Consider the following 134,196-nt stretch of genomic DNA (forward strand, 5'->3'; position numbering starts at 1 on the left):
GTTCTGGTTTCTGTTATCCTGGCCTTTTCCTTTCCTCTTTGGAGGTGTCCTGTCAGTTCTCAGAACCTTTCTTTTTTTAAAAAAAACACCGTCTCCTTTCACATCTGGTCTCAGCCTTACCTCTGATCTCAGATCTGCTAATCTGTCACATGTTTGACACTGACCAGGTATCCACAATGAAAGCTGATGTGTCTACTGTTCCCCCCAACTCCACTCCTGATGCCTGGGCATCATGGGGAAAGAAGGAATTGGCCAAGGGTCCTATAGTATCTGGTCTGACTGGATTTTTTTTTTCCAGGAAAGTGAGAAGGGAGGTTAAGACCTGGGGGATTTTGTGGAACAGTGGACTGGGCTTTGAAGGGAGGAGACCTGGGTCTGCTGTTAACTCACCACGTGACTTTGGGCAAGGACAGAAGTACCTACCTCAGATGGTCGTTTTGAGGGTCAGTGATACGACGTGTATTATAAGGAGTTTGGGTTTTTTTTAATAACATCTTTATTGGAGTATAATTGCTTTACAATGGTGTGGTAGTTCCTGCTTTATAACAAAGTGAATCAGCTATACATATACATATATCCCCGTATCTCTTCCCTCTTGCCTCTCCCTCCCACCCTCCCTATCCTACCCCTCTAGGTGGTCACAAAGCACCCAGCTGGTCTCCCTGTGCTATGCGGCTGCTTCCCACTAGCTATCTATTTTACGTTTGGTAGTGTATATATGTCCATGCCACTCTCTCGCTTCGTCCCAGCTTACCCTTCCCCCTCCCTGTGTCCTCAAGTCCATTCTCTAGTAGGTCTGCATCTTTATTCCCGTCTTTTCTTCAAGAACCTTGAAGAAAAGTTTCTTCATGACCTTTTTTTTTTAATTCCATATATATGTGTTAGCATATGGTATTTGTTTTTCTCTTTCTGACTTACTTCACTCTGTATGACAGACTCTAGGTCCATCCACCTCACTACAAATGACTCAATTTTGTTTCTTTTTGTGGCTGAGTAATATTCCATTGTATATATGTGCCACATCTTCCTTATCTATTCATCTGTCGATGGACACTTAGGTTGCTTCCATGTCCTGGCTATTGTAAATATATAAAGAGTTTTTTGTCAAGTTTTCAGGGCTGTGTCAGGCACCGCTGGGTGGGAAGGAGCTGTTTTGAAGGCAGGACACTTAGGATATTTAGAAAATTAAACAGTACTTTAGAAAAGTCTTAAGATCTTAGAACTTGGAAGGAACTTAGAGCATCTATAGAGCCAAATCCAGCATCTGTATATGGAGAAATGCGGGCCCAGAGAGTTTAAGTGACGTCCAAAGTCACCCTGCAGATCTAGGTGTCCTGCTTGCCTCTAGGCAAGAGCTCTTTCCTGCGTACCAAGGCCCTCTGCCCACCTCCCCGTGGCAGGTTATGGTGGGAGGGCCTTGCTAGGCTAGATGTGCTGGAATCCCTTTTCAAGTCTTGTTGGAGACAAGTAATGAGGAGCTTGGAGGGCTTGAGGTAGCATGGACTAAAACCCAGGAGGGGTTGTGAGGGCCTGCTTATGCCAGGAGAACTACCAGAGGCAGCAGGCAGGGGTCGGCTCTGCTTTGGGGAGCTGAGGTTTCAGGAAACCTCAGGAATCCAGATTCTCATCCCTGAGACCCACTCAGGACTACCTCAGAGGACAAGGCTAGGAAATCTGCTTGAAGTGATGGAGGCAGCCAGGGGTGCTTATGTGATCAGGCCTTGTCAATCAGCTTCAGTAAGCTCCTCATGGATACACTCTCCAAACTGGCTCAAGGATAGGCACATAGCTCACATAGTTGGTCCAGATTCGACCCCAGGATTTCAGGATTTTTACTAGAAATCTGGTGTGGTGCAATACAGAGAACTGTCCAACAGTGATCCCAGGAGCTTACCCTGGGCTGCCTGCACCCAGTGAGGGCTGCGCTTGGAGCCAGATTCCCTCAGGTCTGCTGGCTTCCTCTCCCTGGCTGGAGGAGTTACAACCTCCGAGGGGTCCCAAAAGACCCCAGGTGCTGGGCAGTGGGCTTTTCCTGACAACTCCATAAATAGTTGGTACCTACATTCACACTGCTAAGTACCCTGAGAGTCTGATTGCCCCCATTCACAGTTCTTCTCATACTTGCCTTATTACAAGGGAGAGAAACAGAAGTAGCCGGGAACATACACCCACGGTATGTCCAACAGAATGCCCTGCCTCAGCATGTCTCTTTGTGGGGAACTTGCTGGCTCTTCTAACTGCTGGCTTGTACGGATCCCCACTAACCCAGTGGTTCTTAAACCTGAGTGTGTCAGGACCACCTGGAGGGCTTGTTAAAATACAGATGGCTGGGCTCACCCCCAGAGCTTCTGATTCAGTAGGCCTGAGATGGGGCCCTATAATTTGCATTTCTTTTCTTTTTTTTTTTTTAGCATGGTATGTGGGCCTCTCACTGTTGTGGCCTCTCCCGTTGCGGAGCACAGGCTCCGGACGCGCAGGCCCAGCGGCCATGGCTCACGGGCCCAGCCGCTCCGCAGCACGTGGGATCCTCCCAGACCGGGGCACAAACCCATGTCCCCTGCATCGGCAGGCAGACTGTCAACCACTGCGCCACCAGGGAAGCCCCTGATTTGCATTTCTAACAAGTTCCCTTGCGACCCCTCCCACCCAGTGCCCGTTGCACAGCAGGTGGCAACTGTAAAAGAGACCCACCTGTCCTGAAAATGGAGAAAAGGCGCTCTCTTCAGTAGGGCTCCCAGGCTTGGCAGGAATGTGAGCCTAGAGCTGCTTCTTTGCCCCCATGAGGGGAAGCCTGCCTGAGGGTGACACCAACATAGAATTGAGAGACAGAGTGACACATTCCAGAGGACCTGAATCTAGCCATGCTTTATGCTAACTAGATCTACCCACTGGACGGTTTAGTGCTGTGACAACAACAAAGTTCCCTTTTTTTCCTTTAGCCCATTTGAACAGGGTTGCCGTCTCTGGCAATTTCAAGTGTCCTGCTGAGGTGGAGAAGACAGAAATGACACCAGGAGAGAAAATGGGAGAAAACCTTGGGGCTGAGGCTCCTGCAAGGTGTCAGCTCTAGGCAGACAGAATCTCCTTTGCCTGGCTTTCAGTGGCCTGGTGGTTAGGGGCGTAGGCTTTGGAATGAAGTGGGCTGGGTGTGAATCCCAGCGCTGAGGTGTGAGGTCCAGGCACAATACCTAGTCTCTCTGAGCCCCAAGTTCCCTTATTTACTATAATTCTTACCTCAAGAAGCAAATTTGGGAGCTTGGGTATCATCCTGGCATGAAGTAGCTGCTCGATCAATAGACATTATTAGTATGATATGATAAATGCAGATCGCACAGGCCTCAATCAATAGACATTATTAGTATGATATTATGATAGTTACAAATCACACAGGCCTCAGGCTGTTAGCAGCAGCCCTGGGTCCCTGGCAAAAGGCAGGCAACAACCTCAGAGGCATCCTGGGGAGAGGGGGAGCATCTCAGGACCCTCCAGGGGCTCTGCAGTCATCTCAGAGCCAGTGCAGGGGGCTCCATGATTCTGGTTTGGGTGAAATTACTGAGGATTACTTGAGGTGCTCCAGTACAGTTGGGCCTTCCTGGGTAGGGGGCGTGGGGAGGTTCTGTTAGACAAAGATCAATTAATTTCAAGATCATTTAAGACTGGGAAACCAAGGCTGCTTTGGGATTTTAAAGGGGTAGCCCTTGGCTGATCACTGAATTCAATGTCCCCTTCCCCTTATCAAATAACCCTCTTTCCCAGCTCCTCAGGGGCTGCACTGCCCTCCCTTCCCCCCCAGGCCCCTTCTCTACTTTTCTTTTGCAACCTCTGACATGTACACATTATGCAGAATTCCAGATGTTGATAGACATTGGGATAAATAATGAGAGAAAAAAAGAAAAAAATTGCAAAAAACTAAACTTTTCCCCAAAGTCATAAGGCTCTAGTTTTTGATTTGGGGAGGAATCAGCTCACTCAATGGCTTGTAAATGTGATCTTATAAAATTAGGTAATTTAGGAAGGTTTTTATCATTATCATCATTATATTAAGTTTTCTTTAGTAGTCATGATTTTATTATTGCTCTGGTAGTCTATGCAGCCACTGGGTCCAGGAATTCCAAAGAGAAGCTCTGAAAGATGTGAAAATCTTCAAGAGTCAAAGGAATGAAGCTATTTGCTGGGCTCCACAGATAACAAGAAGGCACGATCATCATCGTCATCACCATCATCATCATCACCATTAGGTGGTGCCACCTCCCAGATTCTACAACTCCCATAGCCAGCTGGGAGAGCTGACAATAGCTACTGTCTCTCTGCAAGCCATCAGTATAAAACTCTTTTCTGGAGTGAACATAAACATTTGACGATTTTACTGAGAAAACAGAAGACATTCCTGCCCTACCCCCAGTCCCACAACACACACCCCCTTTTCCTCACAATAAATATACTTCGTGCATGGAAGAAGAAAGGGAGGAACACGTTTATTCTGACTAATCTGAAGTTCACAGATGGTTTGGCTAATTCAGTTAAAATTAAATTCTTTTCTTTACCTATCCTGTCCCCTTCACACATGGGAATTGGTTTTTGGAGTTAAATTCCTTTATAAAGTTCCTATTGTATGACTGGGAGTAATTTCTTGACAGTGGGTGAAGATGCTACATCTGTAGTTGTTCAAACAGGTGGAGGCACTTAGAGTAAGGATCCAAAGATTGCCAATTAGGTTGGCCTGTGGTCCACAAGCCAGGAAGGGATTTGAGGCCCTGAGGATCTGCTACCCCTCAGGGTAGTGGTTTTTTGTTTTTTGTTTTTTGTTTTTGCGGTACGCGGGCCTCTCACTGTTGCGGCCTCTCCCGTTGCGGAGCACAGGCTCCAGACGCACAGGCTCAGCGGCCATGGCTCACGGGCCCAGCCGCTCCACGGCATGTGGGATCCTCCCGGACCGGGGCACGAACCCGTGTCCCCTGCATCAGCAGGCGGACTCTCAACCACTGTGCCACCAGGGAAGTCCAGGGTAGTGGTTTTTGAAGTATATTGCTTCTGTAGAACCATAAGCTTCAACTTCTACTTTGAAAAACTTGGAAGCCATTTAAAAGTAATAAAAACATTCATGTTTAAATGTGCTAGGCACCAAATTTTAACACGTTGGAGACCACCTGGACTAGATTTTGAAATAAACCTCTTGCTGTTTCTGTTTAACAGGAGACTGTTCTGAGGTCACAGGGTGAGCTGTTAAAACCTTTTTGTAACAACTTCTCTGTGTGAATTAGACCTTTTTCGGTACTGTGCAACCAAAACAAAAGATGGAAACAAACTGGTTGCTGAGGCTGATATGGGAGGGCAACCGTTAATCTCTAATCTCTGATTTCAAATTTTTGTGTGCTACATTACAACCTTATAGTAACTTAAAACTGTTTTAATGTGTATTATATAATGGGGCTCCCCCTTAAGAATTCAACTGAGGAAAGGGTACCTCTCCTAAAAGAAAAAAAGAAAACCATTGCTTCAGATTATGTTGCAGAATTTCTGGTGCCAAAAGTGTCCTCAGAATAAATCCAGAGACCAGCTGTCTCATAGTGGCCAGTTGTGGATTTTGCCCTCCAGTAACTGTATCTTTGGTTTTTTTTAACTGGAAAATTACCTCTCCCACATTTTGAACAGACTTTGTGGGACTGTCTCTCAAGATGGGCCACCCTTTCCTGGGTACCACTTCAGGTCAATCAGATTCCCTCTCTTGGGAATTTGAATTATGAATGGTCCCATGCAAGAACTGAAGTGGTTGGAGGTGACATCCCATAGCTTTGCCCTGAAAACGCTGTCTGTTGGTTTCTTTGGCCTGGTTCCTTTCACATCCCTCAGGGACCTATCCTTTCTGAGGCCTGTTGTATGGCTTTTCCTTCGATTCTTTGAGGTCTCCAGACCTCTCCAGTAGACTACCGCCCCCCTTTATTTGTTTCTTAGGCTAGCCATAATCGTTTCTGTTGTTTGCAACCAAAACATTCTGACTGATTTACTCCGAATTTTGCAAATGGGGAAATGGTAGTAGCATCAAGAGGTCAGTGACTTCTTCAAGGCCACACTGTGAGAACTTTGGCACAAGTGTAAGGCCATGCTCTACAGGAAGAAATGATCCTAAATCAATATCCACAAAAGTAGAACAAATATATCTAGGACAGAATTCACCTATGCACTTCGTGTGTATATGGGGCAGGGGGGAGAGAAATATGAATAATGGTGTGGGAAATAGGGTGTGTGTGTCCCAGATCTTCACAACTCTGAGTCACAGATGTATTTCAATTCTGGTCACTCAGGCAGGATTTTGCAGAGACCCAGAACCATTCTCTCAGGACCCTAAGGCTTGAGGAGGAATTCTGAAAAGGTGGATGAATCTTAGGCTCTCAAGCTGAAGGGGAACTTGGGCAGATAAATACCTAACCAGGGATCTGAGTCAACAGAAGTAAGAACTGAGAGTCTGAGGGAACAGACCAAACATGCTAACAATGGTTCTAACCTTTAACAAGGGCTGGTGGTCATGGTCCACTGGACCATGAGCTCTGTAAGGAGAGGATTGGACTTGTTCACCACAGTTTTCACAGCACCTGGCACAATGCCTGGCACCTAGTACGTGCTCAATACACATTTGCTGAATGAGTGAATGGGTTGGGCTTCCATGCGGTTGTCTGGACTCAGCAGCCTAGTGGTTTTGTCACTAATGGACTGGGTCTTTGGCTTTGCATCTCTGGCCTCACTCATAGGGGGCCAAATGGTGCCTGGTAGGTGAGCAATGTCTGGAAAACACAGGAGCAGCGGCTGCAGTATATTCCCAGTATTCTAATTACTGATGACATTTACTCAGCAGCAGCTGTGGTACAAGGAACAAAAGGTTATTGCCCTGTGGGCATGCAGCCAAAATGACAGAAAACAAAAACAAGCAACTGGTAGCTTTTCTCTGTCTCTGTGTGTATGTTGCTTGTTGTGTTAAGGTATAAGAAGCAACACTAGGGCTTCCCTGGTGGCGCAGTGGTTGAGAATCCGCCTGCTGATGCAGGGGACACGGGTTCGTGCCCCGGTCCAGGAAGATCCCACATGCCGCGGAGCGGCTGGGCCCATGAGCCATGGCCGCTGAGCATGCGCGTCCAGAGCCTGTGCTCTGCAACGGGAGAGGCCACAACAGTGAGAGGCCTGCGTACAAAAAAAAAAAAAAAAAGAAGCAACACTATTTCAGATTTATAACAAGAACAGCAAGAGTGATTATATCCCATTTTACAGACAAGTAAATAGAAGCCCAGAGAAACACAGACTTTCCCAATGTGCAGAGTCGTGTCCCCAGCCTAGCCTGGAGCACCCATCTTTTTGTGTGTGTGCTCTGCCTAGGTGGCTCGAGCTCTGTCCAGTCCAGGGTCTGATGTTTGCCTCCTCCATTCCATACTGGTTATGTCACTGCAGACACAACAAGGGTCTCCAGTTGAGAAAGGTCCTTGGAAAGGAGGGAGTTTTAAAACATTTGAAAGAGGGAAGATTGTAAGTTGACAAGTGCGTCAGGGGAGGTGGCCTCATCTGTGCTGACCCCGGAGCCCCAATGTCCTCACCTCCAAGGACCGAGATACATGGTGGTTACCAGGGCTGAGGCAACTGCTCCACATTATTCTGTCACATAGCCTCTTTCTAGACTCTTTCTCGTGTACAGACAGGCCTTGTTATTATTATTTTTTAAAGAATTATCTTCTTACATCACCATCGTTTGCAGTTTCTTCTTTCTTGCTCATAGTGATTCCTTGGGGAAGAGCTCCAGCTCTGGGAGACGCTGACAGGTGAAACCTCAGCTTTTCTACTGGCAGGGATGCCCTCAGCCAAGCAGGGCAAGTAGGTGATGTCATTTAGAACCCTTTCCTCTCAAGGTGCTGGGAGTTTTCATGTGACTGTGCCCACACTGTGTTCCTACCTTTACCACCTCTCTCCCCAAAACAGCACCTCCCAGGGTCCTTCCAGAGATAAAATGCTGCATTTCAGTTTCCCACAGACTCAGAATCTTTAAGGATAGAATCTCAGGCAACAGTTTGGGACACTAGGAGACAGGCCCCTGATAATCCAGGACAAAAGTTGCTGCCTACTCACCACGCCCAGGCCCACTGCCTCCTTCCTGGCTGACAGAGCCGGGGCAGGGAGTGAGGAAGGATTCCTGAACACCTGTTTCCTACTTGGGAGAGCCCAAACTCTAGGCTTTCAGAATTAAAAATGGCTGGGGACCAATGATCAGTGTTCATTTAGCCTGGGAGTGGGAAAACTCAATCAGATTCTCTTTCTAGGGCATTTGAATTATGAATGGTCCCATGCAAGAACTGAAGCTGTTGGAGGTGACTTATCCCATAGTCTTGCCCTGAAAACATTGCCCATTGTTTTCTTTGACCTGGCTCCTTTCACATCCCTCAGAGTCCTATACTTTCTGAGCCTTGTTGTATAGCTTTTCCTTTGATTCTTTGAGGTCCTCAGACCTGTCCAGTAGACTACCGCCCTCCTTTATTTGTCTCTTAGGCTAGCCATTTTGGGGGAGGCTCCTAAGCCTCTAGGGTCCTCAGGCCAGAGCAATGCCCAGTCACAATCAGCCACCCCAGTTTGTATCCACAGACCTCTTAGGACAGACAGCCCAGTGAGACTGTGTATGGAGTTGTAGCCTTTCTTGTTTTGGGGGGGCTGAGGGGAGCTCCTTAGAAGGGGGAAAGAGTGAAACACTGAAAGGCAGTTCCTTAATGGTTCCTTTCTGCCTCCCTGGTTTTGGAGGCAGCTTCAGGTGTTCCCAGGTTTAAAGGAAGGGGGCAGCATTGTCTCTGGCGGCCACACCCAGAGATAGGCTTACCAGGAGGGCAGCCTCAGGGCCAGGTAACCATGTTTCCCCAGGCCCAGGAGAGAGCAAGTGCGCAGCCCGCGGAACTTCTGCGGTGAAGGGGACTCGGCGAAGGGAAAAGGATCTTTCGGGTTCTTTAAAGAAACAGCCACACACCTTTCATTAGCCTACATATATTTGGATTTTAGCCCAGCCCAAGCCAAGTCTCCTTGAAGCCCCGCCTCCTGAAAGATCCGCCCCAACGTAAGTAGCCACGCCCACTCCCTGTTCTAGGAAGCCACACCTACTAGAGATCGCCCGCCCCAGAAGGGCCCGTCCGGGGAGCCCCGCCCCTGGAAGCCCCGCCCCACCCCGCCCACCGCCCAGAGGCGCGCTCAGCAGGTGGGGTTGAGTACGCGGCAGGAACAGGCGCTGCGGAAGAAGCGGCACTGGCAGAAGGCGCACGGGTCGCAGCAGGCGGGCGCCGGCGGCTTGCAGCTGTCGCGGGTGGCCACGCAGGGGCCAGACGGCGGGGGCCGGGGCCGTGCCACCTTCTTCATCGAAGCCTTTTTCTGCGGGGAAACGCCGGGGCTGCCCGAGCAGTCCACGTCCACCCCACTCGTCCTCACCTCTGCCTGGGGACTCCTTGGACTATGGAGGCCCCTGACCAGACATCCCCACCTGCTGCCCACCGCCCGCTCGACCAATGCCCACAGGGCACCCCAGCGGGTCCCCGCCTGCTCCCCCAACAATGCCCCACTTCATCAAAACTTAACTGGCTCCGGCCTGGCCTCTTCTCTCCCTAGGGCATCCCACTCAGCTCCACCGTTTTTAACTACCGTCTCTGTTGTCTTCCCCTTCCAGTGTAGCCACAATCCCTGTCAGTTTTGCCTTCACAATAGATCTGGAGTCTACCCACTGCTTCACTACCGCTGCTACCCTGGGCTAGGCCCCTGTCTGCTGCTCTTGCCCCCTTACAGTCCAACCTCCAGTGCACAAAAGGGACCTCTCAGAAGACCTATGATGGCATCACACTCGGGCTTAAAGCACACCCTCCTCCCCGTTACTTTGGTCCTTGAGGCCCTCTGTGGTTTGGCCCGCCCACCTCTCCCACCGGTCTTTACCACACTGCCTTCTGTGCACCGAACACAAGAAATGAGTTCCTACTGCAGGAGCTTTGAGTTTGCTATTCCCTTTTCTGGGGACATTCTTTGCTGTGCTGTCCAATATAGGCAGCCACCAGTCAGCCATATGTGGCTGCTGAGTACCTGAAATGTGTCTAGTGCAACTGAGGAACTGAGTTTTCAAAAAACAAGGTTTTATTTTCATTTTACTTATTTTTAGGGTTATTTTCTATTTATGTCAAGTGATACTGGTTTTCTATCATGGTTGTATAGGTTTTTAAATAACTCTATAACCATGATAGGAAAGTTTTAAAATTAAAGTTTTAATTTTAAACATATATTAAATAGGTGAAACTCAGATATGGTAAAAGTTGTGGAAATGGTTCTGAAATGACTGAGGTTTGGGAAACATTGCATTTATCCAAAAGAATGAGTGATGGTGAAATTCCAGGCAGGGTGTGAGCTAGTATAGGAAGATGATTTTTAGCAGGTAAGCTATTTTGTTCAGTGAATCTTAGCTTTCTGGGCCTCAGCTCCTGGGTGTCTGGTTCAGGGCTTGAGGCCAGGAAGTTGTGGTAGCTTTCAGTTTCTTGTGGGCATGTAGGCCTGGGAAATCTTTTATTTAGTTCCTAGCCAGAGCTTGGGGATCCTCTCCCTTTAAGTCCAGTCCCACCCCAACAATGTGAGCTCCCAGGCCTACCTTGGAAGATCTTTTCTTTTTTTCCGCTTCTTTTCTGCTGATCTTTTGGGATTTCTTGTTCTGTGCTTCAAAGAGAGAAGGAGCAAAGCCAGTCTCTGAGGGCCCTGAGCTGCAATGAAGTGGGAGGAGCAGAGGGGGCTCCAGGAAGCCCCAGGGTAGGGGAGAGGATGAAGGGTTGACTGGATAGATCACATCTTGGGACTTAGGCCAGCAGGTTCTTGTTAGCCTGGCTGCAGACCTGGAGCCAGAGACTGAGAGCAAAGAGTCCTCTGAGGGAAAGCAAAGGCGGCCCTGGAAAATGGACTCAATGTCTTGTACATGGATGGACTTGTTTTTCCTGTATCCCTACTTTCCATTTCTCAGAGCTTTGGAGCCAGGCATACCTGATTTGAATCCTGACTCTGCGATATAACAGCTTTGTGGCCTTGAGCAACCTCTTAATATCCCTAAGACTCAGTTTTCTCATCTGCAAGCAGGATACTGTAATTCCTACCTTGAAGAGTTGTCTTGAGGATAAATGAGGTATATTTATAAAGCAGAAAGTCTGACACATCGAAGGTGATCAATGAATGTTAATGTGCCCCAGTCCCTTCCCTGATACATCTAGAATATCGTCTTTGAAGTGAGAGACAAGTCAGCAAGGAATATTCGTTTTGAGCTTAGGTTCTGGAGTTAAACACCTGGGTTTGAATTCTGGCTCTGCCAATTAAGAACTGTGTGTTAGTTACTTAACTTTTCTAAGACTTAATTTACTTAGCTGTGAAATAAAATAGGAATAAAAATAATACTCACTTCACAGTGCCTAGCACAAAATAAGTATATATGTTATTATTATTATTGTCAGATGAAGTCGAACCAGGAGATCTCCATGCCAGGCTCTAATGCCCCTGATATTTTCTCCTAAGCAGTCATTTTCAATTCTCAACCCTGGCATGAAAGGACTAGTTCATCCCAGACTTGGTTATATTCTGCAGCATTTCCTAAAATTTTTACCATTGATAGGAGTTCCGTGACTCATTAAGTTTCAGGAATGGTAAGTTAAACCAAATTCACCAATTGTCATGACTTTAGGTTTCTCAGAGCCTCTAACATGCTAAGCTGCATATTCGATTGGTGGCAGGCAGGGCTTTCCAAAACCAAATGAGTTAAGGGGCACTTTATTCCTCCAGGATTGTTTTGAGGAATAAGCATGAAGGAGCTCTGACCTATGGCAGTGGATCCTGGTATCAGCTTGGGGAGTGTGTTTGACATCCTGCAGTTCTCTTGGGCCAGAGCCTGGAGGCTGGGCCCCAGGCCAGGCTACCTACCCACAATAGAGACAGAAGGGAAATCCAACAGGTTCATGGAAGAGTTGCTCCTCAGGCTCCTTTCATCTCTGGGCTTTTCCTCAGGTGCCAGGTGGCTGTAGGCAGTGAGGAAGCACAGGCAGACCAGCAGGGTAGCCAGGAGGAGGCGGGTGACATCCATTCCGGGAGGCCTGAGTCGGACAGAGAAGGCAGGCAGGTGGGCCAGGGGTCCTGGCAAATGGATTTGCCCCCCTGCTTTCTTTGGGCTGGTGCTCTGACCCCATTCCATACCCCAATGTCCCAGGGGAGCTGGAGGACCAGCAAGGCTTAGGACAGGGAAGGGGAACTGATGAAGGAAGAAGAGAGAAAAGGAGAGATGGGAGAGGAAGAAAGAAAGACAAGAAAGGGAGGGAGGGACTTCCCTGGGGGTGCAGTGGTTAAGAACCTGCCTGCCAATGCAGGGGACATGGGTTCGAGCCCTGGTCCGGGAACATCCCACGTGCTGTGGAGCAACTAAGCCCGTGAGCCACAACTACTGAGCCCGCGAGCCATGACTACTGAAGCCCGCACGCCTAGAACCCGTGCTCTGCAACAAGAGAAGCCACCACAACGAGAAGGCTGCGCACAGCAATGAAGAGTAGCTCCCACTCGCCCTAACTAGAGAAAGCCCTTGCGCAGCAATGAAGACCCAACGCAGCCATAGATAAATAAATAAATAAATAAATAAAATTATTTTTTTTTAAAAAAGGGAGGGAGATTGAAGTAAGGAGAAAAGGAATGCATTGCAATTGGTCTCTGCCTTCCAGAGGGTGGGGTGCTGGGGTTTTTTAAGTCAGTGGCCCCAGGAGACCCTAGGCTTGGGCAGAGTTGTTGAAAGTTCCCCAGTAACGCCTCACAGTGGCAGAGGTCTTACTGAAGTGCAGAGAATAAGGCTCATGAGTTAAGACTGAATGAGACGGTGTAGGGATAAATGGCTTTTTTGGACAAGTGTGTAAGTCATTGCATATGCTATATTCCAACATCCAGAGGAAATAAATGCAGATATGGTTTGTGTCAGGAGGATAGGATGGACCTGTTCAAATAGGCTAACTATATTTATTGATTTATTGCTAGCTGTACTTTGATGAACCAGACAAATCCCAGAGTGGATTTCTTCCCATGAATGTCTAGGTTTGGCTTAGTGAGGACTCACAGCTTCAACAGCATCTTCATCTTCTCTGAGTGTGGAATCCGTACTCCTCACTCACCCTGTGAGTGTCCTTTCTGGTCTGGGAAAAAGCTGAGACTGCTTTCCCAAGGTTCTCTGGCCCTGCCATAAGGCATAGTGGGTGAGAAGAGAATAAAACAATCTGCTCGTGCTGGTCCTGCCCATTCCTGGGCTCAGCCTGGCAATTTCTAGCCTATTCCTCCCAGCCCTCAGATTGCTTAGAGTAAAATTTTCTCCATTTCTGTTACATTCTAGGAGAAGGAGGACCCAAATAGCCAGCCCCCAACCTCATTCTAAACTTCTTAAAGGTAGAGGGGACAGTACCTTCCTTTTGAAGTTCATCCTCTACCTCTCTCAGCCCTAACTCCATTTCTTCTGATTCCTTCAGATCCTTTCATCAATGGGCATTTATTTGCCTATCATGAACTGGCCACCAATTTTCTTTCTCAAAGCCTGGTAGTGAGACAACAGAATGAGCACTGGGCTTGGAGTCAGGACCTCTGAGTTCTTGTCTTGGCTTAAGCATTAGTAAATGCGTGACTTTGGACAATTCTATTCTTTTTTTTTTTAATGGACTCTAATTTTCTTTTTGGTAAAATGAGGGCAGTGGGCTAGGTGAGTGGTTTGCATTCACTTAGCAGGGGAGCTCTTTCTTCAAATAAACAATGACTTGAAGAATCCCAATCTATAAAACAGAAAGAGGCAATACAGAGGTTTTTCAAGCAGCTCACATCTTTTTTGTGTGGTGGGACAATACATCTCCTCAGGCCCTAGAGCCCAAAACATTTTTTGAGGCCCTAAGTTTCCCAGCTCCATGCAGTTCAATCTCTGAGGTTTCTAGTCCCTATCAGCAATAGTTAACCCAAACAAACCTTTATCAGGAAAGTCTGGGGACTGAGGCATAGTAGTTTGCTCCATTCTCTGCTTCTCAGAACTTTGTACTGTTCTCTGTCAAATCCTTTATCACATTGTTTATGTGTTTGTCTCTCCCACTTGATAAAAAAAGGTCATGTTTTACTCATTTCTATGACCATGAACCTGGCACAGTGACCAGCCCCAAGCAGTAACTTGGACCTCTCTTCCTAGCAGGACTCCCTCTCTCTCTCTCTAATGATGCTGCTGGGCTCTCAGCTTGGAGAGCAATTTCTCCTTCTCTCTTGTTCCCCACACCCAGTCAATCAGTCATTAAGTTCTAGTGATTTTCACTCCCCCCAATTCTCACAACCCTCCCTCCCTTTCCATTCCTTCTGTCCGTGCAGCCTAGTTCCTCCCACTTGGTCTTCCATAAGAGCATCCTCACTGGCTTCCTTGACTCTAGAACATATAACCAGACTAAGCTTCCTTTTAAATAAAGCCCCATTTCCTTTCATTCATTCATACATACATACATTCATTCATCTAGTTAAAAAATATTTGTTAAGTACCAACTATGAACCAGTGCTATGCTAGATTCTTGGGTAAAAATAGTGATCAAGGGGCTTCCCTGGTGGCGCAGTGGTTGAGAGTCCGCCTGCCGATGCAGGGGACATGAGTTCGTGCCCCGGTCTGGGAGAATCCCACATGCCGCGGAGCGGCTGGGCCCGTAAGCCATGGCCGCTGAGCCTGCGCGTCCGGAGCCTGTGCTCCGCAACGGGAGAGGCCACAACAGTGAGAGGCCCGCGTACCGCAAAAAAAAAAAAAAAAAAAAAATAGTGATCAAGATACACAATGATGCCTGTCCTTACAGAGCTTACATTCTATCAGGGATGACTGACAAGTTAAATAAGTTATTCTAATAAAGCTTGTGCTATGGGAGACCTCAACTAGTGCATGGACTAGGGAAGGTCTCTTGAAGCGTGTTGTATTGAAGCTGAAAACAGAGGGCTGATTTGGACTTATCCGTGTTGAAGAGGAGAGTGGAGGTGGTGATGGCAGTGTTGCAGACACGGAGAACCATATACATGGAGATCCAAAGGCAAGAGAGGATGGTGCATTTGAGGAACTAGAAAAGATCAGTAAGGCCGGCAAATAAACATAACAGGAGATGGAAGCAGGGGCCAGATCATGATGGGACTTGTAAACCATGGTAAGGAGTTTGAACAATATCTTAAGGTCGATGGAAAATGAATGAAAAGTTTTGAATAGGGGGAGGGACTTGTTCAGATTTGCATTGTAGAAAGATCCCTCTGACTGGGGTGTGGAGATGGAGGGGACAAGACAGAAAGGAAGGAAAACCAATTAAGAGGCTGCTGCTGGTTCCAAGCATTCTATTACTCTGCAGGTGTTACCCTGACTACCAAATGAAATACATAATCCATAGCCTCAAAAAGGCACCAGAGCCCTCCCAACCTGCCTTCCACATTCCTTTCCAGCTTTATCTTTTCCTATAGGAAGTATATATCCTAGCCAAGCTTGGCTACTACCTGGTCCCCATACAAAGCTCGTCCTTTACCACTTCTTAAGCCTGACCACTTCTGACCTAAGTACGGTACTTAGCTTGTTATACAAGCATTTATTTACTTACCACTGAGGCTGAATCTGTAGCCGTTAGTGACTGCAGTATTCGTTTGCCCTTTCCATATTTCGTGTAGCATTTGTACAGTCTTCAAGCTAAAAATGGTTTTCACATTTGTAAAGTGTTCTATTAAAAAAAAAAACCCAACAGAGACCCTATGTGGTCCACAAAGCATAAAATATTTACTTTCTGGCCTTTCACAGAAAAAGTCTGCTGACCCTGTCTAGATTGTGAGAAGCGTAAGGGACTGTTAGGCAAGCAAGCACGTCACGTCTGCTCTCTCAATATCTACTAACTCATTGAAGTAATTAACTGCTTCTTTGGGTAAAGGTATTGATGATCCTTTTTTTTTTTTTTTTTTTTGCAGTACGCAGGCCTCTCACTGCTGTGGCCTCTCCCGTTGCGGAGCACAGGCTCCGGACGCCATTGCTCACGGGCCCAGCCGCTCTGCGGCATGTGGGATCTTCCCAGACCGGGGCACGAACCTGTGTCCCCTGCATCGGCAGGCGGACCCTCAACCACTGCGCCACCAGGGAAGCCCCTGATGATCCTTATTAAAAGACCAATGTGACTTGGGCAAGTTAACTTGTGCCATTACTAACCAATAATACTTGTCATTAATTTATCAGGTTTCAGATTCGCTTTAGGACAGGGCTGGGTCCTAATGAGAAAAGAGTTAGGATTGGTAAGTTTTGATTATTAGAGGCAGAGGGAAAATATCCATTCTGAGTAGTTATCATAATGTTTTGAAACTTTCTATTACACCATGCTGCCTAGAATTCATAAAGATGCAGTGCAATAACCCTTGGAATACAAATAAGAAATATAATCATTGGAAATCGCAAGATAATATTTTGATTAGTTACATAAAATTAAATGTGTATTTTAAGATTTTATTTTGTATCCCCAATCTCTTCCAAAAGCGATTTTTAAAAAAACTTTGTTCTTGGGCTTCCCTGGTGGCACAGTGGTTGAGAGTCCGCCTGCCGATGCAGGGGACACGGGTTCGTGCCCCGGTCCGAGAAGATCCCACATGCCGCGGAGCAGCTGCGCCCGTGAGCCATGGCCACTGAGCCTGCACGTCCGAAGCCTGTGCTCCGCAACGGGAGAGGCCATGGCAGTGAGAGGCCTGCGTACCGCAAAAAAAAAAAAAAAAAAAAAAAAAAAACTTTGTTCTTGTATTTAATTAATTAATTTATTTTTGGGCTGCGTCCCGTCTTAGTTGCGGCACGCAGGATCTTCGTTGAGGCACGCGGGCTTCTCTCTAGCTGTGGATTGCAGGTTTTCTCTTTCATTGTGGTGGGCGGGTTCCAGAGTGCGTGGACTCCATGGTTTGGGACACTCAGGCTCTCTCCTTGAGGCGCATGGGCTTAGGTGCCCTGTGGCATGTGGGATCTTATTTCCCCGACCAGGGATTGAACCCACGTCCCCTGCATTGGAAGGCGGATTCTTCACCACTGGACCAACAGGGAAGTCCCAAGAGACTTTTTTTTTCAAGCAGCAGAGCTCTGGTATCAATGGGTATTAATTAGAAGGACAAATCAGAAATAAATTCAACTTGAAAAGAGAAAAAAAGAAAAGAAAGGAAAGAAGAGATATGGTGGAATGGGTTGGGGAGAAGCTCTGATTAAGGAAAGTCACAAAAGTCATGTCATTGATTGAGAGGCATTATATGCAGTTATTCTATTTCTTTGGGTTTTCCTTATCACGAGTGATATAAAACCAACCAAAAAACATGCTGGGAGTTCCTGCAAAGAAGTGAAAGGGTAATTGGGAAATGTGAGTTAGAAAAGGAGTGGCTGGAGTTTGGGGGGGATGAACTGAGACCCAAAGTTCACATTCATCACTTCCTCTGAACACCTGATAATGCAGGAATTATCACCACCACAGCAAACAGCAGGCTTAATATAAATAGTAGCCACTGCACAATGGGCAGGGAGGAGATGTCACTAGGTAACATCTCTAGACTAATTAAGGACATAGTGAATTACAGGGCTTAATTATCATTGTTTAGTTTTTAAATTAAATTAAATTTATTTTTTAAACAGCATGTTCTTTATTAGTTATTCATTTTATATATATTAGTGTATAAATACACCCCCACCACCACTGTCCCCCCTTGGTGTCCATACATTTGTTCTCTACATCTGTGTCTCTATTTCTGCCATGCAAACCGGTTCATCTGTACCATTTTTCTGGGTTCCACATATATGCGTTCATATATGATATTTGTTTTTCTCTTTCTGACTTACTTCACTCTGTATGACAGACTCTAGATCCATCCACGTCTCTACAAATGACCAATTTCATTCCTTTTTATGGCTGAGTAACATTCCATTGTATATATGTACCACATCTTCTTTATCCATTCCTCTGTCGATGGGCATTTAGGTTGCTTCCATGACCTGGCTATTGTAAATAGTGCTGCAATGAACATTGGGGTGCATGTGTCTTTTTGAATTATGGTTTTCTCTGGGTATGTGCCCAGTAGTGGGATTGCTGGGTCATATGGTAATTCTATTTTTAGTTTTTTAAGGAATCTCCATACTGTTCTCCATAGTGGCTGTATCAATTTACATTCCCACCTACAGTGCAGGAGGGTTCCCTTTTCTCCACACCCTCTCCAGCATTTGTTGTTTGTAGATTTTCTGATGATGGCCATTCTAACTGGTGTGAGGTGATACCTCATTGTAGTTTTGATTTGCATTTCTCTAATAATTAGTGATGTTGAGCAGCTTTTCATGTGCCTCTTGGCCATCTGTATGTCTTCTTTGGAGAAATATCTATTTAGTTATGCCCATTTTTTGATTGGGTTGTTTTCTTTTTAATATTGAGCTGCATGAGCTGTTTATATATTTTGGTGATTAATCCTTTGTCCGTTGATTCATTTGGAAATATTTTCTCCCATTCTGAGGGTTGTCTTTTCGTCCTGTTCGTAGTTTCCTTTGCTTTGCAAAAGCTTTTAAGTTTCATTAGGTCCCATTTGTTTATTTTTGTTTTTATTTCCATTACTCTAGGAGGTGGATCAAAAAAGATCTTGCTGTGATTTATGTCAGAAAGTGTTCTTCCTACGTTTTCCTCTAAGAGTTTTATAGTGTCCAGTCTTATATTTAGGTCTCTAATCCATTTTGAGTTTATTTTTGTGTATGGTGTTAAGGAGTGTTCTAATTTCATTGTTTTACATGTAGCTGTCCAGTTCTCCCATCACCACATATTGAAGAGACTATCTTTTCTCCATTGTATATCCTTGCCTCCTTTGTCATAGATCAGCTGACCATAGGTGCGTGGGTTTGTCTCTGGGCTTTCTGTCCTGTTCCACTGATCTGTATTTCTGTTTTTGTGCCAATACCACATTGTTTTGATTACTGTAGCTTTGTAATATAGTCTGAAGTCAGGCAGGCTGATTTATCCAGCTCCTTTTTTTCCCCTCAAGACTGCTTTGGCTATTCGGGGTCTTTTGTGTCTCCATACAAATTTTAAGATTTTTAGTTCTAGATCTGTAAAAAATGCCACAGGTAATTTGATAGGGATTGCATTGAATCTGTAGATTGCTTTGGGTAGTATAGTCATTTTCACAATATTGATTCTTCCAATCCAAGAACATGGTATATCTCTCCATCTATTTGTGTCATCTTTGATTTCTTTCCTCAGTGTCTTATAGTTTTCTGAGTACAGGTCTTTTGTCTCCCTAGGTAGGTTTATTTCTAGCTAGTTTATTCTTTTTGTTGCAGTGGTAAATGGGAGTGTTTCCTTAATTTCTCTTTCAGATTTTTCATCATTAGTGTATAGGAATTCAAGAGATGTCTGTGCATTAATTTTGTACCAAATTCATTGATTAGCTCTAGTAGTTTTCTGGTGGCATTTTTAGGATTCTCTATGTATAGTATCATGTCATCTGCAAACAGTGACAGTTTTACTTCTTCTTTTCCAATTTGTATTCTTTTATTTCTTATTCTTCTCTGATTGCCGTGGCTAGGACTTCCAAAACTATATTGAATAATAGTGGTGAGAGTGGACATCCTTGTCTTGTTCCTGATTTTAGAGGAAATGCTTTCAGTGATTCACCATTGAGAATGATGCTTGCTGTGGCTTTGTTGTATATGGCCTTTATTATGTTGAGGTAGGTTCCCTCTATGCCCACTTTCTGGAGAGTTTTTATCATAAATGGGTGTTGAATTTTGTCAAAAGCTTCTTCTGCATCTATTGAGATGATCATATGGTTTTTATTCTTCAATTTGTTAATATGGTGTATCACATTGATTGATTTGCATATATTGAAGAATACTTGCATCCCTGGGATAAATCCCACTTGATCATGGTGTATGATCCTTTTAAAGTATTGTTGGATTCTATTTGCTAGTATTTTGTTGAGGATTTTTGCATCTATATTCATCAGTGATATTGGTCTGTAATTTTCTTTTTTTGTAGTATCTTTGTCTGGTTTTGGTATCAGGGTGATGGTGGCCTCATAGAAGGAGTTTGGGAGTGTTTCTTCGTCTGCAATTTTTTGGAAGAGTTTGAGAAGGATGGGTGTTAACTCTTCTCTAAATGTTTGATAGAATTCAACTGTGAAACCATCTGGTCCTGGACTTTTGTTTGTTGGAAGATTTTTAATCACAGTTTCAATTTCAGTCTTGGAAGCTTATACCTTTCTAGAATTTGTCCATTTCTTCCAGGTTGTCCATTTTATTGGCATAGAGTTGCTTGTAGTCGTCTCTTAGGATGCTTTGTATTTCTGCAGTGTTTGTTGTAACTTCTCCTTTTTCATTTCTAATTTTATTTATTTGAGTCCTCTCCCTCTTTTTCTTGACAAGTCTGGCTAATGGTTTATCAATTTCGTTTATCTTCTCAAAGAACCAGCTTTCAGTTTTATTGATCTTTGCTATTGTTTTCTTTGCTTCTATTTCATTTATTTCTGCTCTGATCTTTATGATTTCTTTCCTTCTACTAACTTTGGGTTTTGTTTGCTCTTCTTTCTCTATTTCCTTTCGGTATAGGGTTAGATTGTTCATTTGAGATTTTTCTTGTTTATTGAGGTAGGCTTGTATTGCTATAAACTTCCCTCTTGTAACTGCTTTTGCTGAATCCCATGGGTTTTGGATTGTCGTGCTTTCATTGTAATTTGTCTCTAGGTATTTTTTGATTTCCTCTTTGATTTCTTCAGTGATCTCTTGGTCATTTAGTAACGTATTGTTTAGCCTCCATGTGTTTGTGTTTTTTACATTTTTTCCCCTGTAATTGATTCTAGTCTCATAGCATTGTGGTCAGAAAAATGCTTGATATGATTTCAATTTTCTTAAATTTACTGAGGCTTGATTTGTGACCCAAGAGGTGATCTATCCTGGAGAATGTTCCCTGTGCACTTGAGAAGAAAGTGTAATCTGCTGTTTTTGGATGGAATGTCCCATAAATATCAATTAAATCTATCTCGTGTATTGTGTCATTTAAAGCTGGTGTTTCCTTATTAATTTTCTGTTTGGATGATCTGTCCATCGGTGTAAGTGAGGTGTTAAAATTCCCCACTATTATTGTGTTACTGTCGATTTCCTCTTTTATAGGTGTTAGCAGTTGCCTTATGTATCGAGGTGCTCCTATGTTGGGTGCATATATATTTATAATTGTTTTATCTTCTTCTTGGATTGACCCCTTGATCGTTATGTAGTGTCCTTCCTTGTCTCTTGTAACAGTCTTTATTTTAAAGTCTATTTTATCTGATATGAGTATTGCTACTCCAGCTTTCTTTTGATTTCCATTTGCATGGAATATCTTTTTCCATCCCCTCATTTTCAGTCTGTATGTGTCCTTAGGTCTGAAGTGGGTCTCTTGTAGACAGCATATATATGGGTCTTGTTTTTGTATCCATTCAGTGAGCCTGTGTCTTTTGGTTGGAGCATTTAATCCATTCACATTTAAGGTAATTATTGATATGTATATTCCTATTACCATTTTCTTAATTGTTATGGGTTTATTTTGTAGGTCCTTTTCTTCTCTTGTGTTTCCCTCTTAGAGACGTTCCTTTAGCATTTGTTGTAGAGCTGGTTTGGTGCTGCTGAATTCTCTTAGCTTTTGCTTGTCTGTAAAGCTTTTGCTTGTCTGTAAAGCTTTTGATTTCCCCTTCGAATGTGAATGAGATCCTTGCCGGGTAGAGTAATCTTGGTTGTAGGTTCTTCCCTTTCATCACTTTAAATATATCATGCCACTCCCTTCTGGCTTGTAGAGTTTCTGCTGAGAAATCAGCTGTTAACCTTATGGGAGCTCCTACAGCACTTAACTTTTTAAAAAAGTTTCCTTTGCTGTGCAAGTAACTCTTAAGAAATAAACTTAAAATACAATTTCTTAGAACCTAAGTAACTTAGTGGAATTATAAAGCTAGACTAGTCTGGGAAAGGTGAAGTCTCAGTGGAATTAATCTTTTTTGTGTATTGGGAGAAGGTAAGAACCAACATTCCTTACACAAATCCTGGGGAGATATGTATATTCTAAATGTAATATATGTCCATAATACCTAGGTGTATTATGATGCTTGGGGTCAGATTTTTTTTTTAGGATTCAGAAGTTTAGAAAAACAATATCTTCTATATTAAACCACATATAAGGGCTCTAGAAGCACCCATTAAAAATGTACTGATGCTTCTGTAGCAAAAAGGTATGGATAAACAAACAAAGGATAAACAAAGACTGTGAATTGATTCGCATCAATTCAGGACAGGTTTTTTGCCACATGAGTTACCAAAGGAAAAAAAACTTACAGCAGAGTTTTGGGATTTTGCAATTTCAGGTAATGGATTATAGACCTATACAAACCCTCAACATGGGACACACACTCCACCTATTAATAAAGGATCATAATGCTGACAACAATGACTACCTGTGCAATTGCTTTTCTCAAGAGTAATTTGTCCTTCCACTCTGTGGTAGTAAAGACTGTTCTTTGATCTGTGGTATCACTGATGACAATTCTTCCTCTTAAACTCATCATCTGCTTTAAGTTACTGCTTAGGACTTAAGATGAGTTTCTCTTCAGCATGTGGATATAAAGAATCCAGAAAGGGGAATCAGGTTACATGGACATACCTGCCAGTTAAGTGGCTGTATGACCCTTGGCCCATTTTGGGCCTGTGCTTTCTCATCTGCAAAATGATAGGATAGGACTACATGACTCAGTACACATTATGAGGCACAGAGTAGAAATTTAATAAAGATTTGTTTAATGAATTAAAGAATCTAAAGACCTTTCTATTCTTAAATTCTATGAATCCATAATTTCTGATTCCTGCTTCCTGGACTTTGGGGAGATTAAGCAGTTGCACAAAGAAGGATTTTGTAAAGGCCACTTGTTGTGTATCCTTAAGAGTTGAGGGATTTATAAATGCATGAGTGTGACTGAATCTGATTAAACTCTGGAAAAGAGGGCATAGAAAGTCATGGCTAAATGTAAGTGGTTTATATACCTCAGGAGTGCTGTTGATGTGTGCATGTGCGCACACATGAGTACTAATGTGTAAGGGCTCTGATTGAGGGAATATGGGAGACAGCAGTGTCCAGAGCATCTCTGAATATGGTAAGGTGAGGAGACGGTTTGTCAGTATGCAGCGTACACCGAGTGTACACTGCATACATCCCCTTAGCACTGGGATAGCCTGATATCTTAATTCTTTAGGGTAAAGGCCTTGATCCTAAAAGCAAAGGAAAAGGTTATAATGTTCCAGTGATGGGGGATGGCTAACCACCTACTGGGACAGAGGTATAGTAAGAGATGAGAACGGAAGAAGAGGTGAAGGCAGCAGTCTTCTTGAAGACAGTGAACCATATTAGCTGCTGACCAAACTAGGTGTAATGAGGTGCAGTCCTGACAGCCTGCCCTGGGCTGTGCTGGTAGCACCTGTGAGGGGAACCAGGGTGTCTGGGCAGCCAGCAAGCTGGCACTGCAGGGGAGGAGACGGGGCTCCGTTGATTATAAGAGTGGCTTCCATCAGTCCTGCCAAGCACCAATGGCTAGGGGTCTGGTGAAACTCATCCCTGTGAAGAAGGAAGTTGCTAGAATCAAAGCAGTGTTGGGTATGCATCCAACATGGAAGAGCAACTCATATAGGCTCGTGGTGACAGAGGCAGATTTTCCTCTGACCAGTCTTTTGGAACAAAACATATACTTGGGAGGAAAGAGAAATTATAGCAGGAGAGAATCTTAACCTAAAGTTGTATGCAAAATTTTATGCATATGTGCATTTTTCTGGGGAGAAGGTCCATAGCTTTCTCTGGATCTATAAGTGTGTCTCTGGTCCCTAAAAAGCTCAGAACCACTCAGCTTCTAGGAGCTAAAATGGAAACCCCTTCTTGGTATATTATGTTCCTGCAACTTGACGGCCTCATCCTGAATCACAGGCACATGAGAGCAGAGGATATTGTCATTTTTTTTCTCTGCCCTGGAACACTCTCAAAGCCTATAACTCTTCTGGCTCATCAGCCACAGTTTCTGATATGCCAAAACCTGGGAGAAGTAACACACAATTTTTGTTGTGGTTTAGTTTCTCAGCCAAACTAGCTGTACCAAATATTGAGGGTCAGGGCCAGAGAAGAAATATCTCTCATTCATAGTTACCTAGATTCCCCACACCAGATGTTCAGCAGCTGCATAAGGATCCCACTGCCTTACACATCTTTCATCCACCTGGGCAGCTGGTGATACGCATCCACTACAAGTGCCTGGCCAGGCTGAGCTTAGGAGGCTCCACTGGGGCTACTGGCCCATTCCTTAATGTTCACCCAGGCTTATTAGTGTTAATAATTTCTGGGGTAGCAGGAGAGTGGCAATATGTTTTATCTACTTAGTTTTGTCCTAGAACAGCCAATCAAGCAACAAAAATTTTTTGAATGCTGTGGGAAGCCTTCCCTGACTGTCCCCTCCAGGGGAGTTAATTATTCTTTCCTCCCTAGACACACTGTATAATGATTTGCTCATTTGCCTGTCTCTTCTAGATTGAAGACTCATTAAGGGCAGAGCCTGTGCCTTATTCATCTGCATGCTCATCCCCTCCCTACTACCCCTAGCCCCAGTGCCTAAGCTCAGCACAAAATAAGGCCTCAGTAAATGTTTCTCTCAACTGAATTAATTTACTAAATGCTCGATATAAATGAATATGGGTATTCCCTGGCAGTCCAGTGGTTCGGACTCCATGCTTGCATTGCAGCAGGTGTGGGTTCCATCCCTGGTTGGGGAACTAGGATCCCACAAGCTACCATGGTGCAGCCAAAAAAAAAAAACATGAATAAAGAGTCCCTGCCTTTAGATGGCTTTCAGTCCTTCAGGGAAGACAAACAAATAACTAACAAAAAAAAAAAATGAGGAGAGAAGGGCTAGAGTTGAGGTACAAGTGAAATAAATGCCTTGGGTAGGCAGAAAAAAGAGGGTGGTTAAACTGCACAGGGTCTTGGATGATTTTGTGAGTTATTGTTGAACAAGGACCTCTCTAATTTCCTCAGCCTCCTTCCAATTTTGGGCTGCAGCTCCTGGAGTGCTCAAACATTCTGTGCTGCTCTTGCCAGTTCCTCCCTCTTTCACATGGTTCTATGCAGCATACAGCCTCTGATGCCTTTCCCCTTGGCAGTCTCCTTGAAGTTCCTGCCCTAGAGAGTGGCTTCCTTTTACAGCCATCAGGCCACCGGTAGCCAGATGTGCACAGCCAAAGCCAGTGACTGAGATTTCTATCCTATTTTAATCAATTATTTGGCTAGAGTTTTTCTTAAGAAGCCAAATCTCATACTGGGGAGATCATTAGGTCCTGTACATCCAAACCAGGCTGATGGCTTGGGGTTGTGGGAAATAGGCAGTGGCCTGGGTCAGGAGTACAGGTGCCAAGTTCCTGATCCTCTCCCAGGGGATAGTTCTAGGTATTTCATTACAATCTCCTAATAAAACAGGGAGATAATTTTCCTTCTCATTCCTATCTCCCAGGATGTAAGTTACAGGTAGGCTACCTAATTTGTGGGGCTCTGTGCAAAATGAAAATGTGGGACCACGTGCTAAAAAATTAAGAATTTCAAGGAGAGCATTAAACTAAGCAAGCATGAGGCCCTCTAAGTGTGAGGCCCTATGCAACTGCTCAAGTGCACACCCATGAAGTCATTTCTGGTTACAAGACTGAGAAAGCTGACACTGATGGTATGACATGGTGGCTGTAAAGAAGTTTGTGAGAAAATAAAGAAGTTTGTGGATTGTGGGAAACATTAAATTACACTCAGCAGTTTCAGCAGTAAGTTATATAATGATGAGACTGCTTCTAGACATCCCCTGCAGCTGTCTTACTAGTGCTCCAGGCATCAGACATCTCAGTGGAGCAGACACCAAAGAATGGACCCGGGTTCTAGACCCAGCCCTGCCAGGAATTCACTGTGGGACTTCCGACAAGTTACTTTCTCTCTGTGGGCATCTTTTTCTTCACTTGTACAAAAAAGGATTTGGATTAGATGTTTAAGGTCTCTTCTAACTCTGAGTGTAAGCAGCTTTTGGCAGGAATGAGCTCTCTGGAGGAGGCCCCTTTTGTCTTGTCAATTTAGCAAAACTATAATGTAACTAACCTTAAGCCAAATACCCCCATGCTCTACTCACCTCCAGCCCAAGCACACCTTTCAAATCTTTTGATCACACAATACCTTGCCTAATCTGTTGGTTCTTTCTGTAGATCAAAGAAGTAGAAATGAAGAATAAGTAATTAACAGATGACCAAATCTCTTCCTTAGCTTCCCCTTCAGTAATCTCACAGATTGTGTGAACAATATATCATCTAAAGAAAGATCACAAGTAGTTGACAAGCTTGCACACAGGGGGAGATGGTGACGAGTCTGATTCCCTATCTCAATGATTAACTGAGATTACTTCCCCTTTTCCCTTTAAAAACTTTCATGGCTGAGCAGAATCTTCGAAGTTGATTCCACCTTCTCCCCAGAATGCTGGCTTTCTGATTAAAAGCAACATTTTCTGTTTCTACCAACACTTGCCTCTCGAGTATTAATTTTTGAGCAGCAAGCAGCTGGACTTGAGTTCAGTAACATGACTTGCAGTGATTCCAAATGAGCAGCATCCCCTTCAGAGAGGCTGTAACACATTCTGTTGAATGTTCCTTTTGATGGTAAAAATTTGCCCTCTGAGAATAAATCTGCTTTCTGGAAATAGACAATGATTTACAGCCAAGTCTGGTAAGGATAGTAATATATGGCCTAAGTCATGAGATTTTATAATTTAAAAATGATCTTAATTTTAAGCTGACACAACCAGAACTGAGATAGCCTGTTGAGTGTTTTTCCTCAAAGCTGTAACATTGAGAGGCCAAAAATTCATTCTAATGCTACAAGTTGCTTTAAATATCTTTAGAATTCTAGACATTCTAAAGGCAATTTAAAAGTCATACAAGGACTTCCCTGGTGGTGCAGTGGTTAAGAATCCACCTGCCAATGCAGGGGACACGGGTTCGAGCCCTGGTCTGGGAAGATCCCACATACTGTGGAGCAACTAAGCCTGTGTGCCACACCTACTGAGCCTACGTGCCACAACTACTGAAGCCCGCACGCCTAGAGCCCGTGCTCCGCAACAAGAGAAGCCACTGCAATGAGAAGCCCGCACATTTCACCAAAGAGTAGCCCCCTACTTGCTGCAACTAGAGAAAGCCCACATGCAGCAACGAAGACCCAATGCAGCCAAAAATAAATAAATTAAATTAATTAATTAAAAAAAAAGAAATACATTAAAAAAAATAAAAGTCATACAAGAAAAAGCACCATATAACTTAATAATCACAACTTTTATCTTGGGATGGAAACCTGTTTCAATTGAGCACCAGATATGCACCCAAAAAGTAATCAAGAGCCTTAAAGAAGCCTCCTTTTAAATTAATCTTCTTTTTTAAAAAACATATTTAGAGAGGAGAATGTAAAATATTAAACTCACTAGATTTTAGAATTAATGAGAAGAGGGAATTCCCTGGAGGTCCAGTGGTTAGGACTCTGTGCTGTCACTGCTGAGGGTGCAGGTTCTATCCCTGCTGGGGGAATTAAGATCCCGCAAACTGCGAGCCATGGCCAAAAAAGAAAAAACTAAAAGAATTAATGACAAGAGAACAAAACAGGCAGAAAGGGAAAGTAGAGAGGAGAAAGATAAGTAGGGAGGAAAAGACAAAGAAATAGAAGAATTATGAGGATTGGAGCTGGGGGGTAAGGGAAACTCCAACTTTATCTGTAATTGTTTGTTTTTGTGGGGGTTTTTTTGGCCACACCCGAGGTGGCTTACAGGATCTCAGTTCTCTGACCAGGGATGGAACCCGTGCCCCCTGCAGTGGAAGCGCAGAATCCTAACCACTGGACAGCCAGGGAATTCTCTCTGTAATTTTTTTTAAATAAAAAAGACTTGAAGCAAATATGGTAATAAATATGGATGATTCTGGGTGGAGGTTACATGAAATTTTCCATATTTAAAAACATTCTCATAATATAATAATGGGGGAAAAAAAGAAAAGGTAAATTGTACTGGGGTCTGGTCTCTGTACCTGGTAGATCATGGCCCTTTGAGATGTTGATTAGGGTTCAGAGCTCTTAGGTCTTTAGACTTTCTAAGAATGAGGCAATTATTTATAGCCAAGCCAAGATGTTGGTTCCGTTTCTCTCTGAATGGGATGTTTCCCTTTAACCAGAATAAAGCATGGCTCTTCCAACTCATAAGACCAGGGTTGTGACTTAGTGTTGCTCATCCCTAAGTGGACTCCAGCTTGCCTACGTCAGTAGAGGAGAGAAGGAAGGAAAAGGTAGCACCATCAACATCAATCAGAATCAGCCGTTGTCAGACATGGGTTTATACTTGACCTCCAGCTTTTCTCTCTACAACCATGGGTGGGAAATAGGGAGCAAGTTAGGGGCAGAGTTGTGGACTTGCACTTTCTGGTTTGCAAGTGAGAGCTTCAGTCACCTTGTTTACCTTTTATTTTTTAAAATTTTTGGCCATGCCACATGGCTTGTGGGATTTTTAGTTCCCCAACCAGGGATTGAACCCAGGCCCTTGGCAGTCAGAGCGCAGAGTTCTAACAACTGATCACCAGGGAATTCCCCATTCACCTTGTTTAGAATGCCATGGCCATTCATCATCTCCTTCTCCAAATCCTACACTTCCCTTCAAAAGCCTGTTTAAGTCTTGCCTCCTCCAGGCCCATTGTTCTGGCCTATTCCTGGAGTCTTGTCTTCTGCCAGACAAGAGGGGGTCCTCTACTTGGGGACTGCCTGGACTGTCAATTCTTAAGATTTCTATGGAAAGCCAGTCCCACCCTTTGTTGCTCCAGATCCCTTTACCAGTTGATCCAGGCCACAGGGTCCAAGATCAACAGTGTCTCCAGTTAATGTTTTTCTTCAGACCACCTTTGTTGGCTAGTCTGAGTTCTTTAGGAAGACAGAGTGGGATAACTCACAAAATAGAATTTAAGCCACATTCTGCCTCAAAATATCTTCCCTGGGCTTCCCTGATGGCGCAGTGGCTGAAAGTCTGCCTGCTGATGCGGGGGACATGGGTTTGTGCCCCGGTCTGGGAAGATCCCACATGCCGCGGAGCAGCTGGGCCCGTGAGCCATCGTCGCTGAGCCTGCGCGTCCGGAGCCTGTGCTCCGCAATGGGAGAGGCCACAACAGTGAGAGGCCCACGTACTGCAAAAAAAAAAACCCAAAACTTTAATAGCTTCCTATCGTTCTAGAAATAAGATCACGATTTCTTTTTTTTTTTTTTTTTTTTTTTTTGCGGTATGCGGGCCTCTCACTGTTGTGGCCTCCCCCGTTGCGGAGCACAGGCTCCGGACGCGCAGGCTCCGGACGCGCAGGCTCAGCGGCCATGGCTCACGGGCCCAGCCGCTCCGCGGCATATGGGATCCTCCCAGACCGGGGCACGAACCCGTATCCCCTGCATCGGCAGGCGGACTCTCAACCACTTGCGCCACCAGGGAGGCCCATGGTTTTCCCACACTGGGTAGAGCTGAGTTGGGCATCTCTCAAGAGTCCATTGGCTGGTTTTCACAAAAGGGCTATAATATAGGTGACCAGATGACTTCTAATAAGTGTGGGATTTGGGAAGTTCTCCAAGGTCAAGGGGCATGTCACAGGGTTGACATGATCTGATGAGAAGATGCTTGTGAACTCTCTCTAAAAACTCTGAAATGCTGACCTAGTACATGGTATTTCCAGGAAAGATTCTGAATAGGCCACTGGGCTGCCTCATTCAGGTTGCAGTTCCCTGTGTGGGGTGAGCTAGGCATGGACCATGTGGCCTGCCTGGGGTGGTGATGGCACCCTTTCTGCACCATATCTGGAACTTATTGGAATAGTTTTTCTGGGGCAGAACTGCCTCTGAGGGCCGTAATCATCTCTGCTGATTGGAAGGAAGTGGCTTTGAGAGGTGAGGCCTGAACCATCCTTTCAGAGACAAGAGCCTAGCTCCCTCTGGTGCTATTTAAGAGGCCCCAAACACTTCTATCCAAAAATATCTTCCTTAATGAAATTTTACTTCTATCTGGAATTAGCACCACTCTTTAAGGGTCTTCCAGACACTGTAAAATTATTACCTTGAATTTCAGCTGAATAATGCCCTTGCTTGCTTTCATGCCTTGCTTTCATACATCAGTATGAATCTCTAAACAATAAACAGTTTAATTTAGCTTGTTTTTGAACTTTATCTAAATGGAGTCCCATAACTTTATCTTATGGGACTTGTTTCTTTTGTTTTACCTGTTGGTGTGTGAATTTGTGGTTTAGCTAATTTTACTGCTGTATGGTATTCAATTGTGTGAATACCCCACAATTTATTTATCCATATTTTACTAGGATGATCATGTGAGTTGCTCCCAGTGTGGGCGATTAATAACAGTGCTGCTCTGTATATTCTTTTTTCTTTTTTTCTTTTTTGCTCTGAATATTCTCCTGGGCATACATACAGTGGTTACTCCATATACTTGCTTAGGAATGGAATTGATGGTTTTAAAGTTATATGCATGTTCAACTTAATTAGGTAGTGCCAAACTGTTTTCCACCTTCATTTTACCAATTTAACACTTCTGTCAGGAGTAGATATGAATTGTTCTTGCCCCATTATGTCACCAATATTTGTTTATTTTTTGACCTTAAAAATTTTTGCCCATCCTGTATAAAACAGTATTTCATTACGGTGTTAACTTGTATTTTCTTGATTACCAAGAGATTGAGCATTCCCTTCATATTTTTATGGGCATTTGAATTTTCTTTTTTGTGAAATTCCAGTTCATGTCTTCTCCCCATTTTCCCATTGATTGTCTTTTTCTTATTGATTCATAAATATCTTGTGTACTAATCCTTTGTTGGTTATATGTATTGCAAATATTTTCTCCCAGTTTGTGGTTTGCCCTTGTACTCTTTTTATGGTATTTTGGATGAATCAACATTCTTAATTTTAATGTAGTCAAATTTATTTTTCTTTCTGTATGTTTAAAAAATCTTTTCCTATCCCATGGTCATAAAGATATTTTTCTATATTGTTTTCTAAAAGTTTTATAGGTTTACCTTTCACATTAAAATCTTTAACTTTTTATAGTGTATAATTTCAAATATATATAAAATAGAGAAAATAGCATATTAAACCCCTTTATTCCCTTTACCCAGCATCAAAAATGTTCAAATCAGGGAGTTCCCTGGTGGTCCAGTGGCTAAGACTCCACGCTCCCAATGCAGGGGGCCAAGGCTCGATCCCTAGTCAGGGAATTATATCCTGCATACCACAACTAAGAGCCTGCATGCTGTAACTAAGATTCCTGCATGCCATAACAAAAGATACCGCATGCTGCAACAAAAGATTCCGCATGCCGCAACTAAAGATCCCACATACTGCAACTAAAAAAAAAAGATCCCGCATGCCACAACTAAGACCCAGTGCAGCCAAATAAATAAATAAATAAATAAATATTAAATTAAAAAGTTCATATCAGGGCCAATCTTGTTTTATCTATACTCCCATACTACATCCACTAGAACATAATATTTCACCCATTAATATTGTAGAATATATTTCTAAACTATAAGAATTATTTTAAAATGTAACTATGATACTAATATCATACCTAAAATATTAAAAATTTCTTAATATCATCAAATATCTATTGAGTTCCTCATATTTAAATCTTTAGTAAACCTAGAATTCATTTTTGTATATGGCATAAAGTAGGAATCCAATATAATTTTTTCCTATACATAACAACTGTCCCAGCACAATTTATTAAAAAGCTTATCTTTTTCCTTCCTTTCTGTAATGCTACCTCTGTCATAAATAAAGTTTCCACATATGCTTGAGTTTGTTTCTGGGATTTCTTTTCTGTTTCATTGGTGTATTTGTTTTAAGATACTGTCTTAATTATTATAGCATTATAAATCTTGGTATTTGGTAGGGGAAGTCCTTTGACTTTTTCTTTATCAGGAATGTCTTGGCTATTCCTGGTCCTTTGCTCTTCCATATAAAAATTATAGAAACATCTTGTCAAATTTTACACACAGAAAAACTGTTAGGATTTTTATCAAAATTGCATTAAATGTATGTCAATATGAGGAGATGTCATCTTTACAGTATCTTTTTATGTGAACCTATCTCTCCATTTATTTAGGTATTCTTCACTGTATTTCAATACAGTTTTAAAATTTTCTCCATAGGGCTTCCACAACTTTTGTTAGATTTATTCCTAGGTATTTTTAATTTTTGTTATGATTGTAAATGGTCTCTATATAAATTTTATTTACTAATTGTTGCAATTGACTTTTATAACATGATTTTTACCCATAACTCTTGCTAAATTCTTTTAATTCTAATAATTCACCTAGAGATTCTTTTGGATTTTCTGCAGAGTTGAACATATACCCACAAATAAACACCATTTGCTCTCTCCCTTTCCAATCCTTATACTTTTTTTTTTTAACATCTTTATTGGAGTATAATTGCTTTACATTGTTGTGTTAGTTGTTGCCGTATAACAAAGTGAATCAGCTATACGTATACATATATCCCCATATCTCCTCCCTCTTGCATCTCCCTCCCACCCTCCCTACTCACCCCTCTAGGTGGTCACAAAGCACGAGCTGATCTCCCTGTGCTATGCAGGTGTTTCCCACTAGCTATCAATTTTACATTTGGTAGTGTATATATGTCAATGCCACTCTCTCACTTTGTCTCAGCTTACCCTTCCCCCTCCCCATGTCCTCAAGTCCATTCTCTACATCTGCGTCTTTCCAATCTGTATACTTTTTATTTCTTATTCTTACATTATTGTATTGGCTAGGGTCTTCAGTATAATGTTGAATAAGATGAAGCATTCTTGCTAATCTTTCAACAAAGGGGATACTTTAACATTTCACAATTACTTGTGGTAATAGAGATGCCCTTCATTAGATTAAGGAGGTTCCTTTCTGTTGTCTTATATTTTATTTTATTTTTTTGGCCGTGCAGTGTGGCATGTGGGATCTTAGTTCTGGGACCAGGGATAAAATCCATGCCCCGTGCAGTGGAAGCACAGGGTCTTAACCACTGGACAGCCAGGGAAGTCCCATGCCTTTTTAATTTAATTTAATTTTTAAAATTTTTATTTATTTATTTATTTATTTATGGCCGTGTTGGGTCTTTGTTTCTGTGCGAGGGCTTTCTCTAGTTGTGGCAAGCGGGGGCCACTCTTCATCACGGTGCGTGGGCCTCTCACTATCGCAGCCTCTCTTGTTGTGGAGCACAGGTTCCAGATGCACAGGCTCAGTAGTTGTGGCTCACGGGCTTAGTTGCTCCGTGGCATGTGCGACCTTCCCAGACCAGGGCTCAAACCCGTGTCTCCTGCATTGGCAGGCAGATTCTCAACCACTGCGCCACCAGGGAAGCCCCTTTATTTTATTTTAAATGATTTATTATTTATTTTTGGCTATGTTGGGTCTTAGTTGCGGCATGGGGGATCGTCGCTGAAGCATGCAGGATCTTTTGTTGTGGCACGCAGGCTTCTCTCTAGCTGTGGCGTGAGGGTTTTCTCTTCTGTAGCTGTGGTGTGTGGGCTCCAGGGCACGTGGGCTCTGTAGTTGTGGTGTGCAGGTTCCAGAGCATGTGGGCTCTGGAGTTTGGGCATGCGGGCTCTCTCGAGGTGCGCAAACTTAGCAGTTGTGGCATGCGGGCTTAGTTGCCCTGTGGCATGTGGGATCTTAGTTCCCTGTCCAGGGATCAAACCTGTGTCCCCTGCATTGTAAGGCGGGTTCTTTACCACTGGACCACCAAGGAATTCCCATGCCTTTTTTATTTTTGAATCATGAACAGATCTTGGATTTTCCTCATCAATTGGTACGATCATATTGTTTTTCTCCTTTAACCTGTTAATGTGGTGAATTAAATTAATTTATTTTTCATTATTAAATCAACTTTGCATTCCTAGTATAAACCCAACTTGGTCATACAGTACTGTTTTTTCCGGTCTGGTTTTCTTTCACTATGCTTGCTTGGTTTTGGTATCAAAGTTATTCTACCTTCATAAGATGAAATGGGAAGTGTCCCTCCTTAAAAATTAAAAAAAATTTCCTGGAAACTTTGTGTAATAGTGTCTATTGTTTGAAATTTTGGTAGACCTTACTTTCCAGGCTTATCAGAGTGCATCATACAGATTATGGTAAGATTTTAAAATTATGGTCCAATTTCTTTAATGGTCTTGGGACAATTCAGATTTTCTACCTCTTCACCAATCAGTTGGAATTTATCTATTTTATATGTTTTCAAATTTGTTGCCTAAAATTGTTTATACTATTGTTTGTATCTATTTAATCTCTTCACCACCTATCATATCACCTTTTATCATTTGTAATATTGTTTATTTTTACATCTTCTCTTGTTTACTTAATTAATTTTACCAGTGGTATTTCCAAACCACCAAATTTTGGCTTTGCTGATCTTCTTCAGTGGATGTTTGCTTTCTTTTTCATTAATTTCTGCTTTCTATTTTCTTTTGCTTTCTTTGAGTTTATTCTGCTATTTTTCCTTTAACGTCATATACTGGATGCTTAATTCCTTAATTTTAACACTTTCTTCTTTTTTTTCCTTTAAGGCTATGAATTTCCCTCTAAAGAGTGCTTGGTTGCATCTCAACCATTCAGATACATAGTAGTTTTACTACTGTTCAGTTATAAGTATTTTCTCGTTTCCATTATAATTTTTCTTTTAGACTGTGAGTTAAGAAATTAAGTTTTAAAGTTCATAAATATGTGAGGTTTTTCAGTTTTTCTTTTAATTATTGGTTTCTTTTTAAAAATTTTATTTATTTATTTATTGGCTGCATTGGGTCTTCATTTTTTTTAACATCTTTATTGGAGTATAATTATTTTACAATGTTGTATTAGTTTCTGCTGCATAACAAAGTGAATCAGCTATATGTATACATATATCCCTCTATCCCCTCCCTCTTGCGTCTCCCTCCCACTCTCCCTATCCCACCCCTTTAGGTGGTCACAAAGCACTGAGCTGATCTCCCTGTGCTATGCAGCTGCTTCCCACTATCTATATACTTTACATTTGGTAGTGTATATATGTCAATGCTACTCTCTCTCTTTGTCCCAGCTTATCCTTCCCCCTCCCCGTGTCCTCAAGTCCATTCTCTATGTCTGCGTCTTTATTCCTGTCTTGCCACCAGGTTCATCAAAACCATTTCTTTTTTTAGATTCCATATGTATGTATTAGCATACGGTATTTGTTTTTTTCTTTCTGACTTACTTCACTCAGAATGACACACTCTAGGTCCATCCACCTCACTACAAATAACTCAATTTCATTTCTTTTTAAGGCTGAGTAATATTCCATTGTATAGATGTGCCACATCTTCTTTATCCCTTCATCTGTCAATGGACATTTAGGTTGCTTCCATGTCTTGGCTATTGTAAATAGTGCTGTAATGAACATTGTGGTACATGACTCTTTTTGAATTATGGTTTTTTCAGGGTATATGCCCAGTAGTGGGATTGCTGGATCAGATGGTAGTTCTATTTTTAGATTTTTAAGGAACCTCCATACTGTTCTCCATAGTGGCTGTACCAATTTACATTCCCACCAACAACGCAAGAGGGTTCCCTTTTCTCCACACCCTCTCCAGCATTTATTGTTTGTAGATTTTTTTTTTTTTTTTTTTGTGGTATGTGGGCCTCTCACTGTTGTGGCCTCTCCCGTTGCGGAGCACAGGCTCCGGACACGCAGGCTCAGCAGCCATGGCCTACGGGCCCAGCCGCTCCGTGGCATGTGGGATCTTCCCGGATTGGGGCACAAACCCATGTCCCCTGCATCGGCAGGCGGACTCTCAACCACTGCACCACCAGGGAAGCCCCTGTTTGTAGATATTTTTGATGATGGCCATTCTGACAGGTGTGAGGTGATACCTCATTGTGGTTTTGATTTGCATTTCTCTAATGATTAGTGATGTTGAGCATTCTTTCATGTGTTTGTTGGCAATCTGTTTATCTTCTTTGGAGAAATGTCTATTTAGCTCTTTTCCCCATTTTTGGATTGGGTCGTTTGTTTTTTTGATATTGAGCTGCATGAGCTGCTTGCAAATTTTGGAGGTTAATCCTTTGTCAGTTGCTTCATTGGCAAATATTTTCTCTCATTCTTAGGGCTGTCTTTTTTTAATTTTTTTTATTTTTATTTTTTTATTTTTTGCTTTATAACAAATTTAATCAGTTATACATATACATATGTTTCCATATCCCCTCCCTTTTGCGTCTCCCTCCCACCCTCCCTATCCCACCCCTCCAGGCGGTCACAAAGCACCAAGCTGATCTCCCTGTGCTATGCGGCTGCTTCCCACTAGCTATCTACCTTACGTTTGGTAGTGTATATATGTCCATGCCGCTCTTTCACTTTGTCACAGCTTACCCTTCCCCCTCCCCCTCCCCATATCCTCAAGTCCATTCTCTAGTAGGTCTGTGTCTTTATTCCTGTCTTACCCCTATGTTCTTCATGACATTTTTTTTCTTAAATTCCATATATATGTGTTAGCATACAGTATTTGTCTTTCTCTTTCTGACTTACTTCACTCTGTAGGACAGACTCTAGGTCTATCCACCTCATTACAAATAGCTCAATTTCATTTCTTTTTATGGCTGAGTAATATTCCATTGTATATATGTGCCACATCTTCTTTATCCATTCATCCGATGATGGACACTTAGGTTGTTTCCATCTCCGGGCTATTGTAAATAGGGCTGCTATGAACATTTTGGTACATGTCTCTTTTTGAATTATGGTTTTCTCAGGGTATATGCCTAGTAGTGGGATTGCTGGGTCATATGGTAGTTCTATTTGTAGTTTTTTAAGGAACCTCCATACCGTTCTCCATAGCGGCTGTACCAATTCACATTCCCACCAGCAGTGCAAGAGTGTTCCCTTTTTTCCACACCCTCTCCAGCATTTATTGTTTCTAGATTTTTTGATGATGACCATTCTGACTGGTGTGAGATGATATCTCATTGTAGTTTTGATTTGCATTTCTCTAATGAGTAAAGATGTTGAGCATCCTTTCATGTGTTTGTTGGCAGTCTGTATATCTTCTGTGGAGAAATGTCTATTTAGGTCTTCTGCCCATTTTTGGATTGGGTTGTTTGTTTTTTTGTTATTGAGCTGCATGAGCTGCTTATAAATTTTGGAGATTAATCCTTTGTCAGTTGCTTCATTTGCAAATATTTTCTCCCATTCTGAGGGTTGTCTTTTGGTCTTGTTTATGGTTTCCTTTGCTGTGCAAAAGCTTTTAAGTTTCATTAGGTCCCATGTGTTTATTTTTGTCTTTATTTCCATTTCTCTAGGAGGTGGGTCAAAAAGGATCTTGCTGTGATTTATGTCATAGAGTGTTCTGCCTATGTTTTCCTCTAAGAGTTTGATAGTGTCTGGCCTTACATTTAGGTCTTTAATCCATTTTGAGCTTATTTTTGTGTATGGTGTTAGGAAGTGTTCTACTTTCATTCTTCTACATGTCCCTATCCAGTTTTCCCAGCACCACTTATTGAAGAGACTGTCTTTTCTCCACTGTACATTCCTGCCTCCTTTATCAAAGATAAGGTGACCATATGTTCGTGCGTTTAACTCTGGGCTTTCTATCCTGTTCCATTGATCTGTCTTTCTGTTTTTGTGCCAGTACCATGCTGTCTTGATTACTGTAGCTTTGTAGTATAGTCTGAAGTCAGGGAGCCTGATTCCTCCAGCTCCATTTTTCGTTCTCAAGATTGCTTTGGCTATTCGGGGTCTTTTGTGTTTCCATACAAATTGTGAAATTTTTTGTTCTAGTTCTGTGAAAAATGCCAGTGGTAGTTTGATAGGGATTGCATTGAATCTGTAGATTGCTTTGGGTAGTAGAGTCATTTTCACAATGTTGATTCTTCCAATCCAAGAACATGGTACATCTCTCCATCTACTTGTATCATCTTTAATTTCTTTCATCAGTGTCTTATAATTTTCTGCATACAGGTCTTTTGTCTCCTTAGGTAGGTTTATTCCTAGATATTTTATTCTTTTTGTTGCAATGGTAAATGGGAGTGTTTCCTTGATTTCACTTTCAGATTTTTCATCATTAGTATATAGGAATGCCAGAGATTTCTGTGCATTAATTTTGTATCCTGCAACTTTCCCAAATTCATTGATTAGCTCTAGTAGTTTTCTGGTAGCATCTTTAGGATTCTCTATGTATAGTATCATGTCATCTGCAAACAGTGACAGCTTTACTTCTTCTTTTCCAATTTGGATTCCTTTTATTTCCTTTTCTTCTCTGATTGCTGCGGCTAAAACTTCCAAAACTAGGTTGAATAAGAGTGGTGAGAGTGGGCAACCTTGTCTTGTTCCTGATCTTAGTGGAAATGGTTTCAGTTTTTCACCATTGAGGATGATGCTGGCTGTGGGTTTGTCATATATGGCCTTTATTATGTTGAGGAAAGTTCCCTCTATGCCTACTTTCTGCAGGGTTTTTATCATAAATGGGTGTTGAATTTTGTCGAAAGCTTTCTCTGCATCTATTGAGATGATCATATGGTTTTTCTCCTTCAATTTGTTAATATGGTGTATCACGTTGATTGATTTGCGTATATTGAAGAATCCTTGCATTCCTGGAATAAACCCCACTTGATCATGGTGTATGATCCTTTTAATGTGCTGTTGGATTCTGTTTGCTAGTATTTTGTTGAGGATTTTTGCATCTATGTTCATCAGTGATATTGGCCTGTAGTTTTCTTTCTTTGTGACATCCTTGTCTGGTTTTGGTATCAAGGTGATGGTGGCCTCGTAGAATGAGTTTGGGAGTGTTCCTCCCTCTGCTATATTTTGGAAGAGTTTCAGAAGGATAGGTGTTAGCTCTTTTCTAAATGCTTGATAGAATTCGCCTGTGAAGCCATCTGGTCCTGGGCTTTTGTTTGTTGGAAGATTTTTTATCACAGTTTCAATTTCAGTGCTTGTGATTGGTCTGTTCATATTTTCTATTTCTTCCTGGTTCAGTCTCGGCAGGTTGTGCATTTCTAAGAATTTGTCCATTTCTTCCAGGTTGTCCATTTTATTGGCATAGAGTTGCTTATAGTAATCTCTCATGATCTTTTGTATTTCTGCAGTGTCAGTTGTTACTTCTCCTTTTTCATTTCTAATTCTATTGATTTGAGTCTTCTCCCTTTTTTTCTTGATGAGTCTGGCTAATGGTTTATCAATTTTGTTTATCTTCTCAAAGAACCAGCTTTTAGTTTTATTGATCTTTGCTATCGTTTCCTTCATTTCTTTTTCATTTATTTCTGATCTGATTTTTATGATTTCTTTCCTTCTGCTAACTTTGGGATGTTTTTGTTCTTCTTTCTCTAATTGCTTTAGGTGCAAGGTTAGGTTGTTTATTCGAGATGTTTCCTGTTTCTTAAGGTGGGATTGTATTGCTATAAACTTCCCTCTTAGAACTGCTTTTGCTGCATCCCATAGGTTTTGGGTCGTCGTGTCTCCATTGTCATTTGTTTCTAGGTATTTTTTAATTTCCTCTTTGATTTCTTCAGTTATCACTTCGTTATTAAGTAGTGTATTGTTTAGCCTCCATGTGTTTGTATTTTTTACAGCTCTTTTCCTGTAATTGATATCTAGTCTCATAGCATTGTGGTCGGAAAAGATACTTGATACAATTTCAATTTTCTTAAATTTACCAAGGCTTGATTTGTGACCCAAGATATGATCTATCCTGGAGAATGTTCCATGAGCACTTGAGAAAAATGTGTATTCTGTTGTTTTTGGATGGAATGTCCTATAAATATCAATTAAGTCCATCTTGTTTAATGTATCATTTAAAGCTTGTGTTTCCTTATTTATTTTCATTTTGGATGGTCTGTCCATTGGTGAAAGTGGGGTGTTAAAGTCCCCTACTATGAGTGTGTTACTGTCGATTTCTCCTTTTATGGCTGTTAGTATTTGCCTTATGTATTGAGGTGCTCCTATGTTGGGTGCATAAATATTTACAATTGTTATATCTTCTTCTTGGATCGATCCCTTGATCATTATGTAGTGTCCTTCTTTGTCTCTTCTAGTAGTCTGTATTTTAAAGTCTATTTTGTCTGATATGAGAATTGCTACTCCAGCTTTCTTTTGGTTTCCATTTGCATGGAATATCTTTTTCCATCCCCTTACTTTCAGTCTGTATGTGTCTCTAGGTCTGAAGTGGGTCTCTTGTAGACAGCATATATATGGGTCTTGTTTTTGTATCCATTCAGCCAATCTGTGTCTTTTGGTGGGAGCATTTAGTCCATTTACATTTAAGGTAATTATTGATATGTATGTTCCTGTTCCCATTTTCTTAATTGTTTTGGGTTCGTTATTGTAGGTCTTTTCCTTCTGTTGTGTTTCTTGCCTAGAGAAGTTCCTTTAGCATTTGTTGTAAAGCTGGTTTGGTGGTGCTGAACTCTCTCAGCTTTTGCTTGTCTGTAACCGTTTTAATTTCTCCATCAAATCTGAATGAGATCCTTGCTGGGTAGAGTAATCTTGGTTGCAGGTTTCTCTCCTTCATCACTTTAATTATGTCCTGCCACTCCCTTCTGGCTTGTAGAGTTTCTGCTGAGAGATCAGCTGTTATCCTGATGGGGATTCCCTTGTGTGTTATTTGTTGTTTTTGCCTTGCTGCTTTTAATATGATTTCTTTGTGTTTAATTTTTGACAGTTTGATTAATATGTGTCTTGGCGTATTTCTCCTTGGATTTATTCTGTATGGGACTCTCTGTGCCTCCTGGACTTGATTAACTATTTCCTTTCCCATATTAGGGAAGTTTTCAACTATAATCTCTTCAAATATTTTCTCAGTCCCTTTCTTTTTCTCTTCTTCTTCTGGAACCCCTATAATTCGAATGTTGGTGCATTTAATGTTGTCCCAGAGGTCTCTGAGACTGTCCTCTGTTCTTTTCATTCTTTTTTCTTTATTTTGCTGTGCAGCAGTTATTTCCACTATTTTATCTTCCACCTCACTTATCCGTTCTTCTGCCTCAGTTATTCTGCTATTGATCCCATCTAGAGTATTTTTTATTTCATGTATTGTGTTTTTAATCGATGCTTGATTCATCTTTAGTTCTTCTAGGTCCTTGTTAACTGTTTCTTGCATTTTGTCTATTCTATTTCCAAGATTTTGGATCTTGGAAATAGAATCTTGGATCATCTTTACCATCATTATTCTGAATTCTTTTTCAGGTAGACTGCCTATTACCTCTTCATTTGTTAGATCTGGTGGGTTTTTATCTTGCTCCTTCTCCTGCTGTGTGTTTTTCTGTCTTCTCATTTTGCTTATGTTACTGTGTTTGGGGTCTCCTTTTTGCAGGCTGCCGGTTCGTAGTTCCCGTTGTTTTTGGTGTCTGTCCCCAGTGTCTAAGGTTGGTTTAGTGGGTTGTGTAGGCTTCCTGGTGGAGGGGACTAGTGCCTGTGTTCTGGTGGATGAGGCTGGATCTTGTCTTTCTGGTGGGCAGGTCCACGTCTGGTGGTGTGTTTTGGGGTGTCTGCGGACTTTTTATGATTTTAGGCCACCTCTCTGCTAATGGGTGGCGTTGTGTTCCTGTCTTGCTAGTTGTTTGGCATAGGGTGTCCAGCACTGTAGCTTGCTGGTCGTTGAGTGAAGCTGGGTGCTGGTGTTGAGATGGAGATCTCTGGAAGATTTTTGCCGTTTGATATTATGTGGAGCTGGGAGGTCTCTTGTGGACCAGTGTCCTGAAGTTGGCTCTCCCACCTCAGAGGCACAGCACTGACTCCGGGCTCCTCAATTTGGGATGATGTGTTGTCTATTCATGTATTCCACAGATGCAGGGTACATCAAGTTGATTGTGGAGCTTTAATCCGCTGCTTCTGAGGCTGCTGGGAGAGGTTTCCCTTTCTCTTCTTTGTTCTCACAGCTCCCGGGGCTCAGCTTTGGATTTGGCCCCGCCTCTGCGTGTAGGTCGCCGGAGGGCGTCTGTTCTTTGCTCAGACAGGACAGGGTTAAAGGAGCAGCCTCTTCGGGGACTCTGGCTCACTCAGGCCGGGTGGGAGGGAGGGGCACGGAGTGCGGGGCGAGCCTGCAGCGGCAGAGGTCGGCGTGACGTTGCACCAGCCCGAGGCGCGCCGTGCGTTCTCCCAGGGAAGCCGCCCCTGGATCCCGGGACCCCGGCAGTGGCGGGCTGCACAGGCTCCCGGAAGGGTGGTGTGGGCAGTGACCTGCGCTCGCACACAGGCTTCTTGGTGGCAGCAGCAGCAGCCCCAGCGTCCCACGCCCGTCACTGGGCTCCGCGCTTTCAGTCGCGACTCGCGCCCGTCTGTGGAGCCCCTTTAAGCAGCGCTCTTAATCCCCTCTCCTCGCGCACCAGGAAACCAAGAGGGCAGCTCCAGAGTTTTCCCGGACTCCCTCCCGGCTAGCTGTGGCACATTAGCCCCCTTCATGCTGAGTTCTCGCCGCCAGCCCCAGTCCTCTCTCTGCGCTCTGACCGAAGCCTGAGCCTCAGCATCCAGCGCTGCGCGCCCCGGTGGGCGAGCAGACAAGCCTCTCGGGCTGGTGAGTGCCGCTCGGCACCGATCCTCTGTGTGGGGATCTCTCCGCTTTGCCCTACCCAGGTATGTGGGGAGTTTCTTGCCTTTTGGGAGGTCTGGGGTCTTCTGCCAGCGTTCAGTAGGTGTTCTGTAGGAGTTGTTCCACGTGTAGCTGTATTTCTGGTGTCAGGGTTGTCTTTTAATCTTGTTTATGGTTTCCTTTGCTGTGCAAAAGCTTTTAAGTTTCATTAGGTCCCATTTGTTTATTTTTGTTTTTATTTCCATTTCTCTAGGAGGTGGGTCAAAAAGGATCTTGCTGTGATTTATGTCTTAGAGTGTTCTGCCTATGTTTTCCTCTAAGAGTTTTATAGTGTCTGGCCTTACATTTAGGTCTTTAATCCATTTTGAGTTTATTTTTGTGTGTGGTGTTAGGAAGTGTTCTACTTTCATTCTTCTACATGTCCCTGTCCAGTTTTCCCAGCACCACTTATTGAAGAAACTGTCTTTTCTCCATTTTATATTCTTGCCTCCTTTATCAAAGATAAGCTGACCATATGTGCGTGGGTTTAACTCTGGGCTTTCTATCCTGTTCCATTGATCTATATATCTGTATTTGTGCCAGTACCATACTGTCTTGATTACTGTAGCTTTGTAGTATAGTCTGAAGTCAGGGAGCCTGATTCCTCCAGCTCCATTTTTCTTTCTCAAGATTGCTTTGACTTTTCAGGGTCTTTTGTGTTTCCATACAAATTGTGAAATTTTTTGTTCTGGTTCTGTGAAAAATGCCATTGGTAGTTTGATAAGGATTGCATTGCTTTGGGTCTTTGTTGCTGTGTGCAGGCTTTCTCTACTTGCTGGGAGTGGGGGCTACTCTTTGTTGCGGTGTGTGGGCTTCTCATTGTGGTGGCTTCTCTTGTTGCGGAGGACGGGCTGTAGGTGTGTGGGCTTCAGTAGTTGCAGCATGCGGGCTCAGTAGTTGCGGCACACAGGCTTCAGTAGTTGCAGCACGTGGGCTCAGTAGTTGGGGCGCGCAGGCTCTAGGGCACGTGGGCTTCAGTAGTTGTGGTGTGGGGGCTCAGTAGTTGTGGCTCGTGGGATGTAGACTGAAGGCTCAGTAGTTGTGGCGCACGGGCTTAGTTGCTCTGTGGCATGTGAGATCTCCCTGGACCAGGGCTTGAACCCATGTCCCCTGAATTGGCAGGTGGATTCTTAACCACTGTGCCACCAGGGAACTCCTATTATTGGTTTCTAACCTAATTGCACTGTGGCTCCAGAATGTGGTCTGTTTGATACTAATCCTTTAAAAATGTGTTTAGGCTCATGTTATGGCCTAGTATTTGTTCAGTTTTCATAAATATTCCAAGCGTACTTTAAAAATGTTTTCTGTAGTCGTTAGGTACAATGTTCTTTTTTTCTCAGTCCCAAAGAGTGTCCCCTTGATCTCCAACAGCTTAGAGATCATTTAAATCACAACAGTGGAGAGGCTGTTTTTCCTGATGCCAGGCACTCTTTGGCACTTAACTCTAGAAAGAATATTTCCCAAAGATGGCACCAAGCACTCTTTTGCCAGACATGTTACAGAGTCAATAAAGTCTCATTCAGACCTCACATTTTCTGCCTTAGCACATATTTACACTGTTTTCTTTTCTATGTTTGCAGATTTCAGACTCTACCTTGCCTCATTCATGGTCTAGTTCTTTCATCACTCCTCAGTGGCTTTGGAGGAAGCAGATTTTCACAAAAACTTTTGTGGTTATTGTTTTTGTTTTTGTTTTTTTTTTAAATTTTTATTTATTTATTTATTTTTGCTGCGTTGGCTCTTCGTTTCTGTGCGAGGGCTTTCTCCAGTTGTGGCAAGTGGGGGCCACTCTTCATCGCGGTGCGCGGGCCTCTCACTATCGCGACCTCTCCCGTTGCGGAGCACAGGGTCCAGACGCGCAGGCTCAGTAGCTGTGGCTCACGGGCCTAGCCGCTCCACGGCATGTGGGATCCTCCCAGACCAGGGCTCGAACCCGTGTCCCCTGCATTAGCAGGCAGATTATCTGCCACTGCGCCACCAGGGAAGCCCCCCTGTGGTTATTGTTTTTCAAGGAAACAACATGTGATAACCAGCACTATGCCTAGTATTAGTAGGTGTACAATAATATTTGTTGAATGGAAAAACTAAAAATACAATACAATGTCAAAACTGAAGCTCGTTTACTAAAAATTGTAATCAAGGCAGATCTCATTTAAATGCTTAATAATTAGAATATAAATTAATACAAATTCAGAACATAATTTACAAATCGTTTAATTATTCTTTTTCCACTGAGAATACCAACTAGTTATCATTCCATCTTTAGTCATAGAATGCACACATGTGTGACACACAGACACAGGACTAATGAGTGACGGCAGATTAAAATGAATATAGTGAAGGCATATCGTGACCTGGGGTTAGATTCTAAAGTCAGTATAGGGACTTCCCTGGTAGTCCAGTGGTTAAGACTCTGTGCTCCCAATGCAGGGGGCCTAGGTTTGATCCCTGGTCAGGGAACTAGATCCTGCACACTGCAACTAAAAGATCCCGCACGCCACAACAAAGATCCTGTGTGCTGCAACTAAGACCCGGCACAGCTAAATAAATATTTATAAATAAATAAATAAATAAATAAATAAAGTCAGTATATATAGTGAAAATTGCATATAGTCAAAATTGCCCTTGAAACCCCTTAAGAGGATGCCATGTTGTCTTCACATATTTTACACAGCCAGTTTTTCCTCCAGTGTTCGAACAGATTGCTGTTACTTCAGTTAAGCACCAGATTGAAGAGTTGGTTTGCATTTAGGGGCCATGATCCTTTAATCATTAGACTCATAGTTAGCTTGGTAAGAAGATCATCAGAAAGAACTGAGACAGCCTGAGTGCAGCAAAAATAGAAATGAAGTTTTCTCTCTCCTGAGAGCAAGGAAAATAAAGGGAACAGTGAACAGGCTAGAGAAGAAACATAACCTGGCCTGAGTTAATCACTGCGTTTTTTTTTTTTTTTTTTCCAACTGTTACTAATCTGCAGTGTCTGTAACTAGATTTGTACTTCACAAAGCTAACCTATTACTCTTCAACACTATGTGAATTACATCCTGCACTCCCTTGTAGCAAATCACCCCTTGTAGCATTTGCATTTCAGAAAAAAGTTCGCAGGAGAATAACCAGAGACAAACGGACCCAATTACCCGGCTGTCTGACGCCAGCTGTGACTGTTTTGAAATAATGCAGGAAGAAGAATGCAAGACCTTCATTACTTTGATCCTTATCATATACCCCGGACTGCGAGCCCCTCATATAAAATCTTCTCAGATTCCCAAAGCAGGGGGGGGGGGACACAGTTCTTGAGGCGCTAGCCTGCTGTGTCTTCCCTTCTGTCTGGCAGAAAATTAAAGCCATCTCTCTCTTTTTCCAAAATCTCTGTCTCCGTATTTCTGTTCGGCATCGGTGCACAGGGAAGCCGATATTTCCGCAAGAAAATGGGGGCTCGTCAGGGATCTGCTCTGGGGCAGGCGGCCCGCAGGACCCCTCGGCTTGATCGGAAACTCGGGGATCTCTCTCCACGCCAGCCTCCTTTGGGAGAGCGGAGGGTTGGAGGATATCTCTGAGGCCAGATCGCCAGGGACTCCTTGCTGCAGAGCTGTGCCCTGATCCCACCCGGCCCACCGACTGGGCTGCGGAACTCGGAGGCTGCGGCGGAGAACCGGGGAGAGGCTGACCTAGCAGCTGCCAGGCTTCTTTTGCCTTGAGGACAACTTCTCTTCTCTTGCCCCCGCCGGCCTGGACTTCCACTCTGAGAAAACACTAAATATTGGAGGATCAGAAAGAGGGCGTAGGGAAGTCGCGACACACCCGTCAGCACCTACGTGAGCCTCCCCGAGTGCACTCCGTGACATTTGACCGTCCCCTTACGGGAACTTCGGTTCCAATTTTGGGATTTCCCTGCAAAGGGAAAATCCTGATGTGGAATTCTCCCTGCAGAGGGAGATTCTGATGTAAGGAGCTGCTTTGGGGCAACAGTCCAGGTCGAGTGGAATTTGGAAGTCACGTTTGGGCGGGTCTCCGCCATATGTTTCTCCTTTTTCTTTTTGAACATCCCTTTGCTGTTTCCTTTTACGGTTTATGTTTTATGTGTGACTTCCAGCTGACAAGGTGAACGTTTATGTTTTGATTTGAGCGCGCTAACCTCTAACGTCTGTTACCAACTGCTCGAGCCTAAATGGGAAGCGCTTCCTCTAAGGTTCCACCCCGACCCAGGAACCCTTAGGGAAAATTTTAAATGACGGGTCGACCTATAGCTATGATCCAATGACAAAGAAAAATGGCCTGAAAATGGGTCTTCTATAATTAGATCTTTATTGCCACAGGATGGGAAAAATGGACTGAGGTTCCCTTATGTTCAGGAATTTATGCCCCTTTTATTATAATCCTGTTCTAGGTGGCTCCATAATCAAAAGCCCGAGGAGTCAGAAAAAAACAAAACAAAAAAAAAACCAAACAAAAAAACTACCTCTCCTGACATTCTAAATGATCCTCTTCTAACTTCTCCCAACTCTCGGGGAGGGGGGAAAACAAGCTTCCGCCACTCAGTCAGATTCTTCTGCTCAGACTAAGACCCCACCTCCCCAGAGGGACAATCCCTGATGGGACATTTTATCAGCCAGTCTACCCCTGTTATCAGAGCCAATTTGAGCACTATCTGGTTTAAATTTTAGCTATGAAATCATGACCACAGAAAGAGAAAGATGATTTTTGGCAGCATGGCCACAATATTCTTTTTTTTTTTTTACGATACTTGGGCCTCTTACTGCTGTGGCCTCTCCCTTTGCGGAGCACAGGCTCCGGACGCGCAGACCCAGCGGCCACGGCTCACCGGCCCAGCCGCTCCGCGGCATGTGGCATCCTCCCGGACCGGGGCACGAACCCCCGTCCCCTGCATCGGCAGGCGGACTCTCAACCACCGCGCCACCAGGGAAGCCCTGGCCACAATATTCTTTAGACTGGAGAAAACTGGTTAAAATAAAACTTTTCTTAAAATTGCAAAACCAGTTCTTTTTGCATGTGCAGTTAGAAAAAGCTAGCTGGTTAAAACACTCTTCTTCAAAATTCTGACCCTGAGAGAACAAAAATATGCCTAGGACAAACCTTGAAGTTAACTCTTATCATGTCCTTGAGCTACAAACATAGCCCACTCTGCCTGAGACTTCAACCTTGGGTTAATTAGTAGAACTTCAAGCCAAGAGGGAAAAGAAAAAAAAAAGAGGCAAAGAGATATTTTAAATCTCAAGTGGAAACTCTGAGATCTCTCTCTGTCTGGATATATGTGTATGTCTCAGTATGTGCTTTTGTCTTTGGATAATATTGCTGAGGTTAATTTGTAAATGAGCTCTATTTAACTGGCTTAAAAGAAAAGTCAGTGCTTACAAATCAAGCAATTCTAAATACAAGAAAAATTAAATAAATTTCAGGTTCATGTGAACTGGGAAATATTCAATATTAAATTAGTACCCGGTATTAATGTTTGTTTGTTGATCTAATTAATATAGACATGTCTTTAGAGCCATCAACCTTAAGTATATTACTTTTATTGTGCCTAGGTTTAATATAAACTAAATAAGATCTTATATCTCTTACAAATTTGTCAGCAATGAAAATAACTCGATGTGAAGAAACTTTTAAGAAAAAAAATTGCAAATGAGATAAGAGTTTTTGGTGAAATTTTTAGGAATAATTATGTTTTAGGAATATTTACTTAAGAATGATCTTTCCAGATGTTTGACAACTTGAAAATTTAGAGTTGTGCTAAATTAAGTTAAAGGATGGAAGTTTATTAAATAACCAGGCCATTTCCAAATAAAATAAGATACTAAAACATTAATTACTGAACATTGGCTTCCTTTTACAGAGAAACAAAAGGTTTAGAACTATTAAAAATGTGTTTGGTGCCACACTGAGATATTTTCTACAAGAAAGTACATTCTTCAAAAATTATTATTTGGATGTATGTTTGATATAAAGGACAGTTCATGGTGCTTAAGGAAAGTAGGATATGTGTTTTTAGTAAAGAAGGTATGAGGAATGGAATTGTATTTTATTAAGGGAAAAAGAAGTAGATCTGACTTACAGGTGGCTGTTTCTGAATGGGAAAATAAAGTGATGGATACAGAAAGTGATTTAAAAGGTTTGTGGAAAGTGGACCCTGAAAAAAGAGTTTTATGCACGGTACAAGTTTTCTTAAGATGTTGAACTGCCATGGATGACAGATTTTAATCTTCTTTACCTTTTAAGTGATCAGGTCGATATTTGCCTTTAAAATCTTTTATTGTTACTTTGGCTAAGTGAATAACTATTGTTTCACAGTGATGTATGATCTTATCTGACTGAGTGTTCTAAACTCTTTTGATTTTTTTTTTTTTTTTTTTGCTGTACGCGGGCCTCTCACTGCTGTGGCCTCTCCCGTTGCGGAGCACAGGCTCCGGACACACAGGCTCCGCGGCCATGGCTCGCGGGCCCAGCCGCTCCGCGGCATGTGGGATCTTCCGGGATCGGGGCACGAACTCGTGTCCCCTGCATCGGCAGGCGGACTCTCAACCACTGCGCCACCAGGGAAGCCCTCTTTTGATTTTTTTGATAAAACATCCCAAATCAAATTGTAATGAAGTTTCTTTGACCTCTAGCTAACTTTGGGGTGCTTCAAAGGGCCCCTGAAACATCCCAAAGAGAGATATTACACTAATTAGGTTCATGTGGCATGTTAAAAGTACATGGGAAGTATTGTCAAATGGGTAATAAATCTTCTTAGGTTATATTTTATGGTAATTGTTACTAATATAGCTAGTCTAGAACTTATATGGAGTTTCCAAAAAATTCTGATATGTCCTGGTAAAATGTTATCAGTTATAATTCTAGTTATTGTGTCATGTCACAATAGTAACCAAGTTACCTTGTTAATTACATTGTAATCAGAATTTAAACTTGCCTTAAGTCTTTTGTCATTATAGACACTTAACGGTTTCACTCTGATGCCTTTGCAAAAATGCTTCGTCTTCAAGAAGATTTATAAAAAGGACTTTTGGATAAATACAAGTTTCTGACTTTCAGACCATAATGCTAAACTGGATAAAAAGAAGCTCTCCTCCTCAAGCTACTTATGGTTTACAACAATTTGGTAATTTACACCTATGGGTAAAATTAAAACATTTATCTTTTCTCTCTATCTGCTCCCTCCAGAGACTGGAAACTCTTAGGTCCCCAGCACCTTTATCAGATAAATTAGGAAGGCTACCTCACTAACAGGTATAGAAATCTCAAGGTATTTTCGGGACCCAGAAAAAGGAGGAATTCACCTATATTTGGTAAGCGAAATCTGTGACAAGCCCTTGGTGTGACTTTCCTGAGAGGTCTTTTAAAAGTTCAGTCTGAAACTTCTTACAGTTTCAGCAAGCAAAAAGCCTATATGATTAATTACAGTTATATAAATCATCAGGCCAAGTTTATTGAGACCAAACTGAAATTTGGTTCTCTCTCTCTTAAGAGAACAAAGTTTTCTTGGAATGCTGCTTTAATAACAGACTATGTAAATTTATTTGCCTTTAAGTGATTTACACTTACTTTTAAAATCTTGTTACTTTGGTAAAGTAAGTAAGTATTATTTCACGGTGATCTATGAAGATTATGGCACATGTAGATAAAGTTCATTATGCTTCTACAAAAATTAACCCCTCATTGCCAGACTTTTCCCATCCTGATGTCCTTAAAACATGACAACAGTCTACTCCTAAATTAGGGAATTTAAAATGGGTAAACAATAGCTGTAAATCAAACAGTCAGGGCTATGGAAAATCCAAGACAGCTGCTTGGCTTTCTGTGCTCCCTGACAAACCTCGTTTTTTATTTGATGGGATAAAGCCTTCCAGGTCTTGCAGGGTTAATGCTCTCACAATGAAGAAAAAAAATTATGTTTTACTGAATATTAAATTCTAGTTTTGTTAATTAAGGTGTTTACTAAGACTCACTTCCCAGATAGTTCCTTGCTGTTATGTTATATTGTTAAAAAGTTTAATTTAATTATTAAAGGACACTCTAAGTTTGTTTCTAAAGCTTATCTCAGTAATCTATTTTTGGATGAAGATCAGACGCCCCCTGACCTACAACCAGGGGATTATACATACTGGAAAAGACATAATTTAAAGGACTATCTCCAAACTGTATGGAAGGACCTGTATCAGGTACTCTTAACTAGCTCATACACAGTAAAACTAAAGGGAATTAACTCTTGGATTAATTTCCACTCACAAAGGGCCCCTGCACTGGACTGGCCTATAGGGAGGACCGCTGACCTCAAAATCACCTTAAAACAACGCTCAAACAGAGGAGAAATTACACTCACACCAGGATGAGAAAAAGACAACATCAGAAGTAAACAGCTTACCCAAGATCCTGGACCTGACTCATCTGCTCATTTATAATGTTTCCTTGACTTCTTGGACCTTTGCATATGTATCAAATGTTTTTCTATCATAGGCATGATCCTATGCTAGTTTTAAAAATCAATCCAATTGTTGGGTTTGTGGCCAATTACCTATGTCTAGTACTTCTGGGTTACCTGAGTGGATTTATCCACTCCAAGGCTCTAATTGGTTAACTCTTAGGAAATTTATCTTAAAAGGAAAATTATACTCATGTTCAGGCCACTATTGATATTACTGGATGAGATCCCCTCACCTGACCAATTAATAACACCTGCTCTGACCGTTACCATAAATATGAATTTTCCTCTATTACTCAAAGTTCAATTGGAGCAACAAGCAACATTTCAGCCAAGGAATAAAACCTCCCACAATTATGGGATGGATTTATATGATTAACACCATGCTATGGTAACTTAAGGTTAAAGGCTCCTCCGTGCTGGGAACAATTAAATCATACTAAGGATAATCAGTCTAGTAACACTAGGAAACTGGACTGAGTACCTTACGGACAATGCCAATATATAATTTCCCTGAAGAATAGGGATTGGTACAGAACAGACTAACACGACCTGGGATATACTGGGCTGCGCCTAATGGAACTTCTTGGCTTAATTCTTACTTGTGACTTTATTAATACTGCCAGCTATGCTATTTATATTTTGCCTATTTCAAAAAAAAATGATTGTTTCTTACGTTACCAAAAGTGTGACTGAACCTCTGATAAAATGATGATATATAGTTCCATATGAGATCAATGATTGCAATAGTCTAACTCTAGATATGAGAAGAAGCAACAAGAGGGAATATTGTCCTGGACCATAAGAGACTAGGAAGACAGGTGTCCAGAGACTTTTGGATACTAGTAAAGGCCTAGTCCAGTAACAGCACATGGAGTGGCCTATCAGCAAAATCTTTGCCAGGCCTGGGAATGAGCATTCCTAGCACCATGGGACAAAATGGTCATGAAATGCCCCAAACCATGGTTGAAATTATGACCAAAAAGGGGTCCTGCTGACTGAAAACTGACACTTGCCGTCTACTTCTACAAGGATTAAATCATGAGCTGCTGTAGCTGGTGACCTTCAACACCCGCTACAAGAAGTTCAGCGTGGAGATCTGAAATGAGGCACTCTATGCTCTGGGAAAAATTGACAGGACAGGCCTTCAGATAGTTAAATACTTTCAGGAGAAGACTTTACGAGCCCCAATTTTTGCATCCTCTCAGACCTAGAGAAACGCTGACATCATTAATGGTGACACTATGGTGTGATTTTAGGCAAGTTCTTTTATTTATTGCTAAGAACTTGAGTTTTCTGAGCTGTGTTAGATTTGGGATGCCACCAGCCATTCTCAAAACAATGTCTGCTGGCAGCTGGTAACTGCAACCTTACTTCTTAAAGGTCTCCTCTTGTAACTATTACACTTTTAGACGATAAAATTGCTTTAGATCATATATTAACAAAAAGAGAAAACACATATGTAGTGACCAATAGCTCCCATTACTTGTATGTTAATATCACATCAAAGGTTGAAACCTACTTTGATGAAACTAGATAACCAGCTACCTGGCTACAATTCTCCCCAAAGTGCCAGGCCTAGACTGGGTTTCAGGCTTATTCTCCTAAAAAGAAATGAGATCTATTTTGTCTATTAACATTTAGGTTGTCACTCCTCCAAATACTTCTAACAGCGTCTGTTACACCTACATCAATCACACTGGACTAATCAAGAGGACGTAAAATTATATATATGACCAAATGGCTCCATTCCTTTAGACAGGGTAACCCAAGCACTGACTCTATCTAGATCAGGATCAAAATTACTACCAAAGGGAACATGGCTTTTAATCCTGCTTGGGACCCCGGCTACAATAATTCTTTTACTAATCTTTGGCTTCTGTTTTTTTAAACTACTTGTAAAGTTCTGTCTCTTCCAGATTACAATAGGTTCACATCAAGATAATGATGATGCAAAGATTCCAGCCATTTCTCAGAACAGATCCTGTCAAAACAACAACAGAAGGCACCCTGGGGCCCTTAATCAGACAGGGTGAGAGCTCCGTGACCCCAACTAGGTAGGGTCTATGAGCCCCTTGCCAGCCTAAAGAAGCTACAGAAGACAGACTGTCGTCCCTCATCCTCCCAATAAAGATTTCTTGGGGTTCATGCCTCTCAGGGGGGATTTGAAATATGAGATAGATGGGCCCCTGGGCCGGATAGCTGGTGTTTGTCAAGTGGAGCAAAACTGAAGTTTTGTCCTCAGCCAGACATGAATGATGCCTGTTTCCCTTCCTCTGTTGATATGGAGGGGATGAACTAGCAGTGGGGAATTTGTTGCAGCAAAAACAGAAATGAAGTTTTCCCTCTTCTGAGAACAAGGAAAATAAAGGGAACAGTAAACAGGCTAGAGAAGAAACATAACCTGGCCTGAAAGAGTTAATCACTCCTAGTTTTTTTTTTTTTTTTTTAACTGTTACTAATCTATAGTGTCTGTAACTAGATTTGTACTTCACAAAGCTGACCTATTACTCTTTTTTTTAACATCTTTATTGGAGTATAATTGCTTTACAATGTTGTGTTCGTTTCTGTTGCATAACAAAAGCTATATGTATGCATATATCCCCTATCCCCTCCCTCTTGCACCTCACTCCCACCCTCCCTATCCCACCCCTCTAGATGGTCACAAAGCACCGAGCTGATCTCCCTGTGCTATGCAGTTGCTTCCCACTAGCTATTTTACATTTGATAGTGTATATATATATGTCAATGCTACTCTCTCACTTTGTCCCAGTTTACCTTTCCCCCTCCCCGTGTCCTCAAGTCCATTCTCTAAGTCTGCGTCTAGAGGCAGGACAGGAATAACCTATTACTCTTTAACACTATGTGAATTACATCCTGCACTCCCTTGTAGCAAACCACCCCTTGTAGCATTTGCATTTCAGAAAAAAGTTCGCAGGACAATAACCAGAGACAAACGGACCCAATTACCCGGCTGCCTGACGCCAGCTGTGACTGTTTTGAAATAATGAAGGAAGAAGAAGAATGCAAGACCTTCACTACTTTGATCCTTATCATATACCCCGGACTGCGAGCCCCGCATATAAAATCTTCTCCGATTCCCAAAGGAGGGGCGGGACACAGTTTTGAGGCGCTAGCCTTCCGTGTCTTCCCTTTTGCCTGGCAGAAAAATAAAGCCATCTCTCTTCCTTCAAAATCTCTGTCTCTGTACTTCTGTTCGGCATCGGTGCACAGGGAAGCCAATATTTCAGCAAAATGAGGAGATAGCAAATTCCTCCTTCCCACTTAACACTCATAATAACAGTACTGAGTGGAACAATGGAGAAATCCCCAGCACTATTTAAGTCCCTCCCTCTCTTCCTTCTTTCCTTCCTTTTTGCTTGCAGTATGAAGGAGTTTGTAGGTTTTCTGTAAAGAGGCATCTTCAGGCATCTTTAACAGCCTTTTTATGATACAAAGTCTTAACTCAAAAGAATGGATCTTGAGTGACAGCATGTCGGACACTAGGGCAGATAATGAGCTAAGCAATTTTTGGACTGGGTTGACTTTCCTGAAGGTCTAAAATCACACAAAGCAAACATCTAGGTTCTCAATGAGTTTCAGTATATTAATTCATTCAATTTCAACAAATTAAAATATTTTTTGAGCATCTATTTTGTGTCAAGCATCAGGGGCACTCAAGATAGTATAGTAAACAATTCAGACAATTGACCACTGAGGTGATTGTTCAATCCTTTTGGCAATTTCTGCTTAATCCTTTACTACTCTGTAAACCCCTCCTTTCTTACATTTCTCAAAGTGAAAGGAAAATGAGTTAATGGCAGTGCAAGTGATATAAATAGCAGTCCAAGACTCAGGTTACCATCTTATAATCCTTACTTATTAGCTTTTTTTTTTTTTTTTTTTTTTTTCTTTTTGCGGTATGTGGGCCTCTCACTGTTGTGGCCTCTCCCGTTGCGGAGCACAGGCTCCGGACGCGCAGGCTCAGCGGCCATGGCTCACGGGCCCAGCCGCTCCGCGGCATATGGGATCCTCCCAGACCGGGGCACGAACCCGTATCCCCTGCATCGGCAGGCGGACTCTCAACCACTGCGCCACCAGGGAGGCCCCACTTATTAGCTTTTTTTACCCTCTAGAAAGATCTGGATATGCCCTAGCCAGCAGTAATAATAATAACAACTACCAAATAGTGATTTCTTACCATGTGCCAGCCACTGTGCTAAGTACTTTATATATCTTATCTCAATTAACTCTCACAATGACTTTATAAACTAGGAATTATTCTCATTTAATAGTTGAGAAGACAGAGGCACAGAGCAGTTAAATGACTTGTTTTGAACTATTTCAATATACTGCTTCTCAAATTTCCCTTACACCACACAGAGGAAAAGATAGTTGTTAAATGCATTATAGGTGTGCCGCCCAGGGGAAAATAGGCAAAATAAGTTACAGAAGATAAACTAAGAATATAGAACATTACAGATTTTAGAAGATTTTTTCCTGATTTCAGGGAGCTCATCTCCCATCCTCCTAAGATAAGTCAAGGAAATATTTCAATGAAGAAATAGGAATAGAGGGGTTCAGTGTCACCCTGGGGTCAGCCTGCAAGTCAGGGCTGAGATTCAAGCCTCCCAGTACTGAAGTGGCAGTCACTCTTCTCTCCCTCTCAGAGAACCCCAATTCTGCCCCAATTTCCCATCTCTTCATTTCTACCCAATGCCCCCATAGTCATTGTATGAACTCCAGAGGCACCACAGAGACCCCAGTCTGATTTTGTCCAGCAAACAATGGGACAGAGTTTGTGGAACTTGCCTTGGAGCCTCTGTAATCTTGGGTTTAGGAGAGTTTGGGTTGAAAGTGGGAGCAAGAGAAAAATTCCATTTCCAGTTATGAAAGAAAATCTTTAGGGAAAGGTTTTATGACATCTCAGGGACAACTGGAATGAGGGGCCATCTATCTGAGGCACAGCCCATTTGACAGACTTCCACCACAGACATTTCCTTGTTTTTACAGAACTAACTGGTTCATGAATTGTTGAAAGATTCAATGCTGTATAACGAATAATAGGAACAAATACTACCACTGGGTTTCATGGGTATTATGAACTTATTGGAGATGCCAAAAGGCACTGTGGTTTAACTCTACTGTTTACTATTTGAATTCTTATAGTAGTTGCACAATGAGATGGAATTAGCCTCAAGTAGTTCTGCCTGGTTGTTGCCTTTTTTGTTACCTATTTAACACACCTTCTGACCCCCTAAACTGAGTTAGGACTCCCCAGTATACATTCTCACAGCAACCTGTACTTTTCTTTCTTAGAGTGAATAAAATTATAATTATTTGTGTGATGTGTTCAGTGCCTGTATTTCTCTTCTATAATGTAAGCTCCACGAGGGAAGGCATTTAAATACATTGTTTGCCACTGTATCCCTAGGTCCTCATGCAGGGCCTGGCCCCAGCGATGTCAGTTAATATACAGTGAGAAGTGAATGAATTCGTGATCTGAGAATCACAGAATTTAAGAACTGAGTGGGGGGCTTCCCTGGTGGTGCAGTGGTTGAGAATCTGCCTGCCGATGCAGGGGACACGGGTTCGAGCCCTGGTCTGGGAGGATCCCACATGCCACGGAACAACTAGGCCCGTGAGCCACAACTACTGAGCCTGCGCGTCTGGAGCCTGTGCTCCGCAACAAGAGAGGCTGCGATAGTGAGAGGCCCACGCACCGCGATGAAGAGTGGCCCCCGCTTGCCACAACTAGAGAAAGCCCTCGCACAGAAACGAAGACCCAACACAGCAAAAATAAATTAATAAACTCCTACCCCCAACATCTTCTTTAAAAAATAAATAAATAAAATTTTGTTTCTAGTTTTTTGTTATTACAAAATATACTGTGATTAACAGCACTGTTCATTCTGTTTTTAACAGCCTTATTAAAATATAATTGATAGCCAATAAACTGCACATATTTAAAGTTCGTAATGTGATACATTTTGATATCTGTAAATACTGGTGAAACCATAGCTACCATCAAGATAATAAACATATCCATAACCATGAAAAATTTTCTCCTGCCTCTTTTAATCCCTCTCATTGCTCACTCCCCACCTTCCCCTACACTCAACTCAGTCCCCAGGTAACTCCTGATTTGATTTCTGTCACTATAGATTTGTTTTCATTTTCTAGAATTTTATATAAATGGAACTATAAGGTACTCTTTTATTTTATGGCCACTTTCACAAATCAGAATTATTTTGAGATACATCCATGTTGTTGCCTGTATCAATAGTTCATTTCTTTTTTTATTGCCGAGTAGTAATCCCTTGTATGACTATACTACAAGTTGCTCATCCATTCACCTGTTGATAGAAATTTCGGTTGTTTCCAACTTTGGGCTATTATAAATGAAGCTGCATGAACATTCATGTATAAGTCTTTGTATGGATACATGCTTTCATTTCTCTTGGTTAAATACATAGAAGTGGAACGTCTGGATCATGTACTACATGTATGTTTATCTTTTTAGGAAACAGCCAAACTATTTTTCAAAGTGGTTGTACCATTTTACATTCCTGCCAGTAGTGTATTAATTGAGACACACCCCTCCATGCGTCCCTGGCAATCCTATATATCTTGCTGGGTATGCCAAGAGTGCAAGGCCCTGACTGTCCTTTACCTAGGCTATTTCTCAGGATTGCACTTACAGTGAGCAATCTTGAGGGATGATATAATGTCATCCTTTGTGACAAAAACCAGGTTTATTTACTACTTGCTATAAAATAGCAGTTTCCCCAAGCTCAGGATTCCTCTCCTGTAATGAAAGCCACTGGAAGCATTAGGCATCCCTCTGGGCCCCCCTTGTTACCCCCATAGTACTTGTGGGAATCAAGGTAAACATGCTTCATGTTGTTCGCTATGCAGTGAGCAATAAAGTACTTCGTTTATGACTCAGGAGTCTTGTGTCTCCTGCCAGCATTTATAAAACAGTAACATGCTAACTTATTAGTTTGTGTAAGATAAAAGAAAATATCTATATTGGTCTCTGCACTGCCCCCTCTCCACTTCCTGGCACAGAGTTCTTGAAACCCTTGTAATTTCCTAAGTGATAAGAATACTAGTAGCCTCTCTTCTTCTAATATATGGTCTTTGACTCTGTCCCTGACACAGGGCTCCTAAAACCCTTGTAAATTCCTAAGTGATAAGACCGTTAGAAACATCTTTTTTCTAATGAGGTGACTCTGGGCAGGCTCCTGGTTAGCCCCTGGATGGAGGCTAGTCACCAGAAAGACCAAGTCATGATTAGAAGCTTGGAATGTTCAGCTTCCCCTATCCCCCACTTCTCCAGACAGGGGAGAGGGGCTAGAAAGGTAGTTAATAATTGATCATGCTTACATAAAGAAGCCTCCATAAAAATCCCCATAGCATGGGTTTTTGGAAGCTTCTGGGTGGTGAACACATCCACATACCAGGAGGGTGAAGCATCCCAACTCCACAGGGACTGGAGCTCCTGTGCTCAGATCCAGCCTTGCCCCTGTGTAGCTATTCATCTGTATCCTTTATCATATGCTTTCATAAACTGGTAAACTAAAGTAAGTTTTCCCTGAGTTTTGTGAGCCGCCCTAGCAAATCAATTGAACCCAAGGAGGGTGTTGTTGGAATTTCCATTCTATACCTTGTTGGTCAGAAGCACAGGTGATAACCTGAGCTTGTGACTGGCGTCTGAAGTGGGGCTGGGGTGTACTTTGTGGAACTGACTCCTTAACTTGTGGAATATGTTGCTATTTTTGGGTAGATAGTGTCAGAATTGAGTTGAATTGCAGAACAATGAGCTGGTGGTGCTGAGAACTGCTTGGTGTGGGGAAAGACCGCCACATATATGGTGTCAGAAGTGTTGTGAATGTGGTAGAAGTGTGAGAGTAAAGGAGGCACATAGGAGAGAAAGGCAGGAGCAAAGAACTCAGTTTTTCTCTGCTCAGGAAGACTAGTAGGTTTTTCTTACACAGCTTGTAAGTAGGATAAAATCAAATCCCAGACTTGAGAATTCTGAGGATGGGATGCTAACAGAGACATGACTCTTTGAAAGACAAAGGATCTGGGGCCCACAGGCAAGGAATGGGGTTATGAAGACGCTCTTTGGGATCTGGTAGTGAATATGCTTGTACAAGTGGTGGGTGGGAGATGGGGAGAAAAAGTCTCCCAGTACCCTACCTATTAATGAAGCTGAGCGGTTTGAGAGGAAGAATTGAAACAAACCATCTAAAAATGGTGCCTAGGGGCTTCCCTGGTGGCGCAGTGGTTGAGAGTCCGCCTGCCGATGCAGGGAACACGGGTTCGTGCCCCGGTCCAGGAAGATCCCACATGCCACGGAGTGGCTGGGCCCGTGAGCCATGGCTGCTGAGCCTGCACGTCCGGAGCCTGTGCTCCGCAACGGGAGAGGCCACAACAGTGACAGGCCCGTGTACCGCAAAACAAACAAACAAACAAACAAACAAACAAACAAATAAAAATGGTGCCTGAATTGTTGTTACTCATTCTCCTCAGGGTGGGAGGAGGAAGGGATGACAATGGACAGCAAGCCCAGGGCCCCAGTAAAAAGGCCATGTGGCAACGGTTAATGAGTCAGGAGTCCCCAAAACTGAAATAAATGATATCAACAATAAGGACCTTGAGCTTTGGGGGGAGTAAAAACATTAGATGTTTGTTTGGTTGAATAGGGAACAAGTGGTCCAGCAGAAACAATATGGATTCCTAGGAGGAAAAAGGGAAATCAGAGCATGAGTTAGAGGTTAGAGGCCATTTCCTAGTATAGCAGCACCACCTGCCTGATGCAGCCATCAAGTACAACCCTTAAAAAAAAAAAAGGCAACCGTTAACCTGCTACTAAGCCCTTGTTGAAGTCAAATGCTGACCCATGAGGCTGTGTGACTCTCCAGCCTGACAGTTCCATTTTGGGTGGGTGAACAAGAACTTTACACCTAACCAGGGAAAGGTTCAAAAGGCCTCACTAGTCAAATGGAAATGGTATATTCAAGTGCATAGCTGGGCTGGCCCTAGTGGCATGTCAACTTTATGTGAAAACTTTCTCCCCTCACTGGCTCACTTGGGCTCTTGATTCACAGAGGTTATCCTAAATGCTTAAGCCTGGTTCACTGATGGTTTTGTTAAAGTGAAAACTGATGGTGTCCCTGGCTGGCTGGCTCCAATGACAATTCTGGAAGACCAACTGCAGTAAGGGCCAATTAGCACAATGGGCTGAAATGAAAGCCATCACATTTACCTTAGGACTAGTCATGCTATATATTTTAACTGACTCTTGGGCTGTTGCCAATGGCCTAGCTGTCTGGTTTGCTGCTTGGAAGACTACAGACTGGCAGATTAAAGGCTCCTCTCTTTGGGTCATGAACTGTGGAAACGAACTGCAGATGCCAGTCAAACAGTCTGGATCACTCATGTGATATACAAAATAAGGGCTCACTTTCTGATAAGACCAGCTGGAATCAAGCTGCTGATCAAGCTTGCACCATCCAGACTGCCACACCTGCTACCCAGATCCATCATCACATTGGACATGGTAGCACATCATGGACTGGGCACAAAAAAAGGAACTCTATGTTTCTGATGCAGAAGCTACCACTCATGCCAGACTTGTGACTTCTGTCAAAAGTTGCCTTATTTGTCTCATGGTGAAAAGAGGCCATATTGCACTGTGTATTGATCCTACTGGCTCCTGGGGAATTGATGAATCAGACATTTGAGCCCTTCTGAGGGCTTCTCATTGCTGTTGATTCACTCTTAAATTATGGTTCTGCTGTTCTAGTCTGATCAGCCAATTCTGGCCACACCGTTGTGGCCCTTAAACATGATTTTGGCTTTCTGGATGATGATAATAATGCACCTTTTATTGCAAAAGCTCATTCAACAGTGGACTGATAGTCAAAGTATTTGATAGACCTTTCAGTCCCCTTATCCTACTCAGACTACTGGAATCATTGAGGGATGGAATAAACATTTTAAAAAATAACAGCTTTATAGAGATATAATTCACATATAAAATTCACCCTTTTGAAATGTACAATTTCAGTAGTTTTAGCATATTCACAGAATTGTACAACCATCATACAATATGTATTTTTTTGTGACTGGCTTCTTTCATTTAGCATAATGTTTTCAATGTTCATCCATGTTGTAGCATGTATCAGTACATTCTTTTTCAAGGCTGAATAATATTCCATTTTATGGATATACTATATTTTCACTTACATATTCATCTGTTGACAGGAATTTGGGTTGTTTCCATTTTTTGGCTAGTTTGAATAATGCTGCTATGAACATTTATGTAAAACTTTTGTGTAGATATATGTTCATTTATTTTGGGTATACACCTAGGAGTGGAATTGTTGGGTCATATGATAACTCTGTGTAACATTTTCAGGCACTGTCAAAACTGTTTTCCAAAGTGGCTGTACCATTTTACAATCACATCAGCAATGCACAAGGGTTCCAACTTCTCCACATCCTTGCCAACATTTGCTATTACCTTTCTTTTTGATTATAGCCATCTTAATGGGTGTGAAATGCTACCTTGTGGTTTTGATTTGCATTTCTGTAATGAACAGTGACGCTGAGCATCTTTTCATGTGCTTACTGTCCGTTAGTACATCTTCTTTGGAGAAATGTCTATTCAAATCCTTTGCTCATTTTTAAATAGGGTCATTTGTGTCTTTGTTGTTGAGTTGTAAGAGTTATTTATATATTCTGGATACAAAATCCTTACCAGATACATGATTTGCAAATATTTTCTCCCATTCTGTGGGTTATCTTTTCACTTTCTTGATGGTGTCCTTTGAAGCACAAGCATTTAAAATTTTGATGAAGCCTAATTTATCTATTTTTCTCTTCATTTGTTGTTTTAGTGTCATATTTACAAAACATTGCCTAAACTAATGTCACAAAGATTTATTCCTGTAAATATTTTTTTAAGAGTTTTATAATTTTAGGTCTTACATTTAGGTCTGTGACCCACTATGAATTAACTTTTGTATGTGGGGTGAGGTAGGGGTCTGACTTCAGTCTTTTGCCTGTGGCTGTTCAGTTATCCCAGCACTATTTGTTGAAAAGACTGTTCTTTCCCCATTGAATGATCTTGGTATGCATGTCAAGAATCAATTGACCATAGATGGATGGGTTTATTTACAAACTTAATTCTATTCCATTGATCTATATGTCTATCCACATGCCAATGCTATAATTGTTAATTTTATGTGTCAACTTGACTGGACCACAGGTGCCCAGAAATTTGGCTAAACATTATTTCTGGGTGTGTCTGTGAGTGTTTTAGGTTATGCATGGGCTCAGGAACATGGGCTTCCACTCACTGAGGCCAACCTGGCTATGGCCACCACTGGGTCCCTGATCTGCCAGCAGCAGAGACCAATATTGAGTTCCCAATATAGCACCATAGCCTGGGGTGATCAACCAGCTACCTGGTGGCAGGTTGACTGCTTTGGGTCACCATGGAAGGGGCAGCATTTTGTTCTTACTGGAATAGGCACTTAATCTGGATATGGATTTGCCTCCCCTGCACACAATGCTTCTGACAAAACTACCATCCATGGACTTACAGAATGCCATTTCCAATGCAGTATTCCACACAGCATTACTTCTGATCAGGGAACTTGTTTCACAGGGGAAAAAAGCACAGAAAAGAGCCCACGCTCATGGAATTCATTGGTCTTATCATGTTCCCCACCATCCTGAAGCAGCTGGATTGATAGAATGGTGGAATGGGCTTTTTAAAAAATATATTTATTTATTTGTCTGCACTGGGTCTTAGTAGTGGCACGTGGGATCTTTTAGTTGCGGCACATGGGATCTTTAGTTGCAGCATGCTGACTCTTAGTTGCAGCATGTGGGATCTAGTTCCCTGACCAGGGATTGAACCCGGGCCCCCTGCACTGGGAGCATGGAGCCTTAGCCACCAAGGAAGTCCCAGAATGGGCTTTTGAAGACTCAATTACAGGGCCAGCTAGGTGGCAATATCTTGCAGGGGTGGGGCAAGGTTCTCCAGAAGGCTGTAGTCAGCCCCCTTATCCACATGTTCTGCATCTGTGGATTCCACCACTGGGGATCAAGTATATTTTTTAAAAATTGCAGAAATTTCCAAAAAGCAAAACTTGAATTCACCATGTACTGGCAACTATTTACATAGCATTCACACTGTATTTACAACTATTTACATAGCATTTACATTGTATTAGGTATTATAAGTAATCTAGAGATGACTTAAAGTATACAGGAGGATGTGAGTACATTATATGCAAACACACCATTTTATGTAAGGGACTTGAGCATCTGCAGATTTTGGTATCCACGAGGGGGAGGGGTGTCCTGGAACCAGTCCTCTGCAGATACCAAAAGACGATTGTACAGTTGATCCTTGAACAACTTGGGGGTTAGGGGCGCCTACCCTCTGAGCAGTTGAAAATCTTCATATAACTTTACAGATGGTCCTCCATATCCACAGTTCCACGGATTGTGTAGTATTGTAGTGCCTGTTTATTGAAAAATATCTTTGTATAAGTGGACCTGCACAGTTCAAATCCATGTTGTTCAAGGGTCAACTGTATAGGTTCTGAATCAGCATCCAATACAGGCTATACCTCGATTTATTGTGTTTCATTTTACTGCTCTGTAAAGATACTGCATTTTTTCTATGAATTGAAGGTTTGTGGCAACACTGCATCGAGCAAGTCTATTGGCACCATTTTCCCAACAGCATAATTTTTAGTTAAGTTGTTATGTACATTGTGTTTTTAGACATAATGCTATCGCACACTTAACAGACTACAGTGTAGTGTAAACATAACTTTTACATGCATTGGGAAACCAAAAAAATCTGTGTGACTTGCTTTATTGCAATATTTGCTTTGTTGCAGTGGTCTGGAACTGATCCTGCAATATCTCTGAGCTATGCCTGTATATGGTGCTGTTTCTCTGATAGCCAGGATTCATAGATCCAGGGATGGAGTGGTGGAAATGGGAGTGGCAACACTTACTTTTACCCACTAGCAAAATTTTTGCTTCATGTTCCCACAGCTTTATGTTCTTCTGGTCTAGATGTCTTAGTTCCAGAGGGAGAAATGCTTCCAACAGGAAACACAACAATGATTACATTGAACTGGAAGTTAAGACTACTACCAAGCCACCTTGGGTTCTTCATGTCTCTGAATCAACAAGTAAAGAAGGGAGTTACTGTACTGGCTGGTGCGATTCATTCTGAGTACCAGGAGGAAATTGGGCTACTACTCCACCATAATATTATACTACTACTCCACCCTGTGTGTGTGTGTATCTCCTATTGGTTCTATTTCTCTGGGGAGCCATGACTAATATAAGTATCATGCTGTTTTGATTACTATAGCTTTGTAGTAAATTCTGAAATTGGAAGTGTGAATCCTGCAACTTTGTGCTTCTTTTTTAAGACTGTTCTCGCCATTCTAGGTCCCTTGCATTTCTACACGAATCTTTGGATCAGTTTGATAATTTCTACACAGAAAAGGCAGCTGGTATTTTAAAAGGGGTTGAGTTGAATCTGTAGCTCAATTTGGGGATTACTGCCACTTTAACAATATTAAGTCTTCCAATCTATGAACTCGGGATGTCTTTCCATTTGTTTAGATCTTCTTTAATTTCTTTCAACAGTGCTTTTTTGGTCTTCAGTGTACAAATCTTGCAGTTTTTTAACTTTATTTTTAAACATTTTACTCTTTTTGATGCTATTGTAAATGGAATTGTTTTATTAATTTCATTTTTATATTGCTAACTGTTGGTGTATAGAAAAATAATTGATGTTGTATTTTGATCTTGTATCCTTGCTGAACTTGCTTATTAGTTCTAGAGTTTTTGTGTGTGTGTGAATTCCTTAAGATTTATTATGTACAACATCATATCATGTAGAGATAGATAATGTCAACAGAGATAGTTTTACTTCTTTCTCTCAAATCTGGATGCATTTTATTCTTTTTCTCACCTAATTTCCCTGGCTAGAACCTCCAGTACAATGTTGAAGAGTAGTAGTCATGGAATTGTCTTTTAAAAACTCAACTCAAAATAATTTCTGACTCATCTCTCTCAGCTCTTATGGTCCACGTATCTTAGAAAGGAAGTTTGGTTATGGAATGTGGCTGTCTCTAGAAAGGAATCATCTCCTCTTAATTGCTTACTGGCTAATGATCAGGGTGAATGGTGTGAAGAGTTACATAGACCTGTTTTGGAAATTCAGGATTCTGCCTGACCATTCCTGGGCATAACGTACCTTTCGTTACCCTAACAGCAGCTCCATCCAGGTCAGCCTGGTTGTTGCACCCTCTAACGGACTGCTTAGCCAAAAGGATGTCTCAGGTATTCAAACTTAATTCTGGTTCAGCCACCTGGATTCTTTTGTTAGACTGACATGATCCTAAATCATGAGAACAATGACTACTTGGTTGAGTATACTACTCACTAAGTCTCCCTACAGTTGTCCAAGAAGGCTGAGGTGGGGGATATGATGTGTCTCTATCGATTCTTAAAAAAATATCCTTGTGTCACTTGCATTTGACCCTTTCAGATAAAAAGTCTGGTGTGGGTAGGGAGGAATTGGAGAAAAGGTGAAGTTATAGCTACTGGGATAGGACACACTGATTTTGTGGCTATGGAAGGAGAGCAACAACCCCAGCACCTGGGAAAGGAACATCCTATGCCCTAAGAACTGTGGAGAGGTAGGGAACAATTAATGTTCTTTTTGTCCTTTAGATTTAGCACTGCAACCTGGCAAAACAATTGTATGATTTGTTTGAGGCAGACTGCTGTTAGGCTGAAAATCTCACCTGCTGCTGGGTTTGTCGTCCCTGCCCATGTGCTATGAAAACAGAAGAACTCATATGGACATGATACTGTACCTTCTGTGCCTGATGCTATCAATGTCAGCTCCCAAAGGTGGACCTCTCCCCCTATATATATGCAAACACACAGAATGGCATAACCATGTTTCAATCTTACTGGTACAAAATCATATGCATCTCCTAATGCCTGAGTAGCCTTGGTTGTGCTATGAATGGTGACTGAGACTTGTCTTAGACTACAGCCTGGCTCTCTGAAATAAGACCTGTTGATCTTATTGCCCTATAAATCTCCCTCACAGTTGACTGAGTCTGGAGCTCTGGGGAACATGGTTGAGGTCAATATCGCAAGTTGGCCTCATCCTGCTGCTTGGAGACCTGTTGACAGTGGCCTATACTGTATGAGATAAATTGAATGGATTTGGTTCCAGCCCCTATCAGACAGATTAATCAGAGTGGCCAACAGAATGACTTACTCATGTGAAAATTCTTCATAAGCCAAGATGATGTAGAACTGAGGGTTGATGATGTTGTTGAGAGACACTCTGCCATGGGTCTCTTATGCTCCCTTTCATATTATAGAGTATTCCAAGAATGCAAGGCATTGATAACTCTTTATCCAGGTCATTTCTCAGAATTGTCTGTGTAGCAAGCAACATTAAACTATGCGATAATATCTCCCTAGGACAAAAAAGCAGGCTTGCTTACTGCTTGCTATAAAACAATGGGTTTCCAAAGCTCATAGATACAGAAAACAGACTGGTGGTTGCCAGAGGCAGGGGGTAGGTGTCAGTGGGTTAAATGGGTGAAGGGGGTCAAAAGGTACAAACTTCTAGTCATAAAATAAATAAGCCATGAGGATGTATTGTACAGCATGGATACTATACTGTATTGCATATTTGAAGTTATAAATAGTAAATCTTAAAAATTCTCCTCACAAGAAAAAAAATTCTCTAAATATGGATGGTGACAATTAACTAGATTTATTATGGTGATCATTTTGCAATACATACAAATATTGAGTAATTATATTGTACACCTGAAACTAGTATAATGTATGTCAATTATACCTCTATAAAAATATTACATGATGGGCTTCCCTGGTGGCACAGTGGTTGAGAATCTGCCTGCTAATGCAGGGGATACGGGTTCGAGCCCTGGTCTGGGAGGATCCCACATGCCGTGGAACAACTAGGCCCGTGAGCCACAACTACTGAGTCTGCGCATCTGGAGCCTGTGCTCCGCAACAAGAGAGGCCGCGATAGTGAGAGGCCCATGCACCGCGATGAAGAGTGGCCCCCGCTTGCCACAACTAGAGAAAGCCCTCACACAGGAACAAAGACCCAACACAGCAAAAATAAATAAATTAATTAATAAACTCCTACCCCCAACATCTTAAAAAAAATTACGTGATATGTAAATAAAATGAACTATAGGTGTTACAATAAAACTGCACAACACAAACAAACAAAAAACAGTGGGTTCCCCAAGCTCAGCATTCCTCTCATGTAAAACATTTCACCATGTTTGCAGACAAGCATCTGGGTCCTCTGTGTTGCCCCTGTTGAATCTGAGGGCAAGGGGAACTGACACAAAAGGCTGATGCTTATGCTGCTTGCTGTTTGGTGAGTAATAAAGTACTTTGACCCAAGAGTCTCATGTCTCTATCAGCACCCACAAAACAACAATAAGCTAACTTATCAACTTATAAGTAGGTTAAAATAAAATTCTAGATCTGACATGCATGAGAGTTCCATTTGCTCCATGTCCTTACCAACACTTGATATGATCAGTCTTTTTAATCTTAGAAATTCTAATAGGTGTGTATAGTGGTATCTCACTTTGGTTTTAATTTGTGTTTCTCTAATTAGCTTATTTCCATCTATATATTTCTTTTGATAAAGTGTCTGTTAAACTATTTTGCCTATTTAAAAATTGAGCTGTTTGTTTTCTTATATATCCTATTATATTCTGGAAACAAGTCCTTTGACAGGTAAGTTATTTGTAAATAATTTCTCCCAGTCAGAGGCTTGGATTTTCATTGTCTTTAACAGTGTCTTTTGAAGAGTAGAAGTTCTTAATTTTGATAAAGTCTAATTTACTAATTTTTTCTTTTGTACGTTGTGCTTTTCATGTTATATTTAAGAAATCTTTGCTTAACTTCAGGTCACAAAACTTTCTCCTATGTTTTATTTTAAACGTTCTATTGTTTATCTCACCATACAGTAAGATTTTACACTTATGTCTACAATCCATTTCAAATTAATTTTTGTATATGGTGTGAGGTTATGGGTTGGAGTTCATAAAATGAACTCCAAATGGTTCATAATTTGCTTATGGTTATCTAATTGTTCCAGCACTAGCACCATTTACTGAAAAGACTATACTTTGTAACTGTTGGAAATCAATTGACCATATATGTGTGAATCTATTCCTGGACTCTCTATCTTGAACTATTGACTTATTTGTCTTATTCTAATACTACACTTTGTTGATTACTTTCCAAGTCTTGAAGTCAGGGAGAGTAAGTCCTCAAACTTTGTTCCTCTTTTTCAAAGTGTGTTGGCTATTCTATTCTATGATCTTTGTATTTCCACATGAATTTTAAAATAAGCTTGTCAACTTCTAAAAAACCTCCTGGAATTCTGATTGAGATTGTGTTGGATCAATATGAAGATAATTGATATTTAACAGTACTGAGTCTTCCAATCCATGAACATCGTATATCTCTACTTATTTAGAGTTTCTTTAATTTCTCTCAGTAATGTCTTATAGTTTCAATATATAGGTCTTGTATAGATTTATCACAAATAATTTAATATTTTTGATGCTATTATAAATGATTTTTTTACATTTCAATTTCTATTGCCTCTGCTATTATATAAAAATTCAATTGATTTTTGTATATTGATCTTGAATGCTTCAACCTTGCTAAACTTAGTAGTTCTAGCAGACTTTTGAGGATTTCATTGGATTTTCTACATAAACAATCATGTCTTCTTCAAATAAATACAGTTTTAATATTTCATTTCCAAACTGGGTGAATTTTATTTCTTTTCCTTGCCTTACTGCATTGGCTAAAACCACCAGTACAATGTTGAATAAAAGATGTAAAAACAGATTCCCTTGCCTTGTTCCTTATCATAGAAAGAGACATTCAGTCTTTAATCATTAAATATAACATGAGCTATAGGTTTTTGTATATGCCCTTTATCAGATTGATGAAGTTCTTTTCTATTCTAGATTGCTAAGATTTTTTAAAAATCAGAAATGGATGTTGGATTTTTTCAGATGCTTTTTATGCATGTATTGAAACAATCATATAGGTTTTTTTTTTTTTAGTCTGTAAAAATGGTAAATTACATTGTTTTGAAAGTTTAAGCAAACCTTGCATTCCTGAGATAAATCTCACTTGGGTCATAATGTACTATCCTTTTTAATGCATTGTTGGATTTGAATGGTTAAATTTTTGTAAAGAATTTTACAGCTATATTCATTAGGTATATTGGTCTTTAGTTTTCTTTTTTTGTAATGTCTTTGATTTTGATTTGAGAGTAATTCTAGCTTCATAGAATGAGTTGGCATACATTCTCTTCTTTTTCAATTTTCTGGAAGAGTTAGTGTGGAATTGGTATTATTTCTTCCTTATATCGTTAGTAGAGTTTACCAGTGAAGTCATTTGGGCCTGAAATTTTCTTTGTGGGAAGAGTTTTAACTATAAATTCAATGTCTTTAATAGATTTAGGAATATTGTTATATGATTTCTTTCTTGAGTGAACTTTCATAGTTTTTGTCTTCCAAGGAATTTGTCTATTTCATCTAAATTGCTGATTTATTAAAAAAAATAAATTGTTGATTTATTGGTATTCCCTAATCCTTTCAACATCTGTAGACTCTCTAGTGATATCTCTCTCTAATTTCTAACTTGGTAATTTAGGTCTTCCTTCTTTTTTTTCTAATCAGTCTGGCTACAGGTTTATCAATTTTATTGAACTTTTCAAATAACCAACTTTTATTTTCCTTTATTTTCTCTATTGTTTTTTCTCTTTTCTGTTCCATTAGTTTATGTTTTAATCTTTATTATTTCCTCAATTTTATTATTTCCTTTCTTTGGGTTTCATTTGCTTTTTTTTTTTTCTAGTTCTTTAAGGTGATTTAAGAAATTTCTCCTTTTCTAATATAGGAATTTAGCAGTATAAGTTTCCAAGTACTGTTTTATTGGCATCTCATAAATTTTATTCAATTCAAATATTGTACAACATTTCTTTTGATTTCTTCTTTGACTTATGGGTTATCTATAAGTGTGTTATTTAGTTTCCAAATACTTGGGCATTTTTCAGAGATCTTTCTGTTATTTATTTCTGATTTAATTACACTGTGGTCAAAGGGCATATCTTGTGTAACTTAAAATTTATTGAGACTTATTTTATGTTCTGGAATATGGTCAATCATGACAAACATTCTCTTCTTAAAAAGAATGTGTATTCTGCTATTGTTGGATGGATTCGTCTATAATTACCAGTTAGGTCAAATACCAGTTGATAGTATTATTCAAGTCTTATATATCCCTACTGATGTTTTTCTGTTTGTTTTATGGATTATTAATATAGGGATGTTGAAATCTCTTACTATAATTGTGGATTTGCCTCTTTCTCCTTGCAAGTCTATCAGTTTTTTATTTCATGTATTTGGAAACTCTGTTGTTAGGTGTATAAACGTTTAGGGTTGTTATATCCTCTTAGTGAATTGATCTCTTTATCATTATCCCTAGTAATATTCTTTGCCTTGTAATCTACTTTATTTGACATTAATAGAACCATTTCAGCTTTCTTTTGATTAGTGCTAGTATAACGTTTTCCCATTCCTTTACTTTTAACTTATTTGTGGTTTTGTATTTATAGTGAGCTTCCTGGAGGCAGTTTGCAGTTGGGTCTTGCTTTTCTATCCAGTCTGACAATGTCTATCTTAATACTGATATTTAGACCATTTAATAATCATTTAATGTGATTACTGATATGACTGAGTTTAAATCTACCATCTTGTTCTTTGTTTTCTATTTATCCCATGTGTTCTTTGTTTCCCTTTTCTGTTTTCTTTTGGATTATTTTTTATTTTATACCCTCTATTGGCTTATTAGTTATAACTTTATTATGTTATTTTAGTAGTTGCTTTAGAGTTAAGAGTATATACATCTTTAATTATCACAATCTACCTTGAAGTGATATTATACCACTTCACATACAGTATAAGAAACTTAAGGACTTCCCTGGTGGCACAGTGGTTAAGAATCCACCTGCCAATGCAGGGACATGGGTTCTAGCCCTGGTCCGGGAAGACCCCACATGCTGTGGAGCAACTAAGCCTGTGCACCACAACTACTGAGCCTGCACTCTAGAGTCCGTGAGCCACAACTACTGAGTCCATGTGCCACAACTACTGAAGCCTGTGTGCCTAAAGCCCATGCTCTGCAGCAAGAGAAGCCACTGCAATGAGAAGCCCGTGCACTGCAATGAAGAGTAGCCCCCACTCGCCACAACTAGAGAAAGCCCACGCACAGCAACAAAGACCCAACACAGCCAAAAAAAAAAATTAAATTTAAATTTAAAAAAAGATTTTAAAAAATAATAAATTTATTTTTTAAAAAAAGGACCTGAAATCTGTATACTTCCATTTCTCCGTCTGGACTTTGTGCTATTGAGTCACACATTTTACTTCTACACATGTTCTAAAGCACACAAAACATTGTTATTTGCTTTAAAATGTTGAACTGTTATGTGTATTTTACTACAATAAAATAATGGGAAAAAAGTTGAACTATCTTTTAAAGGATTTAAATAATAAAAAATATTTTTTTTCTATCTACCCATGTAGTTGCCATTTCTGATACTCTCCTTTCTTTGTGTATAGAATGTACAAAGTTTCCATTTGGTATTATTTTTCTTCTGCCTGAAGAATTTCTTTAAGATTTCTTGTGGTATAGTTCTGTTGGTGATTCTTTCAACTTTTTAATCTGAAAAAAATCTTTCTTTCACCTTCATTTTTGAAAGATATTTTTGTTGGGTATAGAAATCTAGGCTGCCAGGAGCCTTTTATTCTTTCAGCACTTTAAACATGTCTTCTCCACTGTCTTCTGATTTTCATTATACCCAACAAGAAATCTGATATTGTTCTTATCTTTGTTCTTCTGTATATAATGTGCCTTTTCCCTATAAATACCGTTAAGACTTCCTTTTTATCATGGGTTTTAAGAAATTTGTTTATGATGTGCCTTGGTATAGTTTTCTTCATGTTTCCTGTGTTTAGGTTTGTTGAATTTCTTGGCTCTATGGGTTTATAGTTTTCATCACTATTAGAAAAGATTCATCCATTATTTTTTCAAATATTTTTTTCTGATTCTCCCTTCCTTCCATTTTCAGGAATTCCAATTACACATATATAAGATTGCTTAAAATTGCCCCAGAGTTCACTGATAATCTGTATAGAGGCATAACTTGGAGATACTGAAGGTTCAGTTCCAGACCATTGAAATAAAGTGAATATCGCTATAAAGTGATTCACACAAATTTTTTGGTTTCTCAGTGCATATATGTTTATACTATGCTGTAGTCTATAAAGTATTCAATAGTATTATGTCTAAAAAAATGTACACACCTTAATTTAAAAATAATGCTGTTGGAAAAATGGCGCCAATTGACTTGCTCAATGCAGGGTTGCTACAAACCTTCAATCTGTAAAAAATGCAATTTGTAAAAAACAGCATGTGCAGTAAAATGAGGTATGCCCGGATGTATATTTTTTCAGTCATTTTTCTCTGTTTCATTTTTTATTTCTGTGTCTTCAAGTTCACTGATCTCTTCTGCAACAACTAATATGCCATTAATCTCATCCAGTATCTTTTTCATCTCTATAAATTTGAGTTGGGTCTTTTTTTATATCTTCCATGTCTCCACTTAACATGGTCAATCCTTTCTTTAGCTTCTTGTACATAAGGCATATGGTAACAACAACTATTTTAATGTCCTTGCTACTAATTCTATCATATGTATCATTTCTGGGTTGGTTTCTATTGATTGATTTTTGTCCAAATTATAGGTTCATATTTTCCTGCTTCTTTGAATGTGTGGTAAATTTTGTTTGGATGGCTACACATTGCAAATTTTACCTTGTTGGGTGATGTATATTTTTGTATTCCTGTAAATATTCTTGAGCTTTGTTTTGGGTACTTGGAAACATTTTTATTCTTTCTGGTCTTGATATTAAGCTTTGTTAGGCTGGACCACAGCAATCTTTAGTCTGGGACTAATTTTTTCCCAGTATTAAGGCAAAACCCTTCTGAGTACTCGTCCTGATGCCATGTGAATTATGAGTTTTTTCCACGGTGAATGGTAGGAATAGGTACTCATTCCAGCCCTGTGTGATCTTGGTTTTTTTCCCCACTAATCTTTTTCAGTGGTTCTCTCCCCAGCTTTGGGTAGTTTCTTCATAGTCTGCTGTATACTCTAGGAGGGATCTTCTGAAGATTTCTGGAGTTCTTTCTCTGTGCAGCAATTTCCTCTCTGAAACTCTGCCCCAAAAGCTGTATATGCTTTGACCTCTAAAAATTCCCAGCATTGTCTCTCCTCAACTCAAGGAGATTACCAGTTTGCCTGGTTTCCCCCTCACTGCAGCATGGCCTGGAAAATTTCCAGTTGTTTAGCTAAGAAAATTGTAAGGATCATTTGTTTTCCATCTCAGGGATCACTGCCTTTCATAACCTGGTATCCATTGAAATCATTCTTTTCAAATATTTTATTCCTTTTTTAAGTTGTTTTAGGTGTAAATTCAGTCCCAGTTATCCCATCTTGGTTGGTTGCATTCATTCTATTTGAGGTAACAAAATTAAGGCACTGAACAGAATTATGCTGTGGTCTTAACCATCTGTGAGAGTCAAGTATATACTATAGTAAACTTACAGTACTTACTGTAGTAAATTTATAGTATTATACCTCTTAGGGTAAGTAATCAAGTGTAAAAAGCATGCCTTTGGAGTTAAAGCCAGACAATTTGGGTCTAAATTCTATATCATTAACTAGCTATGTAACCATAGATAGGCAATTTTAGCCCTGTGAGCTTCAGTTTTCTTACCTGTAAAATGAGAATATTCATACCTATATACTAGAGTTGTTATGAGCATTAATTGAAATAATACAAAATGTCTATCCTAATGGCTGGTACATAGTAAAATCTCAATAAATGGTAGCTGTTATTACCAAACTTCCTTACTAGTACCATTAGTTTCTGCATGGGTATTCAAATTTAGTAAACTATAAGCCAAGTGAGGACATTGCTCTTTTATTGCAAAGCTGTCACTTGTTTTAAAATTAAATTTTGTGCTACTGTATAGCACAGGGAACTCTACTCAATACTCTGCAATGACCTATATGGGAAAAGAATCTAAAAACAGAGTGGATATATGTATATGTACAACTGATTCACTTTACTGCACAGCAGAAATTAATACAACATTATAAATCAACTATACTCCAATAAAATTTTTTTTAAATTAAATTTTGTGGCTTTCTTGGATGGCACTGTCTTGCAGACAATGTACGATTAAGTTTTTAATAGCACTTCCTGATTAAACCTAATTTACATTAACAATGGTCCAAGAAAATGCACTAGCTAATTAATGTAAATTACGGACATAACAGACAGGTAAAGTGTTTTTGCCAATATGATCAGTTGACATATGAGACACGTTCTAAAATAGTTGTAGATCTAGTTACTAAATATTTAAAAACCAGTGGTGTTTGTGTATGCCAACAAAAATGACTTAAAAACTATTATAATGGCAAAATAAAAATACCTAATTCACGGCAGAAAGAATTACAAAAATAATTAGGCAATATGCAATTAGGCATTTAAGCAATTATAAGTATGTATATGAAAAAAGCTATAAACTCTACTGAGAGATATGAGAAAAAACTTGAAAAAGTGGAAAGACAAGCTATTTTCCATGAGGTAAGAATTATTATGGTTAAAAAAATTTCCCCCAGATTAATGTATAAATTGAACATAATCTCCATCTGAATCCCAATGCAATTTTATTTTAGTTTTTTGTAAATTGCCTCTGAAGTTCATTTGAGAAAAACCATGAGAATAACCAAGAAAATATTGAAAGGGAATTCTCTGAAGGTCCAGTGGTTAGGACTCGGCCCTCTCACTGCCAGGAGCCTGGGTCCGATCCCTGGTTGGGGAACTAAGATCCCGCAAGCCACGTGGCATGGCCAAAAAATAAGAAAATATTGAAAAAGAAGGATAATAAGGGGAACACATTCTATGAGATATTAAAAAGTATTATAAATTATTATTATTATTAATTTTAATTGTGGGGTACTAGAACCAGAAAGGTCAGTAGGACCAAATAAAGTCTGAGAAAATAAACTCATATAAGAATTTTCTATGTAACAAATATGACTGTATTTCATGAAGCCTAGTGGAAGTGCTGTAGGGGGTATAAAGAAGGAAAAGATGCAGTTTCCAATCTAAAAGGAAGGTTGAGACCAGAGCACAACTTTTAATACAAAAGAAAAAGTGTTAAGGGGCATAAGGGACATATAATTAAGGAATTATATAGCTTCAAAGGCAGGAGGAAAGTCTTGGTCAGGTCTGCCAAGCCTTGAATGTTGGACCTTGTTTTGTGTCCCAAAGATTGTCAGCCCACCCTGGTTGTGCAATTTCAAGCAGAATTAGGCCAATGTGGGTGCCACAGAGGCTACTCTACCACACTGGTAAGTCATTTCATTAGAGTGGCCTCAGAAGTCCTGGTGGGGCAATCCCAAGAGTCCTCTTTGGTTGTCTTGCTTGATTTTCTCAAGCAAGTCCATTCTGCTAGACCCCTGAATCTGGGCAGCCCCTTCCTTTTTTTAAACTCCAGTCTCTACAGGGTCATTTAAGCAAATGTCTGCATGTTTCTGATTCATTACTATGTTATGATGGTTATTCTTAAAAACCTTTTGACGTCTACAAGTCTTTAGACTCACTCAATAAGGCCTGTCTGAGCCAGTGTCCTGGAACATGAGTATCTCCTTCTCCTTCACAGCCAGTGGAGCAGAATAACTTTGATGGGACAGAATGGTCTAGTACTCCTGAGGCTCTGTGTGGTGAAGTCACATGGATCTGGAGAAGGCATATCTGCAGATACCAGCCCAGTCCTCCCTGAGCAGGTAGCTTATCTTTCTCTAAATGTTTCTCAAAGGGTCTCCTGAGCATCTTTTTTATTAGCATCACCTTAAGAAGCTTGGTAAGGTTTCCTGGGCCCCACTTCAGACCCACAAGTCAGGACCTCAGGATCTAGTTCCTTAAAACTTGTTTTTCACAAGCTTCTCTGCGTGTGAAGCCTTCTAAAATGACCCCTGCTCTGTCTTTAGCTTTGGAGTTGCTCAATCTGATAAATAGTGCCCTCGAAACAATGGTTCTCAGAGACTTTACCTGTTTTTAAAAAGGTACTTCAGGGAATTCCCTGGCAGTCCAGGGGGCTTTCACTGCCGAGTGCGTGGGTTCGGGTTAAGTCCCTGGGTGGGGAACTAAGATGCCACAAGCTGAGAGGTGTGGTACCCCCTCCCCCAAAAAGAGGTACTTCACAAACCCTGAGCCCTAAACTTCACTGGAAGACACCTAAGGCCTGGGCTACTGACTAGCCACAGATCATAGCAGTTATAACCTCATCATCAGTCTGCAGCCTTTTTTTTCATTTCTTTTCTTCTCTGTAGCCTACCATTCCCAACCCAACTTCTTTTAGGATTTGTAGCCTATAACTAGGCATTTCCTAAGGTTTAAAAACTGATATCCTGGAGGTATGGATTCTCTATATCCTCAAGCTCTGTCCATTCTTTCTTTAAAATGTGCCCTGCTCCTTTCCTCCCATTCTTTCTGCCATACCCTAGAGACCCTTATTACCAGAATTAGGCTCACACACAGCCTCTTGTTAGTCTGTATAATACCAGTCTTCCCTCTCTCAAATCTTTCCCACCCACTTTTTCTCCCCTCACCTGCTCAAAGGCCTAAAAGGACTCTTGACATCAAAACGTATCAAGTCTAAACTCCTCTGTTTGTTTTCTAGGCCCTTTACAACCTATCCCATTTTGCTTATTAGACTTTATTTCCCACTATTCTAGATAGGATTTCCACTTACTGCCCACGAACATGTACTGCTCATTTCAACTCATGGGCCACCTTCATCTCAGTGTTCCCAGAATGTGGTATAGAAGGCACGGTAGGGATTCACAAAATGTGAGTCAATGGACTCAACAGTTGGCATTTGTTTCCCTTTCAGTGTCCTCCCTTTTTATATTTAAATCCCATAAATCCTTCAAGTCTCACACTCTGCTTGAAGACTTCCCCAGTTTCTCCAGCTCTTATGACCTCCTTATTTTTTGGGGAAAATCAAAGAAAAGATGGGAAGGAAGGTAGGAAGGAAAGAAAGGAAAGAGGGAGGAAGGGAGGAAGAAAAACTCCCCATAACAAGAGTGAGCTTTAGGAGTTGCAAAAGCAAAGGGAAGAGAAGGAAAAGTTTGTATTCTGATAGCTCCCACTCTGAAGTTATTGAGGGAACAGCTCAGTCATGGAATATTCATTGACTTTCTGTAGTGCCATATCATCTGTATCATTCTGTTCAGAACACATATACTGTCAGTGTTGCTTGCTAAGTGTTTCAGACGCATTAATTCTGCCTCCCCCATGTTAGTTCAAGAGTCATTTCTTCCCTCTTCCCTGAACCCCTATATTGAGCTAAATGTCCCCTTTCCATGCTCCTGTGACATCCTGTGCTTACTTTTAACTCAATATCTTATATTGAAAGTGCCTGTTTGTGAATCTGACTCACCCTTAGACTGTGAGTTACATGAGAGAAGGTCCAGGCTTACTTGTCTTTGTATTCTCTGTGCCTTTTATAGGTATGTGTAGATTCTGTACATGTAGATGCAGCATAAATGACATCTGAAGTAACTAGGCTGTAAGCTTTGGAGAGTGAGGACCATGTGTTCTACTTCTTGCGTTTATGTTCTGAATAACCAGTTCAGTGCTTAGATGTTCAGAAAAAGCTTGTTAATGCTAATAGTTCTATGCTCTGTTCCTCTCACTGTTCACACATAACCTTACCCTTGCCCATAAAATCCTAGTAACTGAGCATTTAGTAAGGGCTCAATAGACTCTTATTCACTGAAACTGATGCTGATGGTCACTGTGAGAGAGAAATAATAAACAAAGTCATAAATTATGCTTCTATTTAGAAACTCTATTGCAGACTCTAATTGTTTAAATAAGAAATTCTGCCTCTTTTTCATGCTTTCAGAGAATAGGCTTTGGAACCAGGCAAAATTAGATTTGAATCTTGGCTCTGCAAGTACACTGACTATTTGACATTTGTTAGGGCCTTTTGGGGCCTTAAATTAAAAATGGGGATAACATACCTATTCTGTAGGATCATATGAGGATTGAATGTGATAACATATGTAAGATGTCCTAGCACCTTACTTGGCACATAATAGGCATCAGCTAAAGACAGCTCTTGCTTCTTGATCCTGTCCTTCCTCAAGAGGGCAAGAGGTATTGTATAGCACAGGGAACTATATTCAATATGTTATAATAAGCCATAATGTAAAAGAAAAAACCCCACAAATAACAAATGTTGGAGAGGATGTGGAGAAAAGGGAACCCTTGTAAACTGTTGGTGGGAATGTAACTTGGTGCAGTCACTGTGGAAAACAGTATGGAGATTTCTCAAAAAACTGAAAATAGAACTACCATATGACTTAGCAATTCTACTTCTGGATATATATCTGAAAAAAAACTCCAAAACACTAATTTGCTCCCCCAGTGTTCATAACAGCATTATTTATGATTGCCAAGATATGGAAGCAACCTAAGAGTCCATCAGCAGATGAATGGATAAGTAAGATGTGGTATATGTATACAATGGAATACTACTCAGCCATAAAAAGAATTAAATTTTGTCATTTGCAACAACATGGATGGATTTGGAGGGTATTATGCTAAGTGAAATAAGTCAGACAAAGAAAGACAAATAAATACTGTATGATACCACTTATATGTGGAATCTAAAAAATAAACTAGTGAATATAACAAAAAAGAAACAGACTTGTTGATAGAGAACAAATTAGTGATTACCAGTGGAAGGAAGGGGGGTAGGGGCACTACAGGGGTAGGGGGCTAAGAGGTACAAACTACTATGTGTAAAATAAATAAGCTACAAGGATATATTGTACAACATACGGAATATAGCCAATATTTTCTAATAACTATAAAAAAAGAGGGCAAGAGGGTCATCTGAGTGACCTCTTTCCACATAGTATCCAGTGGATTATATGGTATTATCTAGTTTAGCCTGAGGTTAAGCTTCCTGTTCTCACCATACCTGTTCTACAGAAGCTATCAGTCTATGTCTATATACCTTTGAGTGTGTAAAATGCATGTACTTGGGAGCATGTGTACGGAAGTCTATATAGCTGCCGATGTGTGTACATCTGTGTACAACAGCCATAGGCTTCTAGCTATCCTCACATTTGATTTGAGAAACTTCAGAGGCTTAAATTAAAAATCTTGAATAGGGCACATTCTCCTTTCCTTTTGCTGCTTTCACCTCCACCAACCTGATTTCCCCTGTTAAGTTACAGCATAGTGAGAAGTACCTGGGATTAAGCTAGAGTGAGCAGATTCCACTATCAGCATCTAAAAGCAAATAGGAGGAATGCTCACTAGTATTATCCAGCTATAAAACTCACATGTTGCTATAGCTCAGTAATGGAAAAATGTTGAATGGGTAATACCACTTTGCTTCAGTGGGGCTGGATGAAGGTGATAAGCAAAGGTATATTACCTCTAACTTCCCAATTATGGGTGGAAATAGGGGAGTGGAAAATTTATATGACATACCAAGTAGCCTTGGTGAGCAGCTCCAAACATCACATTCTGTTTGTGGCCTCTCTCATTCTGGTCTGAGGGCCTGTGGTATTTTCCCGCCTAAAATGCTGAAGCAAACCCCCATGCTAACAATTTCCACCACTCTAGGTAATTGCCAATTATCTCCATAATCGTTAGGAAAGTCTGAAAATATTTTCCAAAACCAAGTTAACTTTAATTAACTTGTATTTTTAAAAAACACATCAGAGGGCTTCCCTGGTGGCGCAGTGGTTGAGAGTCCGCCTGCCGATGCAGGGGACACGGGTTCGTGCCCCGGTCCGGGAAGATCCCACCTGCCGCGGAGCGGCTGGGCCCGTGATCCATGGCCGCTGAGCCTGCGCGTCCGGAGCCTGTGCTCCGCAACGGGAGAGGCCACAAGAGTGAGAGGCCCACGTAGCGCAAAAAACAAAAACAAAAACATCAGAGTTCCTGTTCTGGCAAAGGCTGACTATTTAAGCTTTAAAGATACACCTCTTGCTGAGAACAATTAGAAAAGTTGGACAAATTATTATTTTTAAAACACCAATTTGAAGGCATAGAAGAGTTACCAAAGCAGTGAGAATTTGCTGATCCAAGATCTGAAAGAAAAGAGAAGCCAAAAAAGGTGAGCCTGGTGTTTGGGGAAACTTTACCCTGAAGATAATTGTTGACTCTGAAAACAAAAACAGCATGGAAAAGCTGAAAAGAGCTTTCAGCAATTTCCCAGTCAGGAATGGCAAGAAAAAAAACTGTAGTAAAGAGCCTGAAAAGGAGGAAGGGCCCTGGTAAACACTCAGGCTTCGGACTGGGACCAAGAAGCACTTCACCCTTGGAATAAGGATGAACTGGAAATAGACCAGTCCTCAGAAGGATTGAAGTCCAGCTTTGAATTTCTCAGACATTTATTAGATAAAGGTATTCATCCCATAGGCCATCTGCTTGACAAAAACAAAAAGTAAGTATTCTCTGGAGGGAGAAAATATATGGAAACTCAAATTATCTCTACAGTTCAGCAAGCTTTTTTGAAGAAATTGACAAGGTGGTTCTAAGATTTGTATGGAAATTCAAAGGATCCAGGACCTAGAATAACCAAAACAATTTTGAAAAAAGAATAACAAAGTTAGAGTACTTACATTCTTGAGTTCTAGATTTACCATAAAGCTACATCAAACTTACAATAGATGTACATAGAAGTAGATTAATAACCAGAATCGAGTTCAGAAATAGACCCAGACTTATACAGTCAATTGATTATCAACTAAGACACCAAATAAGATCAATGGGGAAAGGAAAGTCTATTTAACAAATTATGCTGAAACTGGATATCTCTGTGGAATGATAATTCTGATCCCTACTGCACTCCATTAATTAAAAAATTAATTCAAGATGGATCACAGACCTAAATGTAAAAGCTAGAATCATAAAGCTCTAGAAGAAAATCTTTGCAACAATGGAATAGGCAAAGCTTTTAAAGGCATAACATAAAATGTACTAACCATAAAAGTAAAAATTGAAATATTGGACTTCAAGAAAATTAAAATATTTGCCCATCAAAGGGAAGCATTTTGAAAATTAATAAGCAAGCAACAGACTGAGAAAAATATTCCAATACACATATGTGGCAAAGACTTGTGTCTATAACATATGAAGAACTCCTACAGAAGAATTCTGGGAAGATGGTGAAGGAGCAAAAGGAATCTACCTCCCCACCTAGACAACAATTGTGCTGATAGAATCTGTCTAATGCAACTATTTAGGAACTTTAGAGTCTATTGAAGGCTTCCAACTTCTAGGGGAAGGCTTAGACAGTAAATTGTGGTTAATTTGGCTTTTAGCATAGTATCAGCTACCTGTGGCAGGCAGCTGTGTGCTTGTTTGTGGAGGGAGTTTGCACACAGCTTTCAGGAATGAGGCTGGGCAAAAAGTATCCCATCCTCCAAATATTGGGATGCGTGCTCTGATTGCTGATTGTTGCTTCTGGTCACAGAGGTGCAGACAAAGAGGCAGGTGGCCAATGTTGTTGCACCTCCCCACATTGTTGGAAGCCCCTCTCTCTCCAGTTAAAGTAACTTCCATGCAATTTAAGGAGTTAGCATCCTTTTCCCCCTTAATTTTTCTTTTTCCCTTTTTGGGAGCAGGACATTAAAGAGTAGGACATTCAAAAACAACTGCATAAGGAAAAATTAGAAATTGACCATGCATGCCCACAGAAAGGCTTAGAAAAGGACTGAGAAGACCTTAAGTTTACATCTCAGGCTGATCCTGGGCAAAGAGACAGCCTACAACAATTAAAAACAAAACAAAATAGTAATGATGACAAAAACAGTAAACCCTGGGGTAGGGGAAGAATCAGATTTCCAGAGATACCACATTATTAAATGCAAATGTCTGGTTTAAGAAAAATCACAAGGCACACAAAGAAATGTGAAAATATATGACTATTCAAAAGAAAAAAAACCAACAGAAACTGTTCCTAAAAACGACCTGATGGCAGATATACTAGGCAAAGACTTTAAAACAACCATCTTAAAGATGCTTGAAGAACTAAGGGAAAATGTGGGTAAAGTGAAAAAAATGATGCATGAGCAAAATAGAAATGTTCATACAGAGACAGAAAACCTAAGATGAAATCAAAAAGAAATTCTGGAGCTGAAAAGTACAATAATGGAAAACAGTTTGTAATTCTAGTTTTTGTCTTCTAGATTATTTGAGACATTTAAAAAATAATTGTTAGTCTAAAAGATAGTATTATTGTAACTTTACACTGTAACTTCATTTTTTGTTTTCTACATAATTTCAGATACTGATTAATTTAAAAGAATTACTAGTTTATGCTTTTGGGTACACAATGTATAAAGACATAATTTTGTGACATCAACAACCAAGAGGGGTGGGATGGAGGTGTAAAGGGGCAGAGTGTTTGTATGTTATTGAAATTAAGCTGGTACAAATTTAAATTAGAAAGTTATAACTTTAGGATGTTAAATGTAATTTCCATGATAGCTACAAAAAACCAGCTATAGAATATACCCAAAAATAATGAGAAAGGAATGTAAATATTTCACTATAAAAATATCAACTAATTACAAAAGGAGACAGTAATGGAGACAGGAAATGAGGGACAAAAAAAGCAACAAGCCATACAGAAAACAAATAGAAAAATGACAGCATTAAGTCCTTCCTTATCAGTAAGTACTTGAAATGTAAATGAATTAAACTCTCCAATAAAAATACAGAGACTGGTAGAATGGATAAAATCATATGATCCAACTATATGCCATGTACAAGAGACTCATGTTAGATCCAAATAGACAAAAAGATTGAAGGTGAAAAGATGAGAAAAGGTATTCCATGCACAGGGACTTCCCTGGTGGTCCAGTGGTTAAGATTCTGTGCTTCCACTGCAGGGGGAGTGGGTTTGATCCCTGGTCAGGGAACTAAGATCCCACATGCCACACGGTGTGGCCAAAAAAAAAAAAAAAGGTATTCCATGTAAACAGTAACAAAAAAGAGCAGGAGTGGCTATACTAATATCAGACAAAATAGAGTTTAAAGCAAAAAAGTTACAAGAGACAAGGATGACATTATATATTAATAAAAGCTTTAGTACAGCAAGAAGATACAACAGTTATAAGCATTTACTCACCTAATAACAGATCATCAAAATATATGAAGCAAAACCTGACAGAATTGAAGGGAGAAATGGACATAAAAATAATAGCTGAAGACTTTAATATACCACACTCAATAATGGATAAAACAACCAGACAGGAGATAAATAAGGAAATAGAAGACTTAATGCTAAGCCAATTAGATCTAACAGACATATACAGAATACTCTATCCAAAAACAAGAGCATAGATATTCTTCTCAAGTGCAAATGGGACATTTTCCAGGAAAGTCCATATGTTAGGTCACAAATTAAGTCTCAAGAGATTTAAAAAGATAGATATCTTACAAAGTATATTCTCCAACCACAACAGGATAAAGTTAGAAATAAAAACACAAGTAAAACTGGAAAATTAACAAATTTTTGGAAATTAAACAACACACTTAAACAATCAATGGATCAAAGAAGAAATCACCAGGGAAATTATAAAATATTTAGAGATGAACGAAAACAAAAACGCAACGTACAAAAACTTACAGGATGTAATGAAAGCAGGGATGATGGGGAAATGTATAGCTATAAACACTTACATCAAAAATCAAAAAAGATGGGCTTCCCTGGTGGCGCAGAGGTTGAGAGTCCGCCTGCTGATGCAGGGGACGCGGGTTCGTGCCCCGGTCCGGGAGGATCCCACATGCCGCTGAGCGGCTGGGCCCATGAGCCATGGCCATTGAGCCTGCGCGTCCGGAGCCTGCGCGTCTGGAGCCTGTGCTCTGCAACGGGAGAGGCCACAACAGTGAGAGGCCCGCGTACCGCAAAAAAATAAAATAAAATAAAATAAAAAATCAAAAAAGATCTCAAACCACAATTTAACTTTACATGTTAAAAAACTAGAAAAAGAAGAACAAACTAAACCCAAAGCTAGCAGGAGGAAATAGATGGTAAAGAGTATAGCAGAGATAAATGAAATAGAAAATAGACAAGATAGATATAATCAGTGAAAACAAAAGTTAGTTCTTCCAAAATATCAACAAAACTGACAAACTTTTAGCTAGGGAGACTAAGAAAAAAGAAGAAAAGACTCAACTTATTAAAATCAGAAATGAAAGTGGGGCTATTACTATCAATCCTACAGAAATAAAAAGATTTTAAGAAAGTACTATGAACAATTTTATACCAACAAATTGAATAACCTAGATGAAATGGACAAACTCCTAGAAATATAAAACCTACAAAGAGTAAATCACAAAGAAATAGTAAATCTGAATAGACCTATAACTAGTAAGTAGATTGAATCAGTAATAGGAAGTCTTCCAGAAACAAATGCCATGACAAAGTGGGAGTTATTTCTGGAATGCAAGGATGGTTCAATATACAAAAATCAATATTTTATACCATATTAACAGAATGAAGGGAAAAAAAACAAAACACATGATCACCTCAATTGATACAGAAAAAGCATTTGATAAAACTCAACACCTTTTTATGATAAAAATACTCAAAAAGCTAGGACTAGAAGGAGACTACCTCAACATAATAACAGCCATGTATGAAAAACCCACAGCAAACATCATATTCAATGGTGAAATAATGAAAGCTATTCCTCTAAGATCAGGAACAAGATAAGGATGCCCACTTTCACCACTTCTATTGAAGGTAGTACTGGAAATTCTAGCTAGAGCCATAAGGCAAGAAAAAGAAATAATTATCCAAAGTGGAAAGGAAGAAGTTAAATTATCTCTACCTTCAGAAGACACAATCTTATATGTAGAACATCCTAAGGATTCTACACAAAATAACTGTTAGGGGGACTTCCCTGGTGGTCCAGTGGTAAAGAATCCACCTTCCAATGCAGGGGATGCGGGTTCGATCCTTGGTCGGGGAACTAAGATCCCACATGCCATGGGGCAACTAAGCTCATGTGCCACAACTATTGAGCTCACATGCCTCAAAGAGAGAACCCAGGTGCTGCAAACTACAGAACCCACATGCTCTGGAGCCCTCACGCCACAACTAGAAAGAGAAAACCCGCATGCCACAACTCGAGAGAAGTCTGCGCGCTGCAACTAGAGAGAAGCCCGAGTGCCACAACGAAGAGACCACACACTGTAACGAGAAAAGATTCAACACACCTCAACAAAGATCCCATGTGCCACAACTAAAGACCTGACACAGCCAAAAAAAAGGAAAATAAATAAATATCTAAAAAAAGAACTGTTAGAACTAATACATGAATTCAGCAAAGTAGAAAGATAAAAAATCAACACACAAAACTAAGTTGCATTTCTAGACAGTAAAAATGAATAATCTGAAAAAGAAATTACAAAAACAATTCCATTTACAATAGCATCAAGAAGAATAAATAGCATCAAAAAGAATACACACTTGTGCAAAGAAAACTACAAAACATTGCTGAAAGAAATTAAATAAATGGCAACACATCCCATGTTCATGGATTGGAAGACTTTATATTGCTAAGATGTCAATACTACCCAAAGCAATCTACTGATTCAATGCAGCCCCTATCAAAATCCCAAAAGCATTTTTTGCAGAAATAGAAAAAAGCACCCTAAAATTCATATGGATTATCAAGAGACTCAAATAGCCAAAACAATCTTGAAAAAGAACAAAGCTGGAGGACCCATACTTGCTAACTTCAAAACTTACTACAAAGATACAGTAATCAAAACAGTGTGGTACTGGCACAAAGATGGACATATAAAATAATGATAGAGAGCTCAGAAATATACCTTCACGTATATGATATTTGATTTTTGACAATGGTGTCAAGACCATTCCATGGGGAAATAGTCTTTTCAACAAATGGTACTGGGAAAACTGGATATCCACTTGCAAAAGAATGAAGTTGGACCTTTCTGAACACCATATACAAAAGTTAACTAAAACTGAATCAAAGACTAATTGTGAAGACCTAAAACTATAAAATTCTTAGAGGAAAACAGGGAAAAAAGCTTCATGGTATTGGATTTGGTAATGATTTCTTGGATATGACATGAAAAATATAGGCAACAAGAGAAAAAATAGACAAACTGGACTTCATAAAATTAAAAAATTTTGTCATCAAAAGCCAATATCGGGCCTCCCTGGTGGCGCAGTGGTTAAGAGTCCGCCTGCCGATGCAGGGGATACGGGTTCGTGCCCCGGTCTGGGAGGATCCCATATGCCGCGGAGCGGCTGGGCCCGTGAGCCATGGCCGCTGGGCCTGCGCATCCGGAGCCTGTGCTCCGCAACGGGAGAGGCCACAACAGTGAGAGGCCCGCATACCGCAAAAAAAAGAAAAGAAAAGAAAAAAAAAAAAAAAGCCAATATCAACAGAGTAATAAGGCAACCTGCAGAATGGGAGAAAATATTTGCAAATCATATGTCTGTTAAAAGATTAATATCTAGAATAGCATATTAATATCTATTAATATATCTATCTATCTATATATCTATCTAGCATATTAATATCTAGAATAGACACGAGCTCGGTGTTCTTCCCCAGGATGGTGAGCATTGGAGCCAGACAGTCCTGACTGTTGGTCCACGGAGCAAGTCTCCAGGCACCAGATCATCTGATTGCTGGGATGCGGGGTGTGGAGAGAAGCTTTAAAGTATAGTGTTTTCTTACTCAAGACTTTAAATATAACAATCTTTTTTAAAAAGATGTATCCAGTTGAAATACGCCTCTTGCAGAAAACGACCGTGGAGCACCAGATGCCTTTTCATCTGCCTCAAAGAAGTTTCTAGCTGTTGCTGTCTTGGGGTCTAGAGTGGTGTGGCCTTTTGCATATTTAAATAAACGCTCATCTTGTGTTTTTTCTTTTGAATGCGACAACCAAGATACCCAGACAATTTTGTGGAAATAAACAACCCAGCCTGATGAATAGCTGGATTAAAAAAAAGATGCAGGTGGGTTTTTAAGAGCTATTGAACAAAATCCAAGCCCAAGTCTGTATTATATCCACCAAATCCTTGCTTGGGAGGAAGGTTCGCAGCCAGCTCAGTGGGCCGGCTGGGGTTGGCTGGACAGCAGGGAGAACTCCTAAAACTCAACAACAACAACAACAAATTAAAAAATGGGCAACAGATTTGAATAGTCATTTCCTCAAAGAAGATATATAAATGGGCAATAAGCACATGAAAAGATGCTCACCACTAATCATTAGGGAAATAAAAATCAAAACTATAGTGAGATAGTTCACACCCATTAGGATGGCTACTATTAAAAACAGAAAATAGCAAGTGCTGGAAAGAATGTGGGTAAATTGGAACACTTGTGCACTATTGGTGGGAATGTAAAATGGTACAGTCACTGTGTAAACAGTATGGTGGTTCCTCAAAAAATTAAAAATAGAATTTCCATAGGATTCAACAATTTCACTTGTGAACATGTACCCAAAAGAATTGAAGGTAGAGTCTCAAAGAGGTATTTGTACCCCATAGCAGCATTATTCACAACAGCTAACTTATGGAGGCAACCCAAGTGTTCATCAACAGATTAATGGATAAGTTAAAGGTGATATATACATAAAAATGAATTATTTGACATTTAAAAGGAAGGAAATTCTGACCTAAGCTACAACATGGATGAACCTTGAGGACATTATGTTCAGTGAAATAAGCCAGTCACAAAAAGACAAATATTGTATAATTCCACGTATATGAGGTACTGAGAGTAGTCAAAACCACAGAGACAGAAGTAGAATGATGGTTGCCAGGGGTTTGGATGAGGTGGAATGTGGAGTTACCATTTAATGGGTATAGAGTTTCAGTGTTTACAAGATGAAAAGATTTATGAAGATGGATATTGGAAATGGTTTCACAGCATTATGAATGTATTTAACATCATTGAAGTATATACTTAAAAATGGATAAGCTGGTAAATCTAATAAAATAAATTTATTAATTTTATTTATTTTTTTGGCTGTGTTGGGTCTTAGTTGCAGCACGTGGGATCTTTGTTGAGGCATGTGGGATCCTTTTGGTGTGGCATGTGGGCTTTTTGTTGCAGCACACGGGCTTCTCTCTAGTTGTGGCATGCAGGTTTTTCTCTCTTTAGTTGTGGCACGCAGACTCCAGGGCACGTGGGTTCTGTAGTTGTGGCGTGCGGGCTCCAGGATGCGTAGGCTCTGTAGTTTGTAGCACGCAGGCTCTCTCAAGACATGTGAACTCATTAGTTGTGGCGTGCGGGCTTAGTTGCCCCACGGCATGTGGGATCTTAGTTCCCCGACCAAGGATCAAACCTGCACCCCATGCATTGGAAGGCAAATTCTTTACCACTGGACCACTGGGGAAGTCCCAAGCTGGTAAATCTTATGTTACGTGTATTTTACCACAAAAAAATTAGGGGGAGGGACTTCCCTGGTGGCTCTGTGGTTAAGAATCCTCCTGCCAATGCAGGGGACACGGGTTCAATCCCTGTTCCTGGAAGATCCCACATTCCGTGGAGCAACTAAGCCCGTGCACCACAACTACTGAGCCTGCATGCCACAACTACTGAAGCCTGCTCACTTAGAGCCCGTACTCTGCAACAAGAGAAGCCACTGCAGTGAGAAGCCCATGCACGGTAACAAAGAGTAGCCCCCACTTGCCACAACTGGAGAAAGCCCGTGCACAGCAATGAAGACCCAATGTAGCCAAAAAAAAAAATTAGAGGGATAAAAGCAAATTAGTGGTTGCCTAGGGCTGAAAGTAGCAGAAGTAGGAATAACTGCAAATGGACATGAGGAAACTTTTTGGTGATAGAAAAGTTCTAATGGTTGCACAATTATTTAAATTTGGTGAAAATCATCGAATCACTTATAATTGGTGAATTCTATAGTATGTAAATTATATCTCAATTTAAAAAAAGAATTATGTGGAGATACAAGATGATGAAATATATAGAAAAGAGTGTAAGAGACATATGGGACATGGTAAAAAGTTGTAATCCTAGTAGGTTAGAAGTGAGATAATGGGGCAAACACACTATTTGAGAATATTGAGTATTTTCTAAAGTTTTTTATCTTTATATTTTTGATATCTTTATCCAGACACAGATTCAAGAAATATTGCAAGGCCTAAGCAGAATAAATTTACACCAAGGCTAATTATATTAAATCTATTAAAAACCAAAGACCAAGAGAAAAATCTTAAAATTAGAATGAGAAAAACTCAATTTACTTGCAAAAGACTAAAAATAAGACTGACAGCTGACTTCTCAAGGAAACAGAAGTCAGAAAACAATGCAAAGATAACTTCAAAATGAAATAAAATGACTGCCAAGTTAGAATTCTACACTCAGCAAAATGATTTTTGAGAAATGAAGGTGGAAATACAGTTTCAGAAAAAGAAAAACTGCAAAATTTGTCACCAGTAGACTCACACTAAAAGAAATGCTAAAAAGGTATTTTTCAGGTGGAAGGAAAAAGGAAAAGCACAAAACTGAAAGGAAAAATACAGAGCAACATAAAGTTAAAGACAATGGATAAATTTAATAAATACTGATTGTATAAAACAATGGCAATGACAATAACAATACAAATAAAATTTATATAAAAATATATTTAAAATATAAATTTAAAAATATATAATTAAAATATATGGCACTGAGAACACAAAAGTTTTGTGTGTGTGTGTGTGTGTGTGTGTGTGTGTGTGTGTGTGTGTTGGATAATTGAACTTAAAGTGTTTTTAGGTCCTTACATTGTCTGGGAGATAGAAAAGTTCCTATTTGATTCATGATGTGTAATCTGTAGGGTACCCATTTAAAAAAAGAATAAAAACCTGCCGGGGTGGGTGGTGGTCCATACTACTGGGCCCCACAGGACACTTCCTACATAAAGACACTCCATTAAGACCACGAGATGTAGCTGATTTACCTAATATATAGAAACAAACACAGAGAATTGGGCAAAATGAGAAGACAAAAGAATATTTTCCAAACAAAAGAACAAGACAAACCTCAGAAAAGAAAACGGAGTAAAATGGAGATAAAATGACCTTCCAGATAAATAATTCAAAGTAACGATATAAAGATGCTCATTGAACTTAGGAAAAGAATGGAGGAACACAATAAGAACTTCAACAGAAAGAGAAAATATAAAGAAGAACCAATCAGAGCTGAAGAATACAATAACTGAAATGAAAACACACTAGAGGGAACCAACAGCAGGTTAGATTATGCAGAAGAATGGATCAGTGATCTGGATGACAGGGTAGCGGAAATCACCCAGTCAGACCAGCAGAAAGAAAAAAAGAAACAACAACAACAAAAAATGAGGATAGTTTAAGGGACCTCTAGGACAACATCAAGCATACTAATATTCACATTATAGGGGTTGCAGAAGGAGAAGCGAGAGAGAAAGGGACAGGAAACCTATTTGAAGAGATAATGGCTGAAAACTTCCTGACATTGCAAAAAAAACAAACACCCAACTTCAGGAATCACAGAGAGTTCCAAACAATGACCCCAAAGAGAAACACACCAAGACACATTATAACTAAAATGTCAAAAGTAAAAGATAAAGAGAGAATTAAAAGCAGCAAGAGAAAAACAACTAGTTAAATACAAGGGAGTCCCCATAAGACTACCAGGTGACTTTTCAGCAGAAGCTTTACAGGCCAGAGGGAGTAGCAAACATATTCAAAGTGCTGAAAGGAAAAAACTTACAACCAACAATACTCTACTTGGCAAGGTTATCATTCAGAATTGATGGAGAGACAAAGAGCTTCCCAGAGAAGTAAAAGTAAAGGAGTTCATCACCACTAAACGGAACTTATAAGAAATATTAAAGGGACTTCTTTAAACAGAAAAGAAAGGTCATAACTAGAAATACGAAAATTATGAAAGAAAAAGTCTCACCAATAAAGGCAAACATATAGTAAATGTCGTGGATCAACAACCTGCATAGCTAGTATGAAGTCTAAAAGACAAAACTAGTAAAATCATATATATCTACAATAATTAGTAAAGGTATACACACAAAAGGATGTAAAATGTGAAGTTAAAAACATAAAGTGTCAGGGGGAGATGTTAAAATGTAGTGTTTTTAGAGTGCACTCAAACTTAAGTGATCATCAACCTAAAATAGACTGCTAAATACATAGGTTGTTATATAAGAACCTCATGGTAACCATGAGCCAAAAACCAATAAAAGACACACAAAATATAAAGAGAAAGAAATATAAATGTAACACTAAAGAAAGGAATCAAATCATAAGGGGAGAAAGCAAGAGAAAAAGAAAGGAATAGAGATCAATAAAAATTACCAGAAAACAATTAACAAAATGGCAATAAGTATATACCTATCAATAATTAATTTAAATGTAAATGGACTATACGTTCCAATCAAAAGACACAGGGTGGCTGAATGGATAAAAAAAAAAACACCACATATATGCTGCCTAGAAGAGACTCACTTCAGATCTAAAGACACACACACTAAAAGTGAGGGGACAGAAAAATATATCCATGCAAATGGAAACAAAAAAGAAAGCTTGGGTAGCAATATTTATAACAGGCAAAATAGACTTTAAAACAAAGACTGTAACAAGAGATAAAGAAGGGCATTACATAATGATAAAGGGATCATTCCAAAAAGAAGATATAACACTTGTAAATATATATGCACCAATATAGGAGCACCTAAATATATAAAGCAAATATTAGCAGACATAAAGGAAGTAATTGACAGGAATTCAATAATGGTAGGGGACTTTAACACCCCACTTACCTCAGAGGATAGATCATCCAGAAAGAAAAACAGTAAGGAAATGTTGGCCTTAAACTACACTTTAGACCAATGAACTTAGTAGATATATAAAGAATATTCCATCCAAAAACTGCAGAACACACATTCTTTTCAAATGCACATGAAACATACTTCAGGATAGATCACATGTTAGGGCACAAAACAAGTCTCAATAAATTAAAGAAGACTGAAATCCTATCAACCATCATTTCTGACCACAACAGTATGTGACTAGAAATCAACTACAAGAATAAAACTAGAAGAAACACAAACACATGGAGTCTAAACAACATGGTACTAAACAACCAATGGATCACTGAAGAAATCAAAGAGAACAAAAACGCTGGAGACAAATAATAATGGAAACGCAATACTGCAAAATTTATGAAACACAGAAAAGGCAGTTCTAAGTGGGAAGTTTATAGTGATACATGCCCATGCCAGGAAACAAGAAAAATCTCAAATAAACAATCTAACCTTACACCTAAAAGAACAATAAAAAGAACAACCCCACCACCACCAAAGTTAGTAGACGGAAGGAAATTATAAAGATCATAGTGGAAATAAATGAAATAGAGGCAAAAACTAGAAAAGATTAATGAAAGTAAGAGCTAGTTCTTTGAAAAGTTAAACAAAATTGATAAATCTTTAGCCAGAATCATCAAGAAAAAAAAAGAGAATGGGCTCCAATAAATAAATCAGAAATGAAAGAGGATAATTTACAACTGACATCACAGAAATACAAAGGATCATAAGAGATTACTATGAACAATTATATGACAACAAATTGGACAACCTAGAAGTAATGGATAAATTCCTAGAAACATATCTTTCCAAGACTGAATCAGAAAATCTGAACAGACATTACTAGCAATTAAATTGATTCAGTAATCAAAAAACTTCCAACAAACAAAATAACACACAGCTTCACAGGTGAATTCTACCAAGCATCTAAAGAAGAGTTAATACCTATCTTTCTCAAACTATTCCAAAACTGATGAGGAAGGAATGCTGCTAAACTCATCCCATGAGGCCAGCATTACCCTGATACCAAAACCAGACAAAACATCACAAAAAAAGGAAATTACAGGCCATATCCCTGGTGAATATAGGTGCAAAAACACTCAACAAAATGCAGGAAAACTGAATTCAACAATACATTAAAAGGATCATACACCATTATCTAGTGGAATTTATCCCAGAAGAGCAAGGATGGTTTGATATCTGCAAAACAATCAATGTGATACCCCACATTAACAAAACAAAAGATAAAAATCATATGATCCTCTTAAAAATGGAGAAAACCTTCTGACAAAATTCAGCATCCATATATTATAAAAATTCTCAACAAAGTGGATATAGAGGGAACATACCTCAACATAATAAAGGCCATATATGACAAAGCCATAGCTAACATCATACTCAATGGTGAAAAGCAGAAATCGTTTCCTCTAAGATCAGGAACAAGACAAAGATGCCCACTCTTGTCACTTTTATTCAGCCACACTATTGGAATTTCTAGCCACAGCAATCAGACAAGAATAAGGAATAAAGGACATCCAAACTGGAAAGGAAGAAGTAAAACTGTCACTGTTCGCAGATGACATGATACTATATATAGGAAACCCTAAAGACTCCACCAAAGATTACTAGAACTAATAAATAAATTCAGTAAAGTTGCAGGATACAAAATTAATACTCAGAGATCTGTTGAGTTTCTACACACTAATAACTATCTATCAGAAAGAGAAATTAAGAAAACAATCCCATTTATGGTTTCATCAAAAAGAATAAAATACTTAGGAATAAATTTAACCAAGCAGGTGAAAGACCTGTATTCTGAAATCTATAAGACATTGAGGGAGGAAATTGAAGACAACACAAATAAATGGAAAGATACACCATGCTCATGAATTTGAAGAATTAATTGTTAAAATATCCATACTACCCAAAGTGATCTACAGATTCAATGCAATCCTTATCAAAATACCAATGGCATTTTTCATAGAACTAGAACAAATAATTCTAAAATTTGTATGAACTACGAAAGATCCTGAATAGCCAAAGCAATCTGAGAAAGAAGAACAAAGCTGGAGGTATCAAGGTCCCTGATCTCAGACTATACTACAAAGCTATAGCAATCAAAACACTATGGTACTGGCACAAAAACAGACACATATATCAATGGTACAGAATATAGAGCCCAGAAATAAATCCACACTTATATGGTCAATTAATCTATGACAAAGGAGGCAAGAATATACAATGGGGAAAAGACAGTCTCTTCAATAAATGGTGTTGGAAAACTGGACAGCTATATGCAAAAGAATCAAACTGGACCATTTTCTTACACCATATACAAAAATAAATTCAAAATGGATTAAAGACTTACCTGAAATCATAAACCTCCTAGAAGAAAACACAGGTAGTGAACTCTTTGACACTGGTCTTAGTAATACTTTTCTTGGGTCTGTTTCCTCAGGCAAGGAGAACAAAAGCAAAAATAAACAAATGAGACTACATCAAACTAATAAGCTTTTGCACTGCAAAGGAAACTATCAACAAAGCAAAAAGGCAGCCTACTGAATGGGAGAAGATATTTGCAAACAGTGTATCTGATGAGGGGTTAATATTAAAAATATACAAAAGACTCATACCACTCAAAATAAAAAAAAAAAACCAATTAAAATATGGTCAGAGGGGGCTTCCCTGGTGGCGCAGTGGTTGAGAGTCCGCCTGCTGATGCAGGAGACACGGGTTCGTGACCCGGTCCGGGAAGATCCCACATGCCGCGGAGCGGCTGGGCCCGTGAGCCATGGCTGCTGAGCCTGCGCGTCCGGAGCCTGTGCTCCGCAACGGGAGAGACCACAACAGTGAGAGGTCCACGTACCGCAAAAAAAAAAAAAAAAAAAAAAAAAAAAAAATATGGTCAGAGGACCTGAATAGACATTTTTCCAAAGGAGACATACAGATGGCCAACAGATACATGAAAAGATGCTCAACATCACTAATCATCAAGGAAATGGAAATCAAAACCGAAGAAATACCTCCCACCTGTCAGAATCACTATCATCAAAAAGACAACAGGGGGGACCTTCAAGATGAAGGAGGAGTAAGACGTGGAGATCACTTTCCTCCCCACAAATACATCAAAAATACATCTACATGTGGAACAACTCCTACAGAACACCTCCTGAACGCTGGCAGAAGACATCAGACTTCACAAAAGGCAAGAAAATCCCCATGTACTTGGGTAGGGCAAAAGAAAAAAGAAAAAACAGAGACAAAAGAATAGGGATGGGACCTGCACCTCTGGGAGGAAGCTGTGAAGAAGGAAAAGTTTTCACACACTAGGAAGACCCTTCACTGGCAGAGACAGGGGGTGGGCGGGAGGGGAAGCTTTGGAGCCACAGAGGAGAGCACAGCAACAGAGGTGCAGAGGGCAAAGCGAAGAGATTCCCCCACAGAGGACTGGTGCCGACCATCACTCACCAGCCTGAGAGGCTTGTCTACTCAACCACTGGGGCGGCTAGTGGCTGGGAGCTGAGGCTAGGGCTTCAGAGGTCATATCCCAGGGAGAGGACTGGGATTGGCTGTGTGAACACAGCCTGAAGGGGGCTAGTGAGCCACAGCTAGCTGGGAGGGAGTCTGGGAAAATGTCTGGACCTGCCTAAGAGGCAAACGACCATTGTTTCGGGGTGTACGAGGGGAGGGGATTCTTTCCATGTCTGCCCACAGAAGGCAGAGTACCACCTAAATGAGCTCCAGAGATGGGTGCAAGCCATGGCTATCAGCTTGGACCCCAGAGACGGGCATGAAATGCTAATGTTGTTGCTGCAGCCACCAAGAATCCTGTGTGCAAGCACAGGTCACTATCCACACACCCCCCACCAGGAGTCTGTGCAGCACACCACTGCCAGGGTCCCGTGATCCAGGGACAAGTTCCCTGGGAGAACACACGGTGCACCTTATGTTGTTGCAATGTCACGCTGGCCTCTGCCACTGCAGGCTTGCCCCACATTCCAATTATAACTACTGTACCCCTCCCTCTCCCTGACCTGAGTGAGCCAGAGACCCCTAGTCAGCTGCTCCTTTAACCCTGTCCTGTCTGGGTGGGAACAGATGCCTGAGGTGACCTACACACAGAGGTGGGGCCAAAACCAAAGCTGAACCCCAAGAGCTGTGTGAACAAAGAAGAGAAAAGGAAATTTCTCCATGCAGCCTCAGGAGCAGCAGATTAAATCCCCACAATCAACTTGATGTACCCTGCATTTGTGGAATACCTGAATAGGCAATGAATCACCGCAAAATTGAGGCGGTGGACTTTGGGAGCAACTGAAGTCTTGCGGTCCGCTGTCTATGACTGATTTGTTTCTGACTTTTATGTTTATCTTAGTATAGTTTTTAGCACTTGTTATCATTGGTGGATTTGTTTATTGGTTTGGTTGCTCTCTTCTTTTATTATTATTTTTTATTTTAATAATTTTTAATAAGTTTAATTTTAATAATTTTTTTCTCCCTTTCCTTCTGAGCCGAGTGGCTGACAGGGTCTTGGTGCTCCAGCCTGGTGTCAGGCCTGAGCCTCTGAGGTGGGAGAGTTGAGTTCAGGACATTGGACCACCAGAAACTTCCTGGCCCCACATAATATCAATCCATGAGAGCTCTCCCAGAGACCTCTGTCTCAACGCTAAGACCCAGCTCCACCCAACGGCCAGCAAGCTCCGGTGCTGGATGCCCAGTGCCAATCAACTAGCAAGACAGGAGCACAACCCCAACCATTAGCAGAGAGGCTGCCTAAAATCATACTAAGTTCACAGACACCCCAAAACACATCACCAGACGTGGCCCTGCCCACCAAAAAGACAAGATCCAGCCCCACCCACTAGAACACAGGCACCAGTCCCCTCCACCAAGAAACCTACACAACCCACTGGACCAACCCCAACCACTGGGGGCAGACACCAAAAACAACGGGAATGGCAAACCTGCAGTCTGCAAAAAGGAGACCCCAAACACAGTAAGGTAAACAAAATGAGACAACAGAGAAATATGCAGCAGATGAAGGAGCAAGGTAAAAACCCACCAGACCAAACAAATGAAGAGGAAATAGGCAGACTACCTGAAAAAGAATGCAGAGTAATAATAGTAAAGATATCCCAAATCTTGGAAATAGAATGGAGAAAACACAAGAAACGTTTAACAAGGACCTAGAAGAACTAAAGAGCAAACAAACAATGATGAACAAAACAACAAATGAAATTAAAAATTCTCTAGGAGGAATCAATAGCAGAATAACTGAGGCAGAAGAACTGAAAAGTGACCTGAAGATAAAATAGTGGAAATAACTGCTGTGGAGCAGAATAAAGAAAAAAGAATAAAAAGAATTGAGGACAGCCTCAGGGACCTCTGGGACAACACTTAATGTACCAACATTCGAATTATAGGGGTCCCAGAAGAAGAAGAGAAAAAGAAAGGGTCTGAGAAAATATTTGAGGAGATTATAGTTGAAAACTTTCCTAATATGGGAAAGGAAATAGTCAATCAAGTCCAGGAAGAACACAGAGCCCCATACAGGATAAATCCATGGAGAAGCATGCCAAGACACAAATTAATCAAACTATCAAAAATTAAATACAAAGAAAAAGTATTAAAAGCAGCAAGGGAAAAGCAACAAATGACATACAAGGGAATCCCCATAAGGTTAACAGCTGATCTTTCAGCAGAAACTCTGCAAGCCAGAAGGGAGTGGGAGGACATATTTAAAGTGATGAGAGGGAAGAACCTACAACCAAGATTACTCTAACCAGCCAGGATCTCATTCAGATTCGAAAGAGAAATTAAAACCTTTACAGACAAGCAAAAGTTAAGAGAATTCAGCACCACCAAACCGGCTTTACAACAAATACTAAAGGAACTTCTCTAGGCAGGAAACACAAGAGAAGGAAAAGACCTACAAAAACAAACCCAAAACAATTAAGAAAATGGTAATAGGAACATACATATCAATAATTACCTAAATGTAAATGGATTAAATGCTCCAACCAAAAGACTGGCTGAATGGATACAAAAGTAAGACCTGTATGTATGTTGTCTACAAGAGACCCACTTCAGACCTAGGGACACATAGAGACTGAAAATGAAGGGATGGAAGAAGATATTCTATGCGTATGGAAATCAAAAGAAAGCTGGAGTAGCAATTCTCATGTCAGACAAAATAGAATTTAAAATAAAGACTATTATAAGAGACAAAGAAGGACACTATATAATGAGCAAGGGATCAATCCAAGAAGAAGATATAACAATTGTAAATATTTATGCACCCAACATAGGAGCACCTCAATACATAAGGCAAATGTTAACAGCCATAAAAGGAAATTGACAGTAACACAATCATAGTAGGGGACTTTAACACCCCACTTTCACCAATGGACAGATCACCCAAAATGAAAATAAATAAGGAAACACAAACATTAAATGACACATTAGACAATATGGACTTCATTGATATTTATAGGACATTCCATCCAAAAACAACAGAATACACTTTCTTCTCAAGTGCTCATGGAACATTCTCCAGGATACATCATATCTTGGGTCACACAAATCAAGCATTGGTAAATTTAAGAACACTGAAATCACATTAAGTATCTTTTCCAACCACAATGCTATGAGACTAGATATCAATTACAGGAAAAAAAAACTGTAAAAAATACAAACACATGGAGGCTAAACAATACACTACTAAATAACCAAGAGATCACTGAAAAAATCAAAGAGGAAATCAACAAATACCTAGAAACAGATGACAATGAAAACAAGATGACCCAAAACCTACAGGATGCAGCAAAAGCAGTTCTAAGAGGGAAGTTTATGGCAATACAATCCTACCTCAAGAAACAGGAAATATCTCAAATAAACAACCTAACCTTACACCTAAAACAATTAGAGAAAGAAGAACAAAAAAACCCCAAAGTTAGCAGAAGGAAAGAAATCATAAAGATCAGAAAGAAGTGAAAAAGAAATGAAGGAAACAATAGCAAAGATCAATATAATTAAAAGGTGGTGCTTTGAGAAGATAAACAAAATTGATAAACCATTAGCCAGACTCAACAAGAAAAAAAGGGAGAAGACTCAAATCAACAGAATTACAAAAGAAAAAGAAGTAACAACTGACACTGCAGAAATAAAAGGATCATGAGAGATTACTGCAAGCAACTATATGCCAATAAAATGGACAACCTGGAAGAAATGGACAAATTCTTAGAAAAGCACAACCTGCCCAGACTGAACCAGGAAGAAATAGAAAATATAAATAGACCAATGACAAGCACTGAAATTGAAACTGTGAGTAAAATCTTCCAACAAACAAAAGCCCAGGACCAGATGGCTTCACAGGCGAATTCTATCAAACATTTAGAGAAGAGCTAACACCTATCCTTCTCAAACTCTTCCAAAGTAGAGCAGAGGGAGGAACACTCCCAAACTCATTCTACGAGGCCACCATCACTCTAATACCAAAACCAGATAAAGATGTCACAAAAAAAGAAAATTACATGCCAATATCACTGATGGACATGGATGCAAAAATCCTCAATAAAATACTAGCAAACAGAATCCAACAGCACATTAAAAGGATCATACACCATGATCAAGTGGGTTTATCCCAGGAATGAAAGGATTCTTCAATATATGCAAATCAATCAATGTGATACACCATATTAACAAACTGAAGGATAAAAACCATATGACAGTCTCAATAGACGCAGAAAAAGCTTTCGACAAAATTCAACACCCATTTATGATAAAAACTCTCCAGAAAGTAGGCATAGAGGGAACCTACCTCAACATAATAGAGGCCATATATGACAAACCTACTGCAAACATCATTCTCAATGGTGAAAAACTGAAACCATTTCCTCTAAGATCAGGAAGAAGACAAGGTTGCCCACTCTCATCACTGTTATTCAACATAGTTTTGGAAGTTGTAACCATGGCAATCAGAGAAGGAAAAGAAATAAAAGGAATCCAAATCAGAAAAGAAGAAGTAAAGCTGTCACTCTTTGCAGATGACATGATACTATACATAGAGAATCCTAAAGATGCTACCAGAAAACTACTAGAGCTAATCAATGAATCTGGTAAAGTAGCAGGACACAAAATTAATGCACAGAAATCTCTTACATTCCTATACACTAATGGTGAAAAATCTGAGAGAGAAATTAAGGAAACACTCCCATTTACCACTGCAACAAAAAGAATGAAATACCTAGGAATAAACCTACCTAAGGAAACAAAAGACCTGTATAAAGAAAACTATAAGACACTGATGAAAGAAATTAAAGATGATACAAACAGGTGGAGAGATATACCATGTTCTTGGATTGCAAGAATCAACATTGTCAAAATGACTATACACCCAAAGCAATCTTCAGATTCAGTGCAATCCCTATCAAACTACCAATGGCATTTTTCACAGAACCAGAACAAAAAAATTTCACAATTTGTATGGAAATACAAAAGACCCCGAAAAGGCAAAGCAATCTTGAGAAAGAAAAACGGAGCTGGAGGAATCAGGCTCCCTGAATTTAGACTATACTACAAAGCTACAGTAATCAAGACAGTATGGTATTGGCACAAAAACAGAAATATAGATCATTGGAGCAGGATAGAAGCCCAGAGATAAACCCATGCACATATGGTCAGCTTCTCTTTGATAAAGGAGGCAAGAATATACAATGGAGAAAAGACAGTCTCTTCAATAAGTGGTGCTGGGAAAACTGGACAGCTACATGTAAAAGAATGAAATTAGAACACTTCCTAACACTGTATACAAAAATAAACTCAAAATGGATTAAAGAACTAAATGTAAGGCCAGACACTATAAAACTCTTAGAGGAAAACATAGGCAGAACACTCTATGACATAAATCACAGCAAGATCCTTTTTGACCCACCTCCTAGAGAAATGGAAATAAAACCAAAAATAAACAAATGGGACCTAATGAAACTTCAAAGCTTTTGCACAGCAAAGGAAACCATAAAAAAGACGAAAAGACAACCCTCAGAATGGGAGAAAATATTTTCAAACGAAGCAACTGACAAAGGATTAACCTCCAAAATATACAAGCAGCTCATGCAGCTCAATATCAAAAAAAAACCAATCCAAAAATGGGCAGAAGACCTAAACAGACATTTCTCCAAAGAAGATATACAGATTGCCAACAAAGACCTGAAAGGATGCTCAACATCACTAATCATTAGAGGAATGCAAATCAAAACTACAATGAGGTATCACCTCACATCGGTCAGAATGGCCATCATCAAAAAATCTACAAACAATAAATGCTGGACAGGGTGTGGAGAAAAGGGAACCCTCTTGCACTGTTGGTGGGAATGTAAATTGATACAGCCACTATGGAGAACAGTATGGAGGTTCCTTAAAAAACTAAAAATAGAACTACCATATGATCTAGCAATCCCACTACTGGACATATACTCTGAGAAAACCATAATTCAAAAAGAGACATGTACCACAATGGTCAGTGCAGCACTGTTTACAATAGTCAGGACATGGAAGCAACCTAAGTGCCCACTGACAGATGAATGGATAAAGATGTGCCACATGTATACAATGGAATATTACTCAGCCATAAAAAGAAACGAAATTGAACTATTTGTAGTGAGGTGGATGGACCTAGAGTCTGTCACACAGAGCGAAGTAAGGCAGAAAGAGAAAAACAAATACCGTATGCTAACACATATATACAGAATCTAAAAAAAAAAAATGTTTCTGATGAATCTAGTGGCAGGACAGGAATAAAGACACAGACGTAGAGAATGGACTTGAGGACATGGGGAGGGGAAAGGGACAAAGTGAGAGAGTAGCGTTGATATATATACACTACCAAATGTAAAATAGCTAGTGGTAAGCAGCTGCATAGCACAGGGAGATCAGCTCGGTGCTTTGTGACCACCTAGAGGGGTGGGATAGGGAGGGTGGGAGGGAGATGCAAGAGGAAGGAGATATAGGGATATATGTAGACATTTAGCTGATTCACTTTGTTATACAGAAGAAATTAACACAACATTGTAAAGCAATTATAGTCCAATAAAGATGTTAAAAAATAAAGCAAAAAAGACAACAGATAACAATAATTGGTGAGGATGTGGAGAAAAGTGAACCTTTGTGGACTGTTAGTGCGAATATAAATTGGTACAGCCACTATGGGAAATAGTATGGAGGTCCCTCGAAAAATTAAAAATAGAACTACCATATGATCTAGCAATTCCACTTCTGGGTGGAAAACAAAAGGAAACGAACCCACTAAATTGAAACATATATGAATAATATATGTTCAGTGAACAATAATGTTCATTGCAGCATTATTTATGACAGCTGAGCTGTGGAAGCAATCTAAATATCCACTGATATATGAATGGATAAAGAATATGTGGTATATATACACAATGGATTATCATCAACTACAAACAAGAATGAAATCTTGCCATTTGCCACAACATGCCACAACTTATGCTAAGTGAGATAAGTCGGACAGAAAAAGACAAATACCATATGTTTTCACTTACATGTGAAATCTAAAAAAACAAAACAAAACAGAAATAGACATAGATACGGAGAACAAACTGTATCAGAGAACAGAGAACAAACTGATTGCCAGAGGGGACAGCTATAGGCGGTTGGGTGAAATAGGTGAAGGAGATTAAGAGGGACAAACTTCCAGTTATAAAATACATAAGTCACAAGATGTAATATACAGCATAAGAAATATAGTCAATAATACTGTAATATCTTTGTACAGTGACAGATGGTTTTTAGACCTATCATGGTGATCATTTCGTAACGTATTTAAAGGTCAAATCACTATGTTGTACACCTGAAACTAACATAATAGTGTATGTCAACTATACTTCAATAAATAAATAAATAAAATTTATGTGGAAATGCAGAAGTTCAAGAATAGCCAAGACCTCTTGGGGAAGACCAGAAACATGAAAAACTTATTCTATTCTGTATTAAGTCTCATTATAGTAGCTACAGTATTTGACACAGCATGGAATTGGCACAAAGACGAACTAATAGATAAACAGAAAAAAAATGGACATCCCAGGACCAGATTCACATACAGAACATTGGTAAATTATAAAAGGAATTGATGGTTTTTTCAGTACACAATCCTGGGTAAACTGGATAACCATATGGAAGAAAAAAAGGAGACCTGACCTTACAGCATATCTTAAAATCAATTCCAGGTGGACAACGTTGTCAGACTACATTGCCACTAGCTATATTTAATTAAATTAATTAAAGGAAATAAAATATAAAATTCAGTGCAACAGACATACTGGCTACATTTCAAGTGCTCAATACCTGCATCATATTGGCTGTCATATTGGACAGCACAGATAGAGAATAGTTCCATCATTGCAGAAAGTTCTATTGGACAGCACTATTCTAAAAGAAATTATAGGAGAATATCTTTATGACTTAAGTAGGAAAAAATTTCTTAAACAGAATTTTTTTAAAAGATGCTAACCATAAAAGAAAAGCTTGAAAAATCCAATTCAATTAATTTAAATTTAAATTTAAATTAGGAACTTCTTTTCAACAAATAACACTATAAAGACTATAATGTAAGCCACAGAATGGAATAAGAGCCAGGTTTAGGGTGAGGCAAGTGAGGTGCTAAGCTTGGACACAATTTTTAAAGGGGCACCATAAAAACCCCTCAGTAATCAAAACAAATAAGATGTTATGCAATATTTTTAAAAAGCAGAGTTAATTTTTTAAAATCCATGATGAGCAAAATGTCATAATTTTAAATAAAGATAGGTATCAGTATTTCTGAGTTTTCCTTTGCCTCAGGCTCCAATATGATTTGACAGCATTGTGGGAAATGATATTTGCAACATGTACACAATAATGTCCATAATATTTAAAGAACACTTATAGACCAATAAAAATGTCAGACAACCTGACAGAAGAATAGGTTCAAGACCTGAAAGTTATTTCACAAAACAGTATATCCAAATGGCCAATAAATATATTAAAAGGTGCTCAACTTCATTAGTCATCAAGGAAATATAAATTAAAATAAGAAAGCATTCCACTACTCTCCCACCAAAATGGCTAAATGTAAAAGACAGACAATACCAAGTGTTGAGGAGGATATAGAAAAAAACAGAAATCTCAGACATGGCTGGTGGGAGTGTAAATTGATGCAACTAATTTGGAAAACTGGCAGTATCTCTTAAAGCAGAACTCACACATCCTAAAATTCAGCAATTCCATTTCTAGATATACCCAATAGAAATGCATTCATATGTTCAGCAAAAAACTTCATAAATGTTCCTAATAGAACTGTTCATAAGAGTCCCCAACTGGAAACAACCCAAATGTCCATCAATAAGGCAATGGATAAATAAATTGTGGTACATAAATTCATGAAATATTATAGAGCAATGAAAATAAAATATTACTACACGTAGGAATTCCCTGGTGATCCAGTGGTTAGCACTCTACCCTTCCACTGCAGGGGGCAAAGAGTTCGATCCCTGGTCGGGGAACTAAGATCCCACAAGCCGCGTGGTGCAGCCAAAAAACAACAACAAAAAAACCAACCAAACAAACAAAATAAAACCAAAACCCCCCAAAATATTACTACATGCAATAACATAACTGAATCTTACAAACGTAATATTAAGCAAAAGAAGTCACACATCAAAGTATATACACACATACATAAACCCTCAAACAGGCAAAACTTAATTATGGTGTTAGAAGTCAGGTTAGTGGTTGCCCTTGGGAAGAAAGGGACTTAAAGAGGGCATGAGGGGGTTCTGGGTACTGGTAATGTACTATTTCTAGATCTAGGTTTAGGTTTCCTGGGTGTGTTTATGTGGTGAAAATTCGTCAAGCTGAAGGCTTTTTTGTCTAATAGAAACAGAAAAACTTTCAATAACAACTTTACTTAAAAGAAAATAAAAGTGTGTCCAGACCATTCAGGATCCCAGTGAAGAGGGAGATCAAGATTTTAAAAATTAAGCCATCAATCAAGTGATAAAGTCAGCTGTCACAACTGTCTCTCTCTGACCCCACTCCCTCTCCCCTAGCTAAGGCAGATATTTTCCGCCATCATCTTATCCACAAGTAGGGGAAGCTAGTCTTTGTCTTCCCATTTGATGCGTGGAAAGATGGCTGCCCTGAGTGGGTCAATGACTAGATTAAGGCCTCACAGGCTGTTAGAAGTAGATGCAGGACTAGAAACTGGTCTCCTAATTCCTATTCCTGAGCTTTGTGCACCAGGGCCTGCTGCTCCTGTGAATCAGGTCACCTGACCACACTGAAGGTCCAATCCGTGAATGCCTTCACTAGGGTCCAGTGAATTTTTCTCTGTGTCCCTAACTTACAGTGTCGCTAAGGGTGGGGATGGCCTCCTAATTTATTTCACAGTTGAACTAACTTAAAGCAGATACCTAGTCAGTCATCACTGTATACACTTCTCTGGAAGCAAATGTCAAACGGTGCAACTACAGGACATAAGGAGGCAGTTTTTTTATTATTATTATTATTTTTTTTTTTTGCGGTATGCGGGCCTCTCACTGTTGTGGCCTCCCCCGTTGCGGAGCACAGGCTCCGGACGCGCAGGCTCAGCGGCCATGGCTCACGGGCCCAGCCGCTCCGCGGCATATGGGATCCTCCCAGACCGGGGCACGAACCCATATCCCCTGCATCGGCAGGCGGACTCTCAACCACTTGCGCCACCAGGGAGGCCCAGGAGGCAGTTTTAAATAACCACTTTTCCCCCTTCTAAAAGTCCAATTACTGACTGTATTGAATGAGGCCTGATGGCACTTGAGAGCAGAACAAACCAATGTGAAACACATTCCGGATGGGATACTGTCTGCAGTGATTATTTCTAAACAAATGAAAAGTCATACTTATCATCTTTTAAATAAGATTTAAATTGTGGTTTAGAATGTTTTGAATTTAGTACTTTTGCTCCAAGCTGATTCTTCTTAAAAACACCTGAATATAAAGAAAGAATCTGTAAGCACGGGTTTTGGGAACAGATGGAGACAAGAACTGGTGGCTGTCTAGCAGGCAATTTATGGCTGTGTCCTACCTGTGTGTGGGCCATCAGAAGGGCTTATGGACCTCTCCCCCACTGCAATGCCCCCATTCTTCTTCTTTTTCCTCAAGAGAGCTGCCTTTTGAGCAAAATGCAGACCTCTAGGGGCTCTAGGGACTATTTTGGCCCCAAGACCCAGCTGCATAGGTATTCAAATTGGATACCGACTTTAGCTTTACAGTTCTTTCCAATTTTCTCCCCAAAATCTGAATAAGTGTTCCCTACCCAACTGAAGTCAGTTTTCTCTCAAGCCATGATCTATTTCTTTGTGCACATTCTCCCTGAACTATATTCTTTCTTATGTCAATCAAAGATGACACTCTGCTACCATCCACCATCCCCCCAACCCCAACACATACACCGACATCTGATTTTTTTGGTTTCTATTTTCTATTTCTCTTCTATAATAGCTCTTCTCTCTTTTTGACTAGTGTCCTGGCTCTTTTGTCCAACTTTGAACACTTGGGCTCCTTTGCTTCCTCATGCTGGACTGTAACTGCATCTTTGCTAGAATGCTTACCCATATGTAGAAATGCTTGGAAGAGAGAAAGATTCATGGTGTAACTGAAAGATGGCAAGTTTTATGTTATTTTAACTTTTGATATTCCTTCAGACTGTCTTGAAGAACCAGAAACAGCCCTTTCCCAGATTGCATTCCAACCCCGAGCCACTTACACAAAATGAGGGTTACTGCACTAGACAGTAAAACCGCCAATTAAAACAATTGTCTTGAATTGGGTTATATATTTCCTTATAGCCTTGAATAGTCTCAGGACTCCAAAGCAATTGAATCTGGTATGTGGTTTCCTAGACCCACAGGTCTGTTTTTCAAAGCCTCAACCTGAGAGAGACTGAAACCAAACACTTCAACCACAATTTACTTCTTCTGAGGTAAAGATCGGTCTCTTTTCTACATCTGTCTGACAGGATGTTTGGGTGACCAAATCAAAAGGCTATAACGAGCCCTCCATTCCTGGTAATTACCTTTGCATGGGGCCAGCCTGCTGAGGGTTGTGCCCAGAATGAAGCCATCAGTGTCAGTGCCCCTATCCTTAATGAGGTCCCTGTGGTTTAAGCAGAGCAGATGCAGACACATGCCCTACCTCCAACACGAGTGAGAGTCTTTTCCTGCATTTTCAGAGCAGTTGGACCAAAGGAACTATTGTAACTTCATGCTTCCAGTGTATGGTTCCATTTCTCCCTGGATTTGTTTTTCATATTATCTGTGTTGTCGGTTCATTGCAACATGGCTGCTCCCTCCACGAAGGTTCTTCTCCTTTCCTACACGTATCTCAATAGAGCTCTGCATTGTGGTACAGTGAAAGGCACAAACCTGCAGCCTTCTCTTCTTTGGTACTATCTCAGGTAACTGTACACAAGGCATGGGCAGGGGCCGGCTGCATTTACAATAATCTGGGTGCTCAGATATAGGAAAATTCACACCCGAATAAGAAACTGTGATTACGAAACTTCAATTAGTGGAACGTACCAGGCAAAAATCATTTAGGCACCGAGGGCTTGGGGAAATTTTTACTATATAAGAAACAAAGAAAGTAGAAGAAAATGAGGAAGAAGAAGGAGGGGAGAGAAAGGAAAGAGAAGAGGAAGAAAAAGAGAAGAAGAAATTGAGCTCATAGATATCATACTAAGCATAGATATCGCACTGTACCGAAATACCCGCTGAGAAAGAGAAAGAGATTTCTTCCTCCCACACTGGGCTCACCTCTCGCTCTACAGGGCACTGTTCCGGTAATCGCCAGTAGAAGCTTTCTGTGGTCAACAATAGATAATTCCAGATCAAAAGAAGGGTTCTGAAATCAAGATGTCGTTTTTTAGATCTATGGGCTCTCCAAGTGGAATCCAGGGATCTCTGGTGGATCGGCAAAGATTCTTCCAATCGTTCTGTGGGCTGGGTCAGTATGCAAGGCACAGAAGTATATTGGGTGGTTTGTTTTTTTCTCCTTTGAAACAATATTTTCCACTGTGGATTTCGATCAAAACTTAAATGCATCAAAACAAACATGTTTAAAGGGAGCTACAAATAATCACAGGGATTCAGCAAAAACAGCTCAAAAGTGGTTTTTTGTTTGTTTGTTTGCTGGCTTGTTTATTTAGTCTAGTAAATAGGTGAGACACTCCTGTTTTGCTCAAATAGTCTAAGGACTAAAAACTTTGAGACTCACCAGTCCAGATGAAAAGACGAACCTTGCAAAGCACACGTCTTTGAGGGGAAGAAAGTCAGGTCCTTTCTCCCCTGAGTTTCCCATTTCCCGGTGTCATTTAGTTCCTGGTCCTCTCTCTCTGTACTGCTTTTTAGCTCAGTGCCCACAGCTCTGAAGTCAGAAGCAGCCACTGCCAAGAAGAACCCTTCTCTGCTGCCATGGCTGTCTTTACTCAGGTTTCTCTTCCAGGGAGCAAGAGCTCAGGTGTGGGGTGAAGGAGGTGTCAATTGCAGCTGCAGCTTGGGAAGGTCTGTTTTTCCTCATCCCAGCCCCACAGCAAGAGTTAACCCCAGGAGAGCCTCGGCTGCTGGAGGGGAGTTTTGTGAGCTATCTAATGACCCAAGTGTTACCCATATATTGTAGCACAACAAAGCTGTCAGGCCATCTAGGCTGCTCAGATGCCATGAGATAAAATTTAGTACTTATGTCTATGTCTGCCTTTCCCTCTCTAACAGAGCAATGTGTACATTCAGCTATTTGTTGGACCAATTTGCACAGTCATGGTTTCTTAGAAGAATTTCAAAACAGATGCGCTGCCTATACTGCAGGTAAACAGTGTGGGAGCCGTAAATTAGAATGGACTCAGAGGCCTGTAATTGGATTTTGCTGAAGTATTTGCAACACCATTTACCTATTCGGATAATTCTGTCACATGTACAAAGTGCTCTCAGATACCTCAGATGTCACCCTTAATTACTCAGATGCTGTTAGCTCTCTCAATCCTTTGGTGCAGACCCACTCAAGAGTAAAGGAAGCAATGTTCTTCTCACCTTGCTTGATAAGGTGAAAAGAACTTGTTCACTCTTCAAATGTGATTGAAAAAAAAAAAGGAAAGAAAGAAAGAGGAAAAAAACCAGTCCCAACATCTGAATGGAATTTATTACGTACCTCTCTGGGACCCCCTGGGTCTTGAATGTTTCAGCTAAGGATTCCCTCTTCCAAAGTCTGCAGAAGCTCAAGGACCCGCAGCCTGTCAGGGAATGATACTTTGTTGCCAGTTACTGCAAGTTGGTTTAAATATGCTGTCAAGATGCTGTAGCTGTGACCAAACCCCTGGCAGGGGGAGGCGGGGCAGAACGTGCCACGTAAGCATGCTTCTGTGTTTCTGTGTGGACACCCAGTGGGAAGGATAGTTGCCACTTCTGGAGAAACTGAAGGTTCTCTACTGTATTACATGATATGCTAGCCCTAGAATCTGCCTCATGCAGGTAAAGTCCACAAACTTACTCATGTCTTGAGGAGATCTATGTTTGATTCCTATTATGGCTAATGTTTCTGGATTCCTTGGGTATCAAGAAAGGGGATCAGAGTTATCAGAAGACCTGGTTTCAGCTCCGACTGCCGCTTACAAGCTCTAGGATTTTAAACTAATGTATCTGCTTTCTCTGAGCTTCAGTTTATTGGTACCATGGGTAAATAATATCCTCAATGGAGGTACTGGGGAATGAATTGAGATAATGATATGCAAACTGCCTGGTGGTGTTCCGTGCACATGAACTGTGTGTGAATCTGGGGGAGCACATTGTGGCAAATGACAACTCAGCCTTGAAAGAGGAAGACCCCATAATTATAATGGGAGCCCAGGGAAGGGCTTCAGTGACTGCTAATACCCTGGTTTACTGCAACTTTTTGGAGGATGTTTGTTCTTAAGTTGAAATGGCGGAAAACGCACTGAACTGGAAGTTCAGCAATCAGTGTTCTAGTCTTGACTCTAGTAACAACAAAGCTAGATGAGTTTGGGCAAGTCATTTAATCTCTTTGTGTTTGTATATATAATAGTGAGAGTCATACTTTCCTTTTCCAAAGTTTAGCATCATTGTGATGCTTAAATAAGATAGAGTCTATACAAAAATATATAGAACACATTAAAATATAATTAATTTTGGTCAAAAGCTTCAAAACAATCCTATCAACCTATCAGTGCCTAACACATTCTGGCACATGTGTCTGATACTTAATCCTGTTTCTGTGGCTGATAGGAATGAGTTATAACTGGCAATGTCCTCACTGAATTCACCCAAATAGCCAGTCCCTTGCGTTCTGTGTATAGCCCTTGAGGGGCAATGAGAAATAACATCAGGAGAGGAGCAAAGGCTGAACTCCAGCTTTTCTAAATTTCCTACGAATGCATGGTTGGAGCTTCTAGAACGAGGGCTATGTCTTTGATGGCTAGAATTGAGGGTCCTGTTTGGAGCCAAAGGGCTTCAGGAGATTGCTCCCTGTTTTGACTTAAGCATATAGTGGAGCAGGTCAGGAGGTCTGGGAGGCAGGGACAGTATCATCTTTGCAACTTGCTGAAGCTTAAGACAAAATCCCACCCTTAAATCCCTGATCACGCAACCTTGTAAACACTTACTTTCAACAGTAGCCAAGAAGGAGAACCATTCTCTCTATCAGATTTTTCATTTCCCTTCGCATCCAAGAAAATACCTGCAGAAGAAAGTTGGGAAAACTCATGTTTATTTGTTTTTGTTTTATTGTTTGCTTTTGCTTTTTCTTCCACGACCCAGCATACTGCAGATCTGCCCTGGGTGAACAGATTATGGGAGAGGTTTATGGAGCAGGCTTTCAACTCTGAGGCACTGAGGCTCTACCCCTTTCTTATAGTAAAAGTTTACCTGGAATGTTCCTCCCATTTATGGGTCAGCCTGGGCCCTAAAACAAAGCCAGCTGCCCCAAACTCTTCTGCATGGACATGGAGACTTGTGGACATAGAGCTTTTCCCACAAATGCTGCCTTTTACAGGAAGCCACTGAAGTGATGGGCTGGGGTTGGGGAGCAGGGAGGCAGCAGGTGGACAGTGAGAATTAGGATTCAATTTTTCCTTGGGTGCCTTGGCCTTGGTCTGCAAAGCAGAAGACACTGTGAGCTATCCCAGTTCCAGGCATGCAGCACCTCCTTCCCAAAACTTGTTTAGTGTCCTTAAACAATCCCCGCTCACGTAGCAGTAAGAACAGGAACGCACTGGAACTAACAGAAGCCCTGGCATTTAAAGTCCTAAAGCAGATCCAACTCCAGGCTTCCACATTAGAACCATGCAGTTTATCTTTTTAGAAGGAGTCATTAGCATGCATTTCGTTTTAATGCTTATGGATTCTATCTACCTCAGAAGCATCTTGGAAAAATCTAAGATAAATCTAAAAATCTAAGAAAAATCTTAGAGAACCTGTATCTAGTTAGATTCACAGTAAACAACTAGATAAAGGGCTGCTAGTTTAATATTTTTAAGGTGTGGGGTATGTCAGTTCATTAGAGATAAGAGTAAATTGGGACAGTTTTCGTTTGGGGGGCATCTGGTCAGGAGGCCTTTAGGGGACCAGGATGTTCCAGGGAGTGGATAATCCCATTCTCTGGCCTTTATTGTTTGAACTTTTTTTTTTTTTTTTTTTTTTTGCGGTATGCGGGCCTCTCACCGTTGTGGCCTCTCCCGTTGCGGAGCACAGGCTCCGGACGCACAGGCTCAGCGGCCATGGCTCACAGGCCCAGCCGCTCCGCGGCATGTGGGATCCTCCCGGACCGGGGCACAAACCCGTGTCCCCTGCATTGGCAGGCGGACTCTCAACCACTGTGCACCACGGAAGCCCCTATTGTTTGAACTTCTACCAATCTGGGTCTGAAGAGAGTGGAAATGGGCTATGAGTTCAAGGACAGGAGGGCCCTTAGGTAGGGGGGCTATACTTGTGAGTACAGGGCTGCCAGGATTGGGATAGGCACAACCCTCTTACTCCCAAAACTTGTTCCCTGGCTGGCCCTCCTTCCTCTAGTTTTTCAGGCCCTGTGATCTTTACTGCAAAGCAAACCATATGGTTTTGATTCTGGCTCCTGGCTTACTGAGAGTGTTTCATGTCTCCAGCGGCAGGAAGCCCTCCAGCCTCTTTAAGCAGCTGCTCTGGTATCTAAGAGAGGAGGCCAGCTCTTTTGGACTCCCTCACCAGCTGGGCATGGCAGCCCAGTGGAGGGCAACACACAGTGTGGAGAAAGGATAACAAGAATGGCTGTAGGGGTGAGGAAACACTCCTGGGATTCACAGAAGTGGACTCCAGGCTCTCCCACTTGTGTGTATCTGTCCAAAGAATTGACTTTTTCCCCTTAATGCTGCCCCTGGGTTTCCATTTGAGTGTTCCTGGACAAGGGAGAGCAGCACCTAGTCCTTCTGGAAGTGATAGGGGAGGGAAATCCCTTAAAAGGGACCACACAAAGCATCTAATCCCATGGATTGGTGCTTCAGTCAGATGAACTTCTGGTGAGTTTCAATGGGATTCACTGGAAGAAAATTCTGTGATTTGAGTGGTAGGGACAGTGGAGGTTACGGGAAGTCAATCACTTCTCAGAAGGGATTGAAGCTACTCTATTGTGAAAGGGATGCCGGTATACTGACAGGCTAATGAAAGTCTTGAAGCAATCGTTTTGTTTATTTATATAATCCTTTATAATTTTCAGTCATTTGATCTTGTCTCTAGGCCTGTGCTCTTGCTGACCTTTCCACTTGAAATTTTTTTCTGCAGATCCCCATATGGCTTTCTCCTTCTTATCCTCCAGATTTCAGTGTTTCCTTGTCAGAGAGGGCTTACCTGACTAATGTCTCTTCACTCCCTGTCACATCACTTTATTTCCTTTCTATAACTCATCATTATTTGAAATTATCTTGTTCCTTTACTTGTTTTGGTCCAGTTATTCAACCATAATGTAAGCTCTATGAAAGTGTCCCATCTATCTTGTTCACTGCTGTATCCTCAATGCCTAGAATAGTGCATGCAGAACAGCAGGTATTCAATAAATATGTGCTGAATGAGTGGAGTGGGTTGGGAGAGCTAGCCAAGAAAATCTAGGTAAAACTGGGACGAGATGCATATGGTCAGAAAGAACAGAAATGATCAGGAGAGGAAATTGAGACCAGTAATCAAAATTTCCTGAGAAGTGGAAATAGAAAGTGAAAATAAAAGAACTACATTTTGCCTGATGCGTTGCAGCTTTCAGCAAATGCAACAAATGTTTGTTAAGTACTCCTACTCCTAGGTGGCAAGCATTAAGCTAAGAGCTGTGGATACAAAGATGAATGAAGTCATAGGATGGGGAGAATGAATGAAGAGGAGGGGGAGAGGAAGTAACCTCAGTAGTTGCTCTTTCAAGCCATTCACTGAGTTCACCGATAAAGAGACACATAAAAAACAGCTACATGAAAATGGGACAGAGACTATCAGGAGTGTCAGTGAACTTCAGTAAGGGGAACATATTAGTGGAAACTACAGAGCAGATGATATTTTATTTGGGCCTGAAGATAAGTAAAGAGTTCATCAGGCAGAGAGGAAGAAAAAAGGTATTCCAGGCAAGGAAACAACATGAGCAAAGGCACGGAGGCATGAAAGTACTTCTTATGCTTTGAAAACAGCAAGCAGACCAAATTGTTCCTGTGACAAGAGTATAGTGTACATGGGGGAATGGCTAGACATGAGGCTAGAAACAGATGAAATGAAGTGGCGAAGGGCTGGCCTTATTATGGGCCACACTAAAGAATGTGATCTTAATCAAATCAGAAAAACCTAGATTTTGTGAAATTCTTGGATCCTCATATGACCCTTGATTAATAGTGGTATATTAGCAAATTCTCTCCAACTATAAAAAAAAATCAATCAAAGGACTCTTGGCTTGATGCCCAGATGTCTCATTGTACAATACCTTACAGGTGTGACCTCAATACAGTCCAGCTGAGGGTCTGGGAGAAGTGCTAGCCCTGGATGCTGGGCTCCCCCACTCTCACCCAAGGTCAGGCTGAGATGCTGGTGTCCCACCAAGGGTCTCATATAGCTGGGCTCAGGCTACATCCTGTGAATGAACTACAAGGGCTCTAGGTAGCTCTGCAAGGGGCAGATGCCAATGGACAAGCTAGGGTGAGACAAGCAAGGTATGCGTCTAAGGTGCAAAATTTAACGGGGTGACAAAAATGTCAGTAATCAAAATAAGGATATTTTAATTAAATATTAAAAAATAAAAATTTATACAAAAATAAATCAGTAATCAAGATTGCTCTCTTCTGTTATTCCATTATCCAGTTCATTATTCAAGGGTTAGATGTGGTCTTGGGGTAATTCTCTCATAGGTTCTTCAAACTCCTTCCAGAGATCAGGCCTAAATGAGGTCAGCCCCAGTGAATTGGAACGTGGGAGCACCAGCTCCATCCTCCCTAGTCAATCTGGGACCTACACAGAAGATGGGGGAGCCTAAGCTTGCTGCTTACTGTCCACGTGAAGCACGCCCCAGTCTGAGGCTGGAACACTGTCAGTGTGGATCTCTACCTGCAGTATGGCCTACCGCCTCTTCCTGGAGAGGCTCCATACTCTGGGAACAAAGTGTGAGATAAGCAGTGCTTTAGTGTTTGACAGGCTAACCTGCTTGAGGAATTAACTGTCTTATTTTCTGTGGTGTCAGCCATTTCTGTTCTTTGTGAAAGAATGAACTATTCCTATCTTCTACACTGGACATCCCAAAAGAGTAACTGAGGGCCTTTTGTTCTGGAGATCAGGGCTTCATTCGCCTCAGAAAAGAAAAATAAAAGAAATCAACAGGCCTTTGTTTTTGAAATCAGCCCAGGTCTCAGAGGGGATACGGCTGTTTTGTATGCGACAAAGAAGGGCTCTTAGGATTAGAGGAGGGCAGAGGAGAGAGAATTTCCTGAGCCTGGCTCTGAAAGGGATGGTGCTAAGGGGCACTGCAGTCTCCTTGAGCAGCCAGGTCCTGCTCCCGCTCTCCTACAGACCCCTGGCACAGTAGGACCTTGAATGGGGATGACTTTGTGCTCAAAGAGGTGACCAAAGGCACTGCTATTTTGGAGCCTCAGCAGAGGTCTCTATGCCCCAGTTAGGCCTAGAGAAAGGGTCCTAGAACAGACAGTTGTCACGGGCAAAGAGCTCCAAAGGCGGCAGGCACTGAGAGACATTTCTGAAATACCTGTGAGCTCCTGAAAAGAGAACCAAGATTGGATTTTCCACCCACTGATGGATGGGAGCCAAGGATATTTAATTTAGAGAACTACAGAAATATGACATTCACAACCTGTGTGTCATGGAACAAAGTTATACCTGTTAAACAGTGTTTAATGCCAGCCTTCACATTTTCCTTTAAAGTATTTAGGTTTCCTGGCTCAAAGAAACCCCCAGCTTGATTTGTTTAACCCTGCCTCTCAGGAGTTGGAGGCTAGAAGTGTTCCAGGATATGGGTATGGGTATGCATGCTGCTCTGTGAGTGTGCCTCACACTTGAGCACCTATTCCAGTCAGCCTCATGTCAAGTTAGTAGGAGCCTGAGTCAAAGTGGGAGGAAAGGGAACTGGGCGGAGTGGCACACAGACTGGGACTGCTCAGCGCTGGGACTCCCTAAGCCTTACTGTGAAGTCCATCCACAAGTCTGCACTGCCCCCAGGTGGCCACATCAGAGCTCTGGTTTGGGGAGAAGAATATCTGAGCTGTGTGTGTCTCAGTGGAACTCTTTGGAGACCCAGTAGTGGGGAGAAGCCAAGACATTTGATCATCAGATTGGGTACTGGAACGTTTAAGGAATGCCTTTCTTCAACATCACTATGTAATTTTTGGCATAAACTTAAAATATATTCAGAGAAATCAATTCAGTTCACTGCCTAAAATGTTCAGGGACTTAGGGCAAGAGGATGCTAGGTAACTGAGGTTAGCTAAAATAATTTTTCAGTTTTTACCATTGAAGACTTTTTTAAAAAGCTAAGATTAATTTTCTGACATTCAGTCATTCAAACAACTATTGGGGGCTTAGTTTATGCCATGCACTCTACTAGAAATGGTGGATATAAAGACATTGTCTCTGCCTACAAAGAGCTTACGGTCCAGAAAAAGAGATAAGTATAATATAATTATAAAAATAAATAATAGGGCTTCCCTGGTGGCGCAGTGGTTGAGAGTCCGCCTGCCGATGCAGGGGATACGGGTTCGTGCCCCGGTCTGGGAAGATCCCACATGCCGCGGAGAGGCTGGGACCGTGAGCCATGGCCGCTGGGCCTGTGCGTCCGGAGCCTGTGCTCCGCAATGGGGGAGGCCACAACAGTGAGAGGCCCGCATACAGCAAAAAAAAAAAAAAAAAAAAAAAAAAAAAAAAAAAAAATAAATAAATAAATAATAAATGAGCCTTGTGCATTGATAGAGGTATATATAACATATGCCATCACCTTATGGACCAGGGGATGGGGCTAGTCAGGGAAGGCTTCTCAGGAGAAGTGATATCTGAGCTGAACCTTAAATGATGAATAGGATTTAGCTATGTGGGGTTGGGGAGTTGACAACAGAAGGAGACCACATTTCAGACAGAAAGGCCAGTCAGTGATAGCAAATATGTGGAGGGAAATAAGGATGGGGGCAGGAAGGGCCCAAAGGTCAGGAGAAACAGACAGGGAGAGCCTTATATATATCAGATTAAGGAGCCTGGACCATATCCTGTGATGCTGCTGAAACATTTTATTAAGCAGGAGAGACATATGGTCAAACTTAATTTACAAATATTGTGCTAGCAGAGGTGTGGAGGGTAGATTGATGTGACGTATCTGGAGACAAGAAGACCAGAGAAAATAATCAAGGTTAAAGCAGAATAATACAGGGGAAAGAAAAATGAGCACCTGAATTAGTAAGTTTGGGATAGAAGCAACAGACCTAAGGGCCTTGGATGCAAGGGGATGAGGGCAAAGCAAAAATCAAGGAAGGCTCTCTAGCGTCTAGCTCAGGTGACTGTGTGGCTGATGGTATCACCAATTAAATGCTAAATTCCGAAGGAAGAGAAGGGCTGAGTGAAGAAGTGGGTGAGTTCCGTTTACTCTACCATATCTGTGGGATACACTGAAATAGAGTTATCTAGCAATCTATTAGAAATAAAAACTAAGGTTCTGGGGAGAGATTTAAGCTAGACATGCAGACTTGGGTGTTACTGGCATATAGGTTATAATTAAAACCAGGGGAACAGATGAGATCACCTAGGGAGAATGGGAATAGAGAAAAGGACAGAAATCCAAGGACTAAACTCTGGAATGGGTTAGGAAAGCTTTGGTCATATTGTCTTGTACATTTTTCTAGGACTTTGGAGTTTACCAATTGCTTTTATATCTCTTGTCTTACTCAATTCTCATCTGAGGTGTTCTGTAAACTAACTGGTAAAGGCAGGTGTGATTGTGCTGACGCCAAGACTGCAATAGATCCAATCCACTGGATGAGCAGGAGGTGGGAGCCAGCAGTCCCCCGCTTATATCCTTCACAGAGGATATTCCCAGCTGTTGACTCAGAGCCCTAGGTTAGCGTGACCCAGTGTGAATTCTTAAAAGGACTTGAAAGAGAAAGACAAATACTGTATGCTGACACATATATATGGAATTTAAGAAAAAAATGTCATCAAGAACATAGGGGTAAGACAGGAATAAAGACACAGACCTACTAGAGCATGGACTTGAGGATATGGGGAGGGGGAAGGGTAAGCTGTGACAAAGTGAAAGAGCGGCATGGACATATATACACTACCAAACGTAAGGTAGATAGGTAGTGGGAAGCAGCCGCATAGCACAGGGAGATCAGCTCGGTTCTTTGTGACCGCCTGGAGGGGTGGGATAGGGAGGGTGGGAGGGAGATGCAAAAGGGAGGGGATATGGGAACATATGTATATGTATAACTGATTAAATTTGTAAAATTAAAAAAAAAAAAAAAGGACTTGAAATCCTTGCCTAGACTTCTGGTTAAGAGCATGGCCGGCCTGTGGCCTGCGTAGGAAGGGCTGTGGAGGAGCAGTGGCAGAGCTGACAGGAGCCTGCCTGCCTGCCTCTGTGGGTCCTGAAGGCAGCAGTCCATTAGTCCCGCCTGACCAAGGGCCGCAGGCTAGGAGGAGAGGCATCCTTTCCAGAGACAGAAATAAGGCAGCAACAGAATATTCTCCCTGAATGCCTGTCGTCAGCAGGAGGCATTAAGGCTGGGCTGGGCCTGTAAGGAGGTCTGTATAGCAGAGGCAGATGGATAGTCTAAGCAGGATGTGGAAATGCCACACACCAGCAGAGTAGAATCTGTTCTGAGGTTTGAACCTTGCAAAGAATAGTTCTTTCTCCTCTTTTAGACTTGAGGATCTGGCTTTTGATAAGCGATTTTATTTATTCTTGTGATGGTCCTGTCTCATTTTCATGTGGTGAAACCACTCCAAAGTAACTTCCCCTTGTAAAGGTCATTTACAGTAAGTGGTGTGCTCCAGGTACGTCTTGCACTGAAAACAAACCATCAAGGGACTTCTGTTACCTCTCATATCTAAGAGCCTGGTACTCTAAGTTTGTATCCACTAGAGTATATTTTCTTGATTTTGCACAGATGATATGAGTGATGGATACATAAAGTCTGTACTAACTATTATTTATAAACTAAAATATCTGAGTCTCTCAAAGGCAGTTTGGAAAATTCAGGGCCCTCCTAAGAGATAAATGAAAACACTATCAGTAGACCTGCAACCCTGAGGAAGTCCATCTTAAAGTTACTAGGCCTGTGGACAGGGATGAAACGGACAAACCTCAAGTACTTTGCCCTAGTCCAGAGCAGGGAATTGACTTTTTCTCTGAGAAGGAACTTCAGAGGCCAAAGGAAAACAAAGATTGAAAATAAATTCCTCTCTGAAAGTGTATAAACTTGCTGTGGAAAGTATTTCAGAAGTCTTCCGGCTAATGAATCTTTCTCCCCAGCCTAGTTTCATGCTGAGGCTCTGTGCCCAAATTCTAACAAAGAACCAGCTTCTGATGGTGGCTAGAATTATTCATTTATAACTCCCCTCCCCATTTGTGGATTATCAATGACAACGTCTAAATGAACAGTTGGTTCCCCTTTGTGCCTCATTCATCAATCTGTGCATTCCCAAAGACTACTAATTTTTATTTTCAACCCAGATTAAACATACTCAGGAACCTGCTGCCAAGTGCCACCCCAAATCCCAAAGTTAAATATAAATGATTTGGGGGTTGTCTATTGTTTTAGAGAATTCCTGGCAAGCTCCCTACAGAAAAATGAGAGTTGACCTCATTAAAAAATCATGTCATAATCACTGGCCCATTTTCTTTCTAGTTTTGGTGATGATATCCTTATATCAGCAAAGCAGAATTAAACTGTCAGATTCCTGAAGCCCTTCGCCTTTGGACTTATCTGTGGAAATTGCTGAGTGGGAAAGGTCAGTGAACTGGGACTCCAGGATTTGGTTCAGTGACTTTGGCAGCCTGACCGAAACCATCCCCTGCCTTCCCACTGCTTTTTTATGCAGCCCTGAGCTGTTAATGACCACCAGCTGTGAGGCCACCCCTCTGATCGCTTTGCCTGGCCTCCCAGATCTTCAGTTCTTTCAGGGCTACTGGGCTTCTATATTCTCCTGCTCCCTGGCTTCCTCTGCCTCAAGGATCTCCACCTCCCAGAGTGTTGCCAACTCAGCAGGAGTTTCCCTGGTGTGAGTTCTTTTGCTTTATGGCAACTGAGCTCTCACGTTTCTAATCTGGAAGCACCCTGAAATTAAGGTGCAAAAAACTGAATTTTGGAGACCAAAGGGATTTAGTGAAATTGAATTTCAGGTATTGTCTAGGTCTTCTTGGAGTTGATCGTGCTGTGTGGGGGCCTCCTGTCCATGGCTTTGGAGCAGTTCGATAATTTGAAATATCACTTAGCCATGATAGGTCCCTGGTAGAGCCAGGATCCGGCAGATTTCTGAACTAGGTCTCCATCCAGTGCCATTCTCGAAGTTGAATCAACACCACTTACAAGCTATGTGACCTTGGGCAAGTTATTTAACCTCTTTGGGCCTCAGTTTCCTCAGATGTAAAATGGGAGCAATGATACTCCAGAGTGTTAATATAAACTTTAAATGAGATTTTTGTGTAACACATGGTAGATGCTCAATGAATTTCAGTCCCTTAACCCTATCCTTTACATTTTAAAGGGAATCTATTCACCTGCCTCACCTCTTGCTTAGTAGGCCGGGTGAGGCTTGGGTTGGTACCTCTAGGAAAGATGTTGGGTAATAGGAAGTCACAGGGATTGGTCTCTCTTTCTCAGATCCTAGGTTACACTGGTAAGACCAATAGATCCTCTGTCTGAATTCAGCTCCACTTCAGAGAATGCTTGCAAGTTCATTTCTGGGAAAAGCCTATTAGTAAGCAAGACCAGGACTCCTCATTAACATACCACAGCCTAGAACCTTGGAGATGACAGTAATTTAATCTTACACTATGGGGTAGAATGTGCTAGGCCATATATCTGGATTTTGTATATGGCTCTCAAGAGCAGAAGTACTTGTCACAGAACATGACATTACCAGGTCCAGAGTCTAGATAATTATTTGTACAACTCCCAACTCTTTGCAGCAGGAATCCTCTTATTCATGTTTATTTCCCTTAAGTACCAACCATATTGCATATTGAAGGTGCTCATTAAATTGGATTAAATTAACTCAGTATCCTGGAGTATGACACGGAAGAAAAAAAAAAGTAACTTAACACTGTTAGAGCACAAGATCTAGACTAACTAAAAGAACCAGGAAGAAACCAAAGCTGAGCAGAATCTTTTCTTTGTACCAGACTTTGCTCTATGTACCACATGACTTTTATCTGTGGACTTTTGCCATCTGTTAGAAAACAGTCATTGCACTCAAGAAGACTATCTTAGAAATATGTTGTTAGTAGTGTAACTGGATAGAACAGTGGCTGGAATAGATAGTCTTGTTCCTGAAGCCATGCCTAATTACCAGCAAGAGATAACCACCCCACCACCAACAACAACCCCACACCCCCACCCCCGGGATGTGTTAGGAAGACAGCAGTGTGTTACCAGTCATTCTGTGCTGCCTGGGAAGAGTGCTATTGCTTAGAATTTAACTTTCTCAGTCAATTATTACCTCCTCTTTGTTTTGTCCTAGATGTTTATAGAGTATTTGCTACTGTTAATTCATTAATTAAAATTCCCCTTTCCCTTAAGGCATAGTTTTGCTACTTTCCAGCTCATCATTGGTATGTTTGTTTGTTTTGTTTTGTTTTTGACTGAGAGCTGAAATGGAAGTGTTCTGAACTGGAGGAGAGAGGAGTAGAGAAAGTGATTTAATCTTAGAATGGATCGGGGTGTTAATAGACTGCTGATGAGGCTGTCTCCGCCACTAAATTTTAACTCCTGAGGGCAGAGACTGTGTCTTATTCGTTTGTGTAAATGAGTAAATGAGATAGCTATATAAAGTAATTAGTACAGAGTGTGATGCACACAAAAGAATTTTCTTCCCTTTGTAAGTTACCTTTCTTTTACTAGCCTGTATAGTCATCCCATTGGATTTGAAAGCTGTCCTGACAGTATTCTGGAGTCCATGGTGTCATTTCCTTCACCAACCAAAGAGCTTTCTAGACATCAGTGGAGATACTCCCCGGGTGGAAGATACTTCAGAGAGGCTTTGTTCCTTCTCTAAGAAAAAATGAGATAAATAAGCATGCTAAATACTTTCTATTTTCAAACCTTGAGCACATATGACCATGTTGGACATGGGACACCTTTACTAGGCAATGCATCTCCAATTTTATTTCCATTTCCACCTTGAAGAACTTTATTATGGGAAGAGCTCTTGGAGATAACTTACTACATCTCTTTTATTTTACATACTAAAAACCCCTCAGCCCAGAGCAATTAAGTGATTTACTCAGCTAGTTAGTGGAAGAATTGTGAACTATACTTGGGGGCTTTTGATTTCTTACCCAGTGCTCTTTACAACATATCAGGCTATTTCACATTTTCATCAATGCTGGCAACTCGGTTTTTTTGGGGCGAGGGGTTTCAGAGACATCCTATATGTGAGCTCTGGCTTGTCTATCAAATGACTAGGAGGATCAAGTGATTAATACAAATATAAGATATTCCTGATAAATTCATGATCCCTGACTTTTGCAATATTGGTTATTCTAGATGACTTCTTGGTCCTGCAAGATGACATTTTGTTATTTCCCAAGATATTCACTTTTTTCAAGTTTGAACACATTGTTAACGTCTTCTAATTTTATATTCCAAATTTCAATTAAATTTTATCTGAATTTAATTTATCAGTGTATTATAAAATTAATTATACTTTAACTGTTTAGGGCGTCCCTGGTGGCGCAGTGGTTGAGAGTCCACCTGCCGATTTAGGGGACACGGGTTCGTGCCCTGGTCTGGGAGGATCCCACATGCCGTGGAGTGGCTGGGCCCGTGAGCCATGGCCGCTGAGCCTGCGCGTCCGGAGCCTGTGCTCCGCAATGGGAGAGGCCACAACAGTGAGAGGCCCGCGAACCACCCCCCCTACACACACAAAAAAAACTTTAACAGTTTAAAACTATGTTTTTTTCCCTTAATAATTTTTCCCAGTGGATGTACCAGATTATTCCAAGAAATTCTTGAATACTTCTTTAGGCAAATTGGATGGAAACACATGTTCCTCAATTTTGTTTTCTGTATTTACTGAAGAATTATCTTCTCATTTTTTCTACCCTTAGAGGACAATTTACTCATTCATTCAACAAATATTTATTAAGTACCTGCTGTGTGCCAGACTCCTTGCTAGGCAATGGGAATACAGTATTGAACAATGAAAACAATGGAAGTGGAGGGAGATGAAGAACAAAGAATGAACAACTGAAAAATGAGAAACAAAATCATAGCAAAAAACAAGAGTGCTAAAAAGAAAATGATTAGGATAATACCAAAGAGTAACTGGAAGGGGCTTACATTAGACAGGGTGGTCAGAAAAGGGTTCTCTAAGGAGGTGATGTTGAGATAAGACTTGAAGAATGAGAATGAATCAGTTATGCAAAGAGCTGGGAAAAGAGTGTTCTAAACAGAGGAAACTGCAAGTACTAAGATCTTGAGGCAGGAAAGGGCTTGACATGTTTGAAGAGCAGGAGGGAGACCAACCTGGCTAGAGCATAGTGAACAAGCAGGAGAGAATGGGAGATGAGGCTGCAAAGACAGGTAGAGACCAGATCATGCAGGGCCTTGTCAGCCACAGTAAAGAGTTTGGATCTTAGCAACAGGAAGCAAAAAGTTTTAAACAGGGTAGTGACATAATCTATTTTTTTCCTTTTAAAAAAAGTAGAGATATGATTAACATACACTGAAATATACAATAATCATACAATACACAATATACACATGCAATCTGCATGTGTGGTTTTGAAAACTGCATCTGCCAGTATAACTCACACCTTATCAGACACAGAACATTTCTATCAGCCTAGAATGATTCCTTAAGCCCCTCCCCAATCATTCCCACCCTCCTTCATAATAATTGTTAGTTTTCTTTCACACAGATTAGCTTCACCTATTCTAGAACTTTATATAATTGGAATCATACAATATGTACTCTTCTGTGTCTGGCTTCTGTAATTTAGCATAATGTTTTTGAGGTTCATCCACAGTTTGTATCAGAAACTTCTTCCTTTTTAATTCTGAGTAGAATTCCATTTAATGGATATACCACAGTTTGTTTCTTCATTCACCTGTTGATGAACATTTGAGCTGTCCACTATAAATAAAGCTGCTACGAATATCCTTGTACAAGTCTTTTTGTATACATATGGCTTCATTTCTCTTGGGTAAATAACTAGAAGTAGAATTGTAGGTATGTAAGGTTAGGTGTGTGTTTAATTTAATGAGAAACTGACAGATGTTACCAAAGTGGTTAAATCATTTTTACACTCCCATCAGCAATGTTTGAGAGTTCTGTTTGCTGTACATCCATCCTCACCAACATTTGGCAGTGACAGTTTTTCTTTTTTTGTTGTTGTTACTCTAGTGGGTGTAAAATAGTATCCCATTGTGGTTTAATTTGTGTGTGTGTGTGTGTGTGTTTTAATGAAATGTTTCCCATCATAGTGGATTCTTTTTTTTTTTCAGTTTATTTATTTTGCTTGCACTGAGTCTTGGTTGCGGAAGGTGGGCTCCTTAGTTGTGCTCGAGAGCTCTTTTGTTGTGGCGTGAATGTGGGATCTAGTTCCCTGACCAGGGATTGAACCCGGGCCCCCTGCATTGGGAGCGTGGAGTCTTAACCACTGTGACACCAGGGAAGTCCCTAATTTGTGTTTTCTTGATGCATAATTCTGTTAAGGATTTTTTCATATGTTAACTGTCCACCTGTACATTTTCCTTTATGAAGTGCCTGTCTCAGTTTTTACCCCTTTTTCTTTTTTTCTTTTTTTTTTTTTGCGGTACGCGGGCCTCTCACTGTTGTGGCCTCTCCTGTTGCGGAGCACAGGCTCCGGACGCACAGGCTCAGCGGCCATGGCCCACGGGCCCAGCCACTCCGCGGCATGTGGGATCTTCCTGGACCGGGGCACGAACCTGTGTCCTCTGCATTGGCAGGCGGACTCTCAACCACTGCGCCACCAGGGAAGCCCTTTACCCCTTTTTCAGTTGGGCTTGTTTGTCTTTTTATTATTGAGTCGGAGTTATTTATATACAAATCCTTTGTCCTGTATGTGTATTGTGAATATTTCCTAGGCTAAAGTTTGCCTATTCATTTTCTTATCAGTGTCTTTTGAAGAACAAAATTTTTAAAATTTGAGGGAGGAATAATTTTAAATTTATGAAAAAATTGGGAAAAATAAAAACAGTACAGAAATTGCCTGTATTTCCTTTACCTATGTTTACCTGTTAACATTTTTATCCATTTGTTTTATCATTTTCACTGTGTCTCTCTACACACTCACACACACATCTTGCCACACATGCACACATAAACACAGTTTTTTTTCTGAACAGTCTGAGAATAAGTTGGAAGCATTATGGTCCTTTATCTCCAAATACTTCAGAGTGTATTTCCTAAGAATAAGGATATCTTATGACTTAACCACCCGATGTTGATCAACTTCAGCAAAATTTAGCATTGATATGAAACTTTAGTCAATTGTCCATACTCCAATTTTTTTTTGATTTATTTTTGGCTGCGTTGGGTCTTTGTTGCTGTGCATGGGCTTTCTCTAGTTGCAGTGAGTGGGGGCTACTCTTCGCTGCAGTGCACAGGCTTCTCGTTGCAGGGGCGTCTATTGTGGCGGAGCAGGGGCTCTAGGCACGCAGACTTCAGTAGTTGCAGCATGCAGGCTCAGTAGTTCTGGCTTGTGGGCTCTAGAGCGCAGGCTCAGTAGTTGTGGCACGTGGGCTTAGTTGCTCTGCAGCATGTGGGATCTTCCAGGACCAGGGATCGAACCCATGTCCCCTGCATTGGCAGGGGGATTCTTAACCACTGTGCCACCGGGAAGTCCCCATACTCTAATTTTGTTAATTGACCCAATAATGTCAATTACGGAATTTTCCCCACCTCTCACACAAGATCCAGTCTAAAGTCAGGCACTGCATTTTGTTGTCAAGTCTCTTTAGTCTCCTTTAATCTTGAACATTTTCACAGCCTTTCTTTGTCTTTTATAACACTCACATTTTAAAAAATAGAACATTCCAAAAAACAGAAACAGTTTTGGTTTGTCTGATGTTTCCTTATAATTAGATTCAGGTTATGCATTTCTTATCAGAATACTACATAAAAGCTCTGTTCTCCTCAGGGTTTAATATCCATTAAGGCATACAATATCCATCTACCCCTTATTTGTGATGTTCTGATCACCTGGTCAAGTTGTTTGATTTCTCTACTGTACAGTTACTAATTTTTCCCTGATAACCAATAAACCATCTATGGGGACGCACTTTAAGATCATGCAAATATCCTGCACCTCATAAAAATTTGCTCCTAGATTTAATATTCATTGATATTCTTGCCTGAGCTGATCTTTGTTATGATGGTTGCAAAATATGATTTCACAACCTCAGTATTGCCTCTGTATTTAACAGTAAGCACTAGACATTCTATTGTAAGCAACAGTATGTATGTATGTATAAATGTATGTATGTATCTATTTGCTATAAGTTGGGATTCATAGATTTCTATTTTTAATTGTGTATAATTTATTACTGTCCTTAATTATTTTGGTGCTAAAATGTCAAGGTATTGTCATTATGAACTCCTTCAAGCTGGCTCTTTTGCCCTCAAGACATGTGCCCATTCTTATTTTGAGTAATTCCTTACTTTAGAGCATAACAAGATGCTCCAGGCTCGTCTTGTACCTCCTGTGCCCCAGGTCTGGAATCAACCATTTGCCCAAGGAGTCCTGGTTATACAAAAGAATTTTTTTAAGTGAACATACAGTAAAATTGACATTTTTGTGTGTACAGTTCATTTTAACACATGTATAGATTCACAAACAGAATACAGAACAGTTCCATAACCCCAGAAAGTTCCCTCATGCTGTTCCTTTGTAGTCCTACTCCCCACCCTGCCCTCATCACTAACTAACCCCTGGCAACCACTCTTTTTTTCTCTATCACTATAGTTTTTTGTCTTTTTGAAAATGTGATAAAAATGGAATAGTACAGTATGTAAGCTGAAACATCTGGGACAGGAGATTCCTTTCTGGTTTTTGACTATGAATACAATGTCTTTAATAGTTATAGAAATATTGAGGTTATCTATTTCATCTTGAGTGACTTTCAAGGAATTAGTCCGTTTCATCTAAGTTGTTGAATGTATGTGCATAGTTGTTCACAGTCTTCCCTTATTATCTTTTTTTTTTGGCTGTGTTGGGTCTTCATTGTTACGCACAGGCTTTCTTTAGTTGTGGCAAGTGGGGGCTACTCTTCATTGCGGTGTGCGGGCTTCTCATTGTGGTGGTTTCTCTTGTTGTGGAGCATGGGCTCTAGATGCATGGGCTTCACTAGTTGTGGCTCACGGGCTCTAGAGCACAGGCTCAGTGGTTGTGGTGCACAGGCTTAGTTGCTCCACAGCATGTGGGATCTTCCTGGACCAGGGAACGAACCTGTGTCCCCTGCATTGGCAGGCAGATTCTTAACCACTGTGCCACCAGGGAAGTCCCTGTTATTATCTTTTAAGAGTGTATAATCACTTTCATTACTGCTAATGGTAATTTGTATCTTTTTTCTTTGTTGGTCTTGCTAGAAGTATATCAATTTTACTCATCTTTTCAAAGAACTGCTTTCTTTTCCTTTTTTTTTGTTGTTGTTTTTTCTGTTTTCAGTTTCATTGATTCCTGCTCTTATCTTTATTATTTCCTTCCTTCTACTTGCCTTGGATTTAGTTTGTTCATCTCTGATTTCTTAAAGTGAAAGCTTAGTTTATTCATTTGAGACTTTTCTCCTTTTCTAATATAAGCATTTGATGCTACAAATTTCCCTCTAAGCATTGCATTCTAAAATTTTTGATTGTTGTATTATTTTTGTTCAGTAAAAATTTTTTATAATTTCACCTGAGACTCTTTGATTTTTTTGCTGTTGTTGTTTGTTTGTTTTTATTAATTTTTATACTTTGACTTTTTGATTATTTAGAAACATGTTGTTTACTATCCAAATATTCAGAGATTTTCCTGTTATCTTTCTGGTTTTGATTTCTAGTCTAATTCCATTATGGTCTGAAAACATACTTTGCATGATTTAAACTCTTTTAAATTTGTTAAGGTTAATTTTATAGCCCACCATATGGCCTATCTTGATTATACTTTCCATGTACACCTGATTAGTTTTTCCATGTACACTTGAAAAAAATATTTATTTTGCTGTTGTTAGATGGAGTAGTCTATAAATGTCAGTTAGATCAATTTGGTTGAGTTCTTCTATATGCTTACTAATTTTTGTCTAGTAGTTCTATCAATTACTGAGAAAGGAGTGTTGATACTCCAACTATAATTATGGAGTCCCCCATTTTTCCTTTCAATTCTATCAGTTTTGCTTCATGTATTTTGAAACTTTTTGTTAGATATATACACATTTAGGATTATTATATATTCTTGGTGAATTTACCCTTTATTATTATGTAATGACCCTCTTAATCCCTGGTAATTTTCTTTGTTCTGAGACTTTGTAGTTCTTAGTTATTATTTCTTCAAATAATAATTTGTCTCACTCCCTCTTGAGAGAGCACTGGATCACAACTAACTGCTGAACAATCATTGACAGGAAGGCACTGGAACTCACCAAAAAAGATATCCCACATCCAAAGACAAAGGAGAAGCTGCAATGAGATGGTAGGAGGGGCCCAATCACAATAAAATCAAATCCCATAACCACTGGGTGGGTGACTCACAAACTGGAGAACAATTATACCACAGAAGTCCACCCACTGGAGTGAAGGTTCTGAGCCCCATGTCAGGCTTCCCAACCTGGAGGTCCAGCAATGGGAGGAGGAATTCCCAGAGAATCAGACTTTGAAGGCTAGCAGGATTTGATTGCAGGACTTCGACAGGACTTGGGGAAACATGGACTCCACTCTTGGAGGGAACACACAAAGTAGCATGTGCATCAGGACCCAGGGGAAGGAGCAGTGACCCCATAGGAGACTGAACCAGACCTACCTGCTAGTGTTGCAGGGTCTCCTGTAGAGGCAGGGGGTGGCTGTGGTCCACTGTGGGGACAAGGACACTGGCAGCAGAAGTTCTGGGAGTTTTTCTCCATGTGTCTGCTCACCATGAAGCCTGACAGTAGGGCAGGAGTGTGGCAGGAGAAAGAGAAATTACATGCTGGAATTTGGAGATTTTTCTCCTCTTACAGTTATTTTGAAATTTCAGAATTCTCTGTCTTTAATTTATCCTGAAGGCATAGATTTATTTATTTTTTGTTTTTGTATTGTTTTTGGAAGAAATAGTGTGAGACAGGTAGCCAAGTGGCCATCACTATCTTCAGCTATCTCAGACCATTTATATTTTATGTAATTATTGATATGATTAAAGTATAACACTTGTGATTTGTTTTTCATTTTTGATTGACATACAATTCATATAACATAAATTTCACTGTTTTTAAGTGTACACTTTAGTAGTTTTTAGTATATCCACTATGTTGTACAACTATCACCACTATCTAATTCCAGAACATTTCCATCACCCCAAAAGAAGTACACTACCTATTAGCAGTTAGCCCCAATTTCCTTCTCATTCCATCAATGGCAACCACTAATTTACTTTCTGTCTCTATAGGTTGAACAATTCTGGACATTTCATATAAATGGAATCTTAAAACCTGTGGTCTCTTGTGTCTGGATTCTTCCACCTAACATAATGCTTTCAAGGTTCATCCATGTTGTAGCATGTATCAGCACTTCACATTCTTTTTCATGGCTAAATAGTATGAAATATACCACATTTTGTTTATCAGTTCATCAGTTGATGGATAGTTGTCTCCATTTTTAAGCTATTATGAATAATACTGCTATGAACATTCATGTACATGTTTTCGTGTAGACGTGTTTTCAGTTTTCTTGGGTGTATACCTATGAGTGGAATTGCTGAGTCATATGGTAATTCTATGCTTAACTTTTTGAGGAACTGCCAAACTATTTTGTACAGTAGCTGCATAATTTTACATTCCCACTAGCAATGTATGAGGGTTCCAATTTCTTCACATCCTTGCCAACAGCTGTCCTTTTAAAAAATTGTAACTATTTTTGTGGGTGTGAAGTTGTATTTCGTTGTAATTTTGATTTGTATTTCCCTAATGATGAATGATGTTGAGCGTATTTTCATGTGCTTATTGCCCATTTATATATCTTCTTTGGCGGAATGTTTATTCAAATCCTTCACCCATTTTAAAATTGAGATATTTTCCTTTTTACTGTTGAATTGTTCTTTGTATATTCTGGATACTAGATCCTTACCAGATATATAATTTGGAAAATTCTTCTCCCATTCTGTTGTCATTTTACTTTATGTGTCCCTTGAAGCATAAAAAATTTTTATTTTTGATGAAGTCTAATTTACTTATTTTTTCTTTGATTGCTTGTGCTTTGGGTGTCATATCTAAGAAACTATTATCTAATGCAAGGTCATACAGATTTTCACCTGTATCATTCCAAGAGTTTTATAGTTTTAGCTCTTACCTTTGGGCCTTTGAATTAATTTTTATATATGGCGTGAATTATGGGCCCAATTTCTTTCTTTTACATGTGGATATCCAGTTGTCCCAGTACCATTTGTTGAATGGTTTTGGCATTCTCACCAAAAATCAATTGATTTTGACCATAGAGGTATGGGTTTATTTCTAGAGTTTCAATTTTTTTTTCTTTTTTACCATTTTATGTATAACTTACGAACCTTACAATAGAAAGTATCTACTTCCTTCCTCCTGCCTTTTGGTAGTTTTGTCATACTTTTACTTCTAAATGTGTTATAAATCCCATAAAACACTGTTATTATTTTTTCTTTAAGTAGTCAATTATTTTTTAAGAAATTAAGATAGGGAAAACCATTACCCACATGGTTATCATTTTTGATGCTCTTCATTCATATTATAAAACAAAGTTCTTCTGCCCAAAGAAGTTCCTTTAAAATTTTTTTATAGTATGGGTCTATTGGCAACAAGTTCTCTCAGCTTTTGTCTTTAAATGTCTTTATTTCACCTTAATTTTGAAGAATGTTTTTATTGGATATAGAATTCTGAGTTAACATTTTTTTTCTTTCTGCACTTTAAAAATGTCATTCCATTGTTTTATGGCTTGTATTGTTTGTGATGAAAAGTCAGTAATTCTTATTATTTCCCTGTATGTAATGTATCCTCAGATTTTCTTGTTATTTTTAGTTTTCAGAAATTTGATTATCACAGTCTTGACTACTTTAGCTATATAGTAAGTGTAGAAATTAGGTAGACTGATTCTCCTACTTTATTCTTTTTTCAAAATTGTTTTAGCTATTCTAGTTCCTTTGCCTTTCTATATAAATTTTAGAATAATCTTGTCTGTCAATATCAAAACTTATGATATTTTGATAGGAATTGAATTATACTGTATATTAATTTGAGGAGAATTGACCTCTTTACTAGGCTGTTTTCTAATCCTTGAATGTAGTATGTCTCTCCATACATTTATTTTTAATATGATATTTAAATGATCTTATTTAATACAATTTCAAACTTTCACAAAAGTCAAAAGAATAGTCTAAGAAACATCTGTATTCCCTTTATCCAGATTCACCAATTGTTAATATTTTGCTCCATTTGCTTTATTATTTGCTCTCACTCTCTTTCTTTTTTTAACCATTTGAAAGTACCTTCCAGATATTATGATCCTCTCTCTACCCATACATTCTTTTTTTTTTTTAGATCTTTGATTTCTTTTAACAGTTTTGTAGTTTTCAGCATACAAGTCCTGCACATGGTTTGTTAGAAATTTACATCTAACTAGTTCCTTTTTGTTGTTGTTGTTTGAGAATTTATAAATGGTACTGTAGTTTTGATTTTGGTGTCCATATGTCTAAAGTCAGTATATGGAAATACAATTGATTTATGTCTTGTATCTTGTAATGTTGCTGAATTCATTTAATAGTTTTATGAGATCTTTTGTGGCTTCCTTGGGATTTTATACATAGACAATTACATCATATGCAAATAAGGACAATTTTATTTCTTCCTTTCTGATCTGTATGCCTTTTATTTCCTTTTCTTGCCTTATTGCACTGACTAGAACTTCTAGCACTATGTTGAATAGGAGTGGTGAGAGAGAACATCCTTGCCTTGTTCCTTATCTTGGAGGGTAAGCTTTTAGTGGTCACTCTAGGTATTTTATTATGTATACATAACATCACAATCTATCGTGTCTTCATTTTATCAGTTTTGGTGAACTATAATAACTTTACCTCCCTTTACATCCATTCCCCCATCACCCCCACAATTCATAGGCATTGTTTGGGATATGTGAGGTAAAAATAAAACCAAGGGAATTCATCATTGTGTCTTTCCTCAGGTCCCCAGGTCCCAACGTCCCCAGTCAGTTTGCTTTTTTCTCTCCATCTTTCAGAGTCTTCTTATGTTTGTTTTATATATAACACCCAGTGTTTTTAGTTGTACTTAGTGAGAGGAATAGGAAAAAGTACATCTATCCCATCTTCCAGAAAGTTGAAATCCTCAGATACTTTATTTTTCAGTTCTTGAATTTCTGTCTCCTTTATTATATTCACATCTTCCTTTATGTCCTTGGACATATTTATAAAAGCTTGTTTAAAATCCTTGTCTACTGTTTTCATCAACTTGTCATTTTTGGGTCTGTTTCTATTGATTTGTTTTCTCCTAGTTATGGGTTACATTTTCCTGCTTCTTTGCCTATCTAGTAATTTTTTATTGTACATTGGATATTATGAAGACTATGAGGCTATGTTGTTGAGTGGATTTTGTTGTCTTCTTTAATAGTGTTGAGTTTTGTTCAAGCAAGTATTTTCTTCTTTTTTCTTTCTCTCTTCTTTTTCAAGCAGTGTTAATTTACTTAGGATCATCTTGATACTTTTGAGGCATGTTTTCAAGTTTTGTTAAAGAGACTCTAAAATAACATTTTTGCTATTACTAGGTTATTGTAATTCCTAAGGCAGGATCTTTCTGGAGTCTCTACTGAATGCCCAGTCTCCAGGATCTTTCTGGAGTCGCTACTGAATGTTTGGCAATGTCCCTTCACTCTGGCTAATGGGAGCTTGAACATTTCCCAGCCCAGTGTGATCTCCAGTAATTGTTATTTCCTTAGTAGTTATTCTTTATTCAGTCTCATGGAATCTCATCCAATTAGTGTGGAGCTAAGTACTTTAGCACTAGTAGTAAAAGTAGCAAAGATTCAAGGGGATCCCTGTATAGACTTCTAGTGTTCCTTCTATGAACAGATCTCTTTTCTATGGTACACTGTCCCACAAAACCCAGCTGCCTTATAACTTTGAATTCCAATCTCTGTTTAGTCAGCTTGTTGAAATCACTGAACTCTGTTTGGTCCCCCTCCCTGTGCTGTAGCTGGAAATAACTTCCAAGAAAAAGGCAAGAACAATCATGCAGTTCACCTTGTTTGTTTCCCTTCTCTTAAGGATCACAGTCCTGTGCTATATACGTCCAACATCTGAAGACATTTGTTTCATACATGTTGTCCAGTTTCAGAATTTTTTTTAATTGTGGAAGGGCTAATTGAATACTATTACTCCATTATGGTCATTGTGGAAATGCTCTTTTATGTTTTGAAAAGACAAGTTTGGTTGCTGGAGAATGGATTGGGTGAGGTGTAAGAATACAAGCAGATAGACCTGTTGGGAGTCTATTCCAGGGTCCAGGAAAGAGATGATGGTGGCTTTGGACTATTTTGGAAATATAGGTAAGTGAATGAATGAGCTAATACTTATTAGAAGTTCAATAGGTTTAAACAAATGTTTTAAATTTATTTGAAATGAAAATAACCTCTTATTTTGCTTTCTACTTTTACTAGTGTTCTTTTCTTCTGTTTGTCCTTATACATTCCTAGTATGGGAGAGAGAGAATTATTTCATTTTTCAGATGAATAAACTAACACTTGAATGGTGGAATTACTCACCCAATGTTCCAAGGAAACAGTACTAGATACCAGGCCCCCAGACTACTAAAAGCTCCATAAGTGCTGCTTTCAAACTCGCTGGAACTATCACGTGAGATGACATAGGAGTCTTTAG

General features: G+C 40.3%; 1 protein-coding gene across 1 annotated transcript; it reads right to left on the reverse strand.

Moving 5' to 3' along the window:
- Nucleotides 1-9,207: 9,207 nt before the first annotated feature.
- Nucleotides 9,208-109,620, reverse strand: ASIP (agouti signaling protein). The gene is made up of 5 exons (XM_060078490.1): nt 109,576-109,620; nt 108,189-108,276; nt 11,944-12,113; nt 10,637-10,701; nt 9,208-9,384 (listed from the first exon to the last, which is right to left on the reverse strand). Exons 3-5 carry the CDS (start codon nt 12,101-12,103, stop codon nt 9,208-9,210), a joined length of 402 nt encoding a protein of 133 aa, XP_059934473.1. The 5' UTR covers nt 12,104-12,113; nt 108,189-108,276; nt 109,576-109,620.
- Nucleotides 109,621-134,196: the final 24,576 nt, after the last annotated feature.

The sequence above is a fragment of the Mesoplodon densirostris genome, chromosome 16, assembly GCF_025265405.1.
Source record: "Mesoplodon densirostris isolate mMesDen1 chromosome 16, mMesDen1 primary haplotype, whole genome shotgun sequence".
Taxonomy (NCBI): Eukaryota; Metazoa; Chordata; class Mammalia; order Artiodactyla; family Ziphiidae; genus Mesoplodon; species Mesoplodon densirostris.

Bases quoted from the DNA above. Each gene is read 5' to 3' on its own strand.
- ASIP (XM_060078490.1), bottom strand. From the start codon at position 12,103: ATGGATGTCACCCGCCTCCTCCTGGCTACCCTGCTGGTCTGCCTGTGC. The intron at 10,702-11,943 runs GTAGGTAGCCTG...CTCTCTTTGAAG, and splicing joins CCCTTCTGTCTCTATTGTGG to CACAGAACAAGAAATCCCAA. The intron at 9,385-10,636 runs GTAGGCCTGGGA...GTTTCCCCGCAG, and splicing joins AAAAGAAAAGATCTTCCAAG to AAAAAGGCTTCGATGAAGAA.